General features: G+C 40.0%; 4 protein-coding genes and 1 pseudogene across 4 annotated transcripts; 4 read left to right on the top strand and 1 right to left on the bottom strand.

Annotated features, from left to right (window-relative positions):
* The first annotated feature begins 41,553 nt into the window (after positions 1-41,553).
* Positions 41,554-75,724, top strand: LOC118880519 (signal-regulatory protein beta-1-like). Its single transcript, XM_036824128.1, has 6 exons — positions 41,554-41,665; positions 56,813-57,166; positions 62,916-63,236; positions 63,822-64,151; positions 72,711-72,819; positions 73,444-75,724. Exons 1-5 carry the CDS (start codon positions 41,590-41,592, stop codon positions 72,815-72,817), a joined length of 1,188 nt encoding a protein of 395 aa, XP_036680023.1. The 5' UTR covers positions 41,554-41,589; the 3' UTR covers positions 72,818-72,819; positions 73,444-75,724.
* A 2,615-nt stretch (positions 75,725-78,339) lies between these two features.
* Positions 78,340-93,478, top strand: LOC118881596 (annotated as a pseudogene).
* Positions 93,479-106,595: 13,117 nt separating this feature from the next.
* Positions 106,596-114,897, bottom strand: LOC118881595 (c-Myc-binding protein-like). The gene is made up of 3 exons (XM_036826728.1): positions 114,872-114,897; positions 106,990-107,308; positions 106,596-106,640 (listed from the first exon to the last, which is right to left on the bottom strand). The coding sequence occupies exons 1-3, from the start codon at positions 114,895-114,897 to the stop codon at positions 106,596-106,598; spliced, it is 390 nt and encodes a 129-aa protein (XP_036682623.1).
* Positions 114,898-126,408: 11,511 nt separating this feature from the next.
* SIRPD (signal regulatory protein delta) lies at positions 126,409-126,813 on the top strand. The gene has a single exon (XM_036826727.1). The coding sequence runs from the start codon at positions 126,409-126,411 to the stop codon at positions 126,811-126,813; it is 405 nt and encodes a 134-aa protein (XP_036682622.1).
* Positions 126,814-130,570: 3,757 nt separating this feature from the next.
* On the top strand, positions 130,571-131,018 carry LOC118881519 (transcription initiation factor TFIID subunit 13-like). Its single transcript, XM_036826561.1, has one exon. The coding sequence runs from the start codon at positions 130,598-130,600 to the stop codon at positions 130,970-130,972; it is 375 nt and encodes a 124-aa protein (XP_036682456.1). The 5' UTR covers positions 130,571-130,597; the 3' UTR covers positions 130,973-131,018.
* The last annotated feature ends 13,161 nt before the right edge of the window (positions 131,019-144,179 follow it).

Below are 144,179 nucleotides of genomic sequence, written 5' to 3'. Positions count from 1 at the left end.
TTTCTGTTTTTGTGCCAGTACTATATTGTCTTGATTACTGTAGCTTTGTAGTATAGTCTGAAGTCAGGGAGTCTGATTCCGCCAGCTCCGTTTTTTTCCCTCAAGACTGCTTTGGCTATTTGGGGTCTTTTGTGTCTCCATACAAATTTTAAGATTTTTTGTTCTAGTTCTGTAAAAAATGCTATTGGTAATTTGATAGGGATTGCATTGAATCTGTAGATTGCTTAGGGTAGTATAGTCATTTTCACAATATTGATTCTTCCAATCCAAGAACATGGTATATCTCTCCATCTGTTGGTATCATCTTTAATTGCTTTCATCAGTGTCTTATAGTTTTCTGCATACAGGTCTTTTGTCTCCCTAGGTAGGTTTATTCCTAGGTATTTTATTCTTTTTGTTACCACGGTAAGTGGGAGTGTTTCCTTAATTTCTCTTTCAGATTTTTCATCATTAGTGTATAGGAATGCAAGAGATTTCTGTGCATTAATTTTGTATCCTGCAACGTTACCAAATTCATTGATTAGCTCTAGTAGTTTTCTGGTGGCATCTTTAGGATTCTCTATGTATAGTATCATGTCATCTGTAAACAGTGACAGTTTTACTTCTTTTCCAATTTGTATTCCTTTTATTTCTTTTTCTTCTCTGATTGCCGTGACTAGGACTTCCAAAACTATGTTGAATAATAGTGGTGAGAGTGGACATCCTTGTCTTGTGCCTGATCTTAGAGGAAATGCTTTCAGTTTTTCACCATTGAGAATGATGTGTGCTGTGGGTTTGTCATATATGACTTTTATTATGTTGAAGTAGGTTCCCTCTATGCCCACTTTCTGGAGAGTTTTTATCATAAACAGGTGTTGAATTTTGTCAAAAGCTTTTTCTGCATCTATTGAGATGATCATATGGTTTTTATTCTTCAATTTGTTAATGTGGTGTATCACATTGATTGATATGCGTATATTGAAGAATCCTTGCATCCCTGGGATAAATCCCACTTGATCATGGTGTATGATCCTTTTAATGTGTTTTTGGATTCTGTTTGCTAGTATTTCGTTGAGGATTTTTGCATCTATATTCATCAGTGATATTGGTCTGTAATTTTCTTTTTTTGTAGTATCTTTGTCTGGTTTTGGTATCAGGGTGATGGTGGCCTCATAGAATGAGTTTGGGAGTGTTCCTTCCTCTGCAATTTTTTGGATGAGTTTGAGAAGGATGGGTGTTAGCTCTTCTCTAAATGTGTGATAGAATTCACCTGTGAAACCATCTGGTCCTGGACGTTTGTTTGTTGGAAGATTTTTAATCACAGTTTCAGTTTCATTACTTGTGATTGGTCTGTTCATATTTTCTATTTCTTCCTGGTTCAGTCTTGGAAGGTTTTACCTTTCTAAGAATTAGTCCATTTCTTCCAGGTTCTCCATTTTATTGGCATAGAGTTGCTTGTTGTAGTCTCTTAGGATGCTCTGTATTTCTGCAGTGTCTGTTGTAACTTCTCCTTTTTCATTCCTAATTTTATTGATTTGAGTCCTCTCCCTCTTTTTCTTGATGAGTCTGGCTAATGACTTATCAATTTTGTTTATCTTCTCAAAGAACCAGCTTTTAGTTTTATTGATCTTTGCTATCGTTTTCTTTGTTTCTATTTCATTTATTTCTGCTCTGATCTTTATGATTTCTTTCCTTCTGCTAACTTTGGGTTTTGTTTGTTCTTCTTTCTCTAGTTCCTTTAGGTGTAAGGTTACATTGTTTATTTGAGATTTTTCTTGTTTCTTGAGGTACGCTTGTATAGCTATAAACTTCCCACTTAGAACTGCTTTTGCAGCATCCCATAGCTTTTGGATCATCGTGTTTTCATTGTCATTTGTTTCTAGGTATTTTTTGATTTCCTCTTTGATTTCTTCAGTGATCCCTTGGTTATTAAGTAGTGTGTTGTTTAGCCTCCATGTGTTTGTATTTCTTACAGATTTTTTCCTGTAATTGATATCTTGTCTCATAACATTGTAATTGCAAAAGATACTTGATATGATTTCAGTTTTCTTAAATTTACCAAGGCTTGATTTGTGACCCAAGATATGATCTATCCTGGAGAATGGTCCATGAGCACTTGAGAAGAAAGTGTATTCTGTTGTTTTTGGATGGAATGTCCTGTAAATATCAATTAAGCCCATCTTGTTTAATGTATCACTTAAAGCTTGTGTTTCCTTATTTATTTTCATTTTGGATGATCTGTCCATTGGTGAAAGTTGGGTGTTAAAGTCCCCTACTATGAATGTGTTACTGTCAATTTCCCCTTTTATGGCTGTTAGCATTTGCCTTATGTATTCAGATGCTCCTATACTGGGTGCATAAATATTTACAATTGTTATGCCTTCTTCTTGGATTGATCCCTCGATCATTATGTAGTGTCCTTCTTTGTCTCTTGTAATAGTCTTTATTTTAAAGTCTATTTTCTCTGATATGAGAATTGCTACTCCATCTTTTTTCTGATTTCCCTTTGCATGTAATATCTTTTTCCATCCCCTCACTTTCCGTCTGTATGTGTCCCTAGGTCTGAAGTGGGTCTCTTGTAGGCAGCATATATATGGGTCTTGTTTTTGTGTCCATTCAGCAAGCCTGTGTCTTTTGGTTGGAGCATTTAATCCATTCACGTTTAAGGTAATTATCGATATGCATGTTCCTATTACCATTTTCTTAATTTCCTGGGGTTTGTTTTTGTAGGTCCTTTTCTTCTCTTGTTTTTCCCACTTAGAGAAGGTCCTTGGTATTTGTTGTAGAGCTGGTTTGGTGGTGCTGAATTCTCTTAGCTTTTGCTTGTCTGTAAAGCTTTTGATTTCTCCATCGAATCTGAATGAGATCCTTGCCGGGTAGAGTAATCTTGGTTGTTGGTTCTTCCCTTTCAGCACTTTAAGTATATCATGCCATTCCCTTCTGGTTTTTAGAGTTTCGGCTGAGAAATCAGCTGTTAACCTTATGGGAGTTCCCTTGTATGTTATTTGTCATTTTTCCCTTGCTGTTTTCAATAATTTTTCTTTGTCTTTAATTTTTGCCAGTTTGATTACTATGTGTCTCGGAATGTTTCTCCTTGGGTTTATCCTGTATGGGACTCTCTGTGCTTCCTGGACTTGGGTGGTTATTTCCTTTCCCATGTTAGGGGAGTTTTCTACTATAATCTCTTCAAATATTTTCTCTGGTCCTTTCTCTCTTTCTCTTCTCCTTCTGGGACCCCTATAATGCGAATGTTGTTGCATTTAATGTTGTCCCAGAGGTCTCTTAGGCTGTCTTCATTTCTTTTCATTCTTTTTAGTTTATTTTGTTCCATAGCAGTGAATTCCATCATTCTGTCTTCCAGGTCACTAATCCGTTCTTCTGCCTCAGTTATTCTGCCATTGATTCCTTCTAGTGTAGTTTTCATTTCAGTTATTGTATTGTTCATCTCTGTTTATTTGTTCTGTAATTCTTGTAAGTCTTTGTTAAACATTTCTTGCATCTTCTCGATCTTTGCCTCCATTCTTTTTCTGAGGTCCTGGATCATCTTCACTATCATTATTCTAAATTCTTTTTCTGGAAAGTTGCCAATCTCCACTTCATTTAGTTGTTTTTATGGGGTTTTATCTTGTTCCTTCATCTGGTACATAGCCCTCTGACTTTTCTTCTTGTCTATCTTTCTGTGAATGTGGTTTTTGTTCCACAGGCTGCAGGATTGTAGTGCTTCTTGCCTCTGCTGTCTGCCCTCTGGTGGATGAGGCTATCTAAGAGACTTGTGCAAGTTTCCTGATGGGAGGTACTGGTGGTGGGTAGAGCTGACTGTTGCTGTGGCGGTCAGAGCTCAGTAAAACTTTAATCCATTTGACTGCTGTTGGGTGGGGCTGGGTACCCTTCCTTTTGGTTGTTTGGCCTGAGGCAACCCAACACTGGAGCCTACCTGGGCTCTTTGGTGCAGCTAATGGCAGACTCTGGGAGGGCTCACGCCAAGGAATACTTCCGAGAACTTCTGCTGCCAGTGTCCTTGTCCCCATGGTGAGCCACAGCCACCCCCGCCTCTGCAGGAGACCCTCCAACACTAGCAGGTAGGTCTGGTTCAGTCTCCCCTGGGGTCACTGCTCCTTCCCCGTGGTCCCGATGCGCACACTACTTTGTGTGTGCCCTCCAAGAGTGGAGTCTCTGTTTCCCCCAGTCCTGTCGAAGTCCTGCAGTCAAATCCCACTAGCCTTCAAAGTCTGATTCTCCAGGTATTCCTCCTTCCGTTTCCGGACCCCCAGGTTGGGAAGCCTGACGTGGGGCTCAGAACCTTCACTCCAGTGGGTGGACTTCTGTGGTATAAGTGTTCTCCAGTCTGTGAGTCACCCACCCAGCAGTTATGGGATTTGATTTTACTGTCATTGTGCCCCTCCTAGCGTCTCATTGTGGCTTCTCCTTTGTCTTTGGATGTGGGGTATCTTTTTTGGTGAGTTCCAGTGTCTTCCTGTCGATGATTGTCCAGCAGCTAGTTGTGATCTACCACAGTATTTTTATATTGCTTACATGTTGAAATGATACAATTTCAGATGTTGAGTTAAATAAAATGTATTTGTTAAAATTTATTTAATGTGTTACTTTTTACTTTTTCAACGTGGATACTAGAAAATCTAAAACTCCCTACCTGGCTCACACAGTGTTTCTGGGGACAGAGCTGAGCTAAGAGCAGAAAGGCATGTGGAGGGTATGGAGATGGAGAGGTCGCATTTCTTAGGATGGAGGCTCTCATGTATTTAGCTCCTATTTTGTGCTTAGCACTTTAGACCTTATCTGAATTAGACTCAAACATCACATGTAGATGTCACTTGCCTCTTGCTACAGATAAGGAAATTGAGGCCCGGGTTTGACCAAGGTCCAGGGGCTGGTGTGACCACTTACTTCACTGCACTGTCTGAACTTTGCAGGGGTGTCGCCTTGACCTGGTTTTACTTATGTACATTGGCTCTGTCACATTTCTCCTGCCTGCCTACCTCTGTCTCTCTGGCAGAGCCCACTGCTTTTGGACACTTGCTCTGTAATCATTGAATGAATGGGTGACCAGGGATGAATAACTTTATCAAACTTTTAGGAAAAAGTTATTGTGTGAAAGCCGAGTTCAAGCTAGGCTGTTTCCAAAGGCCAACCTTTCATCCAGTGTAATATCAACATCATACCCTCCTTCCCTCACCACGGCCCGGTGCTGCCCCCCAGTCCCTGCTGAGGAATCTGGAAGGGGTGCGGTGAAGTGTTCTTCTGTTCCTCCTCCTATCGCTGAATCAGGTCCCAGGTGTGGATACTTTGGCAGACCCTTTGTGCGTGCATCAGAGACAATCAGAGCCCAGGCCAGAGGCTGCAGACGCCTCCCCACTGGAGACTTCAGGTCTCCCTGAGGGTTTGGGGTTTTGGAAGGAGACCTGGGTCACAGTGGCCACTTCTCACACTGCAGCTCAAACCACTGCTCCAGGCCTGGGCATGGGTGGGTGGCCAGGAACTGCGAGGCCAGCCACAGGCTGTCAGGAGACCAGGCAGTGGCTACTGGGCTCATGTGGAGCCTCATCCAGGGCTTGAAGCCAGCGTATTCCAGGGATGCTGGGAGCCTCCTGCCATGACTGCCACACCTGGGCAGGTGCTGGGCACCCTCCTGCTCACCCTTTTGCTGAGGCTCACAGGTGAGCCCGAGTGCTACCCACAGAGACCCTCAGAGCGGGCAGGGATTACCAAACCCAGCCACCTCATGCTGCATGGGAGGAGTAGCTAAGCTGTTTGCCTGCCTGCCAGGGTGCTTGTCTCATGCCTTTACCTCAGTGTGGACCTTGTGGATAATGGGGATGATGGGAGCTTTGGGGGTCAAGAGGTGGAAGATGTGACATGAGGGTAAGGGGCTGGGGGGAGGTCAAGGGATGAAAGAGGAGCACCACCCCTCCCAGTATCCCTGATGTCAGCTCTGGTCTGGGTGGCTACCAGGTCTATTTCAGAGAGGGTGTGGGGGTCCAAAGACAGAGGGACCGAGAACCCCCCTGAGTGATGGAGACTCTGGCATCGTGAAAAGAGTGCTGAACCCACAGTCAGGTGGACATGCTTAACATCCCTCCTTGGCCACTCACAGGCTGTGTGACCTTGTGCAAGTCACTAAACCTCTCTGAGTCTCTGCTTCTTCTTCTGGAAAGTGGGGCAATAATACCAGCCTCCCACAGTTGGGACGCAGATGAAAATGAGCACATGCCCCTGAGAGTGTTTTATGATCCACAGGGTGCAGTGTGCGGGAGGGGAGATGATTACCACTAGGATCTACTCAGAGGAGAGCATGATGCAGAGCTGTGTGCTAAGGGGACAGGCTCCCATGGCTTCCTGAACTGCGCTCCATCATCTGTCACCCTGTGCTGTTGCTGCTGGTTTATTTCCCCACCCCCGCAACACGGGTCCTGTCTGATACATCTCTGTGTCCTCAGTACCCAGTTCACATACTGGCACAGAGAAGGGGCTCAGGGGATGTAGTGAAGCCTTGGAGATACTTCTGCTCTCAGATCTCTGTAGTCTGTTCTGATGGGGAGCGAAGAGTCTAGTCCTGCAGTTGTCAGGATGACTCTAGGAGATAGATCCTAGGTTAGGAGAAGAAGTACTCTGGCCTCACCCTAGCTTGTGAGGACGGATGAAGCCACCTCCAGTGCAGCGAGCCCCCTGTCACTGGAAGTGAACAAGCAGAGGATGGAGGCCCAATGGGGTGATAATGGGAAGGACCTGAGGAGGAGGGCCAGCCATGCCTGCCCGCAGTGATTCTTGGCTTCTCACTTATGTCCAAAATGGAAATCTTGATTCCTCACCAAATCTCACCCATCCCAACTTGGTCCATTTAGCCCCATCTCAAAACCTAGAACCACCATCCACCCAAATGCTCAAGAGGACAACCTGGGAATCATTTATCCATAGTTCATTCTGTGCCTTGGCTCCCCTCCAGTCTATCACGAGTCTTGCTGGCTGTATCTTCCAAATGTACCTCAAATGGGTCCCTCCCTTTCTCACCACCCTGGTCCAGGCACCATCACCTCACACCTGGAGCTCTGTGCTGCTTCCTCATTGGCTTCCCTTCCCCCAGGTTACCACCCTCCTTTCCATTCTCCACACAGCAGCCCCAATTATCTTCTAAAACATGCCAGTGAGACCAGCTTGCATCTCTGTTTAGAATCTCTGACGGCTTCCCATCACACTCAGAAAGGAATCAAGAGCATCCCCATGTTCCACAGGGCTCTTCTCCATCTGGACCTCTCTGCCCATGATGCGGAAGTCCTACAGACATCTCAGTTTCTCAAGCCAACCAAACTCTGCCAGCCCGAGGTGCTTCTCACCTGATGTTCCCACTTTCTAGAATGTTATTCCCCTGCCCTGGCCCACGTCTGGCTCCTATCTGTTCCTCAGTTTCAGCTCAAGATGTCACCTCCTCCAGGAATCCTTCTCATACCACCTTTCCAGAATAAGTCCTCCAGGCATTTCCTATGTCTGCACTCTTTGGGTTTCCCTGAGGTCACTGAGGTCCAGTTGTAATTCTGTATTTGCTTGTTTACTTGTTAGCATCTGTTTATATGCTCCCCGAGGCTGCAGCCAGACAGGGCACATAGTAAGTCCCCAGGGCTGCACACACCACGGCGCCTGTCTCCTGCTGCTGCTGTGGGATGCGGCGGGCTCTCAGCGCACAGTCACAGCCATCTCTTTCCAATACGGGCAGCCCTTCATCTCTCTGGCGGGCCCAACTCACAGGACAACCCCTGGGAATCCGGTGCCTTTCAACTGCACCACTGACTCCTTTGGCTCCTCAGACTTCAGTGTCACCTGGATGAAGGACAGAGATGAGCATCCAGCCTCAGCTCAGCACCTGGTGACCGGCGACAAAGGCAATTACTCCGTCACCAGTAAGGTGTGGAGACACTGTCCCGCCAAGATGTCTTGTCGGAGATGACCTGCGAAGTCACGCACAGGGTCCTGGCAGAGCTCTGCGGAAGAGCACGGACCTCTCTGAATGCTCCAAGCTGCGGAGGCGGGAGGCTGGGTGGGGGCATCGCTTTCCTGGATTGACTTTCGGAGTCTTTTGCCCGAAGCCCCCTTGGACTTCCAGTTGGGAAATTGGAATTCCGCCTTGCCGTGGCTGATCCCGCTGTAGAGTTGTTAAAGACACAGGTTCCAGAGGCCCCCATGTGGGTTTAGTCCCGACTGTACCACTTCACAATCAATGTGATCTTCGGTAAGTTAACCTCTTCGTGCCTCAATTTCCCCTTAGAATGAGAATAAAATTATCACCTACCTTGTAGGTTTCATGTGAGTATTAAATGAGCTATTTCTTGTAAAGCACATAGAACACTGCCTGACACTCAGTAAGTTGTCTATGTATATTTGATTTTATTATTATTATCTGGACTAAGCTTCCATTCCAAACATCTTTGTTTTATTAATATCATTACTATTTTAAATTTTAAATATGTATTATTTATTCAACACAAATGAATTAATTCATCCATTCATCCACAATATCTACTGTGTGTCAGGCACTGTTCTAAGTGCTAAGGATATAGAAATGAATAAAATTAAGTCCTTGTTCTCATGGAAATTATAGTTTATAATTCTTAAAATAATATTTCATGATATGAAATATTTCAAATGCACAGGAAATAACATAGCAGACACCATGTACCCCTACCCATATTTAATGAATGCTAACACTTAGCTCTATTTGCCTTACATTGAGCATACAAGAAAAATTTATTTCTTTTTCAAAAAAGGTAACTGATTTAAGAATGAAAGCTCTAGGGTTGGTTCCTGGGAGAGAAAGACATAGAGGGCAGGCAGATAGGGGTAATTTCAACAGATGTTCCTTTCTGTTTCTCTGTCCAGTGGCCCCCACCCTGAAGATCACCACGAAGCCCTCTCGAATGCAAATCCATGTGCATTAGAGAGTGATTCTCCTGTGCCATGTGGGCCACTTCTATCCATACCAGCTGCACCTCACCTGAATGGAGTACAGGTGCAAGACACAGACCATGAAGTCCCCTCAGGTTATCAGAAGCCCAGACGGGACCTACACTCTGGAGCATACCTGGCAGGCAGAGGCCATGCTGGACAGCAGCAAGTTTGCCTGCTGGGTGGTCCAGGATGAAAAGCCCCCAGTCCAAGCCAACACCACCTTGTGGGCCCAGGGTGGGAAAAGGCGGGTGCAGCTTCTTGCCCAGCCCCTCTGGGCAGCCAGGCTGGAAACACCTGCCATCTGCCTGGGGTGCAGACAGCAGTAGGTCAGGGACTCAGGGCAACAAGGAATGAAGGTGAAGGAAGGGAGGATGCCCTGGGATTGGGATAAAACTCTCAAGCCTTCATCCCCAAGTTCCATTCCCACCTCCCCTATATCTTCCTCAAGAAGGAGTAGGACTTCGCCAATTCCATGCACTCTTCAGGTTGAAAGTTCTCTTGACTGCAGGAAAAGGCAGAGATTAAGGAGAGATGGGCACCAAAATCCCTTCCAGGAAAGTTATAATCAAGACTGGTTCAGCTGAGAGTTTCTGGAGTTCAATTTTAAAGAGAGGCCAGAATTCTTGACAAGATTGCCTGCGAAGCAGGGAGGGTGCAGGTGCAGGATCCTCATTCTCTCTACTACTGAGTTTGCTCTCTCTCACTTCTTTCTCAGTCTCTTTTTTCTCTCTTCTCCCCTCCTGTGTCCCTCATTTTCCTTCTGCTTCTTCTCTTTCTCACCCCCACCCTATCCAAATCTTCTATCTCCTCCTCTCTACCTTTTGTGTCCTAGATAACATCTTCCACTAGGGGGAGCTGCCCACCAGCAATTCAGACCCTGAGGACGGATCTTTCCTTGGTCCAGCTGGAATCAGCTTGGGAGAGTGAATGACTGGGCCAGAGGGGATAAATTGGGGAGGGGAGGAGAGGTGGAGAGATAGGAGTATTAGAATTGGCCAGACCTGGACCAGCCAAGGGTGAGCCAGAGTGTGGACTGACAGCTCTCCAGAACCACAGGAAGTGGGATAGGACAACTCCCTACAGGCAGTGTGAGCTTCTGGGCCTGTAGCGTGTATTACAGCCCAAGCCACCACAAGCAAAAGGGTAGACAGGATGCTGGGCTGCAAAACCACACATCTTCACAACAGGAGCATTGACCCTGCATTCTATTTCTCCCTGAAAGAACTGGCCTTTTCTGCCTGCTCTAAGAATTCTCAGGGGCAATGAACCCACTACCTTTCAACTTCTCATTGCCTTTTTTTGGTGTGTGTCCAGAAGAAATAAGAAAAACATCCACCCAGCGGGATATATAGATCTGTGTGAAAAATTACAAACTGGTCCTTTCTGATCCGAAGCAAGTTACACTATTTCTTTATTGACTCATGATGAGTTTTTTCTCTCTGTCTTATTTTTCTCCTTCGCCTGCATGCATGTATCTGTCCCACTGCTGCAAGGTTAGCCCCGTGAGAGCATCACTTTGATTCTACCACTCCCCTGTGTGGCTGTTAGATGTGCCTTGTGATCTGCAGCGGGGAAACTTCTTTTTCTGACATCAGACCCCTTTCTGTTTGTTGTTAACGTGTCTTTGGAGCAACACCTTCCAAGCCTGACCCCTAAAGCCCTTCTTCAGCTCTCACCCCTTACACACTCCCACCTCTGTGCTTCTGGTCATGTTTGCTGACACCTGTAGAGCACTTACTTTGTGACAGACATCCTCACATATGTTGTCTGATGTTTGACCGCCAGGATAGGCAGCAGAGGGACCAGTCTCAGGGGTCTCAAGTAGCAGAGCTTGGATTAGAAGACAGGGCTGTCTGTTCACAATTCAATGTGTTTTCTGTATTTTTTCCTCCATCCTGTTTAAGAATACAAACCTTAGTGTTATCTCAAGTCTTTTGCAAATTCCCCTCTTAGATACTCTGTATTCATATTTATTTCTTCCTGAATTGTCATGTCTGCCCACATCATTCAATTCTCACCATTGGCTCTGAAACTATGGGGCCTCTTGCAAGTCCCTACAGGGGGTTTTGTCCATTTATGCGTCTCCTCCGTGCTGAGACCCTCACAGCCCTGAAGCAGATACTGGCTCTTAAGTTCAGTCGTGGCCAGACTTTGGAGTCAAATGGATCAGTGTCACCTGGCAGAGCTGCCACGGGCCACCTGGGACCTCAGGCAAAGCACTGCTGTTTCTGAGCTCAGTTACCTCCTCTGAGCAATGAGGACTGTTATGCCCACCGGGTGGGGACCAGCTGGAACCCCTTCTTTTGACCCCTGCTTGGCATCCAGACATTAGAACGCACAGTGGGTGCTCTGTAATGATTGATGGCAGTCTCCATGATGCCCAGACCATGCTGGGTTGAAAGTAGGAAATGATTGAAGTTCACTGATTATTATGGGGAAACTATGGAGAAATAGAGGCAGCTGTGATGTAACAGAAAGAGCCCTTGACTTGGAGTCTGGGGTTGGAATGTGAGTTCTGTTTACTGTGAGGAACTTGGGTGAGTTACTAACCCTCTCAGCCTTTCCCCCTCTAACATTAGAAATATAATTAATAACAATTCTTTAGGTGGTGGTTGTGAGTATTGGATGACGATAGTTATCATTTATAGAGTGACCACCATGTGTCTCATATTCTTTACTAGTTACTGTATGTAGTTTATTAATTAACTCTGAGAATTAAGAATCATCCCCATTTTACAGATGAGGAAACTGAGGCTTAGAGAGTTGAGTTGTCCAGGCTTATGCAGTGGAGGGGCTGGGAATGCAAACTTGCGCTGAGTGTGACCCCAAAGTCTGTGGTCCTACCCTGTCTCTGTGCTGTTCTGGGAGCAGTGAGACACCCTTCCCCGTCTAGGGACTGAGGACAGAGCTGAGCCTGGTCACTGAGCAGAGACCCTGTGTCCTTACTTTCTGGCTAAGAACCTCGGCTCTACTGACCAGCTGTGGATCTTGGACAAGGTACTTAGGCTCTGGGCCTCACTGTCTTCGTCTGTGAAATGGGGATAGGAGTAGCTCCCTCCTCCTAGGGCTGCAGTGAGAACTTGGTGGGATAGGTCTCAGAGTCTGTAAGCAGAGTTGTGGGATGTGGGTGTTGGCTGTGAGGTGTGGTTGGGAGTTGGATTCCTTACAAACTGCTGTGGTCCCTGTAGCTTCTTGTCTGGCCTCTGATATCAGCTTCATAACTGAACTGTCAGAATGTAATCTTTAAAGTCTATGGAAGGGGAGACGATGGGGCTTCTCCATGGTGATGCTGAGGATTTGTTCTCACTGGGTTTGGGCTCCTCTCACAGGTGGGGTCTCTCCTACAGACAGGAGCAGACACTCTTATGCCCTGCAAGGCCCCCTTCAGTGATCTGAGCTGGGCAGAAGCATCCAAATGACCTTCATGTCCTCCAGATTCTGCACATGTCAGGTTACTGTGACCTGCATTAAAAACACCCACCAGCTATTAAAGCCCCAGACCAGCGTCCACCTTAGTGGAGACACCTACAATGTGACCAGAAGTGTGCTCATCTCCCTGCAGGCTGACAACGTGTACTCCCCTGTCCTCTGCCAAGTCAAGCACAGGTCCACACTGGTTTCCCAGAAAACCATCCAGCTAGACCAGTACCTCCGTGATAAGGACATTCTCTTTGTCCAGACGGGTTAGTGCAGAGTTGGACTTGAAGTTTCTGAGCCTTAGTTTCCTCGACTGATAAATGGGATATCCCTCACTTTGTTGTGGCAAGAATTCAGTGAAATGATACTGGTAAAGTAATTAACACATCTCTTGCTCATTAACCACAGAGAAGTGACAATTGTTATTTTTCTTTATTATTACTATTCACATCACTTCTCAGAACTCAGTTTCTTCAGCTGTAAAATGGAGAAAAAATATCTTCTGGGAATTTAATTTTATTATTATAATTTTTTTATACGAAGAGGATTTAAAGGCCTTTGTGAACTTCTAAATTTTAGATGCAATGATGATTTTTTTTATCTTTACTCATATCTGGGTAAGGGCTTAATTTTTCATCAGTTTTTTCTTGATTGATTTTGATTTTCTTGGCCTAGATCAATGCTTGACTGGTCTGCAAATCACATTATATGAAATCCCTTCATAGTGTACCTAGTAGGAATCTTAGTGATCATCTCATTGTTTACAACTCTAAAGCCCAGAGAAGGCAAGTGAGTTGTCCAAGGCTGCACAGCAGTAAATTTAATTCCTTAAATATTTATAGGACTTTAAAGTTTACAAAATATTTTCCTCAGTTTTTTGCTATTATTGTGGAGGGAAACGCATCATTTTACATGGATAAAATATTGATATTAATGACTCAAATGAGCACAGCACACTGTCAATATACACATTTGTATGGATTGGCTTATTTAATGTGTACAACTGCCCTGTACTGCTTATCGCATTCATGGTTTATAGAAGGAAACTGAGGTTGTAATAAGTGAAGTCTGCCCAAGGCTGTGAATCTGGTGAGTGAGAGAACTTTTGACATGTATTCAGGCTCTGACTGCTATTCACCAGCTGTGGGACCTCCTGCTTATTGTTTAAGTTCTCTGAGTCTCAGTATCTTTGAGTGCAAAATAGGAAAATGATAATGCAGGGAGTATTTTTATATAATTCCCTGGAGTTAGGACAACTGTTTGGAGAAGCAAAAGTCATAGATGATAAAAATATTCACAAACAAATTGATTATTTATAAATTAGCCCCCTCATTAAACCCTCCCTGCTCAACACTTCCTGCATCTCAGGTTGGGTTTCCCATCATGGAAATAACTTTCTGGGTGTCTTTCTTTGTGTTTCCCTGGAGGCACAGCCTGAAACTAGGTCTTGGGTGCAGGTGGTTGTGAGATGATTCAGTGAGGCTGGGATAAGAGAGAGACAGGGAATGAGGGACACCCCAGAATGGGTATTGTTGAACTGGGTGCCCCTGTGGATGACTGAGGCTCAGTGCCACTGGGGACCCTCTGAGGAACTCTGTAGACTCTTCCTCAGGATTGTCCATGGAGGAGGGAGGCTGGGATGTGCCTGCATGGGCTGCATGGCATTTCACGATTGTGGAGAATTCCTGAGGCAGAGCATTGCGGAAGAACTTCAGGAATCTGAGATAGAAGGTGGCACCACCCAGCACTGCTGCCCTGAGATCAGGTGGCTGCAGGAGGTGGTGTGGGACCCAGAAACCCTGTGCTCTGGGGGGTGGGTGGTTCCTAAATTGAAATGTGGCAAACATCAGACCACACTGTAAAATTAGAATCCACATCCATTGCTAAGTGAAATCAGAGACTTGGCAAAGTGTATTTCAAGTAATTGATGTAAATGATGTTTTAGAAATGCTGGGATCCCAAGTGAATCTTCCCACATTTAAAGATGAAACAAGAAAGAAAAAAAATCTATGATCATAATGATCCTACGGGCACTTCAAAAGAGAACATTTTGATGAAAAGAGGCCCCTTAAAATTGATAGAACAGTTAAATAATTTTTTGAAATTACCTTTTTAATTTATTTTTAATTTTTTAAAATTTTTATTTATTTATTTTTAACATCTTTATTGGAGTATAATTGCTTTACAATGGTGTGCTACTTTCTGCTTTATAACAAAATGAATCAGCTATACATATACATATATCCCATATCTCTTCCGTCTTGCATCTCCCTCCCTCGCACCCTCCCTATCCCACCTCTCTAGGTGGTCACAAAGCACCGAGCTGATCTCCCTGTGCTGGGCTAGCTGCTTCCCACTAGCTATCTGTTTTCCATTTGGTAGTGTATATATGTCCATGCCACTCTCTCACTTCGTCTCAGCTTACCCTTCCCCTTCCCCATGTCCTCAAGTACATTCTCTGGTAAGTCTGCATCTTTATTCCCATCCTGCCCCTAGGTTCTTCATGAACTTTTTTTTTTTTTAGATCCCATATATATGTGTTAGCATACTGTATTTGTTTTTCTCTTTCTGACTTACTTCACTCTGAATGACAGACTCTAGGTCGATCCAACTCACTACAAATAACTCAATTTCATTTCTTATTATGGCTGACTAATATTCCATTGCATATATATGCCACATCGTCTTTATCCATTCTTCTGTCGATGGACACTTAGGTTGTTTCCATGTCCTGGCTATTGTAAATAGAGCTGCAATGAACATTGTGCTGCATGACTCTTTTTGAATTATGGTTTTCTCAGGGTATATGCCCAGTAGTGGGATTGCAGGGTCGTATGGTAGCTCTATTTTTAGTTTTTTAAGGAACCTCCATACTGTTCTCCATAGTGGCTGTATCAATTTACATTCCCACCAACAGTGCAAGAGTATTCCCTTTTCTCCACACCCCCTCCAGCATTGATTGCTTGTAGATTTTTTGATGATGGCCATTCTGACTGGTGTGAGATGATATCTCATTGTAGGTTTGATTTGCATTTCTCTAATGATTAATGATGTTGAGCATTCTTTCATGTGTTTGTTGGCAATCTGTATATCTTCTTTGGAGAAATGTCTATTTAGGTCTTCTGCCCATTTTTGGATTGGGTTATTTGTTTTTTTGATATTGAGCTGCATGAGCTGCTTGTAAACTTTGGAGATTAACCCTTTGTCAGTTGCTTCATTTGCAAATATTTTCTCCCACTCTGAGGGTTGTCTTTTCGTCTTGTTCATGGTTTCGTTTGCTGTGCAAAAGCTTTTAAGTTTCACTAGGTCCCATTTGTTTATTTTTGTTTTTATTTCCATTTCTCTAGGAGGTGGGTCCAAAAGGATATTGCTGTGATTTATGTCATGGAGTGTTCTGTCTATGTTTTCTCTAAGAGTTTGATAGTGTCTGGCCTTACATTTAGGTCTTTAATCCATTTTGAGTTTATTTTTGTGTATGGTGTTAGGGGGTGTTCTAATTTCATTCTTTTACATGTCCAGTTTTCCCAGCACCACTTATTGAAGAGGCTGTCTTTTCTCCACTGTATATTCTTGCCTCCTTTATCAAAGGTAAGGTGAGCATATGTATGTGCGTTTATCTCTGGGCTTTCTATCCTGTTCCATTGATCTATGTTTCTGTTTTTGTGCCAGTACCATACTGTCTTGATTACTGTAGCTTTGTAGTATAGTCTGAAGTCAGGGAGCCTGATTCCTCCAGCTCCATTTTTCTTTCTCAAGATTGCTTTAGCTATTCGGGGTCTTTTGTGTTTCCATACAAATTGTGAAATTTTTTGTTCTAGTTCTGTGAGAAATGCCATTGGTAGTTTGATAGGGATTGCATTGAATCTGTAGATTGCTTTGGGTAGTAGAGTCATTTTCACAATGTTGATTCTTCCAATCCAAGAACATGGTATATCTCTCCATCTATTTGTATCATCTTTAATTTCTTTCATCAGTGTCTTATAATTTTCTGCATACAGATCTTTTGTCTCCTTAGGTAGGTTCATTCCTAGGTATTTTGTTCTTTTTGTTGCAGTGGTAAATGGGAGTGTTTCCTTAATTTCCCTTTCATATTTTTCATTATTAGTGTATAGGAATGCAAGAGATTTTTGTGCATTAATTTTGTATCCTGCTACTTTACCAAATTCATTGATTAGCTCTAGTAGTTTTTCTGGTAGCATCTTTAGGATTCTCTATGTATAGTATCATGTCATCTGCAAACAGTGACAACTTTACTTCTTCGTTTCCAATTTGGATTCCTTTTATTTCTTTTTCTTCTCTGATTGCTGTAGCTAAAACTTCCAAAACAATGTTGAATAATAGTGGTGAGAGTGGGCATCCTAGTCTTGTTCCTGATCTTAGTGGAAATGGTTTCAGTTTTTCACCATTGAGGAAGATATTGGCTGTGGGTTTGTCATATATGGCCTTTATTATGTTGAGGTAAGTTGCCTCTATGCCTACTTTCTGGAGGGTTTTTATCATAAATGGGTGTTGAATTTTTTCAAAAGCTTTTTCTGCATCTATTGAGATGATCATATGGTTTTTATTCTTCAGTTTCTTAATATGGTGTATCACATTGATTGATTTGTGTATATTGAAGAATCCTTGCATTCCTGGGATAAACCCCACTTGATCATGGTCTATGATCCTTTAATGTGCTGTTGGATTGTGTTTGCTAGTATTTTGTTGAGGATTTTTGCATCTATATTCATCAGTGATATTGGCCTTTAGTTTTCCTTCTTTGTGACATCTTTGTCTGGTTTTGGTATCAGGGCGATTGTGGCCTCGTAGAATGAGTTTGGGAGTGTTTCTCCCTCTGCTATATTTTGGAAGAGTTTGAGAAGGATAGGTGTTAGCTCTTCTCTAAATGTTTGATAGAGTTTGCCTGTGAAGCCATCTGGTACTGGGCTTTTGTTTGTTGGAAGATTTTTAATCACAGTCTCAATTTCAGTGCTTGTGATTGGTCTGTTTATATTTTCTATTTCTTCCTGGTTCAGTCTTGGAAGGTTGTGCTTTTCGAAGAATTTGTCCATTTCTTCCAGGTTGTCCGTTTTATTGGCATATAGTTGCTTGTAGTAATCTCTCATGATCCTATGTATTCCTGCAGTGTCAGTTGTTGCTTCTCTTTTTTCATTTCTCATTCTACTGATTTGAGTCTTCTCCCTTTTTTTTCTTGATGAGTCTGGCTAATGGTTTATCAATTTTGTTTATCTTTTCAAAGACCCAGCTTTTAGTATTATTGATCTTTGCTATTGTTTCCTTCATTTCTTTTTCATTTATTTCTGTTCTGATCTTTATGATTTCTTTCCTTCTGCTAACTTTGGGTTTTTCTTTTTGTTGTTCTTCTTTCTCTAATTGCTTTAGGTGTAAGTTAGGTTGCTTATTTCAGATGTTTCTTGTTTCTTAAGGTAGGATTGTATTGCTCTAAACTTCCCTCTTAGAACTGCTTTTGCTGCATCCCATAGGTTTTGGGTCGTCGTGTTTTCATTGTCATTTGTTTCTAGGTATTTTTGATTTCCTCTTTGATTTCTTCAGTGATCTCTTGGTTATTAAGTAGTGTATTGTTTAGCTTCCATGTGTTTGTATTTTTTTTACAGAGTTTTTCTTGTAATTGATATCTAGTATCTTAGCGTTGTGGTCAGAAAAGATAGTTGATACAATTTCAATTTTCTTAAATTTACCAAGGCTTGATTTGTGACCCAAGATATGATCTATCCTGGAGAATGGTCCATGAGCACTTGAGAAGAAAGTGTATTCTGGTGTTTTTGGATGGAATGTCCCATAAATATCAATTAAGTCCATCTTGTTTAATGTATCACTTAAAGCTTGTGTTTCCTTATTTATTTTCATTTTGGATGATCTGTCCATTGGTGAAAGTGGGGTGTTAAAGTCCCCTACTATGATTGTGTTACTGTCAATTTCCCCTTTTATGGCTGTTAGTATTTGCCTTATGAATTGAGGTGCTCCTAATATTTACAATTGTTATATCTTCTTCTTGGATTGATCCCTTGATCATTATGTAGTGTCCTTCTTTGTCTCTTGTAATAGTCTTTGTTTTAAAGTCTATTTTGTCTGATATGAGAATTGCTACTCCAGCTTTCCTTTGATTTCCATTTGCATAGAATATCTTTTTCCATCCCCTCACTTTCAGTCTGTATGTGTCCCTAGGTCTGAAGTGGGTCTCTTGTAGACAGCATATATACGGGTCTTGTTTTTGTATCCATTCAGCCAGTCTATGTCTTTTGGTGGAGCATTTAATCCATTTACATTTAAGGTAATTATCCATATGTATGTTCCTATTACCATTTTCTTAATTGTTTTGGGTTTGTTATTGTAGGTCTTTTCCTTCTCTTGTTTTTCCTGCCCAGAGAAGTTCCTTTAGCATTTGTTGTAAAGCTGGTTTGGTGGTGCTGAGTTCTCTTAGCTTTTGCTTGTCTGCAAAGGTTTTAATTTGTCTATCGACCCTGAATGAGATCCTTGCTGGGTAGAGTAATCTTGGTTGTAGGTTTTTCCCTTTCATCACTTTAAATATGTTCTGCCACTCCCTTCTGGCTTGCAGAGTTTCTGCTGAAAGCTCAGCTGTTAACCTTACGGGGATTCCTTTGTATATTATTTGTTGTTTTTCCCTTGCTGCTTTTAATATTTTGTCTTTGTATTTAATTTTTGATAGTTTGATTAATATGTGTCTTGGCGTGTTTCTCCTTGGATTTATCCTGTATGGGACTCTCTGCCCTTCCTTGACTCGATTAACTATTTCCTTTCCCATATTAGGGAAGTTTTCAACTATAATATCTTCAAATATTTCCTCAGTCCCTTTTTTTTCTCTTCTTCTTCTGGGACCCCTATAATTCGAATGTTGGTGCGTTTAATATTGTACCAGAGGTATCTGAGACTGTCCTCAGTTCTTTTCATTCTTTTTTCTTTTTTCTGCTCTGCAGTAGTTATTTCCACTATTTTATCTTCCAGGTCATTTATCTATTCTTCTGCCTCAGTTATTCTGCTATTGATTCCTTCTAGAGGATTTTTAGTTTCATTTATTGTATTGTTCATCATTGTTTGTTTGCTCTTTAGTTCTTCTAGGTCCTTGTTAAACATTTCTTATATTTTCTCCGTTCGATTTCCAAGATTTTGGATCATCTTTACTATCATTATTCTGAATTCTTTTTCAAGTAGACTACCTATTTCCTCTTCATTTGTTTGGTCTGGTGGCTGTTTACCTTGCTCCTTCATCTGCTGTGTGTTTCTCTGTCTTCTCATCTTGCTTATCTTACTGTGTTTGTGGTCTCCTTTTCGCAGGCTGCAGGTTCATAGTTCCCTTGGATTTTGGTGTCTGTACCCAGTGTATATGGTTGCTTCAGTGGGTTGTGTAGGCTTCCTGGTGGAGGGGACTGGTACTTGTGTTCTGGAGGATGAGGCTGGGTCTTGTCTTTCTGGTGGGCAGGACCACGTCCAGTGATGTGTTTTGGGGTTTCTGTGACCTTATTATGATTTTAGGCAGCCTCTCTGCTAATGGCTGGGGTTGTGTTCCTTTCTTGCTAGTTGTTTGGCATAGGGTGACCAGCACTGTAGCTTGCTGGTCGTTGAGTGGAGCTGGGTCTTCGCGTTGAGGTGGAGATCTCTGGGAGATTATTGCTGTCTGATATTATGTGGAGCTGGGAGGTGTCTGGTGGATCAATGTCCTGAAGTCGGCTCACCCAACTCAGAGGCACAGGCCTAACCCCCGGCTGGAGCACCAAGACCCTGTCACCCACTCGGCTCAGAAAAAAGAGAAAAAGGAAAAAAAAAAAATATATATATATATATTGTTGCTCCCAAAGTCCACCTCCTCAATTTGGGATGATTCGTTGTCTATTCAGGTGTTCCACAGATGCAGGGTACATCAAGTTGATTGTGGAGATTTAATCTGCTGCTCCTGTGGCTGCTGGGAGAGATTTCCCTTTCTATTCTTTGTTCGCACAGCTCTGGGGGTTCAGCTTTGGGTTTGGCCCCGCCTCTGCATGTAGGTCTCCTGAGGGCATCTGTTCTTCGCTCAGACAGCACGGGATTAAAGGAGCAGCTGATTAGTGGGCTATGGCTCACTCAGGCGGGGGGGCGGGGAGGGAGTGGTATGGAATGCGGGGCGAGGCTGCATGATGTTGCAACAGCCTGAGGCGCACCGTGTGTTCTCCCGGGGAATTTGTCCCTGGATCCCTGGATCCTGGCAGTGGCGGGCTGCACAGCCTCCTGGGAAGGAAAGTGTGGATAGTGACCTGTGCTTGCACACAAGCTTCTTGGTGGCTGCAGCAGCAGCCTTAGGGTCTCATGCCTGTCTGTGGGGGCCGCGCTCATAGCTGAGGCTCGGCTCGCACTGGTCTCTGGAGCTCATTTAGGTGGCGCTCTTAATCCCCTCTCCTCGTGCACCGTGAAACAAAGAGGCAAGAAAGTCTCTTGCCTCTTTGGCAGCTCCAGACCTTTTCCTGGACACACTCCTGTCTAGCTGTGGCGCACTAGCCCCCTTCAGGCTGTGTTCACGCAGCCAACCCCAGTCCTCTCCCTGGGATCCGACCTCCGGATCCCAGAGCCTCAGCTCCCAGCCCCCACCCGCCCCGGCAGGTGAGCAGACAAGCCTCTCCGGCTGGTGAGTGCTGGTCAGCACCGATCCTCCGTGCGGGAATCTCTCCGCTTTGCCCTCCGCACCCCTGTGGCTGCGCTCTCCTCCGTGGCTCTGAAGCATCCCCCCTCCGCCACCCGCAGTCTCTGCCTGTGAAGGGACTTCCTAGTGTGTGGAAACCTTTTCACAGCTCACTCCCACTGGTGCAGGTCCTGCCCCTATTCTTTTGTCTCTGTTTTTTTCTTTTTCTTTTGCCGTACCCAGGTACGTGGGGGAGTTTCTTGCCTTTTGGGAGGTCTGAGTTCTTCTGCCAGCGTTCAGTAGGTGTTCTGTAGGAGTTATTCCACATGTAGGTCTATTTCTGATGTATTTGTGGGGAGGAAGGTGATCTCCACATCCTACTCTTCTTCCATCTTGAAGCTCCTCCCTCAAAATTACCTTGTAATGATTGTGTGTGAATGTGAAATTTTAAATGAAGGGTTTGATGGTACTTGGTATAAATTTTTAGGAAAAAAATTATGCCAACTTCCTTACACTCCCAACACTTGTTCCTTCCAAGAGTTGGTGCATAGTTGTCATTATATGCTATGCTTAATTAAAATATAACTTAAATAAAATTATTTTTATAATTGAAGTGTTTTTCAAGTTCAAATTTGAATCAATTCCTCTTTGACAATTTCACTGAAACTGGGACATGATTTTGTAGGGTCCTTCTATTGGCTTTTTGTTGTCTTTTCTAATACCAAATAGCTGTATGTGTTTATATCATTTGGTTGTGAAGAATAAATAAGCTAACACATGTGCAGTGACTCAAACACTGCTCTCCCAGTGCATGGGAGCAGATACCATCAGCTGTGCCTGGGTCTCTGTCCTCCCAACAGTGTCCTGGACCCCTTACAGCCCAGAGAACTCACTGGTGACGGGTGTGGTCTCGCTGAGACCCTCCATCCTTTTATTGGTCCTTCTCACCCTTTGGAGACCATGGCACTTGCTTGGTGGTACCTTGCCCTGGCCTGTTCTCCACAGGCACCACTTAGTTACCAGACCTTCACAATCTGTTCTCAGGGTTCTGCTCTTTGCTTGGTAGGAATCCCTGCCTGTGTGCTGACGGGGAAAGATTGAGAACAGATAGTGACCTTCTGGGGATGGTGTCTTGCTTGGCTGTCCCACCCATTAGCAGTATCATTGATGTAACCATATAGGTCGAGGTGGGTTGAGTATAAAGAAACAATATTTGGGGAACAAACATACCCTTAGTTCTTTCAAACTGCACTACATAAAAGGAGTTTCTCTCTCTACCCTAGACCAAGAGCTGAAGTCTGTCTTAACTGGACCCCTGAAAGCTGATCTGACCTTAGACAATTTCATAATAAGGGTCTTGGAAACAGAGGGAAGGTGACCTGCACAGGGTCTTGCATTTGGCTGTGGTGTCAGTGCAGGGGCCAGAATCTTGTTCTCCCAACCCTTGGTTTAGTGTGAAAACTGCACCATGCTGTGTGTTCCTATGAATTCTACTGAAACCCTTAATGGCTTTTAGTATTTTAGAAATCTCCCAAATTTTCTTCAGTATACATATATTCTACTTCATAGCTGAAAAATCAGGTTGAAAACAATTCCAGAAGTTTTTAGGTAATAATTCCAGCAGCCTGCAATCGTACATGCTTATAGCCTTATAGTTTGGGTGTCAGAATAGCAAATGGTTAAACCCTGTGTCTGGAGTAACCACTGCTTTGCCACTTGTGACCTTGAGTAAATACTTAACTTCTCCAAACCTAAGTTTCTTCCTCTGTCAAATATTAGTATTGTGGAGTCATGAAGATTAGAGGCTAGGAATCTTCATAAAGTCATAGAGTAAGTCAACTGATATATAGGTTCTTAAATAGAACTCAGGTTCACCTTTTCCTATTTAATGGCCGCAGTGGAAAAGAAAGGAAAGATTAGGACAGCTTCATCATTCCATGCTTCCATCCAAGCATGCATTCACTCATGCATTCCCACTCTCATTCAACCATGAGATTACTTATGCATGCATCTGTTAACCAATATCTAACTCCTCCTCTGTGGCAGGCCCTGGACAGACAACCCCATGCTCAAGGAGCCCCCAGGTTCCCACAGTGAACTTCCTACAGTAATTGTCTGCTTTCTCTGGACTGTGTCAGTTTCCCCTTGCAGTGACCGTTTCCCAGTCTTCACCCTCCTTGGACTTGGTGGCTGTTACCTGCCTTGTGCAGAGATTCTATCCACAGAGTATGCATCTCACCTGGTTGAAGAACTTCCATATGTTCAAGGGAGCTGAGCAGCCCAAGTCAAAGCAGAATAGTGATGGGACCTACACCCTGGAAAGCTTGCATTTGGTGAATGCCTCGATGCAGGGGTCTGAGCGTGTTCTCACCTGTAAGGTGCAGCATGAGGCACAGTCTCGCATCCAGGCCAGCCTCATACTGTTCGCTGCATATACAGACCCATTGTATGTGCCCCGGGCACATACAAATGTACTGAGAGCCCAGGTAAGCTGACCTCTACACCTGTGAGAAACTGGGTGACCTCTGTCTCCAAGTGGAGTGAGGTATTAACTCACAGAGTCCCATTTGATATCTTCTCTGCCTAGGTCCAGAGATGCCTGCCCTTATCTTTGTGGCTTTCCTCCTGGCCTTCACGGTTCTGCTGGTAATCAGTTTCATAGTCACCTACTTCCACAGGTGGTGGAGCTTATAACAGGTGAGTTGATGGCAGCCTTAATCCTTAGAGAGGGAGATCAGGGCCACCTTCCTGAGCTGGCAAGAGGAATCTAGGGCGAGCCCAAAAGTCACGCAGCAATCCAGCCTCAAGGAAGAGTTCTGAACAATCTTATTTCTTCCCAATGTGTCTTGGAATTCTCAGAGGCTTTCAACTCTCATACATTATTTAGTACCCTGGAATTTGAAGTTTTTATAATTATGTTCGTTGGGACCCTGGAGGTGAGGAGCCAAGGTATGGAGTTACGATAAAGGTCCAAGATTTGAGGCCCAAACTCCAAAGAGTCCCTCCATAAACCATTGTATATTCAGTTATCACATGGTATAGCCTAGGAATGAATAAGGAAAGTATTATTAAAATCAACTAATGGAACCTATCTGGGGGACTTGGATGTGCTGACTAGTAACACAGATGAATGTGGGTACGGGAGGGAGTTCACAACTTAGAAAGTGGTGTTGGGTGTAGTGAGTAGGGACTTCATTTCTGTTGAGTGCCATGAACCCAGGCCGTGCTGAGTGCCTGCCACATAGTGTGTACTCAAAAAACATTTGTGGAATTAATGAATGAATGTTTTCCCCAATAGCTATTGCATACTGTTCGATACACTGCTTCCTGCCCTGTGCAAGGGGCTCAAGTGGAGAGAAGCTGTAAGGACCGGAGGTGACCCAAGACCGCCCCCCTTCACTCTGCTGTCCCCACCTCCACCATGCACATGCTCCCTTCCACACACCCTCCTATGTTCCTTCTGTCTGAGCTTTGGAGCTGAGTCAAGGATGGAAGTAGGTCATGGAGATCCGTAATGTCTGACCCTGATGCATTGAGCTTCAAACTGCCTCCACCCAAAAGAGAAACAAGTAGATCCAGAAAACAGATTTCCATTGTGCCCCTGATCGTGAACAACCTTTAATTTTCAGAGCACTTCTTACTTACATCCAGAGCTTTCACAAGTGTGATTTCATTTTAACACATATATATTTAAAACCACTAAGTTGAATAAGCATTTTTCTATTCTGAAATTTATAGAGAATAATATAAAAATATCCATGGACCTATCTACCATGCTATATTTGCAAACTGTTCACATTTTATTATAATCTGTTGTTCCTTTTAAAATTACTGTCCTGGCTTTGGTATTTATAATCTCAATCATGATTTAGTACTTCTACAACATATGTATAAATCCTTAAGCAATATATAATACTACTTGCATGTTTTAACTTTTATATAAATGCTATTATACTGTATACAGCATCCTTGAAGTTTTATTTTTATACTTAACACAGTTTGTGGGATTTATTTATGTTAGTATATGTAGCTTCATTTTCTTAATTTCCACTGCTCTATAGCTTCTATTATAAGAGTATGCTACAATGTATTGATTTTTTTGTGATGTATATTAAATCTTAAATGTTTTGCTAGTACAATTTTGCACAAATATTCTTATCTTTGCTTCCTTGGCACATATGGAAGAGTCCCTCTTCCTTTGGTGTGGTCCACAAAGCAGACTATTGGTATCATTTGGAGATTTTGTTATGTATTTTTTAAAAAAGGTTTTCAATTCTTTTTCTAAAAAAATTTTTATGGAGTATGGTTGCTTTACAATGTTGTGTTAGCCTCCACTGCACAACAAAATGAACCAGCCATACACATACAGATATCCCCTCCCTTTTGGACTTCCCTCCCATTTAGGTTCCACAGTGCGTTAGGTAGAGTTCCTTGTGCTATACGGTATGTTCCCATCACTTGTCTATTTTATACATAGTATCAATAAAGTATATGTGTCAATCCTAGTGGTTTTCACTTCTCGATCAAGTTTTGCTCTTTCCATTAATGCCTTTGATCTCACTTTATTTTTCGTGTGTGTATATGTGTGTGTTTGTGTGTATTACAGGTGGGGATCTTATTGAGATATTATTATTATTATTATTACTATCATTTTGATCCACACTGCCCCTTTGCTGTACATCAAGTTTCCATAAATTTCTGGTTCTTTTAATGCGGTTTTCGTTCCACTGAGCTCCTTGTCTATCTCTCTGACCAAACTACCTTCTCTTAGTTAGAATAGCTTCATAATAAGTTTTAGTAACTCAGTTGGGTAAATCTTCCCACCTTTTCTAGTTGTTCAAAGCTGTCATGGATATTTTTGTCCCCCATGTGGTTTTTTTTTTTTTAAACATCTTTATTGAAGTATAATTGCTTTACAATGGTGTGTTAGTTTCTGCTTTATAACAAAGTGAATCAGTTATACATATACATATGTTCCCATATCTCTTCCCTCTTGCATCTCCCTCCCTCCCACCCTCCCTATCCCACCCCTCTACGTGGTCACAAAGCACCGAGCTGATCTCCCTGTGCTATGCGGTTGCTTCCCACTAGCTATCTATTTTACATTTGGTAGTGTATATATGTCCATGACACTCTCTCACCCTGTCACATCTCACCCCTCCCCCTCCCCATATCCTCAAGTCCATTCTCTAGTAGGTCTGTGTCTTTATTCCCGTCTTGCCACTAGGTTCTTCATGGCTTTTTTTTTTCCCTTAGATTCCATATATATGTGTTAGCATACTGTATTTGTTTTTCTCTTTCTGACTTACTTCACTCTGTATGACACATTCTAACTCCATCCACCTCATTACAAATACCTCCATTTCATTTCTTTTTATGGCTGAATAATATTCCATTGTATATATGTGCCACATCTTCTTTATCCATTCATCTGTCGATGGACATTTAGGTTGCTTCCATGTCCTGGCTATTGTAAATAGAGCTGCAATGAACATTTTGGTACATGACTCTTTTTGAATTCTGGTTTTCTCAGGGTATATGCCCAGTAGTGGGATTGCTGGGTCGTATGGTAGTTCTATTTGTAGTTTTTTAAGGAACCTCCATACTGTTCTCCATAGTGGCTGTATCAATTTACATTCCCACCAACAGTGCAAGAGTGTTCCCTTTCCTCCACACCCTCTCCAGCATTTATTGTTTCTAGATTTTTTGATGATGGCCATTCTGACCGGTGTGAGATGATATCTCATTGTAGTTTTGATTTGCATTTCTCTAATGATTAATGATGTTGAGCACTCTTTCATGTGTCTGTTGGCAATCTGTATATCTTCTTTGGAGAAATGTCTATTTAGGTCTTCTGCCCATTTTTGGATTGGGTTGTTCGTTTTTTTGTTATTGAGCTGTGTGAGCTGCTTGTAAATCTTGGAGATTAATCCTTTGTCAGTTGCTTCATTCGCAAATATTTTCTCCCATTCTGATGGTTGTCTTTTGGTCTTGTTTATGGTTTCCTTTGCTGTGCAAAAGCTTTTAAGTTTCACTAGGTCCCATTTGTTTATTTGTGTTTTTATTTCCATTTCTCTAGGAGCTGGGTCAAAAAGAATCTTGCTGTGATGTATCTCATAGAGTGTTCTGCCTATGTTTTCCTCTAAGAGTTTGATAGTGTCTGGCCTTACACTTAGGTCGTTAATCCATTTTGAGTTTATTTTTGTGCATGGTGTCAGGGAGTGTTCTAATTTCATACTTTTACATGTATCTGTCCAATTTTCCCAGCACCACTTATTGAAGAGGCTGTCTTTTCTCCACTGTATATGCTTGCCTCCTTTATCAAAGATAAGGTGACCATATGTGCGTGGGTTTATCTCTGGGCTTTCTATCCTGTTCCATTGATCTATATTTCTGTTTTTGTGCCAGTACCAAACTGTCTTGATTACTGCAGCTTTGTAATATAGTCTGAAGTCAAGGAGCCTGATTACCCCAGCTCCATTTTTCATTCTCAAGATTGCTTTGGCTATTCGGGGTCTTTTGTGTTTCCATACAAATTGTGAAAATTTTTTTCTAGTTCTGTGAGAAATGCCATTGGTAGATTGATAGGGATTGCATTGAATCTGTAGATTGCTTTGGGTAGTAGAGTCATTTTCACAATGTTGATTCTTCCAATCCAAGAACATGGTATATCTCTCCATCTATTTGTATCATCTTTAATTTCTTTCATCAGTGTCTTATAATTTTCTGCATACAGGTCTTTTGTCTCCTTAGGTAGGTTTATTCCTAGATATTTTATTCTTTTTGTTGTAATGGTAAACGGGAGTGTTTTCTTAATTTCACTTTCAGATTTTTCGTCATTAGTGTATAGAAATGCAAGAGATTTCTGTGCATTAATTTTGTATCCTGCTACTTTACCAAATTCATTGATTAGCTCTAGGAGTTTTCTGGTAGCATCTTTAGGATTCTCTATGTATAGTATCATGTCATCTGCAAACAGTGACAGCTTTACTTCTTCTTTTCTGATTTGGATTCCTTTTATTTCTTTTTCTTCTCTGATTGCTGTGGCTAACACTTCCAAAACTATGTTGAATAATAGTGGTGAGAGTGGGCAACCTTGTCTTGTTCCTGATCTTAGTGGAAATGGTTTCAGTTTTTCACCATTGAGGAAGATATTGGCTGTGGGTTTGTCATATATGGCCTTTATTATGTTGAGGTAAGTTGCCTCGATGCCTACTTTCTGGAGGGTTTTTATCATAAATGGGTTTTGAATTTTGTCGAAAGCTTTCTCTGCATCTTTTGAGATGATCATATGGTTTTTCTCCTTCAATTTGTTAATATGGTGTATCACATTGATTGATTTGCGTATATTGAAGAATCCTTGCATTCCTGGAATAAACCCCACTTGATCATGGTGTATGATCCTTTTAATGTGCTGTTGGATTCTGTTTGCTAGTATTTTGTTGAGGATTTTTGCATCTATGTTCATCAGTGATATTGGCCTGTAGTTTTCTTTCTTTGTGACATCTTTGTCTGGTTTTGGTATCAGGGTGATGGTGGCCTCGTAGAATGAGTTTGGGAGTGTTCCTTCCTCTGCAATTTTTTGGAAGAGTTTGAGAGGGATAGATGTTAGCTCTTCTCTAAATGTTTGATAGAATTCACCTGTGAAGCCATCTGGTCCTGGGCTTTTGTTTGTAGGTAGGTTTTTAATCACAGTTTCAATTTCAGTGCTTGTGATTGGTCTGTTCATATTTTCTATTTCTTCCTGATTCAGTCTCGGCATGTTGTGCATTTCTAAGAATCTATCCATTTCTTCCAGGTTGTCCATTTTATTGGCATAGAGTTGCTTGTAGTAATCTCTCATGATCTTTTGTATTTCTGCAGTGTCAGTGGTTACTTCTCCTTTTTCATTTCTAATTCTATTTATTTGAGTCTTCTCCCTTTTTCTCTTGATGAGTCTGGCTAATGGTTTATCAATTTTGTTTATCTTCTCAAAGAACCAGCTTTTAGTTTCATTGATTGTTGCTATTGTTTCCTTCATTTCTTTTTCATTTATTTCTGACCTGATCTTTATGATTTCTTTCCTTCTGCTAGCTTTGGGGTTTTTTGTTCTTCTTTCTCTAATTGCTTTAGGTGCAAGGTTAGGTTGTTTATTCGAGATGTTTCCTGTTTCTTGAGGTAGGCTTGTATTGCTATAAACTTCCCTCTTAGCACTGCTTTTGCTGCGTCCCATGGGTTTTGGGTCGTCCTATCTCCATTGTCATTTGTTTCTAGGTTTTTTTTTGATTTCCCCTTTGATTTCTTCAGTGATCACTTCGTTATTAAGTAGTGTATTGTGTAGCCTCCATGTGTTTGTATTTTTTACAGATCTTTTCCTGTAATTGATATCTAGTCTCATAGCGTTGTGGTCGGAAAAGATACTTGATACGATTTCAATTTTCTTAAATTTACCAAGGCTTGATTTGTGACCCAAGATATGATCTATCCTGGAGAATGTTCTATGAGCACTTGAGAAAAATGTGTATTCTGTTGTTTTTGGGTGGAATGTCCTATAAATGTCAATTAAGTCCATCTTGTTTAATGTATCATTTAAAGCTTGTGTTTCCTTATTTATTTTCATTTTGGATGATCTGTCCATTGGTGAAAATGGGGAGTTAAAGTCCCCTACTATGATTGTGTTACTGTCGATTTCCCCTTTTATGGCTGTTAGTATTTGCCTTATGTATTGAGGTGCTCCTATGTTGGGTGCATAAATATTTACAATTGTTAAACCTTCCTCTTGGATCGATCCCTTGACCATTATATAGTGTCCTTCTTTGTCTCTTGAAATACTCTTTATTTTAAAGTCTATTTTGTCTGACATGAGAATTGCTACTCCAGCTTTCTTTTGATTTCCATTTGCATGGAACATCTTTTTCTATCCCCTCACTTTCAGTCTGTATGTGTCTCTAGGTCTGAAGTGGGTCTCTTGTAGACAGCATATATATGGGTGTTGTTTTTGTATCCATTCCGCCAGTCTGTGTCTTTTGGTGGGAGCATTTAATCCATTTACCTTCAAGGTAATTATCGATATGTATGTTCCTATTCCCATTTTCTTATATGTTTTGGGTTTGTTATTGTAGGTGTTTTCCTTCTCTTGTGTTTCTTGCCTAGAGAAGTTCCTTTAGCATTTGTTGTAAAGCTGGTTTGGTGATGCTGAACTCTCTCAGCTTTTGCTTGTCTGTAAAGGTTTTAATTTCTCCATCACATCTGAATGAGATCCTTGCTGGGTAGAGTAATCTTGGCTGTAGGTTTTTCTCCTTCATCACTTTAAGTATATCCTGCCACTCCCTTCTGGGTTGCAGAGTTTCTGCTGAAAGATCAGCTGTTAACCTTATGGGGATTCCCTTGTGTGTTATTTGTTGTTTTTCCCTTGCTGCTTTTAATATGTTTTCTTTACATTTAATTTTTGACAGTTTGATTAATATGGGTCTTGGAGTGTTTCTCCTTGGTTTTATCCTGTATGGAACTCTCTGTGCTTCCAGGACTTGATTAACTATTTCCTTTCCCATATTAGGGAAATTTTCAACTATAATCTCTTCAAATATTTTCTCAGTCCCTTTCTTTTTCTCTTCTTCTTCTGGGACCCCTATAATTCGAATGTTGGTGTGTTTAATGTTGTCCCAGAGGTCTCTGAGACTGTCCTCATTTCTTTTCATTTTTTTTCTTTATCCTGCTCTGCAGTAGTTATTTCCACCATTTTATCTTCCAGGTCACTTATCCTTTCTTCTGCCTCAGTTATTCTGCTATTGATCCCATCTAGAGTATTTTTAATTTTATTTATTGTGTTTTTCATCATTGCTTGGTTCCTCTTTAGTTCTTCTATGTCCTTGTTAAATGTTTCTTGCGTTTTGTCTATTCTATTTCCAAGATTTCGGATAATCCTTACTATCATTATTCTGAATTCTTTTTCAGGTAGACTACCTATTTCCTCTTCATTTGTTAGGTCTAGTGTGTTTTGACCCTGCTCCTTCATCTGCTGTGTGTTTTTCTGTCGTCTCATTTTGCTTATCTTACTGTGTTTGGCGTCTCCTTTTCACAGGCTGCAGGTTCGTAGTTCCCGTTGTTTTTGGTATCTGTCCCCAGTGGCTAAGGTTGGTTCAGTGGGTTGTGTAGGCTTCCTGGTGGAGGGAACTAGTGCCTGATTTCTGGTGGATGAGGCTGGATCTTGTCTTTCTGGTGGGCACGTCCATGTCTGCTGGTGTATTTTGGGGTGTCTGTGGCCTTATTATGATTTTAGGCAGCCTCTCTGCTAATGGATGGGGCTGTGTTCCTGTCTTGCTAGTTGTTTGGCATAGAGTGTCCAGCACTGTAGCTTGCTGGTGGTTGAGTGAAGCTGGGTCTTGATGTTGAGATGGAGATCTCTGAGAGATTTTTGCCGTTTGGTATTACGTGGAGCTGGGAGGTCTCTTGTGGACCAGTGTCCTGAAGTTGGCTCTCCCACCTCAGAGGCACGGCCCTGATGCCTGACTGGAGCACCAAGAGCCTTTCATCCACACGGCTCAGAGTAAAAGGGAGAAAAAATAGAAAGAAAGAAAGAGGATATAATATAGTGAAGTAAAATAAAGCTATTATAAAGCAAAGCTATACAGACAAAATCTCACCCAGAAGCATATACATATACACTCACAAAAAAAGGAAAAGGGGAAAAATTAATATATCCTGCTCCCAAAGTCCACCTCCTGAATTTGGGATGATTTGTTTTCTATTCAGGTATTCAACAGATGCAGGCACATCAAGTTGTTTGTGGAGTTTTAATCTGCTGCTTCTGAGGCTGCTGGGAGAGATTTTCCTTTCTCTTCTTTGTTCGCACAGCTCCAGGTGTTCAGCTTTGGATTTGGACCCGCCTCTGCGTGTAGGTCGCCTGAGGGCGTCTGTTCCCCGCCCAGACAGAACGGGGTTAAAGGAGCAACTGCTTCGGGGGCTCTGGCTCACTCAGGCCACGGGGACGGTTGGGTACAGAGGGGGTGGGGCGAGCCTGCAGCGGCAGAGGACGGCGTGACGTTGCACCAGCCTGAGGTGCGCCGTGCATTCTCCCGGGGAAGTTTTCCCAGATCAGGGGACCCTGGCAGTGGCGGGCTGCGCAGGCTCCCGGGAGGGGCGGTGTGGAGAGTGACCTGTGCTCGCACACAGGCTTCTTGGTGGCGGCAGCAGCAGCCTTAGCATCTCATGCCCATCTCTGGGGCCTGCACTGATCGTCGCGGCTCGCGCCCGTCTCTGGAGTTCATTTAGGCGGCGCTCTGAATCCCGTCTCCTCGAGCCCCAGGAAACAAAGAGGGAAGAAAAAGTCTCTTGCCTCTTCGGCAGCTGCAGACTTTTTCCCGGACTCCCTCCCGTCTAGCTGTGGTGCACTAACCCCTTCAGGCTGTGTTCATGCCGCCAACCCCAGTCCTCTCCCTGCGATCCGACCGAAGCCCGAGCCTCAGCTCCCAGCCCCGCCCGCCCTGGCGGGTGAGCAGACAAGCCTCTCGGGCTGGTGAGTGTTGGTCAGCACCGATCCTCCATGAGGGAATCTCTCCACTTTGCCCTCCGCACCCCTGTGGCTGTGCTCTCCTCCGTGGCTCTGAAGCTTCCCCTCTCTGCCACCTGCAGTCTCTGCCCATGAAGGGGCTTCCTGGTGTGTGGAAACCTTTCCTCCTTCACAGCTCCCTCCCACTGGTGCAGGTCCCGTCCCTATTCTTTTGTCTCTGTTATTTCTTTTTTTCTTTTGCCCTACCCAAGTACGTGGGGAGTTTCTTGCCTTTTGGGAGGTCTGACGTTCTCTGCCAGCGTTCAGTGGGTGTTCTGTAGGAGCAGTTCCACGTGTAGATGTATTTCTACTGTATCTGTGGGAAGGAAGGTGATCTCCGAGTCTTACTCTTCCGCCATCTTCTCCAGCCACTCCATGTGTTTTATTTTACTTTATTTTCTGTTTTTCAGAAATTGAAGTATAGTTGATATACAATATTATGTTAGTTTTAGGTGTACAACATAGTGATTCAAGATTTTTATAGATTGTACTCCATTTAAAGTTATTACAAAATAATGGCTATATTTTCTTGTGCTATAGAATATATCCTTGTTGCTTTTTTTTTTTTTACATAGTAGTTTTTATCTCTTAATCCCTTTCCCTCTCCCCACTGGTAACTACCAGTTTGTTCTCTATATCTATGAGTCTCTTTCTGTTTTGTTATATTCATTCTTTTTTACATTCCATGTATAAGTGATAACACAGTATTTGTCCTTCTCTGTCTGACTTAGTTCACTAAGCATAATACCCTGCAGGTCCATCCACATTGTTGCAAATGACAGAATTTCATTTTTAAAAATGACTGAGTAACATTCCATTATATATATGTATATAATATATATAATATATTATATATATACCACATCTTTATTATCCATTCATCTGATGATAGACACATAGGTTGCTTCCATATCTCAGCTATTATAAATAATGCTGCAATGAACCTTGGGGTTCATGTATCTTTCCAAATTAGTGTTTTTGTTTTCTTTGAATAGAGTGGAATTGCTGGGTATATGGTAGTTTTATTTTCAGTTTTCTGAGGAACCTCCATACTGTCTTACATAGTGGTTGCATCAATTTACAGTGCCACCAATAGAGTACTATGGTTCCCTTTTTTCCACATCCTCACCAATATTTGTTATTTGTAGAATTTTTGATGATAGCCATTTTGACAGTTGTAAGGTGATGTCTCATTGTGGTTTTAATTTGCATTTCTGGTGATTAACAATGTTGAGCATCTTTTCATGTGCCTGTTGGCCATCTGTATGTCTTCTTTGGAAAAATGTCTATTCAGGTCTTCTGTCCATTTTTTAATCGGGTTGTTTTTTGGTATTGAGTTGTATGATCTGTTTATATGTTTTGGAAATTAACCCCTTATAGGTCATATTATTTACAAAATATTTTCTACCATTCAGTAGGTTAACTTTTTGTTTTGTCAGTGATTTCCCTTGCTGTGCAAAAGCTTTTAATTTTAATTAGGTCCCATTTGTTTGTTTTTGCTTTTCTTTCTTTTGCTTTAGGAGTCAGATCCAAAAAATATTGCTACAATTTATGTCAAAGAGTGTTCTGCCTAGGAGTTTCATGGTTTCGGGTGTTACATTTAGTTCTTTAATCAGTTACAATTTATTTTTGTGTATGGTGTGAAGGAATTTTCTAATTTCATTCTTTTACATGTTGCTATCCAGTTTTCCCAGCACCACTTACTGAAGAGACTGTCTTTTCTCCATTGTATATGCTTGCATTCTTTGTCATAGATTAACTGACCATAAGTGTGTGGGTTTATCTCTAGGCTTTCTATTCTGTTCCATTGAGCTATGTGGCTGTTTTGTGCCAATACCATGCTGTTTTGATTACTGTAGCTTTGTAGTATAGTCTGAAGTAAGAAAGCATGATACCTCTAGCTTTGTTCTTTTTTCTCAAAATTGCTTTGGGAATTCAGGATCTTTTGTGGTTCCATATAAATTTAGGATTATTTGTGTTACCTGTATGAAAAATGTCATGGGTATTTTGATAGGGATTGCACTGACTCTGTAGATTGCTGTGGGTAGTATAGTCATTTTCACAATATTGATTCTTCCAATCCACGAACATGGTATATCTCTCCATCTGTTTGTGCCACCTTTGATTTCTTTCATCAGTGTCTTATAGTTTTCTGAGTACAGGTCTTTTACCTCCTTAGGTAGGTTTATTCCTAGGTATTTTATTCTTTTGTTGCAATGGTGAATGGGATTGTTTACTTAATTTCTCTTTCTGATCTTTCATTGTTAGTGTATAGAAATGAAAGAGATTTCTGTACATTAATTTTCTATCTTGCAAATTTACCAAATTCATTGATTAGTTCCAGTAGTTTTCTGGTGGTATCTTTTTTTTAATTAATTAATTTATTTATTAATTAATTAATTTATTTATTTTTGGCTGAGTTTGGTCTTTGCTGCTGCACCCTGGCTTTCTCTTGTTGCAGTGAGCAGGGATTACTCTTCATTGCAGTGCGTGGGCTTCTCATTGCTGTGGTTTCTCTTGGTGCAGAGCACGGACTCCAGGCATGCGGGCTTCAGTAGATGTGGCTTGTGGGCTCTAGAGAGCAGGCTGAGTAGTTGTAGTGCACAGGCTTAGTTGCTCCACGGCATGTGGGATCTTCCTGAACCAGGTCACGAACCTGTGTTCCCTGTATTGTCAGGCGGAATCTTAACCACTGTGCCACCAGGGAAGCCCTCTGGTGGCATCTTTAGGATTATCTATGTATAGTATCATATCATCTGCAAACAGGGACTGCTTTACTTCTTCTTTTCCAATTTGTATTTCTTTTATTTCTTTGTCTTCTCTGATTGCTGTGACTAGGATTTCCAAAACCATGTTGAATAATAGTCGTAAGAGTGGATATCCTTGTCTTGTTCCTGATCTGAGAGGAAATGCTTTCAGTTTTTCACCATTGAGAATGATGTTTGCTGTGGGTTTGTCATTTATGGCCTTTATTATGTTGAGGTAGGTTCTCTCTATGCCCACTTTCTGCCCACCCATTTTTATCATAAATGGGTGTTGAATTTTGTCAAAAGCTTTTTCTGCATCTATTGAGATGATTATATTGTTTTTCTTCTTCAGTTTGTTAATATGGTGTATCACATTGATTGATTTGCACATATTGAAGAATCCTTGGATCTCTGGGATAAATCCCACTTCATCATGGTATATGATCCTTTTATGTGTTGTTGGATTCTGTTTGCTAGTGTTTTGTTGAGGTTGTTTGCATCTATATTCATCAGTGATATTGGTCTGTAATTTTCCTTTTTTGTAGTATCTTTGTCAGGTTTTGTTATCAGGGTGATGGTGGCCTCAAAGAATGAGTTTGGGAGTGTTCCTTCCTCTGCAATTTTTTGGAAGAGTTTGAGAAGATAGGTGTTAGCTCTTCTCTAAATGTTTGATAGAATTCACCTCTGAAGTTATCTGGTCCTGGACTTTTATTTGTTGGAAGATTTTAAATCACAGTTTCAATTTCATTACTTGTGATTGGTCTGTTCATATTTTCTATTACTTCCTGGTTCAGTCTGGAAGGTTATATCTTTCTAAGAATTTGTCCGTTTCTTCCAGGTTGTCTATTTTATTGGCATAGAGTTGCTTGTAGTAGTCTCTTATGATGCTTTGTATTTCTTTTCCTTTTTTTTTTTTTAAAGAGAACGCTATTTATTTATTTATTTGGCTGTGTTGGGTCTTCATTTCTGTGTGAGGTCTTTCTCTAGTTGCGGCGAGCAGGGGCCACTCTTCATGGCGGTGTGCGGGCCTCCCACTGTCGTGGCCTCTCTTGTTGCGGAGCACAAGTTCCAGACACGCAGGCTCAGTAGTTGTGGCTCACGGGCCTAATTGCTCCGTGGCATGTGGGATCTTCCCAAACCAGGGCTCGAACCCGTGTCCCCTGCATTGGCAGGCAGATTCTCAACCACTGTGCCACCAGGGAAGCCCTGATGCTTTGTATTTCTGCAGTGTCTCTTGTACCTTCTCCCTTTCCATTTCTAATTTTATTGATTTGAGTCCTCTCCCTCTTTTTCTTGATGAGTCTGTCTAAAGTTATCAATTTGTTCATCTTCACAAGGAACCAGCTTTTAGTTTTATTGATCTTTGCTATTGCTTTCTTTGTTTCTATTTCATTTATTTCTGCTCTGATCTTTATGATTTCTTTCCTTCTGCTAACTTTGGTTTTGTTTGTTCTTCTTTCTCTAGTTCCTTTAGGTGTAAGGTTAGATAGTTTATTTGAGATTTTTCTTGTTTCTTGCAGTAAGATAGTAGTGCTATAAACTTCTCTCTTAGAACTGCTTTTGCTGCATCCCATAGGTTTTGGATCATCTTGCTTTTGTTGTCATTTGTCTCTAGGTACTTTTTTATTTCCTCTTTGATTTCTTCAGTGATCTCTTGGTTATGTAGTAATGTATTGCTTTTCCTCCATGTGTTTGTGTTTTTTATGTTTTTTGCCCTGTAATTTATTTCTAATCTCATAGCGTTGTGGTCAGAAAAGATGCTTGATATGATTTCAATTTTCTTAAATTTACTGAGGCTTGATTTGTGAGCCAAGATGTGATCTATCCTGGAGAATGCTCTGTGTGCACTTGAGAAGAACGTGTAATCTGCTGTTTTCGGATGGAATGTCCTATAAATATCAATTCAATCTATTTGGTCTATTGTGTCATTTAAAGCTTGTGTTTCCTTATTAATTTTCTGTCTGGATGATCTGTCCATTGGTGTAAGTGAAGTGTTAAAGTCCCCCACTATTATTGTGTTACTAACGACTTCCTCTTTTAGAGCTGTTAGCAGTTGCCTTATATAGTGGGGTGCTCCTATGTTGTGTGCATATATTTTTATACTTGTTATATCTTCTTCTTGGATGGATCCCTTGATCGTTATGTAGTGTCCTTCCTTGTCTCTTGTAACATTCTTTATTTTAAAGTCTATTTTATCTGATATGAGTATTGCTATCCAGCTTTCTTTTCTTTTTCTTTTTCTTTTTTTAAAAATAGATCTTTTGTTTTGTTTTGTTTTGTTTTGTTTGTTTTTTTTTGGTTTTTTTAAAGAATCTTTATTCTTTAAAGATATATCTTGCAAAGATAAATACTGAAATGCCTATAGATGAAATGATATGTTTCAGATTTGCTTCCAAATAATTCATGGGGACAGGAGTGGGGGAAATGGGTGTGGGTTTAGGTAAATCAACATTAGCCATGAATTAGTCATTGTTGAAACTGGTGAATGGGAGGCCATTATACCCTTTTTTTGTACTTTTGTACATTTTTTGGAAACACCTACCAGCTGTGCGGGCCACACAGTGGCAACAGGAAGGCCCAACAGGCAGGGCTCTCTCTACTGCCTGTCTCCTCCTTGCTTAGCTACTTTCCATACTTTCAAAACACAGATCATGTCATATCCCCGCTGTTAAATTTTTTCATCAAGCCCCCAGGGTCCACAAAATAAATTCTGCATCCTTAATATGATAGTAAAGCCCTCAGCAGTCTGATTCCACCCATGTTTCCAGACTGAGTCTTCCACAATAACTCCTTTGACACACTGGTGTCTTATTAGCTATCTCGTGATGAAATATCATTTCTTTCTTTCTGTTTCTCTCTAGTGATGTTATTTTACTTTGCATTTTCCTCCTCAGTAACTTTTCTGCTGAATCTTATATTGCTTTCTAGGCTACATAATGTTATCACTTCTGACACTTTCTGGGATTCCTCAGTTGGAATTAGTTTTTCTGATCTCTCATGTCCCCAAATGCTTTATTTTCATCAACATGGCCTTACAGTTCACTCAGCTTAACTAAACTTTAGACAGGCTTCTTCCCTCTAGGCTCATGACTTCCCTTTTCTTAGAGCATTTACTTCTGACAACTTGTAAATTCTTTCTCTGCCCCCTTTTTTTTCTTTTTTTTTCACACACACACACACACACACACTGTATTTTATTTTTACAAGAGATAAATAGACTGACACCAAGCATTGTACATGGATGACCACAACAAAAGCAACAATGATTGCAATTACCAAACATGAAACACACTCATACTATGTCATAATATTGACATTCAGTCCAGTAATCCTCCACTGTAACAGCTCCTTTACTTTGCAGTGAAAATTGATTTGTATATTCTTTGCCTCTGAGTCCTTGTTGGATTTTTTTTTTAATTCAGAATGAAAGTCACAAAAATTATACTCATCCTCATCAGTTCACTCAGTCCCATGTAATTAAATTTTTTTTTCATCTTGATCTTTTGTTAGCACTTTTATGAGTTCATCAGTTTTTCATTAGAGTTCTGAAAATGCTTATTCATTCAGTTCAACAGTACAGTCAGTTACCAGAAACCTGTACTTGTCAGAGTCTTTTCTATGAATTTCTTAAAGATGAAACCCTTTTATAGGAACATATTTGCAAAAGCATCAGAGTACACACAGAACTGTCTGTAAATGACAAAAGACTTAAAAATGACCACAGTTAAAAATTTGATGAAAGTTCATAATAATGCAGTTGACAAGAAAATTAGTTATTAAAAATAGATCTTTATTGGAGTATAATTGCTTCACAATACTGTGTTAGTTTCTGTTGTACAACAAAGTGAATCAGCCATATGCATACATATTTCCCCATGTCCCCTCCCTCTTAAGCCTCCCTCCCACCCTCCCTATCCCACCTCTCTAGGTCATTGCAAAGCACCGAGCTGATCTCCCTGTGCTATGCTGCTGATTCCCACTAGCTAACTATTTTACCTTCGATAGTGTATATATGTCAGTGCTACTCTCACTTTGCCACAGCTTCCCCTTGATTTCCATTTGCATGGAATATCTTTTTCCATCCCCTCACTTTTAGTTTATATGGGTCCTAAGGTCTGAAGTGGGTCTCTTGTAGACAGCATATATATGGGTCTTGTTTTTGTATCCATTCAGCGAGCCTGTGTCTTTTGGTTGGAGCATTTAATCCATTCACATTTAAGATAATCATCAATATGTATGTTCCTATTACCACTTTCTTAATTGTTTTGGGTTTCTTTTTGTAGGTCCTTTTCTCCTCTTATATTTCTCACTTAGAGAAGTTCCTTTAGTATTTGTTGTAGAGCTGGTTTTTTTGTGATGAATTCTCTTAGCTTTTGCTTGTCTGTAAAGCTTTTGATTTCTCTGTCGAATCTGAATGAGATCCTTGCCGGCTAGAGTAATCTTGGTTGTCAGTTCTTCCCTTTCATCACTTTAAATATATTGTGCCACTCCCTTCTGGCTTGTAGAGTTTCTGCTGAGAAATCAGCTGTTAACCTTATGGGAGTTCCCTTGTATGTTACTTGTTTTTCCCTTGTTGCTTTTAATAATTTTTCTTTGTCTTTAATTTTTGTCAATGTGATTACTATGTGTCTTGGAGTGTTTCTCCTTGGGATTATCCTGCCTGGGACTCTCTGCACTTCCTGGACTTGGGTGGCTATTTCCTTTCCCATGTTAGGGAAGTTTTCGACTATAATCTCTTCAAATATTTTCTCAGGTCCTTTCTCTCTTTTCTCCTTCTGCAATCCCTATAATGTGAATATTGGTGCGTTTAATGTTGTTCCATAGGTCTCTTAGGCTGTCTTCATTTCTTTTTATTCTTTTTTCTTTATTCTGTTTCATGGCAGTGAATTCCACCATTCTGTCTTCCAGTCACTTATCCGTTCTTCTGACCCAGTTATTCCGCTATTGATTCCTTCTAGTGTATTTTTCATTTCAATTATTTTATTGTTCATCTCTGTTTCTTTGTTCTTTAATTCTTCTAGGTGTTTGTTCTTTAATTCTTCTAGGTCTTTTTTAAACATTTCTTGCATCTTCTCGATCTTTGCCTCATTCTTTTTCCAAGGTCCTGGATCATCTTCACTATCATTATTCTGAATTCCTTTTCTGGAAGGTTGCCTATCTGCACTTCATTTAGTTGTTTTTCTGGGGTTTTATCTTGTTCCTTCATCTGGTACATACTCCTCTACCTTCTCGTTTTGTCTATCTTTCTGTGAATGTGGTTTTCATTCCACAGGCTGCAAGATTGTTGTTCTTCTTGCTTCTGCTGTCTGCCCTCTGGTGGATGAGGCTATCTAAGAGGCTTGTGTAAGCTTCCTGATTGGAGGGACTGGTGGTGGGTAAAGCTGTGTGTTGTCTGGTGGGCAGAGATCAGTAAAACCTTAATCCGTTTGACTGCTGTCGGGTGGGGCTGAGTTCCCTCCCTGGTTGTTGTTTGGCCTGAGGTGACCCAGCACTGGAGGCTACAGACTCTTTGGTGGAGCTAATGGAGGGTTGCAGGAAGGCTGATGCCAAAGAGTACTTCCCAGAACTTCTGCTGCCAGTGTCCTTGTCCCTGCTGTGAGCCACAGCCACACCCCACCTCTGTTGGAGACCCTCCAACATTAGCAGGTAGGTCTGGTTCAGTCTCCTATGGGGTCACTGCTCCTTTTAGATGCAGGTGATACAAGTTCTGAGGTCCTCATTGTACTGTGCTTTTGAGCTAAGTTTTAACAATTATATCAATAAAGTGTTGGAATAGAAAGTCATTTCAGGAGCAGATCTAGTTCCATCCCATATTTGAGATGCCCTGGAGAACCCTCTTCCTTTTTTCAGTTGAGTTGGTCTTTGTTGAGGTAGGTTCCAGAATGAGGCCACAAGCCAGCCACATCCTAGGCTCCTGGGCTTGGGACTTTGGAACACAGCCCACAACGACAGATCCTTCTTGGGATCTGTGAGTTTGCCTGGGGCTTCCAAATAGGGGTTCACCATGAATGGAGTGAGGGGCCCTGTGGAGAGAACAGAGACCCCAAGTAGGGAGAAAGTTTATTTCTGTTAGGCTTGTCCAATCCCTCTGAAAACATAAGATGAGTAACTTCTCACTTTCCATCTGCTTTCTCTGCCTGATTTCCATTTCACCATCTGAAGCAGGAACTGTCTAGAACCTAGAAGCGGATTAAGATCTCACAGCCATTTCACCCCATCATAGGCACTTCCTCTTACATCATTGGGAGGTGGGGCTTCCTTCCTCTCCACAGAGCACAGAGGTGCAGGTTCTCCCCAGGACACACATTTGGACAGAGCAGGCTCCTCAGGCTTCCATGATGCCCATCCCTGTCTCCTTGTCCCACCATCCTCCTCCTTGCCTGCTGCTGACTCTACTGCTGGGACTCACAGGTAAGCATTCCTTGGGGTAGAATCCCCTTTCCCTGACCCCTGGACCTCCACTTACCCCTGGATTTTTAGGTCTTAAATGTAAACATGGGTGTGCCACCCGGGCAGCCACAGAAGTCCAAGGACTGGGCATTATTCAGGAGCATGAAATCAGGGATCTGAGCATTTTCTCTGTGGATCCATTGCCAGCAGTTGGTTACCAGAGACACTGAAACAGATGATGCTTCAAACACCAACGATAACAGCTTTGTGTGTATTAACTTGTTTAATCCTCACAACATCCCAGTGTGGTAGCTATGACTATTATCCCTGATTTGCAGATGGGGAAACTAAGGCAGAGACAGTAACTTGCCTGACATCACCTATCTAAGGCAGTGGAGCACAGGATTCTTGTCCAGGCCGTACAACTCCAGAGATGATTCTTTTAACCATGTTGTGCTGCTCAGCTTCTCAGAGAAGGCTAATGGAAGAAAAATCAGAAAATTCTGAGGAGACAATAGATTTGTCATCACCCATCATGCCACTCAGAGAACAGCAGAGTTCAAATCTTGCAATGTGTACTTCCAAACTTTTGTCAATGATGTGTTGGATGGTTTTTCTATGTGCTAAATTTTTTTTTCACTAAGCTTTTAACGTGTGTTATAATTTTGTTTGATCCTCAAAACAACCAGTCCACTAGCGTACTAGGTTACACTTTAATACACGTTTGTGGATGCATGTATTAATGTGTGCGTGTGTGTATGTATGTGTATATGTGGGTGTGAGGAATTGTTCCCAGACACATTGGATTTCAAAAAGACTTCCTTATTTTTCCCCTAAATCATTTTTCAGTCTACATGAGATGACATGATCAGATGTTTAGTCTTTGCTGTCTTTCAGCAACATCCCTCCTTTTCTACTTCTCTATAAATCTACCCCTTACCCACACCTAAGACAAGAAAACTTCTCTCCTGGTAAATGAGTAGAATTTTGTGCATTGCTAACTTGGAGTCCACTCTTCCATGCTGGGTAAGGGTGAGGAAGAAAAGAGGGTATCAAAGACACAGAGACTCTTGCCTATATGACCTATATATTCATATCCATATCTATATCTGTATCTGTAATTATATTTATATCCATATCTATAACTATCTATAGCTATAACATTGAATGCTAGTTGAAGCCTCCATGCCTCAAGAAATCTAATGAGTAATAACTATTCATTTTCTTAAACACTCATTGTGTGCCAGACACTGCTGAAAATGCCCACAGCTGTTAACTCATGTAATCATTATATCCAAGCTAGATCCTCTTGTCACCCCTACCTTACAGATAAGAAAATTGAGCAAGGAGAAGTTCAAGGTCACTCAGTGGTACATGGTAGAGGTATGATTTGAACTCAAGCAATCTCATTCTAGAGCTCATGATTTTAATAATTGCTCTTCTTGATACTGTGGCCCTGCTTCCATCCCATGAGATTTCTGAAGTTTCTGCCAATGGATGTGTAGAAGGGTGGAGTGTGGGGAAGAGGGCTTGTGGTTTTCCTTTTTCTGAGCTCTTCTGCTTCCTGCCTACATGCAAGTTCCTTTTTGTTTTTCCCCAACTCATGTACATGGGAAACTCAGTTTCTGACATAATTTTCACAGAGATTACCCACTTAGAATTAAGTGCCTCAGGGAGATGTCACACTAGCCAATTCCCACAACATACATATATTTTTTGCATACTAATATGCCAGGAACTCTTATAGGAACATGGGGTGCCTTGGTGAATACAAGTCAAAGGAGTTGCCTGCATGGGTATTTATCTTAGTGGAAGAACTGACAATAAACAATAGACTTATAATTAAGTAAATAATATAGTATATTAGAAAGTGATAAGTGTTTTAAAAAAAAGTGGCGGCATGACAGAATTCGGAGAATCTGTAGCGTGGGATGCATTTTAAACCTGGTAGTCTTGTGTGTGTGTGTGTGGGGGGCATCACTTAGAAGGGGAAATGTGAGCAAAGATTGAAAGAAGGTTCTGGAGTGAGCCATGTGGTTATCTGTAGGAGGAGCCTTCCTGACAGGAAACAGCATGTGCAAAGGTCCTGAAAGTAGAATCATCCTCCTGTGTTGAAAGATTTGGGCTTTTGCTCTGAGTGAAATCGTTGCCATTGCAAAGTTTTGAAGGGAGAAGTGACATGATCTAACACGAGTTTTAATTTATTCTAGCATTTCGTTGAGAATAGACTGCAGAGGACACAGACAGAGGCAACTAGAGCATTTGAGGTCATGACATTCATGCAACAAAAGTAAAAGTGGGTTGCAGCTGGAGAGTAGCTAGTAGAGATAAGAGAAAGAGTTCAGATTCTGGATGCACGCCGAAGAGGAGGCAACAGGATTTCTTGATGTGTAGGATTTGTGGTGGGAGAGAAAAGCTCCAAGGTTTTGAGACCTGAGCATCTGGAAGAAGAAAGGGGATTCAGGTGAGATATAGAGGGTGTAGGGGAAATTCAGTTCAGTTTTAGATGTGTTAACTGTGGGATGTTTATTTCTATCCAAAGAAGATGACGAGTGGATAGTTGGACATACAAGTCCAGAGTTCAGGAGAAAGGCCTAGACCAGAGAGGTAATAGGAGAATTATTGATACACAGATTGTAGTGTTTTTGCTATCCCCTGGCTCCTCTCAACCCTCTTATCCCTCTTTTCTCCTCCTCTCCTTTCATTTCTCCTTCCAACGATCTTTCATATTTCTTCCCATTTTTGTCTTAGCAGTTCAGCTTCCCTGACCTCACTCTTCTTCTCCAGACTTAAAAATCCAAACCACTTGATATTCTTGGCACATCACCTTCCCTGGACCTTCCCTGTAATAGCATGTGCCCTCCTTAGGTGGCATGATTGGTTAGAAACAGTGCTTAGTGGGTGGGTTTACCAGCTCACACTCTGCAAAGGAGAGCCACAAATTTTCTCCCTAAGGAGGAGGGAAGAAATAGAAAAGAACACAGGATTTGCTTGTGGCACCACAACAGCCTGCTCCTCTGGTTTATATCTCTGCAGTTAGACCCATGCCTGTTTAATAGGACATTTCAGAGAAGATGGAATGTGTTTACATTTCTCTGTATCTCCAGAAACTTGGTAGTCAGTGAGGCTGTGAACTCAACCTGGAAAACTTGCAACTGTAGTTAAATGATTGGCCCAGCAGTGACTCATGTCCCTTCAACTCATAACTCATTGTCCAAACATAGTCAACCACCCACAATTCTTTTCAAAACACGATTTTGGAGTTTATTGTTTCTTTGATTGCCTCCATTGTTCTATCTCCCCATTCACTTGTAGGTTTCTCAAATGTATCAGCGTTTAGAACCACACATTTTGTTTTCTTGCATGGGGCAATCATCTTATTTCGGTTCACATCTTTTATTGCAGTAAAATATACATAACATGAAAGTTACCATTTTAACTATTTAGAAGGTTACAAATTGGCACTATGTTCCTTCACAATGTTGTGAAGCCATCACCAGTATACATTTCCAGAACTTTTTCAACATATGTAGCAGAAACTCTGTATCCATTAAGCTATAACTCCCCATTTCTCCTTCCCTGCAGCCACTGGTAACCCGTATTCTACTTTTTCTGTGTGAATTTGCCTATTCTATGGACTTGATATAAGTGGAATCATCTATTTTCCTTTTGAACCTAGCTTATTTCACTGAGCATATTTTTAACGTTCATACATGCTGTGGAAGGTGTCAGAATATCATTGTTTTTTAGGGCTGAAATTTATTGTATATATTTCATACATATTTCATATATATTTTATATGTATATGTGTATATATATTATATATATATATATATCACATTTTGTTTATCCTTTCATCCATTAATGGAATTTTGGGTTGTTTATACTACCCTTTTTTATTGAACTGTAAGTGTTGTAAAATATTACATAAGTTACAGGTGTACAATATAGTGATTCACAATTTTATAGGTTATACTCCATTTATAGTTATTATAAAATATTGACTACATTCCTGGTGTTGTACAGTATATCCTTGTAGCTTATTTTATACATAATAATTTGTAACTCTTAATTGCCTACCCCTATATGGCCCCTCCCACCTTCCCTCTCCCCGCTGGTAACCACTAGTTTTTTCTCTATGTCTGTGAGTCTGTTTCTTTCTTGTTATATTAACTAGTTTGTTGTATTCTTTAGATTCCACATATAAGTGATATCATACAGTATTTGTCTTTGTCTGACTTACTTCACTTAGCACAATGCCTTCCAAGTCCATTCATGTTGCTGCAAATAGCAAATTTTCATTCTTTCTTACAGCTGAGTTGTATTCCATTTTACATGCACGCACTCACACACCACATTTTCTTTATACATTCATCAGTTGATGAAATTTTGGGTTGTTTCTACTACCTTTTGGTAGTGAGAATAATGGTGCTATGAACATTGATGGACAATTTTATGCTTGAATTTCTGCTTTTAATTATTTAGGGTATACACCTAAGAGTGGATTTATTGGATCATATAGTAAATTCTATGTTTAACTTAAAAAAATAACAAAGAGTTAAAAAAAACTTTTTAAAAAACACTAGTGTTTCCACGGAGACTCCACCATTTTTGCACTCCTATCAGCAATGCACAAGAGTTTCAATTTCTAAACATTTTACCAACCCTTATTTTCAATTTTTTTGTTTTGTTTTGTTTTTGGTAACAGCCATCTTACAGGATATGTAGGGGTATCTCACTGTGGTTTTAATTTGCACTTTCCCAATTATTAGTGACGTTGAACATCATTTAACATACTTATTGACCATCTGTATATCTTCTTTAGAGAAACATCTATTCAATTCTTTTGTTCATTTTAAAATTTAGTTGTTTGTTATTTTGTTGCTGAATAGTAGGATTTCTTTAAATATTCTTGATACATATCCCTTATGAGATATATGATTTGCAAATGTTTTCTCTCATTCTGTAAATTGTCTTTTCACTCTCTTGGTAGTATCCTCTGATGCAGGAAAGTTTTAATCTTGATGAAGTCAAGATTAAAATTTCTAAAATATTTTTTTGTTGCCTTCCGTGTCATATCCAAGAAATTATTGCCAAATTCAATGTCATGTAGTGTTTCACCTGTGAGTTTTTCTCAGAATTTTGTAGCTCTAGCTCTTACATTTAGGTCTTTGATTATACACCATTTTTGTATATGGTGTAAGCTAACGATCCAGCTTCATTCTTTTGTATGTGAATATCAAGTTTCCTCAAATTCATGTATTGAAAACACTGTTCTTTGTCCATTGAATGATCTTGACACCCTTGTTAGAAATCACTTGACTATATATGTGAGGGTTTATTTCTAGGTTCTCTATTCATTACCTTTGGTCTATATATGTTTCTTAATGTGAGTACCACACTATTTTGATTATTGTAGCTTTGTATTAAGGTTTTAAATCTGGTAATGTGACTCCACAAATTATGTGCTTCTTTTTCAAGATTGCTGATTTGAGGTTCCTTGAGATTTCATATGAAATTTAGAATGGGGTGTTCTAGTTCTGCAAAAAAAATGTCTTTGAGATTTTAATAGAGATTGTATTGATTGTTGTAGTTTCTTCAGGTAATATTGACATTTTAACAATATTAAGTCTCCCAATCCTTAATAACAGGATGTTTTGTTCATTTATTTATGTCTTCTTTAATTTCTTTCAGCAATGTTTTGTACTTTTTGATGCACAAGTCTTTCATTTCCATGGTGAAATTTACTCCTAAGTATTTTATACTTTTTGTAGCTATTACAAATGAAATTGCTAGCTTAACTTCCTTTTGGGATTGTTTGTCACTAGTGTGTAGAAAAGCAACTGATTTTTGTGTGTTGACTTTATATCTCAAAAATTTGCTGAATTTATTTATTAGCTCTAATGCTTTTAAATGTTGGAATCTTCAGAACTGCTACATAAAAAATCATGTCATGTACAAACAAGAGAGTTTTACTTTTTTCTTTCCAATTTGAATGCCTTTTATATATTTTTTCCTGCCTAATTGCTTTTGTTGGAACTTCCAGTATTGTGTTGACCAGAAGTGGCAAAAGTGGGCATCTTTGTTCTATTCCTGATCTTAGGGGAAAAGCTTACAGAATTTCACCATCAACTAGGCTGTTAGCTGTGGGTTTTTCATATATGACTTCATTTATTGGGCAATTTTCCATCTATTCCTAGTTTATTGATTGTTTTTATCATGGAAAATGTTGACTTTTATTAAATGCTTGTTCTGCATCAGATGAGATGATCTTTTTTTCCTCTTTATTCTATTAAAGTGGTAAAATGAATTGTTTGATTTTCATATGTTGAACCATTTTCACAATAAATCCCAGTTGGCCATGGTGCATAAGTCTTTTAATATACTAGTGAATTGGGTTTGATAACATTTTGTTGATGATTGTTGCATCAATAGTCATAAAAGATATTGGTCTGTATTTTCTTCTTATGCCTTTGTCTGGCTTTGGTGTCAGGATAATGCTGAGAATGAGTTTTAATAGGCTCTGAAAAAATTAAGAAGGCTTCCTTCCTCTTCAATTTTTTGGAAGTGTTTGAGGAGGAATAATGTTAGTTTTCTTTAAAAGTTTGGGAGAATTCAGCAGTGAAGCCAAGTGGTCCTGGACCTGTCATTGTTGGGAGGTTTTTGATTATTGATTGAATCTCATTGCTAGTTATAGGACTACTCTGATTTTATATTTCTTCATAATTCAGCCTTGGTGTAGTGTATTTCTAGTAATTGGTCCATTTTATCTAGGTTATCCAATTTCTTGGTGTTTAATCATTCATAGTACTCTTTTATAATCATTTTTATCTCTGTAAAATTATTAGTATGTTCTTTTATTTCTGATTTTAGTTATTTGGGCCTTCTCTCTCTCTCTCTCTCTCCCTGTTTTTGTTTTTTTTCCTTAGTCATTCTAGCTAAAATTTTGTCAATTGTATGAATCTTTTTGAAGAACCACTCTTGGTTTTGTTGATTATCTTTTTTTTTTTAATTCACATTTTATTTTTCTCTTCACTAATCTTGACTATTTCCTTTCTTTTCTAGCTTTGGGTTTTGGGTTTACTTTACTCTTCTTTCTCTAGTTTCTTATGGTGTATAGTAAAGTTACTGTTTTCTTTTCTTAAATGTCTGCATTTTCAGCCATAAATTTCTCTTTAGGGTTGCTTTCTGTGCATCTCACACGTTTTGGTGTTATGTGTTTATGTTTTCATTTTTCTCCAGGCATTCTAATTTCTCTTGTGATTTCTTCTTTGACCTACTGATTTTTAAAGAGAAGGTTGTTTGATTTCTATGTATTTGTGAATATTTTATTTCCTCTTCTGTCACTGATCTAGTTTAATTTTACAAACTATTTGACCGGTGGGCTGCTTGAATAACCCTTCTTCAGATTCCAGTAAGTTGCCTTGTCATTCATCCTGTGTGACAATGACACATACATAGAGTTTTCTTATGGCAACTGGTTTCTGTAACTGTCAGGACAGATGTGTGTGGTAGACAGAAAATACCCCTCAATATAGGAGGAGCAATCAAGATGGCAGACTAGGAAGATGTGAAGCTCAACTCTTCCTACAAATACATCAAAAATATATCTACATGTGGAATAATTCTCACAGAATATCTAGTGAACACTGGCAGAAGAACTTAGACTTCTGAAAGGGCAAGAAATTCTCCATGTAACCGAGTAGGACAAAAGAAAAAATAATGAAAATGAGACAGGAATCTGGATGGGACCTGTACCCCTTGGAGGGAACTGTGAAAGAGGAAAAGTTCTGCACCCTGGCAAGTCCCCTCACAAGTGGGGAGATCAGCTAGGACAGATGGGGAGCTTCAGAGCCTCAGAAGAGAATGCAACAACTGGTTTACAGCAGCTAGAATGGAGAGAGACTGGCACAGATGGTCAGTGCCACAGCCCTGCACTCCCCAGCCTGAGATGTTCATCTTCCCATGCAGGGGGTGGCTGGGTGCTAAAGCTTGGGATTCAGAGATCAGACCCCGGGAAAGGATTGGGGTGGTCTGCGTGGAAACAGCCGGAAGGTCCTGGAGCCTGGTGCAACCCCACCTGAGGGTGTATGCAGAGGAAGCCTGGGCCACCTTAGAGGCCAGGCACCATTGTTTGGGGGATGTGTGAGGGGAGGAGCAGGACATGCCATTGCAGCCTTTTTCCCCATGCATGCTTTCAGGTGGCAGGACACTGCCTACACAAGCTCCAGGAGCTATTGTCAGTCACCACCACTAACCCCTTGCTTCAGGAGCAGTCACAAGGAACAGTTACAAGATGCCACTGCTGCCCCCTGGAGCTACAGGAGTGATTGAGAGCTGCCTCCACTCCCATCACATGCTCCAAGGCACGTGTGAGCCAACACTGCTGCCAAGAACCCCAGGACCAGGCACCAACCACTGCATCTGCACACCCCCTACAAAGGGGATAATGACCAACACACTGAGGAAAGAGTTGGCAGGCATCCATACTAAAAACAGCCCTCACACCAAAAATGTTAAACCCACACAAGCTACACAGGGACACTCCCATATATAAAGAGTCTTCAAAGACCACAGTAGATAATTTTTTCTCCTAAACTCACAGAATAAGAAAAATATGAGTAAAATGAAGAAGCAGAGGAGCCAATCCCAGTTAAAAGACCAAGAGAATTCCCCTGAAAGAATAAACAATGAAACAGACCTCTTTAGTAATAGACACAGATTTCAAAAAGGAGATAATGAAAATACTGAAGGAATTAAGAAAGGGTATCAACAGAAATGCAGAACACTGTAAAAAGGAACTAGAAACTATGAAGAGGAACCAAGAAAAAATAGAAAACTCATTTGCTGAGACAAAAAGTGAACTAAAGACAATGAATAGCAGAATGAATAATGCAGAAGAAGAAATAAGTGATCTGGAAGATAGAATAATGGAAATCACCCAATCAGGACAGCAGACAGAAAGCCAAATGAAAAAAAAAAAAAGAAAGCAATATAAGAGACCTATGGGATAATATAAAGCTTACCAATCTACACATAATAGGAATTCCAGAAAGGAAAGAAAGAGAAAAGGGGATCAAAAATGTATTTGAAGAAATTATGGCTGAAGACTTCCCACACCTAAAGAAGGAAACAGATATCCAAGTACAGGAAGCACAGAGGGTCCCAAACAAGGTAAGCCCAAAGACACCTACACTAAGACGTATTCTAATAGAAAATGGCAAAAGTTGATAAAGAGGGGATTCTAAAGGCAGCAATAGAAAAACAAAGAATTAATTACAAGGGAACCCCTATAAGGCTATCAGCAGATTTCTCTACAGAAACTTTGAAAGACAGAAGGAAGTGGCAAGATATATTCAAAGCCCTGAAAAGGAAAAATCTGCAACCTAGAATACTCTACCCAGCAAGATTATAATTTAGAATAGAAGGAGAGATAAAGAATTTCTCAGACAAGCAAAGCTAAAAGAAAACAGCAATACTAAACCTATTCTAAAGGAAATATTGAAAGGTCTTCTCTAGAAAAGAAGTAAGAATATATAGGAAAGAGAAAATCACAGTTGGAAAGCAAATCACTTAAATAAGCTAGTATGCAGATTTTAAAAATCAAAAATATTCTGTGAAAGTGATGATAACCACCATGAACAGCAAAAGGATGAACATGAACATGTAAAAGAGGACATCAGAATCATACTGATAGAATGTGGAAGAGGAGAGTAAGAAAATGTACATTTGTTTTCATTTCCTAGAATGTGTTTGAGCCTCTATGACTACCAGTCTAAGGCAAGTAGATATAGATGGGGTTAATATACTTGAAAAAAAGGGTAACCACAAATCAAAAACATACAATAGACTCACAAAAACCACAAAGAAGAGAAATAAGTATAATACAAAAGAAAATCATCAAACCACAAAAATAAAATGAAAGGGACAAAGAAGAAATACAAAATCAATGGGAAAACAGGCATAAAATGGCAATAAATACATAGCTATCAATAATTACGTTAAATATCAATGGAATGAAAGCTCCAATCAAAAAGGTACGGAGTGGCAGATTGGATAAAAAAACAAGAGCCTACAATATGCTGCCTACAGGACACCCAGTTTAGGGCAAAAGACACACATAGATTGAAAGTAAGGGGATGGAAAAAGATATTTCATGCAAACAGAAATGAGAAGAAAGTGGGGGTCACAATACTCATATCAGACAAAATAGACTTTAAAACAAAGACCCTAAAGATAAAGAAGGACACTATATAATGATAAAAGGCTCAACATAAGAAGAGGATTTTACACTAGTCAACATATATGCACCTAATATAGGAGCAGCCAAATACATAAAATAAATACTAACAGAAATAAAGGGAGAAATTGACAGGAATACAATAATTAGACTTTAACACTCCACTCACATCAATGGACAGATCTTCTAGACAGAATGTCCTAAATGATACAATAGAACAGTTAGACTTCATTGATATTTTCAGGATTTTACATTTAAAAAACCCAACAGACTACACATCCTTTTCAAGTGCACATGAAACATTCTTTAGGAATGATCACATATTGGGGCACAAAACAGACCTCAATGAATTTAAGAGTATAGAAATTATCTGAAACATCCTTTCTGAACACAACAGCATTCAACTAAAAATCAACCACAGAAAAAGAAATGAGAAAAAAGATTACATGGAGACCAATTAACATGCTACTAAAAAACCAATGGGTCTACGATGAAATCAAAGAGGAAATTAATAAAATACCTTGAGACAAATGACAATGAAAACACAACAATACAAAATCTATGGGATGCAACAAATGCAGTCCTTAGAGGGAAGTTCATAGCATTACAGTTCATAGCCTTCATCAAAAAAACAAGAAAATTCTCAAATAAACAACATAGCCTACCACTTAAAAGAATTAGAAAAAAAGAACAAACAAAATGTAAAGCCAGCAGAAAGGAGGAAATAATAAATATCAGAGAGGAAATAAAATAGAGATTAAAAAAAAGTAGAAAAAATCAAAAATACCAAGAATTGGTTCTTTGAAAGGGTAACAAGATTGACAAACCTTTGGCCAGGCTCACCAAGAAGAAAAGAGAGAGATCCTGAATAAACAAAACAAGAAATGAAAAAGGAGACATTACATCTGATACTGCAGAAATACAAAAAAACATAAGGGAATACTATGAACAGTTACATGCCAACAAATTCGACAACATAGAAGACATGGACAAGTTTCTAGAAACATACAGCCCACCAATACTGAATCAAGAAGAAACAGATAATTTGAATAGACTGATCATGAGAGGTGAAGTAGAATCTGTAATAAAAAACTTCCTACAAACAAAAGTCCAGGACCAGATGGCTTCACAGGTGAACTCTACCAAACATACATAGAAGAACTTATACTGATCCTTCTCAAACTCTTCCAAAAAGTTGAAGAGGAGGGAACACTCCCAAAGACATTCTATGAAGCCACCATTACCCTGATATCACAACCACACAAAGACACCGCCAAAAAAGAAAATTACAATCCAATATCTTTGATGAATATAGATGCAAAAATTCTCAACAAAACATTAGCAAACCAAATCCAACAACAAACAAACAAGATCATACACCACGGACAAGTTGGATTCGTCCCAAGTTCACAAGGATGTTTCGACATACAGAAATAAATCAATATGATACACCCCAGAAACAATACCACATGATCATCTCAATAGATGCAGAAAAAATGTTTCACAAAATTCAACATCAATTCATGATAAAAACTCTTGCTAAAGTGGGTATACAGGGAACAAAACTATTTATGACAAACCCACAGCTAAAATAATACTCAATGGTGAAAATCTGAAAGACTTTCCACTAAAATCTGGAAAAAGACAAGGATGTCCACTCTCACCTCTTCTATTCAACATAGTATTGGAAGTCCCAGCTACAGAAATCAGACAAGAAAAAGGAATAAAATGTATCTAAATTGGAAGGGAAGAAGTAAAATTGTCATTATATGCAGATGACATGATACTATATATAGAAAATCCTAAAGACTCCACACTAAAACTACTAGCACTGATCAACAAATGCCACAAGGTAGCAGGATACAAGATTAATACAGAGAAATTGGTTGCATTTCTTTACACTCACAATGTAATATCAGGAAGGGAATGTAAAACAAACAATACCTTTAAAACTCACACCCCCAAAAATAAAATACTTAGGAATAATCCTGACTAAGTAGGTGAAAGACTTATACACTGAGAAATATAAAATATTAATAAAGGAAATTGAAGATTATTCAAAGAAAAGGAAAGATATCCCATGCTCTTGGATTGGAAGAATTAATATTGTTAAAATGGCCATACTACCCAAAGCAATCTACAGATTTAATTCAATCTCTATCAAATTACCCATGACATTTTTCCCAGAACTAGAACAAATACTACTAAAATTTATATGGAACCACAAAAGACTCAGAATTGCCAAAGCAATCCTGAAGAAAAAGAACAAAGCAGGAAGCATAACCCTCCCAGACGTCAGACAATACTACAAAGTTACAGTACTCAAAATAACATGGTATTGGCACAAAAACAAACATATGGATCAATGGAACAGACTAGAGAGCCCAGAAATAAACCTACACACTTACAGTCAATTAATATTTGACAAAGGAAGCAAGAATATATAATGGGAAAAAGATAGTCTCTTCAGCAAGTGGTGTTGGGAAAGTTGGACAGCTGCACGTAAATCAATGAAATTAGAACATACCCTTTCACCATACAAAAAAATAAACTCAAAATGTCTTAAAGACTTAAACATAAGTCATGACACCATAAAACTCCTAGAAGAGATCATAGGCAAAACATTTTTTGACATAAATTGTACAAAAGGTTTCTTAGGTCAGTCTCCCAAGGCAATAGAAATAAAAACAAACAATGGGACCTAATCAAACTTACAAGCTTTGGCATAGCAAAAGAAACCATAAACAAAACAAAAAGACAACCTACTGAATGGGAGAAAATATTCACAAAGGATTTGACCAACAAGGGCTTGCTTTCCAAAATATACAAACAGCTCATGCAACTCAACAACATTTCTCCAAAGAATAAATACAAATGGCCAATAGGCACATGAAAAGATGCTTACTAATTATTAGAGAAATGCAAATCAAAACTAAAATTAGGTACCACCTCACATCAGTCAGAACGGTCACCCTTAAAAGCTCTACAAATAACAAATGCTGGAGAGGATGTGGAGAAAAGAGAACTCTCCTATACTGTTAGCAGGAACGTAAGTATGGAAAACAATATGGAGGTTCCTCAGAAAAATAAAAATAGAATTACCATATGATCCAGCGATCCCACTCATGGGCATATATCCTGACAAAACTCTTATCCAAAAAGATACATGCACCCCTATGTTCATAGCAGCAGTATTCACAATAACTAAGACATGGGAGCAACCTAAAAGTCCATCGACAGATGAATGGATAAAGAAGATGTGGTACATATATACAATGGAGTACTATTCAGCCATAAAAAAGAATGAAATAATGTCATTTGCAGCAACATGAACACAACTAGAGATTATCATACTAAGTGAAGTAAGTCAGAAAGAGAAAAAAGAAACACCGTATGATATTTCTATGTGGAATCTAAAAGATGACACAGGGAATTCTCTGGTGGTCCAGTGGTTAGGACTCCACACTTCCACTGCAGGGGGCCTGGGTTCGATCCCTGGTCGGGTTACTAGGATCCCACAAGCTACGCCACATGCCCTCCCACCAAAAAAATGAGGCAAATGAACCTATCCACAAAACAGAAACAGACTCACGAACATAGAGAACAAACTTGTGGTTGCCAAGGGGGAGAGGGTAGGGGTAATGTAATCTATTATATATGGAATGGATAAACAACAAGGTCCTACTATATAGCACAGAGAACTATATTCAGTATGCTATGATAAGCCATAATGGAAAAGAACATATTAAAAAAAGAATGTATATATGTATATACAAGAATATATATATGCATAAATGAGTCAATTTTTGTACAGCAGAAATTACCAAAACATTGTAAATCAACAATACTTCAGGATAAAAAAATTTATAAATGAAGTAAAAAAAAAAAAAGTAGCCCCCCAAAGAGATCTATGTCCTATACTCACCTGTGAATATTTTACTTTACTTGGAAAAAGATTTTGTAAAAGTGATTAAGTTAAGACTCTTGCTATGGGGAGAATATCCTAGATTATCAGTGGGGGCCCAATATAATCTTATAAGAAGGAGGCAGGAAAGCCAAAGTAAGAGAAGTACAAGTGACAATGGAAGCAACATTAGAGTCATAAGAAGATGGAAACCATGAGAAAAGGAGCATAGACAGTCTCAAAAATTTGGAGAGACAATGATCAGAGCCTCCAGAAGAAATGTAGCCCAACTAACTCCTTGATTTTAGTCCAGTAATACCATTTCTGGTCCTTTGACATCCAGAATTATAATAAAGCTGTCACTTCAAGACACTAAATTTTAGATAATTTATTACAGCAGCCTTCGGTAACTAACAAAACATGACTATGTCATTGGAAAAAAATGCTAGGGACTTGAAACAATATTCTACTTTCTTCTTAAACTAAATGTTCATTGTGTTGGGAGCTCTGCACATCACTGCCACTCAAGTATCCAGGTTGTTGGAGCCAACCTCATCATGAGAATGTGGATCTCTGGGGAAGACGGACGTTGGTCCATAAAGGCTCTTGCAGTTAAATGAATAACCTACAAAATATATCCATCACTTTTCCTCACAACTCAGTGGTCTAAAGAAGTCATGTGGTCCCACCTAATGCAAAGGCCAGAAGTGCAGCACTCCAGGAGGTGACAAAGTGAACAGCCAGAAATATTTGGTGAAGTATGACACTTCCAAAGAGGGCTCAAGTACTCAAACCCATTCTCTGCCACATCATTTAACCTCTCTGTGCCTCAATTCCTCTCTTGTATTAGGGTCTCACGTTATAGGCTCATTGTGCAGGTTGCATGCAATATACACACAATGGGCTGAGTTCAAGGCTGGCTCATGGTGTACTAAGTTAATGAAAACTGTTGTTGATAAATAATTGAGAAAACCTACTGGATCACCTAAGGATGAATAAATAACTCGATTGTGTTTCCCTCCAGGAGTGGCAGGTGAGAACGAGCTGCAGGTGATTCAGCCTGAGCGGTCAGTTTCAGTTGCAGCAGGAGAGACGGCCACTCTGCACTGCAGCGTGACCTCCCTGTTCCCCGTGGGGCCCACTGAGTGGTTCAGGGGCACAGGGCCAGGCCGAGAGTTAATCTACAGTATCAAAGGAGGTGCCTTCCCTCGAGTAACAAATGTTTCAGATACTACAGGGAGAAACAACACGGACTTCTCCATCCGCATCAGTAACATCACCCCAGCAGACACCGGTATGTACTACTGTGTGAAGTTCCGGAGAGCAAGCCCTGACGTGGAGGTTAAGTCTGGACCAGGCACTCATCTCACTGTGAGTGGTGAGTATGGCCTGGGTCTCCTTTGTCCCCCTGGTCTGTGACAGCAAGTCAACAAGAATGCCCTCCACCCTTTGAGAAGGAAAAAAAAAAAAAAGAATCAAGTGCAGCAGTGGGTGCTTATATCATGATCTGATTTCACTCCCTTCTACAGATCAGGGAAACTGAGGCCTGCAGAGGTCGTGCTACTTGCCAAAGGCCCCGCAACTGGTAAAGCTGGGAAAAGTCTGGAACCCCAGTCTGCCTGGCTCCACAGCCCTTGCCTTTTCCATCCCGTCTAGCCCTTTGGTTCCAGGGATGAGGGAACTGAAAGTCTGAGTGACTTGCCCCGTCACAGCCCAGGTATCACCTCCTGCCTCCAGAGAGTGCTCCCCTCCATGTGGCTGAGTCTTCTCTTTATTCAGCACCTCTTGAGCACCTACTGTGTGCCAGGCCCTGCTCCAGATGTTGTGGAAGCAGCAGTGAACAAAGCAGACAAGGGCTCTTCTCCCATGAAACTTATGTTCTTTCCCCTTCCAAAGAGAAGTCTCTCCAGGGCAGGGTTTTTTATTTCCTCTTCAGAAACATCACACTGAGAAGAAATTCCTAGAGGCATAGGTTCAGTGTTTACTCTGATGGCCCGGGCTAGAGGAGATGCCCAGAGGTTGGGTGTTTCCTGGGGGTCTGTTGGGAAAACCCTCCTGTGATTCAGGGACCAACTCACACAGTCACTGAAGGCTCCCAGCAGAGCTGGGTCATCTCAGAATGTCCCTCCCCAGGGAAGAGGTTCCCCATGTGGGTGACTTAGGGGTTGCCCCATTGAGGCAGCAAAGGCACTCATTAAGAGTTTTCTGACAAAGACCCTGGATCCTCTTTCTAACTCCTGAATCCTGACTGTGACACAGGAGGGACCTTTGACACTCTCTGCCCAACCCTCCATGTACAGATGGCGGCCTGAGGCCAAGAGGTGACTGGAACCCAGACCACAGTCCCATGGTCAATGAGTGAGGGGATCCTTCCAGAACCCAATCTGATTCCAGGCCAAGCTCTTTCCTGTACCAGCATTGGAACTAGTTTCATGGAAGAGCCTGGTGCATGGAAGTTGAAGAACGAAAGCTCCTTGAATTAACCATTGAACATGATGTCTTCATTGCTTTCCCATAGGTTCAGAAGGCTCCTCGCATTCAGGCCCTAAGTCCTGAGGCGACTGGCAACTTCTCCCTACTTTCAGCCACATGATCCCAAATCCCTCATTCCATATCAGCACCTAGAGCTGCCCATTGTTTCAATAGCTACTTAACATTCAGGGTATGGAGACAATCGTTTTCATTTTACAGTCTCCTGTTGAAGGATACTAAGGTGTTCCTAACCTCGGGCTATTGAAACAGCACTGCAGTGGATAACATTTCCATATGTCACTCTCCTCAAGGGGAAATACCCACTGGAAATAGCATTGCTAGATCAGAGAGTATGTGTATTTTAATTTGTGTGATTATATTGCCAAATTTCCCTCCTAGTCATGGTAGCAAATGAATCTTCCCAGAGCTTCAGGCATTAGCAGGGAAGTTGGCTTTATCCTGATTTTGCCGGTATTACTAAACTTCCCAGATTGTCGGTTCCTTGCTCAGCCAATCACAGCTAATAAGTGGTTCCACTGCCGCTCAGATCTGCTGCCTCCCAGGAGGCTGCTCATCCTCTTCCCCAGGCCGCCTGCCCAGAGGATTCCCTGGATGAGAAAGGAGGGAGGGGGAGGGGAGCAGCAGCCTGTCAGATGCTGAATCCTCCTCATGGCCCTTACTCCTTATAACCAGTGCTCTGAGGGTAGGGCCGTCTGTTGTCCCTTTCACATATGAGGACGCTGAGGCTCAGAGAGAGGACCTGATTTGTGAGCAGGTAGGGGAGCCGAGATTGAACCCAAGTACCTAGACTCACGGCCCTGCTCTCTGCACACCCCACTGTGCTTGTCAAAGTGTGGAGAAAACTCCAGGCCTGTCCTCTTAAAACCTTGTATTGTTCTGTTCTTTAGCAATAAGCATTTTAAAAAGTCCTGCATGGGAGGCAAGTCTAGCTTTACCACAGATCAGACAGATACTACAGTGTCTCATGATGTGCTGAATGTTCCTAAAATGCAGGGCTCAGCACACTTAAAAGCATCAGGAGTTTTTCTCTCCGTTGTTGCGATCTTGCTCCTTCACTAGGCCTCATGTGGGAGCAGCTCTGGGAAGCGTAGAATGGACAGAGCAAAGAGGGACCAGTGCAATCCCAGCAGCACCATGCCTGCCCATTTCTGGCTCAGCAGACTGAGGAGGAGGAGGAGGAGGTGTTCCCTAGCGGGTGCTGGGGCCCCTGCATGAGCAAGAGTTCATATTCTAGACTCAGGGGTCAGGAGCCCATGTCTTCCCTTGTTGCTACAGGGTCCCCAGGCCTGGGCACTCAGAGGCCACTCCTCCCTGTAGTTGCTTGAAGTCAAGAATCTCCGAGGGAAAAGGGGAGGGTGGTGGTCAGCGTGGGGGCTTGTGAAGGTGGGACGCTTGCTCTGCTGATGGACATGAAAGCTTGGAGGCGACAAGAAATACTTTTGGGACATGGTGGGTGGGTGAGGAGACAGTCCCTTCATTTCTCTCAGCCTCAGTTTTCTCATCTGTAAAATGGTGATCATCATGTTCTCCTTTCAGGAGAGTTGGAAGGATTTGAGGTGCTCTGTCTAAATCACCAGCACAGAGTAGGGGCCCCCCAAATCGAGGTGTTATTTCAAGTCTGTGACCCAGTTCCCTGTGCTGGGTCCCATTTCCTCATGTGTAGAAAGAGGATAATCACACAGCCTTTGCATGATGTCCTGAGGGTACAATGACCTGGTGACAGGACAGCCCCTCAGGGAGCGATGGTGCTGGCCTTCCAGACTGTGTGATCTTGGCAAGTCTCCGTTCCATCTAGTCCTCAGTTTCCCAATCTGTAAAATGGTGGTAATCACGCTGCCTTTCAGGGGTCTGTGATGACTCGAGGGGATCTAGGAAGTCCTGGATGGGGTGGACTGGGTATCACTGAGCACAGTGCACAGTGGTTGAGAGCACGGGCAGAGCCCCCCTGCCTGGGCCTCCATCCCAGCTCTGCCCCGTCCCAGCTCTGGGGTCTCTGACGAGTCCCTCCCCACATTGGGGCTTGGTGTCCTCGTCCATCAGTGACAGAACTGCCCTTACAGAGCTGCTGCAGGAACTGAATGAAGGACGCATGTCAAGAGCTTAGAGTAGAACCTGGCATATGGTACGTGTTCCACCAACGTGAGCTCTGATGTGCTGGAGCCAGAGGACCTTGGATGGGGTCGTTTTCTCTACAGGACTAAGTACAACTGGGGTTGGGGTGGAGCTGGGTTCCTTTTGACCTTGGCTGCTTATTAGAATCACCTGGGAGATGGTAAAAAGATCCCCAGACCCTGGTTCCACCCTAGAAATTCTGATTTAATTGGTCAGACATGGGCCTGGGCAGCTGAGTGTTTTCACTCCTGCAGAGGATGCTGGTGCCCAGCCAGGGCAGAGGAGCCCTGAGTCACGTGTTCTCTGAGGTCAGAGGGAAGGCTGTGGTTTTTCCAGGACAGAGGTGGGTCCTCCATGGTGCCTGGGTTGTAAGAACAGCTCTCCTGGGTGTGAGTGCTTCAGAATAGCCTGTGACGGTGACAGGTCTTAGGATGCCCAAGAAAGTCATTTGGAGTCGATTGGCAGGCACACACCCCACCTCCAACAGAGCTCACCTGGGCTGAGAGGGGCGTCCTCCCAACTCAGACCACCCTGTTCAGACCCGAGCTTCATCGCTGGGGAAACCTTCCCATCTTTACACACGTGTGTGTGTAAACAGGCTCTGGAATGCCTGCAAATGCTCCCTGCTCAGCCTGGAGACCTCCTGCCTCAACACACCACAGTGACACTGACAAAATCTGTTCTTCCTCCTTTCAAAATGCTTCCAGCTTCTGTAAAGAGCTGATCTGCAGGAAAATGCCTGTGATCTCTTGTGTGTTTTGAAAGCCAATTCCCCAAACTTGTTTCTTGAGGGAATTATTTTTAAAAATGGGAACAGATTTATAATGTGGTGTTTCTACTAGTTGTTTCATGTGGCTTTTTGCATGACAGCTGCATGGAGCATGATTTGAGACTCTTCTTGGTGTTTCTGTTGTGCTTTTGTTTTGCCTTCTTACTGCCTAAAAAATAAATGGGTAGTTTTAGAACTAGAATGGCCAGATCTTATGATAACAATCATGGGTGTTATTCATTTTTTTAAAATTATGGGTGTTACTGATTAAGCACCTACTATATGTCAGGCTTTGTGTTTTACATATATCCTCGCTCATCTTACCAGGTGGTGCTTGTATCTACTTTGTCCAGAAACAGACACTGAGGATCAAGGATAAAGAACAGTGACACTAAAATCAATCTGTCCTGCATGCAGTGAGATGAGCTCTGACCTTTACTTGCTGGGTGCCCTTGACCAGCTTCGTCCTCCCTGAGCCTTATCCCATATATGGAGTCACTCTTGGGCCTCCCTCACAGGGCTGGTGAGGGGATTAAAGTGTTGAGGGTGATGGAGAGATCAGGCCATCTTTAGGCTCTGAAGAAACTCTGGACAAGTAACTGATCAGAGTATCTTGTCCCTTTAGGGGTGTCCAGGATGCTGGTGTTTATACAATTTGACATATTAAGGTAACTCCTTGCTATGTCCTCAAACGTTTGATGAGTTTTAGGAAGCAAGTTAAGTATTTACAAGTGCAAATATTTGTAATGTTTGCTGTCTGCCGAGTTTTACAGGAGGTGTTGAGTAACAATGAACAATTGGGAAACACCCTACAGGAACCTTCTAAAGAGAGAAACCACCCTCACATTTGATTTACCGGTTTGTGTACCTCTGGGTGCTTTATAGGCCGGTGTCTGTGTCTCTACAGATTTAATAATAATTAAGAAATTAACCACCACTGGTTTCTCAGCACTCAGTGATCTTTCTTCTCAACCCAAAACTGAACCAAGAGAAGAACCCAGACTCAGAAAAACATCCCTTTGCCCCTTTCCTTTGAAATTCAGGGATTGATACATTAGTCCTACTGGAATATTCGTGGAAAGAATGAAAATTATGAAGTAAATTCATAAACACCTGAAGGGACAGCTCTGGATATAAATACAGTCTGGGTTAAAGAGAGATCTGTGTTTGTTTAATTTTGTGAATCATCTTGTGTTTTACTCATAGCAAAAATGCTCCCACTGCCTGATTTAACCCTCACTGCAGCCCGGGAAGGATAATGCCTGCTGTCTCCTTTCACAGACGAGGAGCTGGGAGGTGCCATGGCCACACCTCTCGTTGGATGGCCAGCCTGGTTCAGCTTTCATGTGGTCCCGCTATGACCCTGCTTCCCCTGCATTTACTTCTGTAAACACTTTTCCGAACTTACCTAAGTTTTCCAGGGGAGCCCAGCTAGGAACAGTTAATAGGAGAGTAAGACCAATCAGTACTTTTGTTCCTTTGCCCAAACTGGTGGGAAATCACCTGGCTGATGTAAGAAGGTGGACTTTGAACTCAGGCCTGGAATTCGATGTCAGCCCTGCCCCTGACTCAGAGTCACCTCTGGGAACCTGTGTGTCTCCTCTGTCAGATGAGCATGATGACACTGCCCTCCCAGAACTATTTGAAGAATTTAAAAAATAATATGTGTGGTGGTTCTTAACCGTGTCACATTTTTATCATTAGGGATGATAATTACAATCATGTCCATCATTTATAAATGTTCCTTTTGTAGCCAAACCCTCTCCTCCTGTGGTATCAGGCCCCGCAGTGAGGGTCACACCTGAGCAGACAGTGAGCTTCACCTGCAAATCCCACGGGTTCTCCCCCAGAAACATCTCCCTGAAATGGTTCAAAAATGGCAATGAGCTCTCAGCCTCCCAGACCAACGTGGAACCAGAGGGAAACAGCGCTTCCTACAGCATCTCCAGCACAACCAAGGTGGTGCTGGCCCCGGGGGATGTTCGCTCCCAGGTCATCTGCGAGGTGACCCACATCACCCTGCAGGGAGACCCTCCTCTTCGTGGGACAGCCAACTTGTCTGAGACCATCCGAGGTAGATGCCCCTCACGCCAGCCTAAGCCCGCACCTACCCTCAAGGCCCCAGCCTGTTCCTCCTCCCTGCTTTGTGCTCCAGGCCTCAAATTGCCTGGAATCTACTTCCTGACAGTCCTGCCCCATCACCAGGCTCCTAGAGGAGCTGGTCACTAACTCCTGTTTTAATGGCAGCTGCCAGGTTGACACCCATCATGTGCCAAGCACTGTGCTAAGTAGTTTCCTTTACTTTATCAATTGTTTCTCCAACTACTGAGCACCTACTATAAGCCAGGCCCCTATGTGCTTGGTGATTTCATATATTTTGCTGCAGTTATTATATTCCAACTGCATGCCAGGGGCTGTGCTTGTAGATGACACACATTATTAACCTAATAGGAGCCCAGTCCTTGAGCACCTACCGTGTGCCCTGCAGTGTGCTTATGATTTCATTTATATGCAAAGAGACCCTCGGTGTTTGAGCACCTGCTGCATGCCTGACTCTGTCCTCTGGTGACTCCCTTGCTGTGCTGGAAGCTGTTATCCAGCCCCTCTCCTGTGACCTGTTGGTTCCATAAGGTCAGAGCTTCTGCCTATGCTGTTTCAGTTCCGCGGACCTTGACGATTACCCAACACCCGATGGCGGGGAACCAGGTGAATGTCACCTGCCAGGTGAGCAAGTTCTACCCCCAGCGCCTACAGCTGACCTGGTTGGAGAACGGAAATGTGTCCCGAATACACATGGCCTCGACCCTCATAGAGAACAAGGACGGCACCTTTAACCGGACGAGCTGGCTCCTGGTGAACTCATCTGCCCACAGGGAGGCTGTGCTGCTCACCTGCCAGGTGGAGCATGACGGACAGCCGGCGGTCACCAAACACCATACGCTGGAGGCCTCTGCTCCCCAGAAGAACCAGGATGCAGACGAACCTCTGGGTGAGGCCTCCACTCCAACTGACCCAGTTCTTTACCTTTTTTATTTAATATTAAAGGTAGTAATTCATGTTTATTATAGAACAATCTAGAAGACAATAGGTGTAAAATAGAATTTTAAAATAAGTTCCCTCCCCCAAATCCCACACTCCCAAGAGTGACCACTGGTAAGAGTTTAGCATTTTCTTTATAGATCTTTTGACAGAAATATCCATGAAAGAAAGTAGGAAGGAGGGAGATCTTCCTGTTCATAGAGTCCTGCCTCTCGCTTTCTTCAACTAACAGTAATTATGTTCCTCATTCCCTGTCCACCCACCCACCTCCCTCCTCCTTGTTCTTTCTAACCTCTGCTTAGTCTCTCTCCAGCCTAGACTTTTCCATCCATATCAGTAACATCACCCCAGTAGACATCTGCACCTAATACTCTGTGAAATTTTGGAAGGGTAGCCCTGAGGACATGAAGTTTGAGTCTGAACCTGGCACCCAGGTGACCATGAGTGGTCACTGCACAGGGCTCCTTTGTCCCCTGATGTGTGACAATGGACCAGCAATGATCACAGTCGCTCACTGAACATTTTCTAAATGCAGATCTCAGTTCAGCTGTTCCTGCTTCAACAACACAGAGGGTTTGGAGTTTACAGAAGAGACTCAGGGAGAAGTGGGAGACGGGAGATGTTGTTGAAGATTTGTTGCCTTTAGTTCAGATGATTGGGCTAAACTAATAAAGGTGAATCTGAGTCCCTGAGGACAGGAACCACCAGCCTGTATGACAGATATGTGCTAATTAAAGACAGGTTCCCCCTCAGCTGGGCATTGTCCCAAGGACAGTGCCCCTTTCTATGAATAAAACATGTCTTATAGGCTATCATGTAACATCAAGAGAGGGTCGAGTCACATCCAGAAGTCTTTCCTCCAGAAAACCTTTCAAAGTCCCACGTTCCTTCCAACATGCCCATGGTGGTGTCCTCATCTTCTGGGTCCATGCTGGGTCACTGAGTGGCCATGTCCCTGCCTGCTGGAAGACTAAAGAGAGGAAGAGGAGAACAAACAACTTCCCTTAAACAAGAGATATAGAGAAGTTGCATAATTGTGTTCACTTTAACTTACTCTTGTGTGCACAACCAGTTGTCAGTGGAGTCCACAATTGTGTGGTCATACGGTTAAGGACCTTGATTTTCTACAAAACTAATACCAATGCACACTTAATATATAATCAGTACTAATTCCCTAATATCATTTATAATGGAGTATAAATTCAAATTTTCCAAAATATATTTTATTGTTGTTTTTGTGCACCAAAATTGTTTTTAATTCATCTGTAAGTTCTTGGCAAAAATTTTCCATGACTCCTTCTGGGCCTTGAGAAACTATTTTTTTATTTGAAAAAGAATTTGAATTGTTTAAGACTATTCAGATTATTCATTTCATATAGTGTGAGCTGTGGTAAGTTCTGCTTTTGAAGTATTTGTTCCATTGTCTCTAAGTTGTCAAATTTATGCTTGTATAGTTGTTCATAACATTCCCTTACTATCCTTTTGATATCTGAAGGGTCTGTAGTGATGTCCTCTGTTTCGTTCCTGATATTGGGCATGTGTCATTCATTTTTTCTTTGCAGTTGTACTAGAAGTTTTTCAATTGTATTGGTCTTTTAAAAGAACCCACTCTTTTTTTTTCTTATTAGTCATCAATTTTATACACATCAGTGTATACATGTCAATCCCAATCACCCAGTTCATCACACCAACACCCCCAAACCCCCTCCGCTTTCCCGCCTTGGTGTCCATACGTTTGTTCTCTACCTCTGTGTCTCAATTTCTGCCCTGCAAACCAGTTCATCTGTACCATTTTTCTAGGTTCCACATATATGCGTTAATATACGATATTTGTTTTTCTCTTTCTGACTTACTTCACTCTGTATGACAGTCTCTAGATCCATCCACGTCTCAACAAATGACCCAATTTCGCTCCTTTTTATGGCTGAGTAATATTCCATTGTGTATATGTACCACATCTTCTTTATCCATTCTTCTGTCGATGGGCATTTAGGTTGCTTCCATGACCTGGCTATTGTAAATAATGCTGCAATGAATATTGGGGTGCATGCGTCTTTTTGATTATGGTTTTCTCTGAGTATATGCCCAGTAGTGGGATTGCTGGATCGTATGGTATTTCTATTTTTAGTTTTTTAAGGAACCTCCATACTGTTCTCCATAGTGGCTGTATCAATTTACATTCCCACCAACACTGCAAGAGGGTTCCCTTTTCTCCACACCCTCTCCAGCATTTGTTGTTTATAGAATTTCTGATGTTGCCCATTCTAACTAGTGTGAGGTGATACCTCCTTGCAGTTTTGATTTGCATTTCTCTAATAATTAGTGATGTTGAGCAGCTTTTCATGTGCTTCTTGGCCATCTGTATGCCTTCTTTGGAGAAATGTCTATTTAGGTCTTCTGCCTATTTTTGGATTGGGTTGTTTGTTTTTCTAATATTGAGCTGCATGGGTTCAGTTTTGGAGATTAATCCTTTGTCCGTTGATTCGTTGGCAAATATTTTCTCCCATTCTGAGGGTTGTCTGTTCGTCTTGTTTATGGTTTCCTTTCCTGTGCAAAAGCTTTGAAGTTTCATTAGGTCCCATTTGTTTATTTTTATTTCTTTTTCCATTACTCTAGGAGGTGGATCAAAAAAGATCTTGCTGTGATCTATGTCAGAGCGTTCTTCCTATGTTTTCTGCCCAGAGTTTTATAGTGTTCGGTCTTACATTTAGGTCTCTAATACATTTTGAGTATATTTTTGTGGATGGTGTTAGGGAATGTTCTAATTTCATTCTTTTACATGTAGCTGTCCAGTTTTCCCAGCACCACTTATTGAAGAGACTGTCTTTTCTCCATTGTATATCCTTGCCCCCTTTGTCATAGATTACTTGACCATAGGTTCATGGATTTATCTCTGGGCTTTCTATTCTGTTCCATTGATCAACGTTTCTGTTTTTGTGCCAGTACCATATTGTCTTGATTACTGTAGCTTTGTAGTATAGTCTGAAGTCAGGGAATCTGATTCCTCCAGCTCTGTTTTTTTTCCCCTCAAGACTGCTTTGGCTATTTGGGGTCTTTTGTGTCTCCATACAAAATTTAAGATTTTTTGTTCTAGTTCCATAAAAAAATACCATTGGTAATTTGATAGGGTTTCCGTTGAATCTGTAGATTGCTTTGGGTAGTATAGTCATTTGCACAATATTGATTCTTCCAATCCAAGAACATGGTATATCTCTCCATCTGTTGGTATCATTTTTAATTTCTTTCATCAGTGTCTTATAGTTTTCTACATACAGGTCTTTGTCTCCCTAGGTAGGTTTATTCCTAGGCATTTCATTCTTTTTGTTGCAATGGTAAATGGGAGTGTTTCCTTAATTTCTCTTTCAGATTTTTCATCATTAGTGTATAGGAATGCAAGAGATTTCTGTGCATTAATTTTGTATCCTGCAAATTTACCAAATTCATTGATTAGCTCTAGTAGTTTTCTGGTAGCATCCTTAGGATTCTCTTTGTATAGTATCATGTCATCTGCAAAGAGTGACAGTTTTATTTCTTCTTTACCAATTTGTATTCCTTTTATTTCTTTTTCTTCTCTGATTGCTGTGGCTAGGACTTCCAAAACTATGTTGAATAATAGTGGTGAAAGTGGACATCCTTGCATTGTTCCTGAACTTAGAGGAAATGTTTTCCCTTTTTCACCATTGAGAATGATGTTTGCTGTGGGTTTGTCATATATGGCCTTTATTATGTTGGGGGAGCTTCCCTCTATGCCCACTTTCTGGAGAGTTTTTATCATAAATCAGTGTTGAATTTTGTCAAAAGCTTTTTCTGCATCTCTTGAGATAATCATATGGTTTTTATTCTTAAGTTTGTTAATATATTGTATCACATTGATTGATTTGCATATTTTGAAGAATCCTTGTATCCCGGGGATAAATCCCTCTTGATCATGGTGTGTGATCCTTTTAATGTGTTGCTGGATTCTGTTTGCTAGTATTTCGTTGAGGATTTTTGCATCTATATTCATCAGTGATATTTGTCTGTAATATTCATTTTTTGTAGTATCTTTGTCTGGTTTTGGTATCAGGGTGATGGTGGCCTCATAGAATGTGTTTGGGAGTGTTCCTTCCTCTGTAATTTTTTGGAAGAGTTTGAGAAGGATGGGTGTTAGCTCCTCTCTAAACTTTTGATAGAATTCACCTGTGAAGTGATCTGGTCCTGGACCTTTGATTGTTGGAAGATTTTTAATCACAGTTTCAGTTTCATTACTTGTGATTTGTCTGTTCACATTTTCTATTTCTTCCTGGTTCAGTCTTGGAAGGTTATACCTTTCTAAGAATTTGTCCATTTCTTCCAGGTTGTCCATTTTATTGGCATTGAATTGCTTGTAGTAGTCTCTTAGGATGCTTTTTATTTCTGTGGTGTCTGTTGTAACTTCTCCTTTTCATTTCTAATTTTATTGATTTGAGTCCTCTCCCTCTTTTTCTTGATGAGTCTGGTTAATCGTTTATTAATTTTGTTTATCTTTTCCAGAACCAGCTTTTAATTTTATTGATCTTTGCTATCGTTTTCTTTGTTTCTATTTCATTTAATTCTGCTCTGATCTTTATGATTTCTTTCCTTCTGCTAACTTTGGGCTTTGTTTGTTCTTCTTTCTCTAGTTCCCTTAGGTGTAAGCTTAGATTGTTTACTTGAGATTTTTCTTGTTTCTTGGGGTAGGCTTGTATAGCTCTAAACTTCGCTCTTAGAACTGCTTTTGCTGCATTCCACAGGTATTTGATCATCGTGTTTTCATTGTCATTTGTCTCTAGGTATTTTTTTATTTCCTCTTTGATTTCTTCAGTGATCTCTTGGTTATTTAGTAACGTATTGTTTAGCCTCCATGTGTTTGTGTTTTTTATGTTTTTTTCCCTGTAATTCATTTCTAATCTCATAGCATTGTGGTCGGAAAAGATGCTTGATATGATTTCAATTTTCTTAAATTTACTGAGGCTTGATTTGTGACCCAAGATGTGATCTCTCCTGGAGAATGTCCCATGCACACATGAGAATAAAGTGTAACCTGCTGTTTTTGGATGGAATGTCCTATAAAGATCAATTAAATCTATCTGGTCTATTGTGTCATTTAAAGCTTCTGTTTCCTTATTTATTTTCATTTTGGATGATCTGTCCATTGGTGTAAGTGAGGTGTTAAAGTCCCTCCACTATTATTGTGTTACTGTCGATTTTCTCTTTTAAGCTGTTAGCAGTTGCCTTATGTATTGTGGAGTTACTATGTTGGGTGCATATATATTTATAACTGTTATATCTTCTTCTTGGATAGATCCCTTGATCATTATGTAGTGTCCTTCTTTGTCTCTTGTAACATTCTATATTTTAAAGTCTATTTTTTCTTTTATGAGTATTGTTACTGCTGCTTTCTTTTGTTTTCCATTTGCATGAAATATCTTTTTCCATCCCTTCACTTTCAGTCTGTATGTGTCCCTAAGTCTGAAGTGGGTCTCTTGTAGATAGCATATATATGGGTCTTGTTTTTTTATCCATTCAGCAAGCCTGTGTCTTTTGGTTGGAACATTTAATCCATTCACTTTTAAGGTAATTATAGATACGTATGTTCATATGACCATTTTCTTAATTGTTTTGGGTTTGTCTTTATAGGTCCTTTTCTTCTGTTGTGTTTCCCACTTAGAGAAGTTCCTTTAGCATTTGTTGTAAAGGTGGTTTGGTGGTGCTGAATTCTCTTAGCTTTTGCTTGTCTGTAAAGCTTTTGATTTCTCCATCGAATCTGAATGAGATCCTTGCTGGGTAGAGTAATCTTGGTTGTAGGTTCTTCCCTTTCATCACTTTAAGTATATCATGCCACTCCCTTCTGGCTTGTAGAGTTTCTGCTGAGAAATCAGCTGTTAACCTTATGGGAGTTCCCTTTTATATTATTTGTCATTTTTCCCTTGCTGCTTTCAATAATTTTTCTTCATCTTTAATTTTTGCCAGTTTTATTACTGTGTGTCTCGGAGTGTTTCTCCTTGTGTTTATCCTGTATGGGACTCTCTGTGCTTCCTGGACTTGGGTGGCTATTTCCTTTCCCTTGTTAGGGAAGTTTTTGACTATAATCTCTTGAAATATTTTCTCCAGTCCTTTCTCTCTCTCTTCTCCTTCTGGGATCCCTATAATGTGAATGTTGTTGTGTTCAATGTTGTCTCAGAGGTCTCTTAGGCTGTCTTCATTTCTTTTCATTCTTTTTTCTTTATTCTGTTCCACAGCAGTGAATTCCACCATTCTGTCTTCCAGGTCACTTATTCATTCTTCTGCGTCAGTTTTTCTGCTATTGATTCCTTCTGGTGTAGTTTTCATTTCAGTTATTGTATTGTTCATCTCTGTTTGTTCGTTCTTTAATTCTTCTAGGTCTTTGTTAAACATTTCTTGCATCGTCTCGATTTTTGCCTACCTTCTTTTTCCGAGGTCCTGGATCATCTTCACTATCATTATTGTGAATTCTTTTTCTGGAAGGTTGCCTATCTCCACTTCATTTAATTGTTTTTCTGGGGTTTTATCTTGTTCCCTCATCTGGTACATAGCCCTCTGCCTTTTCATCTTGTCTATCTTTCTGTGAATGTGGTTTTTGTTCCAAAGGCTGCAGGATTGTCGGTCTTCTTGCTTCTGCTCTCTGCTCTCTGGTGGATAAGGTTCTATCTCAGAACCCACTCTTTGTTTCAGTTATTTTCTCTATTGTTTATCTGTTTTCATTTTCACTGATTTTTCTTCTTTCTTTATTATTTCCTCCCTTCTGCTTGCTTTGGGTTTATTTTGCTCCTTCATTTCTCATTTCTTGAGGCAGGAATTTACATTATTGTTTTAGACTTTTTCTTTTTCCTAGTGCCACACCTGTGTCTCCTCTTGTGCTTGGTTCCTGACTGCTGTGTTCTTCCTCCAGTCCTCAGGTCCCTAGACAGTCTGCCTCCTCTTCCACCTCAAAGTCCTTCTAGGCTTGTCCTGTGTGTTATTTCTAGGGTTCAAGTTGTACTGAACGAGGGGAGTAGGAGAGAAGAGTCCATGCCATCTTGTCTGGCATGGCCTGTAAATGCTTTTTAATCTTCCATCTTCTGCTCAGGCTCAACCAGGGCTGGTACTTCTGGGTGCTGCAGGGTGCCTGACCCATGATGCTTGCTAGTGTAGTAAGGCTGGAAATGTTTTTTGGAGCATCTAGGTTGGCAGGCTGAAGAGAAGTGTAAGATGCTGATGTGATCCTTCTCCCCGGATCCAAAGCCTACCCCGGGCATCTGAGTGCTCCAGCCACTGCAGACCTGCGTCCAGTGGGTCTGGTGTGAGGATGCACATCTTATTGTTTGTTTTTATGGTATAGGCTTTTTTTTACAATATTTCTAGCCTAATGGACCTATCTTCCCTAGTACAGCATAAATCAAGACGTTAACGGAGTTTTTGGTTGGTTGGTTGGTTTTGATAGTGGGAGAAACGTTCTGAGTCCTCTAATACTCTGGTTCTCTTTTGTCTTTCAGGAACCTAAATCCCTTCCCCTTACTTTTTTCTTTTTCCCTTTATCCCTCAATTGCCATCAGCATGTCTTCCTTCTTTTCAATTTTTCTACCCAGAAGTTATGCACTTTAACTCATGCATATCCATTTATTCACATCTGTTCTCCTTGAATTAAGTTCCTAAAGTCAGTGTAAGTAATTACCACATTTAGTGATTTAGTACAAGACACATGCATTATCATACAGTTGTAGAGGTCAGAAGTCTACAATGGGTGGCTGGACTCTGCTCCTTCAGAAGGCTCTAGAGAAGAATCCATTTCCTTGCCTTTTCCAACTCCCAGAGGCGCCCACACTCCTTGGCAAGTGGCCTCACATCAGTCTGACCTCTGCTTCTGACATCACATCTCCTCCAACTGTTCTGCCTCAATCTTTTACTTATAAGAATCTTTGTGATTACATGGCCTCCACTAAGAAAATGTGCCCATCTCCAGATCCTTAACAAATCACTGCTGCTAATCCCTCTTGACATGTAAGGTAACATATGCACAGATTCTGGGGATTCTGTTCCAACCCTTTTAAATCACGCATACTTTTAAACCCCTTTCTATGATCTGTGCTCCTTAGGACACTTTTCCAATATTTTCAAAGTTTAGACAAATTTATATTGGTGGTGGTATTTCCAAATAACTCTAGCTGCCTTGTCTATTTCTCCATAATTTTCCTGGTGGCTGGTTGAAGATGGGATGGCAGCCTAGTGAGAGACAATTAGGATTTGGTGAATTTTCTCTTGTCTCACAGTTATGTTCACTTCTGACATTTTCTCTTCAAGTAATAACACCCTTGCAGCCTGAGAAAATACAGTGGGAGAATGAGGGACTCCTGTGTGCTGATATCTGCCTCAAACTTGAGACCAGGATGCAGGGCAAAGCCTCAGAGTGCTGATGGGCCCAGGTGGCCTCAGATGGAGTAAGTGGAGGCCCCTGGGAGTGGCTCCTGTGTGATCCCTCTAATCGCTCCTCTTGTCCCTTGATGATTTCCAGGCCCAGAGCTGTCTTCTCCTCTCCTGGTGGTTCTCCTCCTAGGCCCCAAAGTGCTGCTGGTGGTCGGTGTCTCTGTCATCTTTGTCCACAGGAAGCATTGGGCCTGACTGTAAGTTGGGGTAGGAGGGAGGGCAGGACAAGATCTGTCCTAGATGAAATAAGGTCAGTAGGGGAGCCAGCTCACAGGTCACACATGGTCAGGGCCCATGGGGAGATAAGAGAAGGGGACACACTTCCCTCAATACCCTCGAGTATCCTGTTTCCCTCTAAGAGGTGCCCAACTCCCAGGAGGTGTGTAAGGTCCTGGAGGAGGTGGGCTGGATCAGTGGTTTTCAAAGGGTGTCTCTTAGCAGTTCTATGGAGGAAGTGGGCAGAGGGTGCTGAATGAGGAGGAGCTGAGTGGGTGGTTCCCTTGGAGACCATTTCTAGACACTTGAGTCCTGGGGCTCCTTGGGGCAAAAGGAATCCACATTTTCGGGTAATGTTGAGAACCCTGGATTGGCTATTCTGAGAGTGGCTTCTGCTCTGACCCTCCGTGTGACAGAATAGAAGGTCTGGGGATGGGGCATCAGGACCTGGGGAGGAGGCTGAGGGGTCAGAGTGCTATCCCAGGGGTTGCCCATCCTCTCAAGACAGACATCCTGGGAGGAGAACACTTGGGCACATAGGAGGCATGCAAGGAACGTTTCCTGAGTGATGAGCAGATAATTAAATATGGACATGTTTCCCACAGCTCCTTCCTTCCTCCCTGCTGGTGTCACCCTCAGTGTCTGCTGCCTCCTTCCCTTCCTGAGGGGCCCAGCCCAGGAGAAGGACTCAGCTGGGAGCTTCCATGACTCTGCTCCAAATGCCTCCCCTCCATGGAGACTTGCCTGCCCACATGCCCCTGAAGCCCCCAGAGTTGGGTCTCATACATGGTCCTGAGCAAGGATCATGGGAAGTAGCTCTGGGGGCTGACTCAGGATACTTCCCTGGAATGTGAGAAATAAGTCAGATCAACACAGATCAGGTTATCTCTTATCCATCACCTTGGACTCAGCCATGAACTACACAATAATGCCCTGTGCTGAGGAGTTATTCTCTCCTCTGGATTCCTGCCTTCACCTGACTCCCCACCCTTTGAGGTGCCTATTTAGTAAAAATGACTCCCCATCTTAGTTTTAAGAAAAATTATTCTCCTTCCTCGTTGTCTAAATAGCCAACTTCTCAATCCCAGAAAGTAGTGTTCCCTCCTCTCTCCGTGATGGGAAGAGTAGTTTTTCTATCATCTTGCATCCTTCCCAACCCTATTGCTAATGGTAAATATACTGTGTCCAGAAGCCTGGAGTCATCCTTGATTTCTCTTTCTTTTATATCACATATTCAATTCTGCCTCAAAATGTTTATGTCCAGTGGTGAGATGGAACTCTTTAACAATTAACTATCCAAAAAGAAAAAAAAATAAAGAAAATTTCTTGGTATAAATACACCCAATGTGGTCAATTTCAAGTTAGCAACAGTTTAACAACTAGTTTGCAAAATTCCTGAAAACGTAAATATCAGCTCTCATGAGCCAGTCCAATCCCCTCCAGCACACTTCTGAATTGCATCCATAATCTGCACATTCTCACCCCCACCACTGCTCCCTGGTCCCAGCCACCATCATCTCTTCCTGCACCATTGATATAGTCTCTGACTGGCTTTCCTGTTCAGCCTCAGTGATTCCTTGGGAATGTAAGTCAAATCCTATCATTCCTCTGCTTCCTCCTCCAACATGTCTGCCTGACTCACTCTCTTCCTTCATTCCAGCCTCTGCTCAAATATCACTTTATCAAGGCATCTTCCATATACCACCCTGTATAAAGTATCAATTCCTCTCTCAGCCTCGCATTCCATGACCTCTTAACCTGATTAATTTGTTTCCTGAACACTTATTACCATCTGACATACAAAGCATAGGCAGTTCTCACTTTGCATGGTAGAGAAGGACCATAAAAATTACTGTGTAAACTGAATCATGGAAAGTGATCTCAGTAATCAATGGGATAAATAAAGATTGTTCTGTGATCATTAAAATTTGATTTCAAAATATTAGGAACTCTCTTACTGTCAGCTACTAATAATATGTAGTTTGACAAATTAGAAACAGTGAGAATTAAAACAATTTATTTCGTTATAAAAACGTATCCAAAGTGTTTGAACAGTGCTTGCCTTCTTCTTCTTGCATAATTTATAATATAAGAACATCTTTTTTACAACTTGGTGATTATGCTCCTTGCGAAGTTTGGATCAGTTTCCGACATTTTATGCCTTGTACTCTCAATGTTGTGAAATCTTTACAAACTTTCTTTAATTCAAAGTATTTGCTGTTGTCACTTCCTCTGGGACGTTTTCACCCTTTTCCTCACCACCACTTTCCTCATTTATGTGGTAAGTTTGTCTTTACTAAGTTCTTCTGATTGCATATCTAGAATCTTTCTAACACTATTAAGGTACCATTCCTTGGTCAGCTATTTCTTCTGTAATCCATTTATATTGTTTGAATATAACTTCTCGCATCATGATATTTTGTCTCTCCATGGCACTTTCATCTTTGTTGCCAATTCCCTTTTATAATTATTCACTTTTGTAAATGTCATGTGGGTTTATCACTGGGAGACAGGAGAAAACACAACTACCTATTTTGCTGTCTGTGACTAAACTGTGTAACAGAGTCACAGTGACCAATCACTACAGACTTTCAAAGAATTGATATGATTGGTGACTGATCACGATGAGCATCTGTTAGTACATAATGATTTGTGGAATGAAGTATACTTAGCAGCAAAGTTGTACTTTATGTATTGTTCACAGTAAAGTTTCTGTGGTAACTGAAATCTGAACCCTGTATTGGGGGATTGATGTTATTCATGCACCAGACAAAATGAACCCTGATGTATGTGTTGTCTCTTCCTCAAACAGGACACCAGTTCTATGAGAAGGGACTCTGAATCCTCAGGTGCTAGAACAGTGACTGCCACATACTAGGCCATTGTTTAATTTAATAAATGAATGAATTAGTTTTTACTAGATGTTGGATTTCAAAATAAAAATTATCTAATTCAATCACCTGGCTCTTGTGTTCTAAAGTTTTTTCATTAAAGGCTAATCTCTCTTCTTTGTGTTCAGAAATCCTATCAAAAATTCAATATTCTTCAGAAACCAAGGAAGTGAAAAACCAAAAGAAAACAAAACCAAAAAGCAAAAACTGACATTGATAAGAGTTTGTCAAAGGGGCTCAGGAACAAACTGAAAGAGGTCCCAATGGACAAAGCTGGAACAATTTGGGCAAGAAATATATAAAATATTGGATATATATATAAGTATATATATATACACATATATATATGTATGTATATATATATATTCATATTCTGAATGTTTTTGTCCCCTCAAAATTCACATTTTAGGATATTAATGCCCAGTGTGACCATGTTAGAAGTTGGGGCATTTGGAACATGACTAGTTCATAAGGGATCCTCTGTCATGAATGGGATTAGTACCCTTCTAAAAGAGACCCCCAAGATCATCCTAGTTCCTTCTGCCATGTGAAGATACAATGAGAAATCTGCAATCCAAAAGAGAGCCCTCACCCAATCATACTGCCAAGCTGATAGTGGAATTCAAGCATCCAGAACTGTGAACAATAAATTTCTGTTGTAAGCCATCCAGTCTGTGATATTTTGTTATAGCACCCAAATAGACTAAGACAGATTATAAACCAAAATATAATAAATATCTATGAGTCCATATAGATGTAAATAAATAATTTAATAAATTAATAAATGGAGAATTAAAAAAAATCTTCTTTGCAGGAAAGTTTCAATTTGTGAAGACACTTCACTCTAAATAAGGGGAAACCCAATTCACTACCCCTGAAGTATGGGCTGCACGTGGTGACTCCCTTCCAAAGGGGACAAATGGAAGGAGGAAAAAGGGTTACTTTACAGTGGGGAAACCTGACTAATACAAGTTAGCCAGGTCATCAAGTGTTCACCAACAATAAATCAATATCAATAGGCATAAATCATGTAGATTTGATGGAAATGCACTTCTCCTCTGGGACCTTCCCCAAAACCCATAACCCTAGATTAATTATGAGAAAAGCATCAGACAAAATGTAACAGAGGAGCATCCTACAATACATCTGAGCAGTATTCATCAAATCTGTAGAAATCATCAAAAACAAGGACAGTCAGAGAAGGTGTCACAGCTGAGAGGAGACACGACAAGTAAATGTGTGTGGTATCCTGCATGGGACCTTGCCACAGACAAGGACTTTATGTACAACTTAAGGAAGTCTGTTATGGACCGAATGTTTGTATCCCCCGGAAATTCATATGTTCAAGTCTAACCCCTGAAGTGATGGTATTTGGAGGTGGGTCTTTGGGAATGAATTAAGTCATGGGGTGGAGCCCTTTCCCAGAAGGTTGCATAGTTGGAATCATGCAGCATATAGATTTCTCCTTTCAGTTACTAATAAGCATTTAAGATTCCTCCACATCTTTTCAGGGCTTGAGAGCGCATATCATTTTAGTTCTGAATAACATTTGATTATCTGGATTTACCAATTTCTTTACCAGTTCACCTACTGGAGGTCATCTTGGTTGTTTTGAAGTTTTTGCAAGTATGAATAAAGCTACTATGAACTTCAGGGAGAATCTTTTCCAGGCCTCTCTCCCAGCCCCTGGTAACCTCAGATATTCCTTGGATTGTAGATGGCATTTCCCTGTGTCTCCACCTCATCTTCTTTCTGTGAATGACAGCTAAGTTAAGCTGTTCCTGAACTCTTGATTCACTCAAACTATGAAATAATAGACTTGTTTTTTTTTAAGCCACCATGTTTTTGGTGATAAGTTATTCAGCAATAGAAAACAAATGCATTATATTTGAGAAATCCATCAAGAGAAAGTCCTCCATAGTTTTGTAGAATTCATCTTGCATACACTCTGTGTATCTTCCATGAACTCAGTGATAATGCTGCTGCTTGTGTGATCCCCAAGAACACATACCAAGAGCAATTAAATACTGAGGAATAAGATTTTGTTGGATAGGGTTGAACATTACCATGAAACATTGTGATAGTTAAGCTTTTTTCACACTCTAAGAACCAGTTTTCACCCATTAGGAAAAATATCAATTTCATGGAGAATGCAAGTATCAACATTTATTTTGGATGAGTGGGCTTTTGCATCATAAAAGAGCTTGCAGAAAATGGGAGATGGCTCTTTCTCCAGGTCACTCTCTGAACACAGTATGTTGGTTATGAACACCTTGTCCTTAGCTTGAGGCCTTGTCTCTGATCCCAGAACATAAAGAAAAATTTGACACAAATTCTATTTGACATTTCTCATTTAATAGAAATGTATTTGTCCTCATTGTAAATATGTTTATTTAAGTGCCTGCTATTCTGCAGGCCATCCTCATATCCTGATGCCCAAGGAAGGTGCCATCCTCCTTTCTGTGCATTGGTCTCCTTCTCACCCATACGGCAACCACATTTATAATTTTTATACTTTGGTGCCAGTACACATGGCTGAAAGGATGTGTAATGAGACCTCATCTTGATCTATACCAGAACCTCAGAACATCTTGGGCCAAGGCAAGGAACATGATCAATGATTTGACATTTCTTACAGGAACTTCAGGTGAAGAGTTCCGGTAAAACAACCTGAGAGTTCAGTGTCAGTCAAAGCTGGAGGTACTGTAAACCGGGGCTGCAAAATGTCTTCTTTGTCCCCACGAGCGCCTGTCTAGTGGTTCAATGGGACTGGGCCAGAACGATAAGTAATCTATGGTTTCAGTGGAAGACAATTCCCCAAAGTATTCTAAATGGAAAGCACAATGACCAACCAAACAGATTGATTCCATCTGCATCAGTGATGTGTCACATGGGATGGTAGCACCTATACTGTGTGAAGTTAATGAAAGGGCATCCTGACATGTCCATATATCTGGTCCAGGCAACTATGTGTCCATGAACGGTGAAAATAATCTGGTAAACTCCATCCCCTTGTCTGCTAAAAGTAGACTTTTACAAACTCTGCAATATGCACTACATCGTTATCACATACTGGGTCCTGGGCCCCTTCATTCACAAACAACCCAGTAAGCTGGTATCCTGCTGATGACCCTTCTGGTTATTCATTCTGGGGTCCTATGTCTAATATTCAATCAAGCCAGGTTGAGAGGCTAGGGCCCTTCTGTGATGGCCAACACCACCAGAAACTGAACATAAGACATGGACATTCTGAAGTAAAAAAATTGGGGGTAGGAAAAAGGCAACTAAATGTGTGCATTGCATGGTCCAAAAAGTTGGAAAACTGGGACCTGGAAGGCTGACTAGTCATTCTGAAATTTCAGGACAAACCTGGGCTCAGAAATATGCATTGTGTCTATTATGACCTATTTTCTGATCCTGAATATTAGAAACAGATACTTGTAGCTATATCTTAGCTTCTGGATTCAGGATGAAATCTCAACCTGGGTGAAATTTGCCCCCAAATGCCCAATATCGACTGAGCCAAAACAAAGGAATCATCAGGCAAGCAGAATCTCTTCCAACCTGCACAATTCCACTCACCTATTTCCAACTGGAATGTGATTGGAACATGCTGGCAAGTACCTGAGGGGTCACCACAATTCAGTCAGGGACCTTGTCCCACCCACAGGAAGTCAATGAGTGAGTGTGTCTTCCTACTATGGCCAGGAGTAGCTCTGGGGAATCATGAGACTAGAAGGAGGGGTTGTGAGTGTCACCCACTTCCAGATCTTTTCTTCCAGAAAAGCCCTCCAGGAGGGGTTAATTAACTCTCCTGCCACTTGCCATTTACCTGGTCTGCTCTGAGAATTGTACTCCAAGCTCTGCTGTTCTTTTATTCTCTGGGGACAATCAGTGTGTCCTTCCCATTGCCACCATCTGAATTAATATTGTGTAATACTCTGAGGTGAGTATGTTCCTCTGTTCAGAATACAAAGCCAGCAGAAGGAAGAAAATAAAAAGATTAGATTGGAGCAGAAATAAACAAAACCAATGAAAGTCAAAAGAAGGTAGTAAGAGAGGAAGGGAGGGGAGAAGATACAAGACATACAGATAATAATTCACAAAATAGCAATAGGAAGTCCTTCCCCATTTGTAATTATTTTAAATGTAAATGGATTCAACTCCTCAATAAATAGACATAGATTGACTAAATGGGGAAAAAACAACAAGGATCCAAGTACATGCTATCTATAAGAGATTCACGTTAGATCTATGAGCATACAAAGGCTGAAAGTGAAAGAAAGGAAAAACATGTCCATGAAAATTGTAACCAAAAGATAGCAGGGGTAGCTATACTAAGAGTAGATAAAATAGAATTTAAGTAAAAAATGGATACAATAGACAAAGAGGACATTATATAGTGGTAAAAGGGTCAATTCAACCAAGAAAATATAACTAATATTTGTATATCAAATGTCAGAACTCTAAATATAAGAAGCAAATATTTCCAGAATGGAAGGGAGAATTACAGAGAAATAAAACAATAGAAAGAGATTTTAATATCTTACTTTCCATAATAAATGAACAACCAGAATGAATATTAATAAGGATAGAGAGGACTTTAATAACACTACAGATCAATTGGACCTCACCGACATGAACAGAACATTCCACTGAACAAGACCCTAATATACATCCCTCTCAAGTGCACATGGAACATCCTCCAGGATAGAACACATGGTAGGCAGCAAGAAAAGTCTTAAGATTTTTTGAAAGATTGTAATTATAGAAAATAGCTTTTCTGATTACAATTGAATGAAATTACAAATCAATAGCTGAAGTAGAACAGGAAAATCAAAAATATGTGCAAATTTAACAACACACTCTCAAATAACCAGTATGTGAAAGAAGAAATCACAGGGGAAGTTAAATAATACCTTGAGATAAATAAAAACAAAAACACAACATACCAAAGATTATAGATACAGAAAGCAGTGCTCTAATACCCTACACCTATTTAATTAATTTAACATTTAGCTCTATTTGCCTTACATTGAGCATCAAAGAAAAAAGTATTTCTTTAATTTTTTTAAAAAGGTAACTTTTTTGAGCATGAGAGATCTTGTGGCTGGTTCCTGGGAAAAGAAGACATAGAGGGCAGGCAGGCTGGGGTAATTTCAATGGATGTTTCTTTCTGTTTCTGTCTTTAGCTGTCCCCACCCTGAAGATCACCACCAAGCCCTCTGGGATGCAAATCCATATGCATCAGAGAGTGAATCTCACGTGCCATGTGAACCACTTTTCTTTGTTTCTTTCCAGTGTTTTCAATAGTCTTTATTAGTGTTATGGTCTGTATTTTATTTTAGTTTTTAAATTTTATTGGAGTATAGTTGATTTACAATGTTGTGTTAGTTTCAGGTGTACAGCAAAGTGATTCAGTTATACATATACATATATTCATTCTTTTTCAGATTCTTTTCTCATACAGGTTATCACAGAATATTGAGTAGAGTTCCCTGTGTTATATAATAAGCCCCTGTTGATTATCTATCTTATATATAGTAGTGCGTGTATGTTAATCCCAAACTCCTGATTTATCCCTCCCCCCTCCCACGTTTCTGCCTTAGTAACCATAAGTTTGTTTTTGATATCTGTAAGTCTGTTTCTGTTCTGTAAATAAGTTCATTTGTATTGTTTTTAAAATTAGACCCCACATATGAGTGATATCCTATGATATTTGTCTTTGTCTGACTTACTTCACTTAGTATGTTAACCTCTAGGTCCATCCATGTTGCTGCAAATGGCATTATTTCGTTCTTTTTTAAGGCTGACTACCAGTCCATTGTATATATGTACCACATCTTCTTTATCCATTCCTCTGTGGATGGACATTCAGGTTGCTTCCATGTCTTGGCTATTGTAAATAGTGCTACAATGAACGTTGGGGTGCATGTTTCTTTTTAAAGTATGGTTCTCTCCAGATAATGTCCAGGAGTGAGACTGCTGGATCCTATGGTAGTTCTATTTTTAGTTTTTAAAGGTACCTCCGTACTGTTCTCCATAGTGGCTGTACCCATGTGAGCCACTTCTACCCTTCCAACCTGCACATCTCCCAGATGGAGAACAAGCATAAGACACAAACCATGAAGTCCCCTCAGGTCATCAGAAGCCCAGACAGGACCTACTCTCTGGAACACACGTTGCAGGCAGAGGTCACTCTGGATGGCAAGAAGTTTGTCTGCTGGGTGGTCCAGGATGAGCAGACCCCAGTCCAGACCAACATCACCCTGAGGGCTCAGGCACCCAGGGTGGGAAAAGGTGGATGCAGCCTCTCGCCAGCCCCTCTGGGCAGCATGGCTGGGAATATCTGGTGTGAAAACACCTGCCATACGCCTGGGGTGCAGACAGTAGTAGGTCAAGGACTCAGGGTAGCAAGGGATGAAGGTGAAGGAAGGAAGGACACGCTGGGCTAATAATAAAACTCTCAGGCATTCATCCCCAAATTCCATTCCTCCATCCCCTACATCCTCTTCAAGGAGAAGGAGTCAGACTTCTGTCTCCAAGTCCGTGCACTCTTCGGGTTGAAAGTTCTCTGTCTTAGCACTTGACTGCAGGAAACGGTAGACACTAAGGACAGCTGTGCACCAAAATCCCTTCCAGGAAGGCTTTAATGAAGACTGATTCAGCTGGAAGTTATTGCAAGCCAATTTTTTTTTAAACATCTTTATTGGAGTATAATTGCTTTACAATGGTGTGTTAGTTTCTGCTTTATAACAAAGTGAATCAGCTATACATATACATATATCCCCATATCTCTTCTCTCTTGCATCTCCCTCCCTATCCCACCCCTCTAGGTGGTCACAAAGCAATGTGCTTACTTTTGAATGCGTTAAGTCTGAAGTGCATGCAGGCATCCAAAGAGAAACATCTCCTAGACAACAGGGAGAATGTGTATGGATCAGAAGGATGAATACTTACAAAGGTGAAGACTTGGAAGACAAAGCAAATACACAGTAGTTGAAGTTGAAATAATATTCCACTGGGGAACAGAGTACAGAAAAAGAAAAAGGAATCACTTTAAAATATCAAATTTAGTGAACATTTCAGAAGAGGAGAGCCAAAGAATTGGAGTCAGAAAGATACGATAAGAAGTAGAAGAAAGGGGTGTGACAATACTAAGAGAGGAAAGAGTTTGAAGAGGAAGAGTTTGGTGAATGACTTCATATGCCATAAGGATATGAAGCAGAACTAAGTTGGACCTAGTGATTGTATTAGTTGTGGTTCCCCAGAAACACAGAACTAACAGTGTGTGTGTGTGTGTGTGTGTATATATATGTATATATATATATATATATATGAATTGGTTGATGCAATTATGGAGAGTGAGAAGTACCAAGATCTACACTTGGCAAGCAGGAGACTCAGGAGACCTGAGGGTCCAGTCCAGTCTGAGTCTGAAGGCAGGAGAAGACGGATGCCCTGGTTCAAAGATAGTGTCAAGCAGAGAGAGCGACTTCTTCGTACTCAGCCTTTTTGTCCTAATCAGGCCTTCAATAGATTGGATGTGGCCCACCCACACTGGGGAGGGCAATCTGCTTTGCTCAGTCTCCCAATTCAAGTGTTGATTCTGTCTAGAAGCATCCTCCCAAGACACACCCAGAATAATGTTTAATCAAATATCTGAACCCCCTCATTGCTCAGGCAAGTTGATACATAGAATTTACTATCACAGCAGAGAAAACTCACTGGTGACCAGAGACCTTACCAAGAGGAGTTCCAGTTGAGTGGTTCTGGTGATATCCATATACCAAAGGACTGAGAAGTAAACAGAAAGTGAATAAATGGAGACACTAGGTTCTGACTGCTCATTCAAGAAAGTTAGTTGACTGCGCAAGGAAGGAAAGAGAGAAAGCAACACATTCAGGAGAAAGATAAGTTGAGGTGGATTTTTTTAAGGTGTAGGAAATTCGAGTATGTTTAATATTCATTGGCTGAGATGGATGCATTTGTGAAGAGCAAATGATTGAAGTAACAAATGGGAAGAATTAATTAATATGGGAGGATATTGAAAAAGGCTGAAAGGAAAGTGATGTGTTTGCAAATAATTAGAATAGAGTGCAATCTGAGGTAATAATAATAATATTACAAAGTGAGAAATATATTGCCCAAGTATTAGATTTAGGCTTTAAACCTACAGAAAGATCCATGGAGAATTATATCTTAACATATGTTCTATGCATTTATGCAAGAAAGTAAATAATATCAGATGATTACAAACACAGGTGGTGATTTCTTTTCAACTGTCCCAAACAGTGAAACTTGATCATTATGAAGGTGTCAGGAACACTATCCTGAATTCCTGTCTAAAGCCCCTGCCTAATTCATATGCCTACTGTCTCAAATAGACATCAAGTCAAAGAAGCCACTTGGCTCTGGGAAGAAATGTCTCAGAAGAATCTTGTCATGGATTTTTCAAGAATCACATAATTATCTTATCTGTAGCATTCAACCCCAGAAGGGAAGTAACATGAAGGATTACTCTGAACAGATGCAGAGCATCATCATTATGCAGAATTGAACAACACTGAATGACAGGTAGCTTTAGCCAAAAGGCAACTGTATTCTATTCACCACTGTGGTCCTTCTGCTTAGCTCCCAGGACTTGGCATCCAGAAAGCATTCAATACATATTGGTTGTATGAGTGGATGAAAAGGCTGTGATCCTAGGAATGCATTGTCAGTCTTCACTTGAAAGTCAGTATGCAAAGGAAATTCTTTTTTTTTTAACATCTTTATTGGAGTATAATTGCTTTACAATGGTGTGTTAGTTTCTGCTTTATAACAAAGGGAATCAGCTATACATATACATATGTTCCCATATCTCTTCCCTCTTGCATCTCCCTCCCTGCCACCCTCCCTATCCCACCCCTCTAGGTGATCACAAAGCACCGAGCTGATCTCCCTGTGCTATGCGGCTGCTTCCCACTAGCTATTTATTTTATGTTTGTTAGTGTATATATGTCCATGCCACTCTCTCACTTTGTCACATCTTACCCTTCCCCCTACCCAGATCCTCAAGTCCATTCTCTAGTAGGTCTGTGTCTTTATTCCCATCTTGCCCCTAGGTTTTTCATGACCTTTTTTTTTTTTCTTAGATTCCATATATATCTTTTAGCATATGATATTGGTTTTTCCCTTTCTGACTTACTTCACTCTGTATGACAGACTCTAGGTCCATCCACCTCACTACAAATAACTCCATTTCGTTTCTTTCTATGGCTGAGTAATATTCCATTGTATATATGTGCCACATGTTCTTTATCCATTCATCCGATGATGGACACTTAGGTTGCTTCCATGTCCAGGCTATTGTAAATAGAGCTACAATGAACGTTTTGGTACATGACTATTTTTGAATTATGGTTTTCTCAGGTTACATGCCCATTAGTGGGATTGCTGGGTCGTATGGTAGTTCTATGTTTAGTTTTTAAGGAACCTCCATACTGTTCTCCATAGTGGCTGTATCAATTTACATTCCCACCAACAGTGCAAGAGTGTTCCCTTTTCTCCACACCATCTCCAGCATTTATTGTTTCTAGATTTTTTGATAATGGCCATTCTGACCGGTGTGAGATGATATCTCATTGTAGTTTTGATTTGTATTTCTCTAATGATTAATGATGTTGAGCATTCTTTCATGTGTTTGTTGACAATCTGTATATATTCTTTGGAGGAATGTTTATTTAGGTCTTCTGCCGATTTTTGGATTGGGTTGTTTGTTTTTTTGTTATTGAGCTGCATGAGCTGCTTGTAAATCTTGGAGATTAATCCTTTGTAAGTTGCTTCATTTGCAAATATTTTCTCCCATTCTGAGGGTTGTCTTTTGGTCTTGTTTATGGTTTCCTTTGCTGTGCAAAAGCTTTTAAGTTTCATTAGGTCCCATTTGTTTATTTCTCTAGGAGCTGGGTCAAAAAGGATCTTGCTGTGATTTATGTCATAGAGTGTTCTCCCTATGTTTTCCTCTAAGAGTTTGATAGTGTCTGGCCTTACATTTAGGTCTTTAATCCATTTTGAGTTTATTTTTGTGTATGGTGTTAGGGAGTGTTCTAATTTCATACTTTTACATGTACCTGTCCAGTTTTCCCAGCACCACTTATTGAAGAGAGTGTCTTTTCTCCACTGTATATTCTTGCCTCCTTTATCAAAGATAAGGTGACCATATGTGCGTGGGTTTATCTCTGGGCTTTCTATCCTGTTCCATTGATCTATATTTCTGTTTTTGTGCCAGTACCATACTGTCTTGATTACTGTAGCTTTGTCATATAGTCTGAAGTCAGGGAGCCTGATTCCTCCAGCTCCATTTTTCATTCTCAAGATTGCTTTGGCTATTCGGGGTCTTTTGTGTTTCCATATAAATTGTGAAATTTTTTGTTCTAGTTCTGTGAAAAATGCCAGTAGTAGGTTGATAGGGGTTGCATTGAATCTGTAGATTGCTTTGGGTAGTAGAGTCATTTTCACAATGTTGATTCTACCAATCCAAGAACATGGTATATCTCTCCATCTGTTGGTATCATCTTTAATTTCTTTCATCAGTGTCTTATAATTTTCTGCATACAGGTCTTTTGTCTCCTTAGGTAGGTTTATTCCTAGATATTTTATTCCTTTTGTTGCAGTGGTAAATGGGAGTGTTTTCTTCTTTTTACTTTCAGATTTTTCATCATTAGTGTATAGGAATGCAAGAGATTTCTGTGCATTAATTTTGTATCCTGCTACTTTACCAAATTCATTGGTTAGCTCTAGGAGTTTTCTGGTAGCATCTTTAGGATTCTCTATGTATAGTATCATGTCATCTGCAAACAGTGACAGCTTTACTTCTTCTTTTCCGATTTGGATTCCTTTTATTTCTTTTTCTTCTCTGATTGCTGTGGCTAACACTTCCAAAACTATGTTGAATAATAGTGGTGAGAGTGGGCAACCTTGTCTTGTTCCTGATCTTAGTGGAAATGGTTTCAGTTTTTCACCATTGAGGACGATGTTGGCTGTGGGTTTGTCATATATGGCCTTTATTACATTGGGGAAAGTTCCCTCTATGCCTACTTTCTGCAGGGCTTTTATCATAAATGGGTGTTGAATTTTGTCGAAAGCTTTCTCTGCATCGATTGAGATGATCATATGGTTTTTCTCCTTCAATTTGTTAATATGGTGTATCACGTTGATTGATTTGCGTATATTGAAGAATCCTTGCATTCCTGGAATAAACCCCACTTGATCATGGTGTATGATCCTTTAATGTGCTGTTGGATTCTGTCTGCTAGTACTTTGTTGAGGATTTTTGCATCTATGTTCATCAGTGATATTGGCCTGTAGTTTTCTTTCTTTGTGACATCTTTGTCTGGTTTTGGAATCAGGGTGATGATGGTGGCCTCTTCAAATGAGTATGGGAGTGTTCTTCCCTCTGCTATATTTTGGAAGAGTTTGACAAGGATAGGTGTTAGCTCTTCTTTAAATGTTTGATAGAATTCACCTTTGAAGCCATCTGGTCCTGGGCTTTTGTTTGTTGGAAGATTTTTAATCACAGTTTCAATTTCAGTGCTTGTGATTGGTCTGTTCATATTTTCTATTTCTTCCTGGTTCAGTCTCGGCAGGTTGTGCATTTCTAAGAATTTGTCCATTCCTTCCAGGTTGTCCATTTTATTGGCATAGAGTTGCTTGTAGTAATCTCTTATGATTTTTTGTATTTCTGCTGTGTCAGTTGTTACTTCTGCTTTTTGATTTCTAATTCTATTGATTTGAGACTTCTCCCTTTTTTTCTTGATGAGTCTGGCTAATGGTTTATCAATTTTGTTTATCTTCTCAAAGAACAAGCTTTTAGTTTTATTGATCTTTGCTACTGTTTCCTTCATTTCTTTTTCATTTATTTCTGATCTGATCTTTATGATTTCTTTCCTTCTGCTAACTTTAGGGTTTTTTTGTTCTTCTTTCTCTAATTGTTTTATGTGTAATTTTATGTTGTTTATTTGAGATGTTTCTTGTTTCTTAAGTTAGGATTGTATTGCTATAAACTTCCCTCTTAGAAGTGCTTTTGCTGCTTCCCATAGGTTTTGGATCATCGTGTTTTCATTTTCATTTGTGTCTAGGTATTTTTGGATTTCCTCTTTGATTTCTTCAGTGATCTCTTGCTTATTATGTAGTGTATTGTTTAGCCTCCATGTGTTTGTACTTTTTACAGATTGTTTCCTGTAACTGATATCTAGTCTTATAGCTTTGTGGTCGGAAAACATAGTTGATACGCGTTTAATTTTCTTAAATTTACCAAGGCTTGATTTGTGACCCAGGATATGATCTATCCTGGAGAATGTTCCATGAGCACTTGAGAAGAAAATGTATTCTGTTGTTTCTGGGTGGAATGTCCTATAAATATCAATTAAGTCAATCTTGTGTAATGTATCATTTAAAGCTTGTGTTTCCTTATTTTTTTTCATCTTGGATGATCTGTCCATTGGTGAAAGGAGGATGTTAAAGTCCCCTACTATGATTGTGTTACTGTCGATTTCCCCTTTTCTGGCTGTTGCCATTTGCCATATGTATTTAGGTGCTACGAGTTTGGGCGCATATCTATTTACATTTGTTATATCTTCTTCTTGGATTGATCCCTTGATCATTATGTAGTGTCCTTTTTTGTCTCTTGTAATAGTCTTTATTTTAAAGTCTATTTTGTCTGATATGAGAATTGCTACTCCAGCTTTCTTTTGATTTCCATTTGCATGGAATATCTTTTTCCATCCCCTCACTTTCAGTCTGTATGTGTCCCTAGGTCTGAAGTGGGTCTCTTGTAGACAGCATATATATGGGTCTTGTTTTTATATCCATTCAGGCAGTCTATGTCCTTTGGTGGGAGCATTTAATCCATTTACATTTAAGGTAATTATTGATATGCATGTTCCTATTCCCATTTCCTTAATTGTTTTGGGTTTGTTTTTATAGGTCTTTTCCTTTTCTTGTGTTTCTTGCCTAGAGAAGTTCCTTTAGCATTTGCTGTAAAGCTGCTTTGGTGGTGCTGAATTCTCTTAGCTTTTGCTTGTCTGTAAAGGTTTTAATTTTTCCGTCAAATCTGAATGAGATCCTTGCTGGGTTGAGTAATCTCGGTTGTAGTTTTTTCCCCTTCATCACTTTAAATATGTCCTTCCACTCCCTCCTGGCTTGTAGAGTTTCTGTTGAAAGATCAGATGTTAACCTTTTGGGGATTCCCTTGGGTGTTATTTGTTGTTTTTCCCTTGCTGCTTTTAATATTTGTTCTTTGTATTTAATATTTGATAGTTTGATTAATATGTCTTGGCATGATTCTCGTTTGATATATTCTGTATTGGTCCTCTGTGGTTCCTGGACTTGATTGACTCTTTCCTTTCCCATACTAGGGAAATTGTCAGCTATAATCTCTTCAAATATTTTCTCAGTCCCTTTCTTTTTCTCTTCTTCTTCTGGGACCCCTATAGTTCGAATGTTGGTGCGTTTAATGTTGTCCCCAAAATCTCTGAGACTGTCCTCAATTCTTTTCATTCTTTTTTCTTTATTCTGCTCTGCGGTACTTATTTCTACTATTTTATCTTCCAGGTCACTTATCCGTTCTTCTGCCTCAATTATTCTGCTATTTATTCCTTCTAGAGAATTTTTAATTTCATTTATTGTGTTGTTCATCATTGTTTGTTTGCTCTTTAGTTCTTCTAGGTCCTTGAATTTTCTCCATTCTACTTCCAGTATTTTGGATCTTCTTTCCTATCACTACTCTGAATTCTTTTTCAGGTAGACTGCCTATTTCCTCTTCATTTGTTTGGCCTGGTGCATTTTTACCTTGCTCCTTCATCTGCTGTTTGTTACTCTGTATTCTCATTTTGCTTAACTTCCTGTGTTTGGGGTCTCCTCTTCACAGGCTGCAGGTTCGTAGTTCCTGTTCTTTTTGGTGTCTGACCCCAGTGGCTAAGGTTGGTTCAGTGAGCTGTGTAGGCTTCCTGGTGGAGGGGACTGGTGACTGTGGTCTGGAGGATGAGGCTGGACTTGTCTTTCTGCTGCATAGGACCGCATCTGGTGGTGTGTTTGGGGGTGTCTATGACCTTGTTATGATTTTAGTTCGCCTCTCTACTAATAGGTCGGGTTGTGTTCCTGTCTTGCTAGTTGTTTGGCATAGGGTGTCCAGTACTGTAGCTTGCTGGTCGTTGAGTGTAGTTGGGTCTTAGCGTTGAGATGGAGATCTCTGGGAGAGCTTTTGCAGTTTGATATACGTGGAGCTGGGAAGTCTCTGGTGGACCAATGTCCTGAACTCGGCTCTCCCACCTCTGAGGCACAGGCCTGACACGCATCCAGAGCACCAAGACCCTGTCAGCCACAAGGCTCAGAAGAAAAGGGAGAATAAAAGAAAGAAAGAAAGGAAAAATAAAATAAAAACAAGTTATTAAAATAAAAAATAAAAAAATTATTAAAACTAATAAAAAAAGAAAGAAAAGAAGGAGGAAGAGAGCAATCAAACCAAAAAACAAATCCATCATGATAACAAGTGCTAAAATCTATAGGACAGAAAAAAAAAAGGACAGAGAGAACCCTAGGTCAAGTGGTAAAAGCCAAGCTTTACAGAAAAAATCACACAAAGAAGCATACACATACACACAAAAAGAAAAATGGAAAAAAATATATATCTATATATTAAAAAAAAGGAAGAGAGCAACTAAATCAATAAACAAATCTACCAATGATAATAAACTCTAAATAGTAAACTAAGATAAATATAAAACCAGAAACAAATTACATTCAGAAAGCAAACCCCAAGTCTACAGTTGCTCCCAAAATCCACCGCTTTAATTCTGGGATGATTCGTTGTCTATTCAGGTATTCCACAGTTGCAGGGTACATTAAGTTGATTGTGGAGATTTAATCCGCTGCTCCTGAGGCTACCGGGAGATATTTCTCTTTCTCTCTTTGTTCGCACAGCTCCTGGGGTTCAGCTTTGTATTTGGCCCCGCCTCTGCCTGTAGGTCACCTGAGGGCGTCTGTTCTTCACTCAGACAGGACAGGGTTAAAGGAGAAGCTGATTAGGGGCCTCTGGCTCACTCAGGCTTGGGGGAGGGAGGGGTACAGAATGCAGAGTGAGCCTGTGGCTGCAGAGGCCAGCATGACATTGCACCAGCCTGAGGCGCACCATGTGTTCTCCCGGGGAAGTAGTCCCTGGATCACGGGACCCTGGCAGTGGCGGGCTGCACAGCCTCCTGGGAGGGGAGGTGTGGATAGTGACCTGTGCTTGCACACAGGCTTCTTGGTGGCTGCAGCAGCAGCCTTAGCATTTCATGCTCATCTCTGGTGTCCACGCTGATAGCCGTGCCTCGTGACCATCTTTGGAGCTCATTTAGGCGGTGTTCTGAATCCCCTCTCCTTGCGCACCCCTAAAGAATGTTCTCTTGCCTCTTAGGCAGGTCCAACATTTTCCTGGACTCCCTCCCGGCTAGCTGTGGTGCACTAGCCCCCTTCAGGCTGTGTTCACGCAGCCAACTCCAGTCCTCTCCCTGGGATCTGACCTCCGAAGCCCAAGCCTCAGCTCCCAGCCCCGCCCACCCCGGCGGGTGAGCAGACAAGCCTCTCGGGCTGGTGAATGCTGTTCGGCACCACTCCTCTGTGCGGAAATCTCTCCACTTTGCCCTCTGCACCCCTGTTGCTGCGCTCTCCTCTGTGGCTCCGAAGCTTCCCCCCACCCCCCCCATCTCTGCCAGTGAAGGGGCTTCCTAGTGTGTGGAAACCTTTCCTCCGCAGCTCCCTCCCAGAGGTGCAGGTCCCATCCCTATTCTTTTGTCTCTGTTTTTTCTTTTTTCTTTTGCCCTACCCAGGTACATGGGGAATTTCTTGCCTTTTGGGAAGTCTGAGGTCTTCTGCCAGCGTTCATTAGGTGTTCTGTAGGAGTTGTTCCACGTGTAGATATATTTCTGATGTATTTGTGGGGAGGAAGGTGATCTCTCCGCCATCTTGAAGGTCTCTCACTTAGGCATTTTTAATTGACATCCCACTATGGAAGATGTGGAAGTAATGTTCTGTTACTCCTGACCTCATGCCACACATTCTCACTTTCTATCCCCATCACCCTAATATAATTATATTATAATTTTGGTAACTTAATAGTCAGTAAATATGGTATAATGATTGTGAGATTGTTATTGATAGCTGAGTTTGTAACATTCCCAGATTTGACTTATGTTGATCCTCTCATGTGTACGTTTGTGCAACCACCACCATGGTCAGGATGCAGAACATTCCCTGACCACAAAGTCTCCCATGTGCTAGCCCCTTACAGTGATGCCCATCCCCACCAACCCAAAACTCTGGCAAATGCCAATCTGTTCTCTATATAAGTTGAGGAATGTAATATGTCTTATCTTACGGTATGTGACATTTTGAGATTGACTTTGTTCACTCAACATAATGCCTTTAAGAAAATTACAAGCTGTTGTCCATATAACTAACTCATTCCTTTGTATTTCTGAGTAGTATTTCTTCGTATGGATGCATCACAGTTTATTAAACTGTTCACTTATCATTGTATTGTATTTTGGATGCTTCAGGTATATTGCTTTACAAGAAATCTGCTACAGCGCGCTCTTTCCACCACCCAGGCATCATGTCTCCAGAGGACAAGCCCTGGGGCCAGATGACTTCCTGGAGTCCGGGGGTGGGGGGGGGTGGGGGGGGAGACGCAGCTGCTAAGTTTGAAGACGCCAGGACCTGCGCCCTTTAAAGATCCCCCGCCAGCCTAGGAGCTGCCCGCCTCGGGGATCTGCACAAAGGGTGGCGGTGACAGCGGCGGAGGGTCGGAGGCCCAGAGCCCAGATGCCGAGCCCCTGTCCCCGCAGGAAGAGGCTGCCCTCCGGGAGCAGGAGGAGATGCTGGAAAGCAGCCGCCGCGCGCGCTCCTTCTTCCTGCCCGCCGACCTGATCCTGCAGGCGGCCGGGTTCCTGCAGCAGCTGGCAGCCGCCTGCCCCGGGCCGGGCGCGGAGGGCGGCGAGAGGGCGGAGGGAGCGCCGCACAGCCAGGCTGCTGCTGCGCCAAGTGCAAGAAGTGGGTGCAGTTCGCGGACGCGCTGGGACTGAGCCTGGACAGCATGAAGCACTTCAGCGAGGCCGAGGAGCCGCAGGTACAGCCCGCCGTGCTCTCCCGCCTCCGAAGTTTCCCGGCGCGCACCGAGGACCTGGAGTACCTCCCGGGCCTGCTGGCCGCGGCGGCGGGGACCGCGCCCCCCCACCCCACCACCCCCAGCACGTGCCGCCTCCCCTGCTGCGGCCTCTCTTCGAGCTCCCCAAGCCGAGCGACTGCGGTAGCAGCGCGTGTGCATGGAACGCGCGCACTGCTCGGCGCCCTGGGGCGCGGAGGTGACCGGCTCCGGCCGAGTGCTGGGCTGCTCGGGGCCGTGCGCCGTGGCCGTGTGCTACACCTTCATCGAGGGGCGCTCCTTCCTGGACTTGCCGGCCGAGCTGCGGCCCGAGCCAGGGGAGCCTCCGCCGCAGGACGCGCCCTCAGTGGAGCTCGGGGACGCGAAGGAGGTGCCGGGCGCCGAGAGCTTCCGCTTCGCACTGTGCCTGTCCCCGGGCCTGCAGCCCAAGTAGGGAGAAGACGCGGACGCGCCGGGAGTCACCGCCCACTTCACCGTCTGCTACCGCTGCGCCCAGGGCGAGCACTGGGACAACAACGCGGGGCCAACTACACGCTGCGCTACGTGAGCCTGACAGACGCGCTCTGAGCACGCTGCCCTCAGCCCCGCAGCGCTCTCAGGGACCGCGGGAAGGGGCCGACCGACACGTGGAGCTCAGGCAGCCGCGACGCTTTGCTGAGCGCTATCCCCCTAGAGAGAAAGAGCCGCTCACCACAAGCTCGCACCCCAGACAGATTCCGCCAGCAGGCACGGAGCCCAGGCATAGCGCCCTACCTTCCCGGCCGATTTCCCGTGGCTTAGGCCTCTGGAATTCTCACCCTGCCTCGAATGGGAAGACATCCTCAAGATTCCGAGCAGTGGCTTTCTCCACGAAAAAAGACTCCTGACCCCTGAGCGAGGCTGCAAACCCTAGGGATTTGTTTTCAACTGTGGACTTCGTGTTTTAGGCCCTGCACCCTGCAGGAGACCCGTCGGGTCTCAGGGAGAGGTCAAAGCATCCCGCTGCATCGCGCAGAGGGAAGGTGTGGCCTGTGGGCCCGCGGGAGAAAACCAGGTGGGGCCTTGGCCGAGCTGTCCTTTTCTCTTAACTGGGATATGGGAAATGTTTGCCGAGACTTGTGCACTTGCGTACAAATGTCTTTTTGAAACGTATAGGCCGCAGGCACGTCTGATACTACTTGATATTTCAGCTCTTGTCAGTTTGGGAGGCCTTGGCAGTCGGACCATCTTCTTCAGCAGATGATGCTACACTTTAAAATAGTCAAACAACAGTATTTTCAAAATTCCATTCTTCCTCTCTGATGTGGAAAGGCCCAGATTTCCCATAACGGGCTAGAGTGTTCTTAAAAATATTTTGTAGAAGTCGTTCTTTCCCCCGGCAGGATAAGATGCTTGGTGAGTTGAAATGCCAGAGTAATTTGTAGGCCTTGGCTGTGAGCCACCAGAGCCGGTCCGTGGCCTGCAGTCCCCTTTGTGTAGGCAAAGCACACTGTAGCTGCTAGACTCCTGAGCCATTAGCAGTCAGAGAAGCTGGACTCTCCGAGGCTGGACTCCAAGCCAGATGAGGGATAGAAAGGTGGCTTTCTGTTCCTCTTGGAGCCGCAGCAGGAAGTGGCGACTTGAGTGATGAAGGCTGCCCAGCAAGAAAATCCTGCTGGGAACCCAGTGGGCACCCAGCACAGGTCAGGACTGTGGGCATCAGTCCAGCTGGCCTTCTTCATTCACTGCTGATGACCGTGGATGCCAAGATAAGGTGGCCATGCATGACCAGGGCCCGTGAGCCTCCTGAGGACTTGATTTCTTCACACCTAGGTCATCCCTTGGTAATTTGTCTTTCTTTGGTTTTCACATGTTCAAGCACATGACTAGTACAATCAATTCGTTTTGTAGTGCTAATCTTTAAGGAGGGATGGTTTCACTGCCGCTTTATAAGAACCAGGGTAGACATCCTACAGCCCATGGGCCAAATTCAGCTTGAAGCCTGTTCTTGTAGGGCCTGAGAGCTAAGAATGTTTTCTACATTTTTAAACAATTGAAAAAATTCAAACGAAGGATACTATTTTTGTGACACATGAGAATTGTGTGAAATTCCAATTTCAATGTTTATAAATAAAGTTTTATAGGAACACAGCCATGCACATTCATTTACATATTATCCATAATTGCTTTTCTGCTACAAGAGCAGAGTTGAGAAACTATATGGCAAAGTCTAAAATATTTACTATCTGGCCCTTTATAGAAAGTCTGCCAACCCCTACTTCTAAAGAAGTAGTATTTTTTTAACTATATGTTTAGAGGTTTTCTTAATAAAGCAGTTAAATTTTAGTAAAGTTTGCCACTTGAAATAAACTTCCATTGGGTAAAGGTAAAAATGTTTTTAAAATTAAAAACATTTTTAAAAACACAAAGAAATCCGCTGTAACATTCATGCACAGGTTTTATGTGGACATAGTCTTCATTTCTTTGAAATAAATGCCTGGGAGTGTAATTCCTGGGTCATATAACCCACTTCCTCTCCTGAAAGAAGTCAGGAAATGATTCCTTTGTTGGATGGAGGCCATACAAGTTCTAAGGTTCACATTGCATGATGCATTTGGGCTAAGTTTTACCAGCTACATCAGTAAAGGGTTGGAATAGGGACTGTTTTCATGAGCAGACCTGGTTCTATCCCAAAGCTGAGATGCCCTTACGATCCTTCTTCCTTTTTCCATGTGAGTATCTCTTGGTTATAGCAGGTGCAGAATGAGTCCACAAGCCAGCCACATCCTAGAGTCCTGGGCTTGGGAGTTTGGGACACAGCCCACAACTACAGATCCTTCTTGGTTTGGGGCTTCCAAATGGGAATCACCATGAATGGGGTGAGGGGCCCAGTGGAGAGAGCAGAGACTTCAGATGGGGAGGAAACCTTATTTCTGTTAAGATTGTCCAATCTCTCTGAAAACATAAGATAAGTAACTCCTCACCTTCTCTGCCTGATCTCTATTTCACCATCTAGAAGGAGGAACTGTTAGAATCTAGAAGCAGGTTACTGTCTAGATTTCACCCCATCACAGGTACTTCTTATATCACAGGAGGTGGGGGCTTCTCTCCTCTCCACAGAGCACGGAAGTCCAGGTTCTCCCCAGCTCACACATTTGGACAGAGCAGGCGCATCAGGCCTGCATGATGCCCATCCCTACCTCCTGGTTTTACCCTCCTCCTCCTTGCCTGCTGCTGACTCTACTGCTGGGACTCACAGGTGAGCATTCCTTGGGGTAAAATCCCCTTCTCCCTGCCCCCTGGACCTCCCCCTACCATGCAAACATGGATATGACGCCTAGGAGAGCCACAGAAGGCCAAGGACTGGACATTATCTGAGAGCATGAAATCAGGGACCTGAGTGTTTTCTTTGTCTATGCATCACCAGCAGGTTACCAGAGGCATCAAAATAGATGTAGTTCAACCTCCAAAATAGCAACTTTCTGCATAATAACTCATCTAATCCCCACAACATCCCTGTGTGATAGCTATGACTATTACCCCTGATTTACAGATGGGGAAACTGAGGCAGAGAGAGTAACTTGCATGATGTCACCTACCTAAGGCAGGGAGCACGCATTCAAACCCAGGCCAACAAGCTCCTGAGTTCGTTCTTTGAACTGTATTGTGCTGCTCAGCTTCTCAGTGGGGGCTAATTGCAGAAACATCAGAAAATACACAGAAGCAATTAGAAGAATAGTCACTCATCATGCCACTCAGAGATCACCAGAGTTCAAATCCTGCTGTGTGTACTCCCAAACTTTTGTTAATGATGTGTTTGGATGGTTCCTATGTGCCAATTTTTTTTTTTTACTGACCTTTTATATGTATATATGTATATGTTATAATTTCATTTAATCCTCAAAACACCTGTATACAAGCAAGCTAGGCTACACTTTTATATATGTTTGTGAATGCATGTATTCATGTGTGTATGTGTATGAGTGGGTGTGAGGAAGTGTACACAGATACATGGGATTTTTAAGTCTTCTGTATTGTTCTCTTCAAAGCATTTTTCAGTTTAGATGAAATACACATGAATAGATGTTTAGTTTTTCACTGTCTCAGCTGACATTCCTCCTTTCCTACTTCTCTAAATTTAGCCCTTGACCTCTCCCACTCTCTAAGGCAAACAAACTTCTCGCTTGGTGAATGAGTAGAATTTTGTGTTACTATCTTGGAGCCAGCCCCTCTTTCATGCTGGATAGGTGTGAGGAGGAAAGAAGGGCATAAAAGATATAGAGACTCCTTTAAAAAAAAAATTTTATTGGAGTATAGTTGCTTTACAGTGGTGTGTTAGTTTCTGCTGTATAGCAAAGTGAATCAGTTATACATATACATATATCCAGTCTTTTTTAGATTTCCTTCCCATTTAGGTCACCACAGAACATTGAGTAGAGTTCTGTGTGCTATACAGTAGGTTCTCATTAGTTATCTATTTCATATGTAGTAGTGTATATATGTCAGTCCCAATCTTTCAGTTCATCCCACCTCCACTTCCCCCTTTGGTAACCATAAGTTTGTTTTCTACATCTGTGACTCTGTTTCTGCTTTGCAAATAAGTTCATCTGTACCAGTTTTCTAGATTCCACATATAAGCAATATTATACGATATTTGTCTTTCTCTTTCTGACTTACTTCACTCTGTATGACAATCTCTAGGTCCATCCGTATCACTGCAAATGGCATTATTTCGTTCCTTTTTATGACTGAGTAATATTCCACTGTGTATATGTACCACACCTTCTTTATACATTCCTCTGTCGATGGACATTTAGATTGCTTCCATGGCCTGGCTATTGTAAATAGTGCTGCAATAAACATCAGGTCCAATAAAAATTTATAAGTAAATAAATAAATAAAAGTAATGACAATAACAAAATAGGAAAATGAAAAAAAAAAAAAAAAAGGAAAAGCAGCCTAATCGGAAAATAGACTAAAGTATATGAACAGTAATTGACAGAAAAGGAAAAAGTGAGCCTATGAAGAGATACTCCAACCCAATAATAAGTGTAAATTAAAGCAAGATCCCACTTAACACCTATTGGATTCTCAAAAATGTAAAGAGCAAATAATGCCAAGTCTAGCCACAGTGTGGGGATATAGGAAACCTGGTAGAAATACTGGTGGGAATGGAGACTGGTTCAGTCATTCTGAAGAACTAGCTGGTAGTACCTTGTCATATCAAAAAGAACAAAGTCTCTGACTGAGCAGTTCTCCTGGAGCTATATATCCCAAGAATATCCCAAAGATATTGTCATACAGGTGGAGACATCTTGAGAATGTTCATTGTGCCATTATTTATGGAAGCAAGCTTGTGTCCCTAACTGGGAAATTGACACTGTGGAGAACTATGCAGCAAGAGAGTAACCATGTACACAAAGCATAGATGGATCTTAAAAACAGAGCTGAATGACAAAAGCGAGAATCAATGAGAGGTATGTAACAGTTGCATTACATAAATTAAAATACAAAGAGACTAATCACTGTGCAAGAATATATACAAATTAAAAGATATACATTATGACGTAAATCACAGCAAGATCCTTTTTGACCCAGCTCCTAGAGAAATGGAAATAAAAACACAAATAAACAAATGGGACCTAATGAAACTTAAAATGGGACCTAATGAAACTTAAAATGGGACCTAATGAAACTTAAAAGCTTTTGCACAGCAAAGGAAACCATAAACAAGACAAAAAGACAACCCTCAGAATGGGAGACAATATTTGCAAATGAAGCAACTGACAGAGGATTAATCTCCAAAATTTACAAGCAGCTCATGCAGCTCAATAACAAAAAAACAACCCAATCCAAAAATGGGCAGAAGACCTAAATAGACATTTCTCCAAAAAAGATATACAGATTGCCAACAAACACATGAAAGAATGCTCAACATCATTAATCATTAGAGAAATGCAAATCAAAACTACAATGAGATATCATCTCACACTGGTCAGAACGGCCATCATCAAAAAATCTAGAAACAATAAATGCTGGAGAGGGTGTGGAGAGAAGGGAACACTCTTGCACTGATGGTGGGAATGTAAATTGATACAGCCACTATGGAGAACAGTATGGAGGTTCCTTAAAAAACTAAAAATACCATACGACCCAGCAATCCCACTACTGGGCATATACCCTGAGAAAACCATAATTCATAAAGAGTCATGTACCAAAATGTTCATTGCAGCTCTATTTTTTTAAATTAATTTATTATTTATTTATTTATTTCTGGCTGTGGTGTTGGGTCTTCGTTTCTGTGTGAGGGCTTTCTCCAGTTGCGGCAAGCGGGGGCCACTCTTCATCACGGTGTGTAGGCCTCTCAGTGTCGCGGCCTCTCTTGTTGTGGAGCACAGGCTCCAGACGCTCAGGCTCAGCAGTTGTGGCTCACGGGCCCAGTCGCTCCGCGGCATGTGGGATCTTCCCAGACCAGGGCTCGAACCCATGTCCCCTGCATTGGCAGGCAGACTCTCAACCACTGCGCCAACCAGGGAAGCCCCATTGCAGCTCTATTTACAATAGCCAGGACATGGAAGCAACCTAACTGTCCATCATCGGAGGAATGGATAAAGAAGATGTGGCACATATATACAATGGAATGTTACTCAGCCATAAAAAGAAACGAAATTGAGTTATTTGTAGTGAGGTGGATGGAGTTAGAGTCTGTCATACACACATACAGAGTGGAGTAAGTCAGAAAGAGAAAAACAAATACAGTATGCTAACACATATATATGGAATCTAAGAAAAAAAAAAAGATCATGAAGAACCTAGTGGCAAGGCGGGAATAAAGACACAGACCTGCTAGAGAATCGACTTGAGGATATGGGGAGGGGGAAGAGTAAGATGTGACAAAGTGAGAGAGTGGCATGGACATATATACACTACCAAATGTAAAATAGATAGCTAGTGGGAAGCAACCGCATAGCACAGGGAGATCAGCTCTGTGCTTTGTGACCACCTACAGGGGTGGGATAGGGAGGGTGGGAGGGAGGGAGATGCAAGAGGGAAGAGATATGGGAACATATGTATATGTATAACTGATTCACTTTGTTATAAAGCAGAAACTAACACACCATTGTAAAGCAATTATACTCCAATAAAGATGTTAAAATATATATATACATTAAACACATATATACATACATAAGAGGCATCTTGCACAGATCAATGATGATAATGTGCTGGGAACTGAGGAGTCTGGTTTACTATTAGATTTTACATAACCTTTATATAGACTTTAAGAAACTACTAATACATATCTCCATCTCTTTCCTCCCTTGATTCTATGTTAAGTTTAGTTTAAAATTTTTATGTTATTTTTCTTTATTATTGCTCTAGAAGAAAGTATTTTGGTGTTATTTGTTTAGGTGAAATGCAGATTTTATTGGAGGTATTTGTCTTTTAGTATAAATATTTCAGAAAAATATCAGGAATGCCTATTCTGATGCTAGATGTGTGTATATTAATGCTTTCTCTGGGTAAATTTCATAGGTTCTTTATTAACTGTACTCACATATGGATGGAAAAAATATACTCATCATTCATGGTTCTCTGAGCTACAAAAATAAAGATATAGAGACTCCTGCCTATAAGATCTGTATCTATAGTTATAGTTATATCTATATCATCTAATGCCAGTTGAAGCCTCCATGCCTCAGGAAATACAATGAGTAATAACTTTTCAGTTTCTTGAACACCGAACGTGTGCCAGACTCTGTTGGAAATGCTTAGAGCTGTTATCTCATGCGATTAGTACATCTAAAGTATATTCTCTTTGTTACCCTTGCCTTACAGATAAGAAAATGAAAACACTGAGAGTTTCAAAGTCACTGAGTGGTAAATGGAAGACCCATGACTTGAACTCAGGCTGTCTGGTTCTGGGGCTCACAGGTTTGACCATTGCTCTTCTCAGTATTGTGGCCTCACTTCCATCCCATGAGATTTCTGCAGCTTCTGACAGTAGGTGTGGGGAAGGGTGGGGTGTGGAGAAGAGTGGGGTGTGGGGAAGAGGGTTTGTGGTTTTCTTCTCCTGGGCTCTTCTGCTTCCTGCTTGTATGCAGGTTGCTTCTGTTTTTCACCAAGTCATCTACGTGGGAAACAGTTTCTGACATAATTTCCATAGAGATTACCCACTTAAAATAGACTTCAGGATATCAGGGAGGTGTCATGCTAGGCAATTCACACATCGTACAAGTATTTATTAGATACCTACTATGTGCTAGGAACTGTTTTAGGAGCTTGGGGTGCATTGGTGAGTAAGAGACAAAGTAGTTGCCCTCATGGATCATCTATCCTAGTAGGGGTATGACAATAAACAATAGACATAACGTAATAGTAAATGATATAGTATATTAGAAAGTGATAAGAGTTAAGGAAAAAATTTAAGTATAGCTAGATAAGAGAATTGAGAGAATCTGTAGGGTGGGATGTATTTTAAACCCGTAGTCTTGGGTGAGCATCCCTGAGGAGGGGAAATGTGAGCAAAGATTGAAAGAAGGTTCTGGAGTGAGCCATGTGATTATCTGAGGGAAGAGCCTTCCTGACAGGGAACAGCATGTGCAAAGGCCATGAGAATAGAATCTTCCTCCCAAGACCAAGGATTTGGGCTTTTGTTCTTAGTGAAATGGTTGCCATTGCAAAGTTTTGAAGGGAGAAGTTTGAAGGGAGAAGTGACATGATCTAACACGAGTTTTAACTTATTCTGGTGTTTGGTAGACAATAGACTACACAGGACATAGACAGAAGTGACTAGAGCATTGGAGGTCTTTTCATTCATGCAAACAAGAAGTGGTTTGTACCAGGATGGTAGTACCAGGGGAAGGAGGTCAGAATTTGGGTGGACACTGAAGGAGAGACAACAGGATTTCCTGATGCATAGGATTTGGGGTGGGAGATAAAGACTCCTCAGGTTTGGAACCTGAGTGTCTGGAAGAATAAAGGTGGCTCAGCTGAGATATAGAGGGTGTGGGGGAAATGAGTTCAGTTTTGGACGTGTTAACTGAGATGTTTATTTCCATCCAAGGAACATGATGAGTTTGTGGCTGGACATACAAGTCCAGAATCCAGGGGAAAGGCCTGGACCAGAGATGTAAATATGACAATTATAAATACACAGATTGTAGAATTTTTGCTATTCCCTGGCTCCTTTCAAACCTCTGATCCCTCTTCTCTCCTCCCTCCTCTATTCCCTCTGATTCTCCCTCCAAGAATCATTCCTTCATATTTCTTCCCATTTTTGTCTTAGCAGTTCATCTTCCCTGACCTCAATTATCTTCTCCAGACTTAAAAACCCAAACCACCTGATGTTTTTGGCACACCACTGGATCTGCCCTGTAATAACATGCACCCTCCATAGGAGGCATGTTTGGTGACAAATCATGCTTAGTGGATAGGTTTACCAGCTCACACTCTGCAAAGATGAACCATAAATGTTCTCCTTGAGAGGTAGCTAAGAAACAGAAAAGAATACAGAATTTATTTCTGGAGCCACAACAGCCTGCTCCTCTGATTAATATCCCTGTCACCAGACCCATGCCTATTTTAAAGACCACTTAAGAATGTTTTTGTATTTCTCTGTCTCCAGAAACTGCCTAGTCACTGAGGCAGTGAAATCAAACTGGAAATTCTTGGACCTGCAGTTAAATGATTGGCCCAGCAGTGACTATGTCCCTTCAACTCATAACTCATTGTCCAAATATAGTTCTTTCAAAACACAACTTTGAAGTCAGCTGTTTCCTTGCTTGCTGCCCCCATGGTTCTCTCTCCCCATTCAAGTATATGTTTCTCATATCTATCAGCCTTTGAAACCACCCATTTTATCTTTTACCTTGAGCCATTTAGTCCAATTCAAAGGCTCTACATGGGGCGATCACCTTGTTTTAGTTTGTATTGTTTATCATGGTAAATACACAGAACATGAAATTTTCCATTTTTAAGGATAAAATTCAATGGTGTTAAGTATAATCACAATGTTATGAAACCATCACCAGTATACAGTTCCAGACTTTTTCAACATCCTAAGCAGAAACTCTGTACCCATTAAACAATAACTCCCCATTACTCCTTCCCGTCAGACCCTGGTAACCTCTATTCTACTTTTTGTCTCTATGAATTTGCCTATTCTAGGTACTTCATAGAAGTGGAATCATCTATTTGTCCTTTTGTATCTGGCTTACTTCACTTAGCATAATATTTTCAAGGTTCACCCATGTTATGGGACATATCAAAATATCATTGCTTATTAGGGCTGAATAATGTTCTTTTGAACCCCTTTTGTTTAGACATTCATCTGTTGATAAATTTAGGGGTTGTTCTACTATTTTTGGCTATTGTGAAAAATGCTGCTATAAACATTAATGTACAAGTGTCTGTTTGAGTCCCTGCTTTTAATATGGAGGGAGGGAGATATATACCTAGTAGTGGAATTGTTAGGTCATATGCTAAATTCTGTGTTTAACTTTCTAAGAAACCACCACTGTTTTCCACAACGGCTGCATCATTTTTATATTCCTACCAGCAAGGCACAGGGTTTCAATTTCTCCACATCTTTGCCAGTACTTATTTTCTGTTTTTTATTTTGTTTTGTTTTGTTTCATTTGTTTTGATATTAGCCATCCTAAGGGATGTGAAGGGGTATCTTATTGTGGTTTTGATTCATATTTTTCTAATGACCAGTGATGTTGAGTATCTTTTCATGTGCTTACTTACCATTTGTATATTTTATTTGGTGAAATATCTGATCAAGACCATTGTCCATTTTTAATTAAATTTTTTTCAGTGTTTGGCAGTCTGTATGGTCATCTTGTAGGCTCTGCAATTGAAGTTCCCCCTTTCCCCTGCCATGGAGACTGAACAAGACTCTTGAGGTTAACAGCTGAATGTTTTGTGAAGCTTTGGGCCCTTTCTCAGGCCCTGTATTGGCAGAGTCCTGGAGGAAGCAGTGGGACCATCCAAGTTGAAAAAATGTTTAAGGAAGGAGCCATGTGCAAGGGTGTGGACAGGGCTAAGGGAACCCACAAGTGACTCTTTGGGGGAACCATTGCTACCCCAGTAGGGCAAAACGAAGGACCTGTGTCTGGAACCAGGCAAAAGCTGCAGCTGCTGAGAGGAGGCAGTCAGGTGGTGTGGCCCAGTAGGCAAAGAGCTAGAGGAGTAAATACCCTGGCCTTCTTTCTCACCTCCCAGCAGCACCCATGCCTGCTGGCCCCTCCCACTGACTGAACCCAAGCAGAGGCCAACCAAGGGAATCTGTGAAGGGCATAGACGTCGGCTTCAGGGCACACCTTGGATGGAGTAGGGTGCAGAGTGGGTCTGTGGGTGGTGACAAGCAGAGAGGAATCAACACATTGTCCACCCAGAGATAGATCTCAGATAAATTTAAACAGCACCCTATTCTTAGGCTTCTGTCACCTCAAATATAAATGTTCTCTCTCCTTCCAGAACTTATCTTACCAGCCCAGCCTTTGGAAATTCAAAGATCTTCTGCAAATAAGGTTCTTTCCTCTCAGAATTACCCATCACCACTGTGACCTATGGTTCCTTTCATTAAACCTGAGGCACTCAGTTAGCCCAGTCACCCAACAAGGCTGTGACGCTAAATGTGTCACCCTCCCCAGGGTAAGCTTTCCTGGACCAGTTTATTTTTTAATTGAAGTATAGTTGATGTACAATATTATGTTAGTTTCATGTGTACTACATAATGATTTGATGTTCACATACATTATGGGATGATCACCACAATAAGTCTGTCCCCATACAAAGTTATTACAATATTATTTTTTGTGTCATTTTCAACTCCTTTCAAAAATGTCTTATAGGTTTCTGAGTATAACTTTTTACCTCCTTGGTTAGATTTATTCCTAGGCATCTTAATCTTTCTGATGCAATTGTAAATGGGATTATTTTCTTGATTTCTCTTTCTGAACTTCTGTGCTCAGAAAGAGAAATCAAGAAAACTTCTGAATAACTATGTTATTAGCACAAAGAAACACAACAAATTATGTATATTAATTTTGTATCCTGCAACTTTACTGAATTCTTTGATGAATTCTAATACTCTTTTGGTGGCATCTTTGTGATTTTCTATGTATAATACAATGTAATCTGCAAACTAACAGTTTTACTTCTTCCTTTCTATTTTTTTTTAAATTTAATTTTATTTTTTTAATACAGCAGGTTCTTATTAGTTATCTATTTTATACATATTAGTGTATATATGTCAATTCCAATCTTCCAGTTCATCCCACCACTGCCCCCCACCACCCTTCCTTTCTATTTTGGATTCATTTTATTTATATTTCTTGTCTGATTGCTGTGTCTAGGACTACCAATACTATGTTGAATAAAAGTGGCAAGAGTGGGCATCCTTGTCTCGTTCCTGATCTTAGAGAAAATGTTTTCAGCTTTTCACCCTTGAGTATGATGTTGGCTTTATGTTTGTTATGTATGGCCTTTATTATGTTGAGGTATGTTTCCTCTATACCCACTTTGTTGAGAATTTTTATCATAAATAGATTTTTAAAAAGAATATAGTACCTTACCATTTACAAATCTTTCACATACATTCCATTTGACCCTCACAAAAACCTTGTGAGGTAGGCAGCACAGATATCATTCCCATTTAACAGATGAGGTAAGTGAATCTCAGAGCAATTAACTGATATGTCCAAGGTTCTACATTTAGTAAGTAGTTTGTATTCATATCAGTCTTTGACCTAAAAATTCAGCACCCCACCTCCCCTTATACTTGCCAACTTAATTCACAGGGATAATGAAGATAAAATGAATTCAAGGCTAGAAAAATACTTTTAGGGAAAAAAGCACTATATAATTATACCCGCAAACTATAATTTTCCACGATATATGTATGGCTCATTCCCCTTCTTGTCCCAGGTTGTGCGTGAACCAGAATTTTATATTGCCTCTGTTCTGTGTTCAGCTAAGCAACTGAGTAAGGCAGAGGAATGGTGTGATCCTCTTTAAAGTTATATAAATTACAATCAGGGTAACTGCTATTACAGCAAATTGAAAAACAACACAGAAAGGCCAATGTGCAACTGGGACCCACGGAAGCACACAGCAAAGCAAGGCAACATCATCAGGTAGGGCATGATTGCATAGAAGGAAACGTGGTGTCAGAGTTCACACTGGCACACACACAATTATCTAAGGCAAAGTGGTGGCAAAAAAGAGTCATTTGTTCCACATTATATAAATAAGAGCAGAAGATTCATGAGACCCCATGCAACAGTATCTTATAATCACACAGATCTCTCCAGCTGCCTACAGAGAATATAAACAACAGTGTCATCTTCATTTTAAAGAATGACCATAACTGTGTTCATATCCTGAGATAAACCAAGGAATAACTCCATGCTAAACTTCCTTGGCTAAAATACAACCAGTACCATCATTCCTAGTAAGACTAAGGTAATGAATTAGATGGCTGTGTTTAGATTTTTTTCAGGATTCCCTTTTGATTCTCCTGCTTTTAAGACCCAAAGAAAGTTATATTGAGTTTTTATTGGTGCTTCTAAGTATATGTGTTTATAACAAAGTGTGATAGGTGAATTTAACATATTAAAAGAGTGCTATAGCATCTGTTCAGAAAAGATTATATACTATACAAACTATTCAAGTAATACAGAACCATTTTTCAGTGTCTTTTCAACTGAGAAGAATCCTATTCAGCACGCTTCTCCTCCTGAGGTGGTTCATACTGAGCAAGCTATGGGGCAAGGACAGAGGAGTTTAGGTGAATTTTATTCTAAATTGGGTAAAAAACTTAATAGTAACAAAACGAGTTAACTATTATATTCAATTTAATTACTGAATCAGTAAGTCTATATTAAAATCCTATCCTTTTTAAACCACTCAGTGATTTTAATATTTAATACAATCAAACCTAGTGAAAGTTCTTTTTATATAGACCTTTAAAATTACTGGGAAACTAAAACTTAATTCACATTCATGACTGCACTGCACAAATACTTGATATGCAATAATCTATATCTTCCCAAAGATGTTGTGACTTATAGTGAGGTACTTTCTTTCTCTCCACCATAAGTTTACTGAACTTTCTCCTTTGTTTTCATTTTTTTATTTTCTTCTACAATAGCTTCATATGTCTCTTTCATTTCTGCCAATTCTAGGCGAAGCAGCTCTATTTCTGGATTTTCTGGTGTAGCAGCTCCTAAGTGATGCTTTAAAAAATCCAAAGCACTATTAGGTTTCTCTGGTTCTTCATATAAGGCTACTAAAACCTTGGTCAGCGTGTCCAGCACCCCTGACTTCTCCAAGTACCCCTGGAACTGCTCGCCCTTCAAGTTGGCGGATTTGTAATGGGCCACAGTGATGGCGGCAGTGGCGTAGCAGGGGCTGGAGACCGTGGCTGGCCTAGATGTTGATTTTTATCAAAAGCTTTTTCTGCACCTATTGAGATGATCATATAATTTTTTTTGTTTACTTAAGACATATTTACTCTTTAATACTAACTCTTTTTATAAGGTGTACACATTACCAGTGAATACGTAGTTTACATAGTAAGTACCTCAATACTAAAGCACATTATAAAATATTTTATAAGAACTACAAATGCTAAAATTATGTGTAAGCCATGATCTTATAATTTTTCTTTTTCAATCTGTTAATGTGTTGTATCACATTGATTGATTTGTGGATATTGAACCATTCTTAGATCCCTGAGATAAATCACACTTGATCATAGTGTAATTTTTTTTTAACATCTTTATCAGAGTATAATTGCTTTACAATGGTGTGTTACTTTCTGCTTTATAACAGAGTGAATCAGTTATACATATACATATGTTCTCATATCTCTTCCCTCTTGCATCTCCCTCCCTCCCACCCTCCCTATCCCACCCCTCTAGGTGGTCACAAAGCACAGAGCTGATCTCCCTGTGCTATGCGGTTGCTTCCCACTAGCTATCTATTTTACATTTGGTAGTGTATATATGCCCATGCCACTCTCTCACTTTGTCACATCTTACCCTTCCCCCTCCCCATATCCTCAAGTCCATTCTCTAGTAGGTCTGTGTCTTTATTCCCGTCTTGCCACTAGGTTCTTCATGACCTTTATTTTGCCCTTAGATTCCATATATATGTGTTAGCATACTGTATTTGTTTTTCTCTTCCTGACTTACTTCACTCTGTATGACACACTCTAGGTCCATCCACCTCACTACAAATAATTCAATTTCGTTTCTTTTTATGGCTGAGTAATATTCCATTGTATATACGTGCCACATCTTCTTTATCCATTCATCTGATGAAGGACATTTAGGTTGCTTCCATGTCCTGGCTATTGTAAATAGAGCTGCAATGAACATTGTGGTACATGACTCTTTTTGAATTATGGTTTTCTCAGGATATATGCCCAGTAGTGGGATGGCTGGGTCGTATGGTAGTTCTATTTTTAGTTTTTTAAGGAACCTCCATACTGTTCTCCATAGTGGCTGTATCAATTTACATTCCTACCAACAGTGCAAGAGGGTTCCCTTTTCTCCACACCCTCTCCAGCATTTATTGTTTCTAGATTTTTTGATGATGGCCATTCTGACCGGTGTGAGATGATATCTCGTAGTTTTGATTTGCATTTCTCTAATGATTAATGATGTTGAGCATTCTTTCATGTGTTTCTTGGCAATCTGTATATCTTCTTTGGAGAAATGTCTATTTAGGTCTTCTGCCCATTTTTGGATTGGGTTGTCCGTTTTTTTGTTATTGAGCTGCATGAGCTGCTTGTAAATTTTGGAGAATAATCCTTTGTCAGTTGCTTCATTTGCAAATATTTTCTCCCATTCTGAGGGTTGTCTTTTCGTCTTGTTGATGGTTTCCTTTGCTGTGCAAAAGCTTTTAAGTTTCATTAGGTCCCATTTGTTTATTTTTGTTTTTATTTCCATTACTCTAGGAGGTGGGTCAAAAACGATGTGGCTGTGATTTATGTCATAGAGTGTTCTGCCTGTGTTTTCCACTAAGAGTTTGATAGTGTCTGGCCTTACATTTAGGTCTTTAATCAATTTTGAGTTTAGTTTTGTGTATGGTGTTAGGGAGTGTTCTAATTTCCTACTTTTACATGTACCTGTCCAGTTTTCCCAGCACCACTTATTGAAGAGGCTGTCTTTTCTCCACTGTATATGCTTGCCTCCTTTATCAAAGATAAGGTGACCATATGTGCATGGGTTTATCTCTGGGCTTTCTATCCTGTTCCATTGACCTATGTTTCTGTTTTTGTGCCAATACCATACTGTCTTGATTACTCTAGCTTTGTACTATACTCTGAAGTCAGCGAGCCTGATTCCTTCAGCTCCATTTTTCGTTCTCAAGATTGCTTTGGCTCTTCGGGGTCTTTTGTGTTTACATACAAATTGTGAAATTTTTTCTTCTAGTTCTGTGAAAAATGCCATTGGTAGTTTGATAGGGATTGCATTGAATCTGTAGATTGCTTTGGGTAGTAGAGTCATTTTCACAATGTTGATTCTTCCAATCCAAGAACATGGTATATCTCTCCATCTATTTGTATCACCTTTAATTTCTTTCATCAGTGTCTTATAATTTTCTGCATACAGGTCTTTCGTCTCCTTAGGTAGGTTTATTCCTAGATATTTTATTCCTTTTGTTGCAATGGTAAATGGGAGTGTTTTCTTAATTTCCCTTTCAGATTTTTAATCATTAGTGTATAGGAATGCAAGAGATTTCTGTGCATTAATTTTGTATCCTGCTACTTTACCAAATTCATTGATTAGCTCTAGTAGTTTTCTGGTAACATCTTTAGGATTCTCTATGTATAGTATCATGTCATCTGCAAACAGTGACAGCTTTACTTCTTCTTTTCCGATTTGGATTCCTTTTATTTCTTTTTCTTCTCTGACTGCTGTGGCTAACACTTCCAAAACTATGCTGAATAATAGTGGTGAGAGTGGACAACCTTGTCTTGTTCCTGATCTTAGTGGAAATGGTTTCAGTTTCTCACCATTGAGGACAATGTTGGTTGTGGGTTTGTCATATATGGCCTTTATTATGTTGAGGAAAGTTCCCTCTATGCCTACTTTCTGCAGGGCTTTTATCATAAATGGGTGTTGAATTTTGTCGAAAGCTTTCTCTGCATCGATTGAGATGATCATATGGTCTTTCTCCTTCAATTTGTTAATATGATGTATCACGTTGATTGATTTGCGTATATTGAAGAATCCTTGCATTCCTTGAATAAACTCCACTTGATCATGGTGTATGATCCTTTTAATGTGCTGTTGGATTCTGTTTGCTAGTATTTTGTTGAGGATTTTTGCATTTATGTTCATCAGTGATATTGGCCTGTAGTTTTCTTTTTTTGTGACATCTTTGTCTGGTTTTGGTATCAGAGTGATGGTGGCCTCTTAGAATGAGTATGGGAGTGTTCCACCCTCTGCTGTATTTTGGAAGAGTTTGAGAAGGATAGGTGTTAGCTCTTCTCTAAATGTTTGATAGAATTCACCTGTGAAGCCATCTGGTCCTGGGCTTTTGTTTGTTGGAAGATTTTTAATCACAGTTTCAATTTCAGTGCTTGTGATTGGTCTGTTCATATTTTCTATTTCTTCCTGGTTCAGTCTTGGCAGGTTGTGCATTTCTAAGAATTTGTCCATTTCTTCCAGGTTGTCCATTTTATTGGCATAGAGTTGCTTGTAGTAATCTCTCATGATAGTTTGTATTTCCGCAGTGTCAGTGGTTACTTCTCCTTTTTCATTTCTAATTCTATTGATTTGAGTGTTCTCCCTTTTTCTCTTGATGAGTCTGGCTAATGCTTTATCAATTTTGTTTATCTTCTCAAAGAACCAGCTTTTAGTTTTATTGATCTTTGCTATTGTTGCCTTCATTTCTTTTTCATTTATTTCTGATCTGATCTTTATGATTTCTTTCCTTTGGCTAGCCTTGGGATTTTTTTGTTCTTCTTTCTCTAAGTGCTTTAGGTGCAAGGTTAGGTTGTTTATTCGAGATGATTCCTGTTTCTTGATGTAGGCTTTTATTGCTATAAACTTCCCTCTTAGAACTGCTTTTGCTGCATACCATAGGTTTTGGGTTGTCGTGTCTCCATTGTCATTTGTTTCTAGGTATTTTTGATTTCCCCTTTGATTTCTTCAGTGATCACTTCGTTATTAAGTAGTGTATTGTGTAGCCTCCATGTGTTTGTATTTTTTACAGATCTTTTCCTGTAATTGATATCTAGTCTCATAGCGTTGTGGTTGGAAAAGATACTTGATATGATTTCAATTTTCTTAAATTTACCAAGGCTTTATTTGTGACCCAAGATACGATCTATCCTGGAGAATGTTCCATGAGCACTTGAGAAAAATGTGTATTCTGTTGTTTTGGGGTGGAATGTCCTGTAAATATCAATTAAGTCCATCTTGTTTAATGTATCATTTAAAGCTTGTGTTTCCTTATTTATTTTCATTTTGGATGATCTGTCCATTGGTGAAAGTGGGGTGTTGAAGTCCCCTACTATGATTGTGTTGCTGTCAATTTCCCCTTTTATGGCTGTTAGTATTTGCCTTATGTATTGATGTGCTCCGATGTTGGGTGCATAAAGATTTACAATTGTTATACCTTCTTCTTAGATCGATCCCTTGATCATTATATAGTGGCCTTCTTTGTCTCTTGTAGTAGCATTTATTTTAAAGTCTATTTTTTTCTGATATGAGGTTAGCTACTCCAGCTTTCTTTTGATTTCCCTTTGCATGGAATATCTTTTTCCATCCCCTCACTTTCAGTCTGTATGTGTCCCTAGGTCTGAAGTGGGTCTCTTGTAGACAGCATATATATGGGTCTTGTCTTTGTATCCATTCAGCCAGTCTGTGTCTTTTGCTGGGAGCATTTAATCCATTTACATTCAAGGTCATTATCGATATGTATGTTCCTATTCCCATTTTCTTAAATGTTTTGGGTTTGTTATTGCAGGTGTTTTCCTTCTCTTGTGTTTCTTGCCTAGAGAAGTTCCTTTAACATTTGTTGTAAAGCTGGTTTGGTGGTGCTGAATTCTCTCAGCTTTTGCTTGTCTGTAAAGGTTTTAATTTCTCCATCAAATCTGAATGAGATCCTTGCTGGGTAGAGTAATCTTGGTTGTAGGTTTTTCTCCTTCATCACTTTAAGTATGTCCTGCCACTCCCTTCTGGTTTGCAGAGTTTCTGCTGAAAGGTCAGCTGTTAACCTTATGGGGATTCCCTTGTGTGTTATTTGTTGTTTTTCCCTTGCTGCTTTTAATATGTTTTCTTTATACTTAATTTTTGATAGTTTGATTAATATGTGTCTTGGTGTGTTTCTCCTTGGATTTATCCTGTATGGGACTCTCTGTGCTTCCAGGACTTGATTAACTATTTCCTTTCCCATATTAGGGAAATTTTCAACTATAATCTCTTCAAATATTTTCTCAGTCCCTTTCTTTTTCTCTTCTTCTTCTGGGACCCCTATAAATCGAATGTTGGTACGTTTAATGCTGTCCCAGAGGTCTCTGAGACTGTCCTCAGTTCTTTTCATTCTTTTTTCTTTATTCTGCTCTGCAGTAGTTATTTCCAGTATTTTATCTTCCAGGTCACTTATTCGTTCTTCTGCCTCAGTTATTCTGCTATTGATCCCATCTAGAGTATTTTTAGTTTCATTTATTGTGTTTTTCATCATTGCTTGGTTCCTCTTTAGTTCTTCTATGTCCTTGTTAAATGTTTCTTGCATTTTGTCTATTCTATTTCCAAGATTTTGGATCATCCTTACTATCATTATTCTGAATTCTTTTTCAGGTAGACTGCCTATTACCTCTTCATTTATTAGGTCTGGTGTGTTTTGACCCTGCTCCTTCATCTGCTGTGTGTTTTTCTGTCATCTCATTTTGCTTATCTTACTGTGTTACGGGTCTCCTTTTCACAGGCTGCAGGTTCGTAGTTCCCATTGTTTTTGGTATCTGTCCCCAGTGGCTAAGATTGGTTCAGTGGTTTGTGTAGGCTTCCTGGTGGAGGGGACTAGTGCCTGTGTTCTGGTGGATGAGGCTGCATCTTGTCTTTCTGGTGGGCACGTCCACGTCTGGTGGTGTGTTTTGGGGTGTCTGTGGCCTTATTATGATTTTAGGCAGCCTCTCTGCTAATGGATGGGACTGTGTTCCTGTCTTGCTAGTTGTTTGGCATAGGGTGTCCAGCACTGTAGCTTGCTGGTCGTTGAGTGAAGCTGGGTCTTGATGTTGAGATGGAGATCTCTGAGAGATTTTCGTCGTTTGGTATTACATGGAGCTGGGAGGTCTCTTGTGGACCAGTGTCCTGAAGTTGGCTCTCCCACCTCAGAGGCACAGCCCTGATGCCTGGCTGGAGCATCAAGAGCCTTTCATCCACTCGGCTCAGAATAAAAGGGAGAAAAAATAGAAAGAAAGAAAGCAAGAGGATAAAATAAAATAAAATAAAGCTATTATACTAAAAAATAAGAAAAAAATTATTAAGAATAAATTTATTAAGAAAAAAATTTTTTATTTTTAAAAATAAATTTATTAATTTTTTATAATAAAAAATAAGGAAAAATTTATTAAGAAAATTTTTTTCAATTTTTTAAAATAAAGAATAAGGAAAAAAGTATTAAGAAATAACGTTTTTAAGTAAAAAATAAAGATCAAAAAAACGGACGTACTGAACCCTAGGACAAATGGTGGAAGCAAAGCTATACAGACAAATTCTCACCCAGAAGCATACACATATACACTCACAAAAAAAAGAAAAGGGGAAAAATTAATATATCCTGCTCCCAAAGTCCACCTCCTGAATTTGGGATGATTCGTTGTCTATTCAGGTATTCAACAGATGCAGGTACCTCAAGTTGTTTGTGGAGCTTTAATCCGCTGCTTCTGAGGCTGCTGGGAGAAATTTCCCTTTCTCTTCTTTGTTCGTACAGCTCCCGGGGTTCAGCGTTGGATTTGGTCCCGCCTCTGCATGTAGGTCACCTGAGGGCGTCTGTTCTTCGCTCACACGGGACGGGGTTAAAGGAGCAGGTGCTTCAGAGGCTCTGGCTTACTCAGGCCGGGGGGAGGGAGGGGTACGGATGCAGGGCGAGCCTGAGGCAGCAGAAGCCGGTGTGACGGTGCAGCAGCCTGAGGCGTGCCATGCGTTCTCTCAGGGAAGTTGTCCCTGGATCACGGGACCCTGGCAGTGGCGGGCTGCACAGGCTTCCGGGAGGGGCGGTGTGGATAGTGACCTGTGCTCGCACACAGGCTTCTTGGTGGCGGCAGCAGCAGCCTTAGCGTCTCATGCCCATCTCTGGGGTCCGCGCTGATAGCTGCAGCTCGCGCCCGTCTCTGGAGCTCGTTTAGGCAGCGCTCTGAATCCCCTCTCCTTGCTCACCACGAAACAGAGAGGCAAGAAAAAGTCTCTTGCCTCTTTGGCAGCTGCAGACTTTTTCTCGGACTCCCTCCCGGCTAGCCGTGGCGCACTAGCCCCCTTCAGGCTGTGTTCACACAGCCAACCCCAGTCCTCTCCCTGCGATCCGACCGAAGTCCGAGCCTCAGCTCCCAGCCCCCGCCCGCCCCGGCAGGTGCGCAGACAAGCCTCTCGGGCTGGTGAGTGCTGGTCGGTGCCGAGCCTCTGTGCGGGAATCTCTCTGCTTTGCCCTCTGCACCCCGTGGCTGTGCTCTCCTCCGTGGCTCCGAAGCTTCCCCCCTCTGCCACCAGCAGTCTCCGCCCGCAAAAGGGCTTCCTAGTATGTGGAAACCTTTCCTCCTTCACAGCTCCTACCCACTGGTTCGGGTCCCGTCCCTATTCTTTTGTCTCTGTTATTTCTTTTTTCTTTTGCCCTACCCAAGTACGTGGGGGAATTTCTTGCCTTTTGGGAGGTCTAACGTCTTCTGCCAGCGTTCAGTGTGTGTTCTGTTGGAGCAGTTCCACGTGTAGATGTATTTCTAATGTATCTGTGGGAAGGAAGGTGATCTCCGTGTCTTACTCTTCCGCCGTCTTGTGCAGCGCCATTATTTCTTTATTAATGTATAGAAATGCAACCGATTTTTATATATTGATTTAATATCCTGTAATTTTACTGTATTTGCTTATTAGTTCTAACAGACTTTTGGTGGAATCTTTAGTGGTTTCTGTATATAATATCAGGCTGTGGAGACAAGATGGCAGAGGAGGACTTGAGCTCACCTCTTCTCACAACAACACCAAAATCACAACTAACTGCTGAGTAACCATCAACAAAAAAATGGACTGGAACCTACCTACCAAAAAAAAAAAAAAAAGATGTTCTACATCCAAAGACAAAGAATTTACAACAAGAAGGTAGAGAGGGTGCATTTATGATACAATCAAATCCCATACCCTCCAGGTGGGTGACCCACAAACTGGAAAATAATTATATAGCAGAGTTCTCCTAAAGGACTGAGAGTTCGAGCCCATGTCAGGCTCCCTCTTCTGGGGGTCTGGCATTGGGAAGAGGAGCCCCCAGAACATTTGGCTTTGAAGGCCAGTAGGGCTTGATCACGGGAACTCCACAGTACTGATGGAAACAGAAACTCCACTCTTGGAGGGTGCACACAAGTTGTGTCCACCAGGAAACAGGGGGAAATCAGTGACTTCATAGAAGCCTGGGCCAGGCCTACCTGCTGGTCTTGGAGGATCTCCTGGGGAGGCAGGGGGTGGCTGTGGCTCACTGTGGAGACAAGGCCACTGGTGGAAGAGGTACTAGAGAATATTCATTGGTGTGAGCTCTCCTGGAGGCCACCATTTTGACACCAAAAACTGGCCCCACCCAACAGGCTGTAGATGCCAGTGCCGGGACACCTCAGGCCAAACAACCAACAGGGCAGGAACACAGCCTTACCCACCAACAGACAGGCTGCCTAAAGCCTTTCTGAGCTCACAGCTGCCTCTAACCTCACCCCTTGACATGGTCCTGCCCACCAGAGTGATAAGACCCAGCTCCACTCACCAGTGGGCAGGCACCCACCCACAAGGAAGCCTGCATAAGTCTCTTAGACCAGCCTCACCCACCAGGGGGCAGACACCAGAAGCAAGAGGAACTACGATCCTGCAGCCTGTGGAATGGAGACTGCAAACATAGAAAGACAAAATGAGACAGGAGATGAATATATTCCAGGTGAAGGAACAAGATAAAACCCAAGAAGAACAACTAAGTGAAGTGGAGAAAGGTAATCTACCTGAAAAAGAATTCAGAGTAATGATAGTAAAGATGATCCAAGATCTTGGCAAGATAATGGAGGCACAGACCAAAAAGACACAAGAAATGTTTAACAAAGAGCTAGAAGATATAAAGAACAGAGTTGAACAACATGATAACTGAAATGAAAAATACACTAGAAGGAAACAATAGCAGAATAAATGAGGCAGAAGAATGGATAAGTGAGCTGGAACACAGAATGATGGAAATCACTGCCATGGAATAGAATAAAGAAAAAAGAATGAAAAAAAATGAGGACAGTCTAAGAGACCTCTGGGACAACATTAAATGCACCAACATTTACATCATAGGGGTCCCAGAATGAGAAGAGAGAGAGAAAGGGCCTAAGAAAATAAAGAGATGATCGCCAAAAACTTCCTTAACATGGGAAAGCAAACATTCACCCAAGTCCAGGAAGCTGAGAGACCCATACAGGATAAACCCAAGGGGGAACAAGCCAAGACACATATTAATCAAATTGACAAAAATTAAGGATATAGAGAAAATATTAAAAGCAACAAGGAAAAAGCAACAAATATCATACAAGGGAATCCCCCTAACGTTATTAGCTGATTTCTCAGCAGAAACTCTGCAGGACAGAAGGAAGTGGCACGATAAATTTAAAGTGATGTAAGGCAAAAAACTACAACCAAGAATACTCTACCTAGCAAGGCTTTCATTCAGATTCAATGGAGAAATCTAAAGTTTACAGACAAGCAAAAGCTAAGAGAATTGAGCACCACCAGACCAGCTTTGCAACAAATGCTAAAGGAACTTCTCTAGGCAGAAAAGAAAAGGTCACAACTAGAAACAAGAAAATTATCAATGAGAAAGCTCACCAGTAAAAACAAACATACAGTAAATGTAGGAAATCATCCACACACTAATATGATATCAAAACCAGCAGTCATGAGAAGAGGAGAGTACAAATGCAGGAAATGGGAAATGCATTTGAAATTAAGAGACCAGCAACCTAACACACAAATATCTTATATATAGATATATAAGATATATCTATATATATATAGATATATATACTTGATATAGCAAGTCTATACATATAGACTTGCTATATCAAAACCTCATGGTAACCACAAACCAAAAGCCTACAATAGATATACACACAAAAAAGAAAAAGGAATCCAACACAACACTAAAGATAATCATCAAATCACAAGAGAGCAAAAGAGTAAGGGAAAAAAGAAGACCAACAAAAACAAATCCAAAGCAATTAACAAAATGGCAATAAGAATATACATATTTATAATTACCTTAAACGTAAATAGATTAAATGTTCCAACCAAAAGACATAGACTAGCTGAATGGATACAAAAACAAGACCTGTATGTATGCTGTCTACAAGAGACCCACTTCAGATCTAGGGACTCATACAGACTGAAAGTGAGGGAATGGAAAAAGATAATCCATGCAAATGGAAATCAAAAGAAAGCTGGAGTAGCAATACTCATATCAGAAAAAAATAGACTTTAAGATAAAGACTGTTACAAGAGACAAAGGAGGACACTACATAATGATCAAGGATCAATCCAAGAAAATATAACAATTGTAAATATATATGCACCCAACATAGGAACACCTCAAAATATAAGGCAAAAGCTAACAGCCATACAAGGAGAAATCGACAGTAACACAATAATAGTGGGAGACTTTATACCCCACTTCCCAATGGACAGATCAGCCAGACAGAAAATCAATAAGGAAACACAGGCCTTAAATGACACATTAGATCAGACGGACTTAATTGATATTTATAAAGCATTCATCTGAGCAGCAGCAGAATACACATTCTTTTCAAGTGCACAGGGAACATTTTGCAGGATAGCTCACCTACTGGGCAATAAAACAAACCTTGGTACATTTAAGAAAATTGAAATCATATTAAGCATCTTTTCCAACCACAATGCTATGAGATTAGAAATCAAGTATAAGGAAAAAAACTGTATCTATAATATCATGTTATCTGCAAATGGTAACATTTTTACTTCTTTCTTTCCGATTTGGATACTTTTATTTCCTTTTCTTGCCTAGTTGCTCTCACTAGGTTTTCCAATACTATGTTGAATCAAAGTGGCAAGAGTGGACATTCTTGTCTGTTTCCTGAGTTTAAAGGGAAAAGCTTTCAGTGTTTGTTTGTTTGGGTTTTTTTCCACTGTTGAGTATGATGTGAAGTGTGGGCTTGTCATATACAGCCTTTACTATTTTGAGGTAATTTCCCTCTATAGCCACTTTGTTGAAAGTAATGTCTGTTAAGTCCATATCATCTAAACATGTAGTTGTGGAAAGTGGGATATTGAAATCCCTTAGTATTATTTTATTGCTATCTGTTTCTTCCTTCAACTCTCTTAATATTTGCTTTCTATATTTGGGTGCTCCTTTGCTCTATTTGTAAATATACATTTACAAATAGCATATCCTATTGTTTGTTTGACCCCTTTATCATTATATAATGACTTTTTTGTCTTACTACAGTCGTTTGTTGGCTTAAAGTCTATTTTATCTGATATCAGTATAGCAACCTGTGCTTTCTTTTAGTTCTGTTTGCATGGAATATCTTTTTCCATTCCTTAACTTTCAATTCTTGTGTGTCCTTATAGTTGAATTGAGTCTCTTGTAGGCAGCATATAGTTGGGTCATATTTTTTATTGATTTACCCACTCTATGTTTTTTGATTGGAGAATTTAGTCCATTTACATTTAAAGTAATTATGGATAGATGTCCACTTCCTATTGTCATTTTGTTGTTTTCCAGCTACTTTGTAATTCTTTTGTTCCTTTTCTTTCTTCTCTTACAGCTCTTCCTTTTTAATTCGATTATTTTCTATAGCTGTATGCTTCAGTTCCTTTGTCTTTGTCTTTTGTGTATCTAATATAGATTTTTGCCTTGAGGTTACCATTAAGCTTATATAAAACATCTTATATTTATAATAGTCTATTTTCAACTAACAAACATTAAATTTGAATTAATATTTAAGCTGTACATTTTTACTCTTCCCCCTCATATTTTATGTTTTTGATGTCACAATTTACATCTTTTTACCTTGTTAAAGTTATTTTTACTACTTTTGTCTTTGAACATTTATACTAGATTTATGTGTGATTTACCAACCACCATTACAACTAAAGTATTCTGAATTTAACTATATATTATCTTTACCTGTGAGATATGTACTTTCATTTGTTTTCCTATCACTATTTACCATCCTTTCATTTCAACTTGAATAAGTCTTTTTACCATTTCTTTTAATACCAGTCAAATGGTGATAAATTCCTTCAGCTTTTGGTTGTCTGGAAAACTCTCTCTCTCCTTCAATTCTGAAGGACAATTTTACTGGATAAAGTATACTAGGTTGGTAGTTTTGTGGAGGTTTTTTTCTTTCAGCACTTTGAATATATCATGATACTCCCTTCTGGCCTACAAAGTTTCTGCTCACAAAGATTTTGATACCCTCATGGAGGTTCCCCTGTATGTAATAAGTTTTTTTTTCTTTCACTGATTTTAGGATTCTCTCCTTGTATTTAACCTTTGACAATTTAATTATAATGTGTCTTGATGTGGGTCATTTTGATTCATCTTATTTGGAACTCTCTAGGCTTTCTAGATCTTGATATCAGTTTCTTTCTCCAAGTTACAAAAGTTTTCAGCCATTATTTCTTCAAATAAGCTTTCTGCCTCTCCCTCTCTCTCCCCTTCCTGTTCTGCTGTTGTTGTTGTTGTTGTTGTTGTTCTTCTTCTTCTTCTTCTTCTTCTTCCTCTTCCTCTTCCTCTTCCTCTTCTTCTTCTTCTTCTTCTTCTTCTTCTTCTTCTTCTTCTTCTTCTTCTTCTTCTTCTTCTTCTTCTTCTTCTTCTTCTTCTTCTTCTTCTTCTCCTTCTCCTTCTTCTCCTTCTCCTTCTCCTTCTTCTTCTTCTTCTTCTTCTTCTTCTTCTTCTTCTTCTTCTTCTTCTTCTTCTTCTTCTTCTTCTTCTTCTTCTTCTTCTTCTTCTTCTTCTTCTTCTTTCTCTTCTTCTTCTTCTTCAACTCAGTAGTAAAAATATTGGTCCACTTGATGATGTCTCATCAGTCCCTTAAGCAATATTTACTCTTTATAATTCATTTTTATTTTTGCTCCTCTGATTGGATGAATTTCACTTCTTTGTTTCTGAGTTCTCTGATCCTTTCTTCTGCTTCATGTGGTCTACTGTTGGAACCCTCTATTGAATTTTTTTTTCAGTTATTGTATTCTTCACTTCTGTTATTTCTGTTTGGTCATTTATTATATTTTCTATCTCTGTGTTCAAATTCTCACTTTTTTGTCTTATTCTCCTGACCTCAGTGAGAATCTTTATGAGCATTGTTTTGAAATCTTTATCAAGTAAATCACTTATCTTCTTTTCATTAAGGTGTGTTTCTGGAGTTTTATCTTGTTTTTTTGTTTGGAACATATTCCTCTGTTTCTTCATTCACCTTTACTCTGTTTTGGTTTCTATGCATTAGATAAAACAGCTTCCTTTCCCAGTTTGATAGTGTCATCTTGTGTAGGATATTAATTTTATCCTTCAGCTCAGTCTTAGCTCTCTTTTGTCTCTCAAACATCCGTTGTTGCCCAAGTTGCTTCTTTTGTTGTTAGTGGTTCCCATTAGTTAAGAGTTCTAAGACCTGTCAGTGTCCCAAAGGGGAGCATCTCAGCCAGCACCTAGTTACAGGCTGATTCGAAGGTGGACCCTCAGGCAACAACCTTTAAAGTATGCAAATACCTTCCTCTTTAAGAGAAATACTGGGAAATGGGCATTCCTGGCTACTGCCTCAGTGCTAAGCCCTGGGACATAGCTATTTAATAACTGTTTCTTTGTTTGCTACACTCCTGTGGGACCTGCAAACATGAGCCCAACTGGCCACCTGAGCTAGATTATCAAGGTGGGCATCCCCAAAGCAGCAGTTACAAAAATCTAGGGCACCAGACATGCGCACAAGCTTCTTTCAGGAGATGCAACTGAGAAAGAATATGTAGATGGCATTTGCTGGCCTTCCAGGTCTCTAGAGAGCATTGTCATCCCCTAGATTTGTGTTAAATTAGGTTCTTGACCCTAAAGCTGCAGCTTTTAAAATATTACAATGGAATATTACTCAGCCATTAAAAAGAAGGAAATAAGGCCATTTGTAGCAACATGGATGGACCTATAGATTATCATATTAAGTGAAGTAAGTAAGAAACAGAAAGGCACATACATATGATGTCATTTATATGTGGAATCTAAAATACAACACAAATGAACATATATACGAAAAAAATAGACTTACTGTTAAAGAGAATAGACTTGTGGTTGCCAAGGGGGAGGGGTGGGGGAGGGAAGGATTGGGAGTGTGAGATTAGCAGTTGCAAACTATTATATATAGGATGGATAAACAATAAGGTCCTACTGTATAGCACAGGGAACTATATTCAATATCCTGTGATAAACCATAATGGAAAAAATATGAAAAGAATATATATATATATATATAGATAGATAGATAGATATATATATATATATATCACTTTACTGTGCAGCAGAAATTAAACATAACATTGTAAATCAACTATATTCAATACAATTATTTTTAAAAAGAATTTTTCTATACTAGGCTTGGGGACGGGGACTGGGCATGCCTGCTTGAAAGTGAAATAGGCTAATGGCCCAAACTTTAATACAAATATTTTCTTATTTATATTCTTAATTAATATTTGATAAATAAATGACAACTTTTATTTTAAACTTATCTGTTGGTTTTAGAGAAATATCCCTTAATTTGATGACATTAATTCAAAGTTATCATCCTAAGTAAGAAGTGAAAAAGGAAAATTAATTGCACAGCTAAGATTCCCATGAAATCACTTCCCTCTCATTGAGGAAATTAATCACCCTAAGGGTCCCTGCCCTAGAAACCCCTTCATGGAGCTTTTCTGACTCAAGCAATGTGAGGGGTGAGGGTGTCTATTGTGCCTAAAATTAACTCCCATTTGCTGACATTGGCAACGAAAGTCTTAGTTTCTGAGCAAATCTCCAACTCAGTAGAGGTGACTATTTGTCAGCTCTCCCCCCCAAGAAACCTCCTCTCTCCATGGCCTTCCCTTGTTTCAGTGTTTCTCAAATTTTTTTAAAATCATAATTGCCCCCTTAATTCTTTTAAGATATTTTTTCTAATCACTCCTGTACTAATTTCCTTTGGCTATCGTGACAAGGTACTAAAACTGGGTGGCAAAAACAACAGAAATTTCTTATCTCATAGTTCTGGAGGCCAGAAGTTCAAGGTATCAGCAGGATTTGTTCCTTCTAAAGGCTGTGAGCAAGAATCTGTTCCATGCCACTCTCCTCATTTCTGGTATCCTCAAGCATTCCTTAGATTACAGCTGGTGTTCTCTCTGTATCTTCACATCATTGTTCCTCTGTGCATGTCTACCTCTCTGTCCAATTTCACCTTTTTATGAAAACATCAATGATATTAGAAGAGAACCAACCCAAATGACATCATTTTAATTTGATTACCTCTGTAAAGACTCTTTCCAAGTAAGTTCACATTCTAAGGTACTGGAGGGTGAATATTTCAACATGTTTTTTGGGAGACACAATTCAATCTATAACAACTCTCCCATATATTTAAAAACTCAAATATATGTATTTCTGTTTATGTACTATATACATGTGTGTTTGCACACATGCACATATGCACACATGCTTTCTTCATGGTAAGAGTATGTATAAAGCTTGGTCTTTTCATTCAATGTAAGGTTAAAATTCACTAAATACAAAATTTAAGGTAAAAGTTATTTTAAAGCACTGAAAGCTATTAAAATGTACTTAAAATTTTAACTGTACCTGCTTAGCGTGGTGCACTGACCCATAAGGTAATCTTCAACAATCCTTGCTGTTACTGTGTTCACACCCCTACATAGTCCCCATCTGAATATGGCTGGGTATGTGACATGCTTCTAACTAAAGACTAATGCAAAAGTGATGGGCTGTCACTCTTATGATTATATTAGGTTATATAAAGATTCATTGCACTAAAGTTGCTCTCACGCTCCTGCTGACCTTGAAGTAGCAAAGAACCACAGTGGGAATTGCTTATGTAGAGGCCCACTTGGCAAGGAACTGTGGGTATTATGTAGGAGGTAAAGGCCTGAGTCCTACAACAACGAAGAACTGAATTCTGCAAACAACCTGAGTGAACTTAGAATGAACATTCCGCAGTCAAACCTCCAGATAAGAACACAACCCAACTGACACCTTTATTGCAGTCTGGTGAGACCTGAAGCAGAGAAACCATCTAAGCTGTGCCCGAATTTCTGATTCAAAGAAACTATGAAATAATAAATACATGTTGTTTTAAGCCACTGAATTTATGGTAATTTGTTATACAGCAATAGAAAGTCAATATACTGAATAAGATAGAGCAATTGATCAAGAGAAAGTTCTCCATAGTTTTGTACAACATAGCTTGCATACATTTTGTGTATGTTCCATTAACTCAGTGTCAGTGCTGCTTGTGTGATACCCTAGAAAACATAGCAAGAACAATTAAATACTAGAGATAACAAAGATACGATTTTGTTGGGGAGGGTTTAGTTTTTATGAAATGCAAACCAGTATACTATCTAAAATGTTGTAAACTCCCAAGAACTGGTTTTCACCTGTTAAGGAAAATATCAACCTGGTTGAGAATGCATACCTCAGTGATTATTTGGCTGGAATTGTACGAGTGGGCTTTTCACCATGGAAGAGCTGGTAGAAAATCAGAGATACTTCAATCTGCAGGTCATTCTCTGAACTCAATATGTGTGGACTATCAGTACATTGCCCTTAGCTTGGGACCTTATCTCTAATTCTGGGACACTATATATATACCCCAATGAAGAAGGAAGGTGCCATCCTCATTTTTTACATTTGTCCCCATCCCCTCATCCCATACGACAACCAGATTTGTAATTTTCACACAAATGGTGCTAGTACAAATTGCTGAAAGAATACACACTCTTACATAGTCAGACCCCCTTGACATAACACCAGAACCTCAGACTACCTTGGACCAAAATAGGATACATGAGAAATGATTCTGTTTTTTCCAGGAACTTCAGGTGAAGAGTTCCAGGTGAACCAGCCTGAGAAGTTAGTGTCAGTCAACACTGGTGATGCTGTAATCTTGGGCTGCCACATGTCTACTCTGTCCCTAGCAAAGACCATCTTGTGGTTCAAGGACACTGGGCCAAAAAGACAATTAATCTATAGTTTCAATGGAAGCCACTTTCCCAGAGTAACCCAAATGGAAAATAACGACATGGCCAACCAAACAAAGTATTCCATACGCATCAGTAATGTGTTACCTGAGCATGCTGGCACCTACTACTGTGTCAAGTTAAGAAAAGGGTATCCAGACCAGTATACGTCTGGACAAGTAACCTATGTATATGTAAATGGTGAGTACAATCTAATCCACTTCTGGGTTTGTAAAGATAAATATTTAAAAATCTGTAACGTGCACAAAATCATTACTACACATTGGATACTATGCCCCCTCATCCACAAACAAACAACACTGTAGGCTAGAATTCTACAGATGGCCTTTCTAATCAGCTGTTCTGAAGGCCTGTGCCCAATATTGAATTAGGATGTGTTACAGGTTACACCCTTCCATGGTGGCCAACTCCAACAGAACCCAATGAAATATGGCAAGGGACACTCCCATATAAAAAGACACTGGGTAGACAAAATGCACCTGCATGATTGCACTACATGCTCCTAAAAGTGAGCAAACTGAGACTTAAAAGCTGACCAACTTTTCTAAGACTTTAGGAACAATCCTGGAATGAGAACTATCCATTGTTTCTCTTATAACCTACTCCCTGAGGCTGAATTTCCATTTGCTGACCCTCATAGCCACATGTTAGCTTGTAGATTCAGAATTAAATCTCAACATAGATGAAGTTTGTGCCCAAATGTCCAATATCTTCTGAACAAAACCAAAGGGATGTTCAGGCAGGCAAAATCACTACAAGCCTGCACAATTTCACTTACCCATTTCCATCTGAAATGTGATTGGGGCCTGGTGGCAGGTACCCAAGGAGTCACCAGGAGTCAATGACAGGGCCTGTTTTCCTACTATAGCCAGGAGTAGCTTCTACGGAATTATGAGACCAGAGGGAGGGATGTTGAGTGTCATCCACTCTCAGGTCTTGTTTGGAAAAGCTCTCCCAGGGGATTGAGTCACTCTCCTGGTACCTGAACTTTCCCTGGTCTGCCCTAAGAGTTGTACTTTTAGCTCTGCTTTTCTCTTATTCTCTTAAAACAACCAATATTTCCTTCTCCTTGCCACCGTCTGAATTAATTTAATGAAATACGGTGAGATGAGTGTGTTCCTCTGTTCTGCCAGGAAAGCTGGTCCTCGCCAGTAATATTTTCCTCAAGTCCAGCCACATTCCATGGCATCCAACTGGCCAGGAAAAATTCACATATTTCTTTCAAACTGAAAAAAGTGAGTACAGGTAGCTTACCTGCCATTCTTTCCTGGCCTCACCGGCTAAAAGTTCCTTTTCCCCCTAACCTGAATCTTAGGCCATCTGTGATTTTTATCCCTTGACAACTTGAAAGGAGAGATTATTACCATGACCTAACATTGTACGGGGTAGTAATGTTGGTGGTAGTGGGGGTTAGGGGTCAGTGGTGGACCCTCCAAAATTAATGCAACCCCTTGAGGCTCTACTCTCTTTTCTTTTGAGGAGAACAAAGTCTCTCCCTCTTCCCTCTTGAGGAGATAAGCAAGAGACCCACACTCTGCCTTCAAGAATGTATGTCCACCTGATATTTAGGTTTCTGATTTCTTGTCTTCCCCTTTCTCCACACCTCTCAACACTAATGTCTCCACAAAAATCAGTGACTGATTGCCCTTCAGGGGAGAGATGAAGACCAATCCCAAACTCTCTGGATGTGTGCAGTGGGATGAGGGCCTTGGATGAATCCCCAAAGGTATTGGGGAATTTTTGGCATTTAGGTGGGAAGAAGGACTCATCTTTATGAACACTACCCATTCATAATTGCACCCCTCCCTCTCCATTCTCCTTTTACCTTTCTTAAGGGCTGAGAAATGAAATTGGGGAGGTGATGCATCTGTTCCTCTGAAATGATTTCCTTCTGTTAGCATTCAGGGAAAGAGCTGCCTCCACTTGCTCTGAACTTAGTGTGTGGGTATTCATATATGTCACTAAAACAACTGATGAATGAGGCCCAACCATGGTCTGGATCCAGTTTCCTGGCCAGAGCCAGGGAAATGGGAGATGATTTTGAGTTTCTTTCCAGGAATCACAGATGAAATGTTCACGGTGCAACAAGCTGAGATATCACAGACTGTAACAACTGGGGAAACACTTGTCTTGAGTTGCAGTGTACCAGATTCATTTCCAAATGGACCCGTCCTATGGTTCAAGGGGACTGGACCAAACCATGACTTAATCTACGATTTCAAAGGAGGTGTTTTTCCCAGAGTAAAACAAATTGGAAACGCTGCTGAAGCTGGCAACAGAGACTTTTCCATCCGCATCAGTGAAATCTCTCTTGCAGATGCCGGCACCTACTTCTGCATGAAGTTCAAGAAAGGGAAACCTGACATAGAGTACCAGTCAGGTCAGGGCACCAAGGTGACTGTTATTGGTGAGATGTCTCCTCTACACCTTGGTGTATGATATCTCCTCAGTAATAATATCCTCCATTCACTGAACAATTGCTGTATGCTAAAAGTTATTGAGAGTTCTATGTACATTTGATCTTGTTTAACTCTCTCAGCAACCTGTGAGTTAAGTATTTTACAGCAAGAGAAAGGGAGACTCAGGAAGGTTAATGGAGTGATGAGAAATATTTTGTTTAACATTCCAATATTCAACATTCCCCAATAGCTAAGCTAAACCAATTAAGGTAATGTCATGGGCCCTACCAGTGGTTGATTCAAATATGAGACTGGCTTAAACCAATTGTGGTCTATAAGAGAAAAGGACAGGCTTGCAGGAAAATATGGAAAACTTATAACTTCTATTTCCTATTGAATGGAAACAAACAATTGTGTGGCCCATGTGCTCCAGACTAAAGGGATCAGTTGAAAAATCTGCTGTAGATGAGTGCAGAGATGTAAAGAGTACGTTTTGACAACATTTTATGGCCATACTGTCCTGGTTTCAACTTAACTTCTGTACTCTAAGTTAGGGGAGAGAAAATACTTTCCTAAGCCAATTTGCTTAAAGTCACCAATGTCCTGAGGGATGACAGATGATAAAAGTCCCATCCACAGTGTGTTGAAATACAATTGCAAATCAAATGTATTCTGCTCCCAAACCCTTAATAATTTTTAGTGTTTTGCTACTTGTGATGCTATCTGAAATCTGAGCAATACCCAACCTGAGAAATGATTAAACTGGTGATATTATAACATTACTGTTTATTGGGTCATCTACTCTATCCCAAGCACTTTCCCCATATTATTGTATTTATCCTCTTAGCAACTTGAGTATAAAGATGCTTGTCCTCATTGTACAGGTGAGGAAAAAGATTCAAGGATATTCAGGAGTACAGATAGTAGGGATAGGGGTGAAGTTGGTCTGGTTTTTCTCCAGTATGCTCTACATTACTGAAGAATATTTTCTTACAAGGGATAAGAACCCAATACATTAGTTTAAACCAAAAGTAAGAGTTGATTGATCTCGTAGCTGTGGAGGATTCTAGCTTCCTCAAAGCATCCAAGACAGAGTTTTAGGAATCAAGGACTAAAGGTCTGGATTTGGGCTCAATGCCTCCAAGACTCTTTATTCTCTGATATTCTCTCCTCTCTATTCATCTCTGTCTGAATTTGTTCTTTCCTGTTACACATGAATCTTTTCCATACGATGGAGAGAATAAATGAAGAAAATAACATTCATTCCCCAGCTTATCAACCAGGATGGAAAAAGAGCTTCTTCTCAGCCTCCACAAATGAGTCCCAGGGAATCATTTGAATTTTCCTTCCTGTGTCATATATCCAATATTTCACTTACTCATTATTGCAAGGGAGAGGAGGTGCTAAGTAGGGAAACCATCAATCCAATGTTTAACAGGCTGAAAACAGCATGTGTCCACCTAATGTCCAAATCCTTCATTTAACATAGATTCAAGTTGAGACCCAGAGACTGGGCTTGCCTGAAGGTACACAGGCAGTTGATATTAGAACTCAGGTTGCCTACTCCCAGAATTTTTTTGGTTTTATGGCTTTGACTCCTTCCTAATAACATTCTAGTTGGAGAAGAGGTGTGGATGTATGAGACAGAGAGAGAGTTCAGAAACTGCTTGTGAATGCACTCAGATATCAAGATTAACAGGCAAAGCCGTCAATGTGACTATTATAAATATGTTCAAAGAACTAAAGAAACCATGAATAAATAAGTATAGGAAAGTGTGATGATAATTTTGTATAAAATAGATAATATCAATAAAAAGAAATTATAAAAAAGAATGAAGTGGAAATTCTGGAGTTCAAAGGCACAATAACTGATATGTAAATTTCACTAGAAAGGCTCAACTGTAGATATGAACTGACAGAACAATGAATTAGCAAACTTGAAGAAATATCAATAGAGATTATGTAATCTGAAGCACAAAGAAAAATAAAATAGTGAGCACAACTTCAGAGAAATGTAAGCCATTATTAAGCACACCAACATAGGTATCATAGGAGTAGCAGAAGCAAAGGAGAAAGAGAAAGAAGCAGAAGAAATATGCAAAGAAAAAATGGTTGGAAACTTCCTAAATTTATTGAAAAATAATCTACACATCTAGATTTCAAAGCACTCCAAGTAGGATAAATGCATGAGATCCACAGGCAGACACATCACAGTAAAGATGATGAAAGCAAAGATAGGAGAAAATCTTGAAAAGCAGCAAGGGAAAATGACCCACAAGGAAACCCCAATAAGATCTGCAGCTAACTTTAGCAGAAACCATGAAGGCAAGAAGGCAGTGGGCTCACATATTCAAAGTGCCCAAAGAAAAAAGTCAACTAGGATTCCTTATATCTACCTTTCAAAATTTAAGGCAAAATAAACAAAACCTGTGAGCTGAGATAATTTGTTGCTAGTAGACCTACTTACAAAAATATGAAAAGAAGTTATTAAGACTGAAAGCAAATGACCCCAGCTGGTAATTCAAACCCACTATACATATATATATATATATATGATAAATATACATATATGATAAATTATAATATATTATATAATTTATATACATAAATTACATATAAATTATACACATAACATACTTCATATATAAGATATATATATCTGATAAAGGTAATTTTGTAATTATAAAAGATAGCATAAATGCATATTTATTCTCCTTTCTTACCTTAACAGATTTTTAAAAAACAATTATATACAATTATATGTACATAACATATTGGGCCTATAACATGGAAATGTAATATTTGCCAAAAACTTCACAAAGGAAGTGATTGAGAACAAAGCTGAATTTGCCTAAGGAAATGACTCTTCTTGTTAACTCAAATTCACAAGAACAACTGAAGAGAACAAAAAATGATAAATAAGATGAATATGACAAAAGCTATAAATATGTAAGTTCTTTTTTCTCTTAGCTTTTTTAGAGGACATAAAGTTATATCAAGTAAAAACTAAAACAATGTACATTTAGGTTTGTAACATTTATGAATGTGTTATGTACAGCAATAATACCAAAAAAAAGGGGAAAGGAGTAATAGAACTATATAGAAGTAACATTTCTATGTCTCATTGGAATTAATATAAATCTGAAGCTGACTCTGATGAGTTAACATGTATATCATAAACTCTAGAGTGACCACTAAGGAAATGATTTTTAAAATACATAGTAAGGAAATTTAATAAATTAAAATGCTACATTAGAAAATATTTACTTAATGCAAAAAGGAGGAATAGAGGAACAAAAAAAACATGATAAACATAGAAAACAAAAGGTAATGGGACTTCCTTGGTGGTCCAGTGGTTAAGAATCCATGCTTCCATTGCAGGAGGCGTGGCTTTGATCCCTGGTCAGGGATCTAAGATCCCACATGCTGTGTGATACTGTGAAAGGAAAAAAAAAAAAGTAATATTAAATGTGAATGGATCAAATGAACTGATCAAAAGGCAGAGATTGTCTGGCTGGATTTAAAAAACAAACAAACAACATCCAAATATATGCTGTCTACAGGAGACACATTTTAGATTCAATGATACAAATACATTGATAATAAAAGGAAGACAAAGATATATCATGTAAATCCAACCTCAAGAAACCAGGATTTGCTATACTGTTATCCAATAAAATATACTTTAAAACAAACAAAAAAATGTTATAAGAGATAAAAGGGACATTTTATGATGATAAAAGATTCAATCCATCAGAAATAAAACAATAGAAATGCTATATATATGGGAGGCGGGCACACCCTGGAGGTGGCTGGCTGCTGGGATGGCAGATGAAGAAGAAGACCCCACCTTTGAGGAAGAAAATGGAGAAATTGGAGGAGGTGCAGAAGGTGGACAGGGTAAAAGAAAGAGACTTCTTTCTAAAGAATTACGGTGTATGATGTATGGGTTTGGGGATGACCAGAATCCTTATACTGAGTCAGTAGATATTCTTGAAGACCTTGTCATAGAGTTCATCACTGAAATGACTCACAAGGCAATGTCAATTGGAAGACAAGGTCGGGTACAAGTTGAAGATATCGTCTTCTTGATTCGAAAGGACCCAAGAAAGTTTGCTAGGGTTAAAGACTTGCTTACTATGAATGAAGAATTGAAACGAGCTAGAAAAGCATTTGATGAAGCAAACTATGGATCTTGACACCTTTTGTACTTTCTGAAGCTTCATTATTTTCTGGGGAAACCATATTTAACAACTATATTTTCCACAGTAACGTTCTGATATCTAGCCATGTGAACGAAAGATAGAGAACCACAAAGTTTTCAGTCTTTATTTTCATGTCTTCAATTTTAGAGTGATATTTGAGCCTTTAATTGCCTGCCATTATATTACCATACTTTGAATTACTTACTGGATTTTAATGACCACATGTATGTCAAAGTACCTTGCAAACCATTCAGGTCCTTCTGATTTTTTGCCATTGTAGGCTGTACTGTGGCTGTTTAATATGTGAAATCTAAATGGTACCTTTGATAGCTAAGACATGTGTTTCATGTTTCTAAAGTTTTTAGATTACAGTAGTCTAAGTTATTAAAAGATAGTGAACTAGTTTGTGTTTCTTTTAAGGAGAAAATGATAGAAAATACAGCCTTTTTTAAGAGTGTTTATTTGTCTTAAGATAATTTGTTTTAATACTCTTCTTTAGATAATGAGTGATTTTTTTATTTTAATTTTTTTATTTTTTGAGAAACTAAAAGTTTCCTATGAATGCTTCTGTGTTGGAAGACCTATTTGATTTAAAATCTTTGGGGCTTATACTGTTTGTCAGGTTTTAAGAGAACTCATTTTCCCAGGTCAAATTAAAGCTTCTAAATGTAAGTGTTTTCAGTAGCAGGAATGGCATTGCTGAAAAAGCTGATGGTAGGATAAGCATTTGGGGTAGTGTTTTATTAACATATTTGTTAGTACTTGTTCATTGTGGAAATGTGTACTTGACTAAGACCATGTGTGGCTATGGAAATCACTTTTGTAGTTCAGCATATACAGGTTTTGTGTGTATTTAGCTTATTGTATTATTCTTGCACTTAGCGTAAAGTAAGGATTTAAAATTGCATTTAAGGGGATCATTGGATATTACTGTTTGTGAAACTGAATGTATTGTGTGCCGCTTATAAACATTATCTATGAATCAGTACTTAGGAAAATTTTACTTAACCTATCAATATAAGGAATAAAGTATGAAAAATTAAAAAGATTAAAAAAACAGAAATACTATATATATGCATGTAACAACAGAGTACAAAAATATGTGAAGTAAAAACTGACAGAAATAAAGGGAGAATAGACAATTCAAAAATAGTAGTTGGAGAATTCAATATCTCAATTTAGAAATAGATAGAACAATTAAGCAGAAGATCAACAAGGAAATGAGTTTAAAACCACTATCAACCAACCAGACCTAACAGACATACATAGAACATTCCATCCAACAACAGCAGAAAATACATTCTTCTCAAAAGCACATGGTACATTTTCCAGGATAGGCCATGCAATAATCAATAAAACAAACCTAAATACATTTAAGAGAATAGAAATAATACAAAGTATATTCTCCAACCACAATGGAATAAAATTAGAAGTCATATATAATGGAAAGAAATTTGACAAACCCACAAAGATGTGGAAATTTAACAGCACATTCCTAAATAATCAATTTTATTCAAAAAAGGAATCAGAAAAGAAATTATAAATACTTTCTGGTGAATGAAAATGAAGAACAATATTCAAAAGCTTATAGGACGCAGCTGGCAAAGCACTTAGAAGGAAATATAGCTGTAAACATCTCCAAATAAAAATAGATGATCTCAAATCATAACATAACCTTCCACCTAAGACACTTTAAAAAGAACAGCAAATTAAACCTAAAAAAAAATCAAAACTAATGAAATTTAAAAAATAAAAATTGAAAAAATCTAAAGTTGGCTCTTTGAAAAGATCAATAAAATTGGTAACCCTTTAGCTAGATAAGATAAAAATAAATAAGACAATTTACTAGAACAAAAAATCAAATAAGAAGTTATTTCTGTAACTACTAACATTACAGAAATAAAAAGAAATCTAAAGGAACACTATTAACAATTATATGTAAATAAATTAGATAACTTAGATGAAATGGAAAAATGCCTAGAAAGACACAAAAACCACAAAAACTGACTAAAGAAGAAAGAGCATTTGAAATTAGCTATAACAAGTAAACAGGTTAAAGTCGTGATCAAAAAATTACCCTGATATCAAAACTAGAAAAAGATATCACAAAGAAAATAAATAGGCAAATATATTTTATGTATATGTACATGAAAATACTCAACAAAATACTAGCAAACTGAATCCATTAACATATAAAAATTAATAAACATCATGACAAATTTGGATTTGTCCGATAGATGAGTTTGGTTTAGCATCAAAATCAATGTAATACATCATATCAATAGGATAAAAAGAAAACTACATGATCCTCTCAAGAGACACATAAAATGCATTTGACAAAATCTAAAACCCTTTCATTATAAAAATACTCAACACAATAGGAATATATGGCAAATTCCTCAACCTAATAAAGGGTAAGCATGAAAAACCCACAGAGAATATTATATTTATTAAAGAAAGGCTGGAAGCATTAGATCAATAACAAGGCAAAGATATCTGCTCTCATCACTTCTATTCAACATTGTACTAAATGTTCTAGCCAGGGCGATTAGGTAATAAAAAGAAATAGAAGACATTGAAATTGGAAAGAAAGAAGTAAAATTACCTATATTCACAAATAACATAATCTTGTGTTTAGAAAACTTCTAAGAGTTCCAGTAAAAATCAATTAGACTGACTGAACAAGTTCAGCAAGGTTGAGCATACAAGATCAATATAAAAAAAAAAAACAGCTGTGTTCCTATACACTTAAGATGAACAATCTGAAAATGAAATTAAGAAAACAATTCTATTTACAATAACATCAAAAAGTAAAATATTTAGGAATAAATTTAACAAAAGAAGTGCAATTTTAAACTCTGAAAATTATCAAACAATATGGAAAGAAATTAAGAAGATCTAAATGAAAAAAAATCCCATTTTCATGAATTGGAAGACTTAATATTATTAAGATGGCAAAATTGATCTACAGCTTCAGCACAATCCCAGCTAATTTCTTTTTCTTTTTTTGGTTAAGTCTTATTTACTATTTATGTTATAGTAATTATGTAATTATTGATAACTGTTGAAATGAGTCATACACTGATTGCATAATCTTTCTTTTCTTTTTTCTTTTTCCTTTTTTTTTTAGGAATTTAAAAATCTTCAGCAGATTTTTAATTTAAAAAGTGAAACCTCAGAAATATATTTTACAAAGTTGAAATTTCAGAAATAAAATTGTCATTTAAAAAAACTTATTTAGGGCTTCCCTGGTGGCGCAGTGGTTGAGAATCTGCCTGCTAATGCAGGGGACACGGGTTCGAGCCCTGGTCTGGGAAGATCCCACATGCCACGGAGCAGCTGGGCCCGTGAGCCACAACTACTGAGCCTGCGCGTCTGGAGCCTGTGCCCCGCGATGGGAGGGGCCGCGGTAGTGAAAGGCCCACGCACCGCGATGAAGAGCGGTCCCCGCACCACGATGAAGAGTGGCCCCCACTTGCCTCAACTAGAGAAAGCCCTCGCATGAACCGAAGACCCAACACAGCAAAAAAATAAAATAAAATAAAGTAGCTATAAATGGAAGCCTGTGCTTTTAAAAAAAAAAAAAAAACTTATTTATACATACTCATCTTCACCCCAATACGTTTCCAACAGAGAAATACCAATAGTTTCTTTTTAAAGTTCTAATACTATCACAGTGAGAATATTGATATCATTTCTTGGATGTGGTATGCCCTGCACTTAAATATGAATTCTAGATACTTGTAAGTTTAACTAGCTTGAGGTAGTTAGAATTAGTCAGAAAAAGGCTGATTGTCTCAAGTCAAACAAAATGTATATTCATTAATTAGCCTTTATTTATTTATTTATATTGGCTGTGTCACACAGTATGTGGATCTTCCTCAACCAGGGATTGAACTCACGCCTCCTGCATTGGGAACACAGTTTTAACAACTGGACCACCAAGGAAGTCCTAATTAGCCTATAGGACATAATTATTAACTAGAACTACTGAGGTTTAGCTCTTATTTATTTATTTATTTTTTGTAATTTTTTTTGGAGTATACTGGCTTTGCAATGGTGAATTCTATCAAATATTTAGAGAAGAGTTAACACCTATATTTCTGAAACTCTTCCAAAAAATTTCAGAGGAAGAAACACTTCTGAACTCATTCTATGAGGCCAACACCACCTTGATACCAAAACCAGAGAAAGGTATCGCACAAAAAAGAAAATTACAGGCCAATATCACTGATGAACAAAATGCAAAAATCCTCAACAAAATACTAGTAAACTGACTCCAACAATACATTAGAAGGATTATACACCATGATCAACTGGGATTTATCCCAGGTATGCAAAGATTCTTCAATATATGGAAATCAATCAATGTGATACACCACATTAACAAATTGAGGAATAAAAATCATATGATCATCTCAATAGACGCAGAAAAAGCTTTTGACAAAGTTCAACACAAATTTTATGGTAAAAACTCTTCAGAAAATGGGCCTAGAGGGAACCTACCTCAATACAATAAAGAGCATATATGACAAACCTACAGCTAGCATCATACTCAATGGTGAAAAGCTAAAAGCATTTCCTCTTAGATCAGGAACAAGACAAGGATGTCCACTCTCACCACTTTTATTCACCATAGTTTTGGAAGTCCTAGCCATAGCTATCAGAGAAGAAAAAGAAATAAAAGGAATCCAAATTGGAAAAGAAGAAGTAAAGCTGTCACTGATTGAAGATGACATGATATTATACATAGAAAATCCTAAAGATGATACCAGAAAACTACTAGAGCTCATCAATGAATTTGGCAAAGTTTCAGGATACAAAATTAATACACAGAAATCACTTGCATTCCTATACACTAACAATGAAAGATCAGAAAGAGAAATCAAGGGAAAAAATCCCATCTACCATGGCATCAAAAAGAATAAAATAGGACTAAACCTATCTAAGGAGACAAAAGACCTGTAGTCATAAAACTATAAGACACTGATGAAAGAAATCAAAGATGACACACGTAAATGGAGAGATATACCATGTTCTTGGATTGGAAGAAGCAACATTGTGAAAATGACTCTAGTACACAAAGCAATCTACAGATTCAAGCCAATCCTTATCAAATTACCAAGGGCATTTTTCACAGAATTAGAACAAAAAATTTTACGTTTTGTATGGAAACACAAAAGACCATGAATAGCCAAAGCAATATAGAGAAAGAAGAATGGAGCTTGAGGAATCATTTGTGAAGCCATCTGGTCCTGGATTTTTGTTTGTTGGGAATTTTAAATTCACTGATTCAGTTTCAATACTGTTCATATTTTCTATTTCCTCATGGTTCAGTCTTGAGAGATTGTACTTTTCTAAGAATTTGTCCATTTCTTCTAGGTTGTCCATTTTATTGACATATAATTATTCATAGTAGTCTCTTATGGGCCTTTGTATTTCTGTAGTGTCTGTCATAACTTCTCCATTTTCATTTCTGATTTTATTATTTTGGGTGCTCTCCCTTTTTTTCTTGATGAGTCTGGCTAAAGGATTATCAATTTTGTTTGTTTTTTCAAAGAACCAGCTTTTAGTTTAATTGAGCTTTTCTATTGTTTTCTTCATCTCTATTTCATTTATTTCTGCTTTGATCTTTATGATTTTTTCCTGCTAATACCTTTGAGTTTTGTTTATTCTTCTTTATATAGATCCATTAGGTGTAAGGTTATATTGTTTATTTGAGATTTTTCTTCTTTCTTGAGGTAAGCTTATATTGCTATAAACCTCCCTCACAGAATTGCTTTTCCTCTGTCTCATAGGTTTTGGATTGTCGTGTTTTGTTTTTTTTTCATTTGTCTCTAGGTATTTTTTTATATCCTCTGTGATTTCTTCAGTGATCCATTGGTTGTTTAGTATCATAATGTTTAGCCTCCAAGTATTTGTGTTTTTGCAGTTTTGTTTCGTTTTTTGTAGTTGATTTCTAGTCTCATAGAATTGTGGTCAGAAAAGATGCTTGATATAATGTCAGTATTCTTAAAATTACCAAGACTTGTTTTGTGACCTAGCATGTGATCTATCTCAGACAATGTTCCATGTGTGCTTCAAAAGAATGTGTTCTTCTGCTTTCAGATGGAATTGTGTATATGTATGTGTATATATATATATGTATATATCTATATATAGATATGTATATAAGTGTGCATTATAGATAGATAGACAGATATCAGTTAAGTCCGTAAGTCCAGTTGGTCTAATGTGTTATGTAAGTCCCTTGTTTCCTTATTCATTTTCTATCTGGATGATCTGTCCATTAATGTAAAAGGGGTATTAAGATTCCCTACTATTATGGTGTTACTGCCTATGTCTGTTAATATTTGCCTTATATATTGAGGTGCTCCTATGTTGGGTGTATATATATTTACAATTGATATATCATCTTCTAGGTTTGATCCCTTGATCATTATGTAGTGTCCTTCTGTCTCTTATAACTCTCTTTATTTTAAAGTCTATTTTGTCTGTTACAAGTATTGCTACTCCAGCTTTCTTTTGATTTCCATTTTCATAGAATAACTTTTTCCATCCTCTCACTTTCAGTCTGTATGTGTCTCTAGATCTGAAGTGAGTCTCTTGTAGGCAGCATATAGATGGGTCTTATTTTTGTATCCAGTCTGCCAATCTATGTCTTTTCATTGTGCATTTAGTCCATTTACACTTAAAATAATTATCAATATCTATGTTCTTATTGCCATTTTGTTAATTGCTTTGGGTTTCTGTATGTAGGTCTTGTTTTCCTCTTTCTTCTTCTTTTGTTCTTGTCTCTTGTGATTTGATAACTATCTTTAGTGTTATGTTCATATTCCTTTCTCTTTTTTTGTGTGTATATTTTCTACATTTTTGTTTGTGATTAGCTTGAGGTTATTGCACATGATAGTTTTAAGTTGCTGATCTCTTCAGCAAGAATAAACAAATGGTTCAATGGCCCAGAATAGAGAGACCAGAAATAGACCCACATAAGTACAGTCAACTGATCTTTGACAAGGGAGCAAAGGCAGTACAGTGGAGCCAAAAATTATCTCTTCAACAAATGGTCCTGGAACAACTGGACAACCCTGTGCAAAACAATGAATCTAGACACAGATCTTACACCCTTCACAAAAAAATTACTCAAAATGGATCACAGACTTAAATGGAAAACACAAAACTGTAAAACTTCTAGAAGATAACATAGAAGAAAACCTAGATGACCTTAAGTAAAATGATGCATTTTTAGATACACCACCAAAGACATGATCCATGAAAAAAAAATGGTAAGTTGGACTTTATTAAAATTAAAAACTTATGCTCTGTGAAAGAAAATGTCAAGAGAATGAGAAGACAAGCCACAGAATGGAAGTAAATATTTGTAAAAAGACATATCTGGGTTTTTTAGAACAAAAAAGTGCAAAAATGAAAATTAAGAACGAATCAATATGCTTAAAAGCATATTGGAAACAGCTAAAGAGAGAATTAATGAACTGAGTGAGAGGTAAGACGAAGGTATCTAAAATGAAGCACAGAAAAAGAAAATGAAAGATAATAGTGCAAAGAATGTAAAACATTTAGGACATAATAGAAGTAAACAAAATGGAACTCAAGTCCCCAAATAGAAGAAGGAAAAGAATAAAGCAGAAGCAATAATTGAAACAATGATGGCTGAAAATTTTCCAAAATTGAACAAATGAATAAAAAACACTTCAAATCTCAAGCACAGAAAATACAAAAAAAGTAGCTTACCAAAGTCCATCATAGTAAACTCTAGAAACTGAAGATAAAGAGAAAAATTTTAAAAACAATTAAAGGATAAAGATATTATCCACAAAATTACAATAATAGTCCTGACATTTGACTCTTCAACAGAAATATGGAAGAGAGAAAACAACTATGCACCTATAATTTTATAACCAGTATAAAAAGCTCTAAATTATAAAGGTGAGATTATAATATTTTCATTCATTAAAAAGATAAATTATCTCCATCAAACCTTCAATAAAATAAATGCTAAAGAAAGTTCTTTATGTAAAAGAAAAATAATCCCAAATACAAATACAAAAATGTGAAAAGGAATGAAGAACAACTAAAAGGGTAAATATTGAGTAAGTATAAATAATTATTATAACAAATGACTATAATAATGTTATAACATATAACATTTGTAAGTCTGAAAGTATTTATAGAATTAAATACACAATAGTAGAATATAACTGAGGGAAATTAATGAAGCCAAAGTGTCCTATGATCCTTGTCTTGTCTAGAGTAATGGGTACTAATTTAAATTATTCTTTAATAAGTTAAAGTGTGTGTTGCAATTGCTAGGTAATCACTAAATCAATGCATAAGCCAAAATAATTTTAAAAAAAGAAATAAAGTAATTTTAAAATAGCCAACAGGCAAGAAAGGATATTGAGACAAAGAATAGTCAGTCTAAATAGAAATCAAATACACATGTAACAGACTAAAACATAAATATTTTTGTATTTATATTAAATATAAGTGGCAAAAATGCTCTAATTAATAAAGATTGTCAGACTCCATAAAATAAAAACACAATCCAACTATGCTCAATCCAACTACTTACAGGAAACACACTTTAATATAATAACATAGAAAGTTATATTATGCAAATGAAAAGAAAGCACATGTTGTTATATTAACACCAGACAACATAGACCTTACTTTTTTTAAAACACATATTTAATGGAGTATAATTGCTTTACAATGGTATGTTAGTTTCTGCTTTATAACAAAGTAAATCAGTTATACATATACATATGTTCCCATATCTCTTCCCTCTTGCATCTCCCTCCCTCCCACCCTCCCTATCCCACCCCTCTAGGTGGTCACAAAGCACAAAGCTGATCTCCCTGTGATATGCGGTTGCTTCCCACTAGTTATCTATTTTACATTTGGTAGTGTATATATGTCCATGCCACTCTCTCACTTTGTCACATCTTACCCTTCCCCCTCCCCATATCCTCAAGTCCATTCTCTAGTAGGTCTGTGTCTTTATTCCCGTCTTGCCACTAGGTTCTTCATGACCTTTATTTTGCCCTTAGATTCCATATATATGTGTTAGCATACTGTATTTGTTTTTCTCTTTCTGACTTACTTCACTCTGTATGACAGACTCTAACTCCATCCACCTCACTATGGTTTTCTCAGGGTATATGCCCAGTAGTGGGATTGCTGGGTTGTATGGTAGTTCTATTTTCAGTTTTTTAAGGAACCTCAATACTGTTCTCCATAGTGGCTGTATCAATTTACATTCCCACCAACAGTGCAAGAGGGTTCCCTTTTCTCCACACCCTCTCCAGCATTTATCGTTTTTAAATTTTTTAATGATGGCCATTTTGACTGGTGTGAGGTGATACCTCATTGTAGTTTTGATTTGCGTTTCTCTAATGATTAGTGGTGTTGAACATTCTTTCATGTTTTTGTTAGCTATCTGTATATCTTCTCTGGAGAAATGTCTATTTAGGTCTTCTGCCCATTTTTGGATTGGGTTGTTTGGTTTTTTCATATTGAGCTGCATGAGCTGCTTGTGAATTTTGAAGATTAATCCTTTGTCAGTTGCTTCATTTGCAAAAATTTTCTCCCATTCTGAGGGCTGTCTTTTCACCTTGTTTATGGTTTCCTTTGCTGTGCAAAAGCTTTTAAGTTTCATTAGGTCCCATTTGTTTATTTTTGTTTTTATTTCCATTTGTCTAGGAGGTGAGTCAAAAAGGATCTTGCTGTGATTTATGTCATAGAGTGTTCTGCCTATGTTTTCCTCTAAGAGTTTGATAGTGTCTGGCCTTACACTTAGGTCTTTAATCCATTTTGAGTTTATTTTTGTGTATGGTGTTAGGGAGTGTTCTAATTTCCTACTTTTACATGTACCTGTCCAGTTTTCCCAGCACCACTTATTGAAGAGGCTGTCTTTTCTCCACTGTATATGCTTGCCTCCTTTATCAAAGATAAGGTGACCATATGTGCGTGGGTTTATCTCTGGGCTTTCTATCCTGTTCCACTGATCTATGTTTCTGTTTTTGTGCCAATACCATACTGTCTTGATTACTGTAGCTTTGTCATATAGTCTGAAGTCAGGGAGCCTGATTCCTCCAGCTTCATTATTCGTTCTCAAGATTGCTTTGGCTATTCAGGGTCTTTTGTGTTTCCATACGAATTGTGAAATTTTTTGTTCTAGTTCTGTAAAAAATGCCAGTGGTAGTTTGATAGGGATTGCATTGAATCTGTAGATTGCTTTGGGTAGTAGAGTCATTTTCACAATGTTGATTCTTCCAATCCAAGAACATGGTATATCTCTCCATCTATTTGTATCATCTTTAATTTCTTTCATCAGCATCTTATATCTTGCCTTGATATTATCTAGATCTAAAGATATTCTTTTATTATTTTTCCTCCAATAGTTTTACCAACTTTTAGATTTAAGAATGTAATCTGTTAGGAATTTTTGCCGTGTTCAATGAGATTTATAAAACAATAATTATCCCCAACACAAAAAGTTGCTTGGCCCACTTTTTCACTGGTCCCCAAATTCCCAATATATGTAGGTTTTCTAATCCATTAGTCTTTTAGTCAACAGATTTAATTACATCTTTTTCTGTGTACATGTATATTATATTCTTCTTCCTTCCAAATTATTCATAACTTTTTCTTGCCTCATTGTATTAGCCAGGATGTCCAGTACATCATTGAATAGATGCAGTGGAGTGGGTGTCCTGTTGTTGCTAATTCTAAAGAACATTCTTGTAAAATTTCATATTAAAAATGACATGTTGTTTTTAGAATTTTGATAAATAAATATCATATGAGGAAATTTCTCTTCTACTCCTAGTTGTCTAAAAGTTATTAAATGAGAATGAGTAGGAGGAAGAATCAATACAAAAAATGGTAAAGATATAGGAAAGTAGCTCCTGAACAGAGAAACAATGTGGCCTGAGGATTAAGAGAAAAACCTGCATTCCAGTTCTGGCTCTGCTAACGGCTAGTATGTCCCTTGCCTCTCCCAGTCTCCATTTTCCTATTTATGACATGAACATTATCATACCAGTCACAGAGTTGTCAGAATTAAAATAATATAAAATGCACACAATACTTCTTGGCTCACCAACATTAATGGTTTATTATCTTTCTTCTTGTAGCTCCAACTTCTCTACCTGGGGTAATAGGTCCCTTAGAAAGGGCCCTAGTTGGGCAGGCTGTGAACTTCAGCTGCACATCCTATGGTTTCTTTCCCAAAAACATCATCCTGAAGTGGTTCAAAAATGGGAAGGAAAGGGCCCGGTGGGAAGATGGCGGAAGAGTAAGATGCGGAGATCACCTTCCTTCCCACAGATACATTAGAAATACATCTACACGGGGAACTGCTCCTACAGAACACCCACTGAACGCTGGCAGAAGACGTCAGACCTCCCAAAAGGCAAGAAACTCCCCACGTACTTGGGTAGGGCAAAAGAAAAAAGAAATAACAGAGACAAAAGAATAGGGATGGGACCCGCACCAGTGGGAGGGAACCGTGAAGGAGGAAAGGTTTCCACACACTAGGAAGCCCCTTCGCAGGCGGAGACTGCTGGTGGCAGAGGGGGGAAGCTTCGGAGCCATGGAGGAGAGCGCAGCCACAGTGGTGTGGAGGGCAAAGCAGAGAGATTCCCGCACAGAGGCTTGGCACCGACCAGCACTCACCAGCCCGAGAGGCTTGTCTGCTCACCCGCCGGGGCAGGCGGGGCCTGGGACCTGAGGCTCGGGGTTCGGTCAGATCGCAGGGAGAGGACTGGGGTTGGCGGCATGAACACAGCCTGAAGGGGTTACCGAACCACAGCTAGCCGGGAGGGAGTCCGGGAAAAAGTCTGCAGCTGCCGAAGAGGCAAGAGACTTTTTCTTGCCTCTCTGTTTCGTGGTGTGCAAGGAGAGGGGATTCAGAGCACCGCCTGAACGAACTCCAGAGATGGGCGTGAGCTGCGGCTATCAGCATGGACCCCAGAGACGGGCATGAGACGCTAAGGCTGCTGCTGCCACCACCAAAAAGCCTGTGTGCGAGCACAGGTCACTCTCCACACCGCCCCTCCCGGGAGCCGGTGCAGCCCGCCAAGGCCAGGCTCCCATAATCCGGGAAAAACTTCCCCGGGAGAATGCACGGTGTGCCTCAGGCTGGTGCAACGTCATGCCAGCCTCTGCTGCCGCAGGCTAGCCCCGCATCCGTATCCTTCCTGCCCCCCTGCCCGAGTGAGCCACAGCCCCCAAAGCAGCTGCTCCTTTAACCCCGTTCTGTCTGGGTGGGGAACAGACGCCCTCAGGCGACCTACATGCAGAGGCAGGTCCAAATCCAAAGCTGAACCCCGGGAGTTGTGCGAACAAAGAAGAGAAAGGGAAATCTCTCCCAGCAGCCTCAGAAGCAGCGGATTAAAACTCCACAAACGAATTGATGTGCCTGCATCTGTTGAATATCTGAATAGACAACAAATCATCCCAAATTCAGGAGGTGGACTTTGGGAGCAGGATATATTAATTTTTCCCCTTTTCCTTTATTTGTGAGTGTATATGTATATGCTTCTGGGTGAGATTTTGTCTGTATAGGTTTGCTTTATATTAGCTTTATTTTTTCATTTTATTTTATCCTCTTTCTTTCTTTCTTTCTATTTTTTCCCCTTTTACTCTGAGCCGTGTGGATGAAAGGCTCTTGGTGCTCCAGCCAGGCATCAAGGCTGTGCCTCTGAGGTGGGAGAGTCAGCTTCAGGACACTGGTCCACAAGAGACCTCCCAGCTCCACGTAATACCAAAGGGCGAAAATCCCTCAGAGATCTCCATCTTAACATCAAGACCCAGCTCCACTCAACGACCAGCAAGCTACAGTGCTGGACACCCTATGCCAAACAACTAGCAAGAGAGGAACACAGTCCCATCCATTAGCAGAGAGGCTGCCTAAAATCAATAAGGCCACAGACACCCCAAAACACACCACCAGACGTGGACGTGCCCACCAGAAAGACAAGATCCAGCCTCATCCACCAGAACACAGGCACTAGTCCCCTCCACCAGGAAGCCTACACAACCCACAGAACCAACCTTAGCCACTGGGGACAGATACCAAAAACAACGGGAACTACGAACGTGCAGCCTGTGAAAAGGAGACACCAAACACAGTAAGATAAGCAAAATGAGAAGACAGAAAAACACACAGCAGATG

This window comes from Balaenoptera musculus, chromosome 15 (assembly GCF_009873245.2).
Source record: "Balaenoptera musculus isolate JJ_BM4_2016_0621 chromosome 15, mBalMus1.pri.v3, whole genome shotgun sequence".
NCBI lineage: Eukaryota > Metazoa > Chordata > Mammalia > Artiodactyla > Balaenopteridae > Balaenoptera > Balaenoptera musculus.
The sequence above is the reverse complement of the archived record's forward strand: the minus strand, read 5'-3'. Positions and strand labels throughout refer to the sequence as shown.

Bases quoted from the DNA above. Each gene is read 5' to 3' on its own strand.
- SIRPD (XM_036826727.1), top strand. From the start codon at position 126,409: ATGATTTTGAGTTTCTTTCCAGGAATCACAGATGAAATGTTCACGGTG.
- LOC118881595 (XM_036826728.1), bottom strand. From the start codon at position 114,897: ATGGCGCTGCACAAGACGGCGGAAGA. The intron at 107,309-114,871 runs GTAAGACACGGA...ATCAACATCTAG, and splicing joins CTGCACAAGACGGCGGAAGA to GCCAGCCACGGTCTCCAGCC. The intron at 106,641-106,989 runs GTTCAGTAAACT...CTTGCCCCATAG, and splicing joins AAATGAAAACAAAGGAGAAA to CTTGCTCAGTATGAACCACC.
- LOC118880519 (XM_036824128.1), top strand. From the start codon at position 41,590: ATGATGCCCATCCCTGTCTCCTTGTCCCACCATCCTCCTCCTTGCCTG. The intron at 41,666-56,812 runs GTAAGCATTCCT...GTTTCCCTCCAG, and splicing joins TCTACTGCTGGGACTCACAG to GAGTGGCAGGTGAGAACGAG. The intron at 57,167-62,915 runs GTGAGTATGGCC...TTCCTTTTGTAG, and splicing joins CACTCATCTCACTGTGAGTG to CCAAACCCTCTCCTCCTGTG.
- LOC118881519 (XM_036826561.1), top strand. From the start codon at position 130,598: ATGGCAGATGAAGAAGAAGACCCCACCTTTGAGGAAGAAAATGGAGAA.